Genomic DNA, 126,531 nt, shown 5'->3' on the forward strand with positions numbered 1-126,531 from the left:
TCCTATATCTAATCTTTGAATCGGTCCGTCTGGGACCCGTTTCCACATACGCACATGCTTGTACTTATTTAAACGATGCCTCATGGGCACACACTCACTCCAAGACATTTGAACAGCGACCCCAGGAGTCAGGTAGCATCCAACCTCTTACCCCCAACCTTTTCCTCAGCTTGTTTAATAGATTTCAAGTTACTGGTCGCCCCCCCCCCCCCCCCCAGCCCCCTCCCCACATTGACAACAAATTGCTGCTGCTGCTCTCACACATACGAAGAAAAAGAGAACATGTAACATGCATGTTGTTTATAAAACACAAGGTGGAAGTTTTATTTTGAATGCTGAACAGCAAACGTTATGATAATAATGAATGCAAAGACTTGCTAATTACATGAATAATAACAAAACAAATCTTGTCAATGTGATTCTGATGGACTCACTGGTTTATTTGATAATCATTGAAAACAATTTCATTTGGTATTTCTCCTCATTTTTGTCAACTGTAACATTACACCGATTCTAACTGTAAAATGAAATTGGGTTGTAACCACACGGGTATTAAAGGTACATAGCTTTGTATGGATCGAGTTCTCATGTTTACTGTTGTTTCATCCCAAACAATTAATGCAGCACAGCAGTAATCATCTATAATGTTTATGAGTGCAATGGTAAGAATAATTTCATGAGGTGACAGACGGAGTGGAACATCCAATCTGTCGCCTAATGAAATTATTCTTTCCATTGCACGAATGTGAAACATTCATTTTTTGTTTTATACAAAAGCTGAATAAATCCTCGTCATCTGATTAGTCAGAGCCACTAGTGTGACCGTGCAATGGAAGCTTTATATACCATGGAATAGAACTTCTATTTTTGCGATGCAGCCGGGCCATGGGTTGGGATGAATAATTCAATGACATGTGATCAACAAACCAACCAATCAGATGACATGGATTTATTCAGAACGTTGTATAAGAATAAATATCCCACAGTTTCTGAGGTGAATTTGTGTAATAGTCAACAATGTGGTCGGGATATGATACCATATATTGCTAATTCATGATTATGTGAGGAAGTACACGGAAAGAAAACAAGTGCAGTTTTCCTAACACTCTTCCACATTGCTGTAGTCGAGTCCACTACAAGTCTCTGCAAGTCGACAACAAGTCCACCACAAATTCTTCAACCTTAAAGGGAAGATACAACATTTGCAAACATCTAAAAACAAAATGATCAAATTACCACGAAATTCTTTACTGGACTGTTAGGGAATGACAGTCTAAAGCATACTGTACAATCATGGCTCCTGGTGTGCTGACATTTTTAAGCAAAGTGGAAGTTTTGTATCAATTTCCAACGCTGGTCGGCCGACCAGCGTTGGAGAAAACTGGGTTCTTTTTCAAAAACTGCTCATAATTTCTCATATTTAGTTATTCCGCATTTTCTTAGTTCATCACTTAGCTTGTGACTGGACTTGTGATGGACTCGATTTCAACACTACTCTTCAATACAGTACTCAGGAACTACATGTAAGTTCATACAAAACGCCCCTTTAAAAAAGGTTCAATATTTACAAAAAATATCCCCATCAAAAATCTTTGACAAAAATTATGAAAATAATCAAAAATCTTTGACAAAGATTATGAAAAGTAATCATCATCTACGTTGTATGGAGTACCGAAGTGTGACGTCATTTAGAACGAGAAAGTGTAGTGTAAACGAATGAAGTACATGCGCATGTTGGTTCTAGGGCTGAATCACGCGCTAATTCTTTTACACACATTTTGTGCGGGTGACGTATTCACTTCGGTACTCCATATGCACATGGTACACCTGCTTACTGGAGGAACGTTGATGCACCCCACTTTGGGATCGTTGCCAAGTTTTCGAAGGAATTCCTACAGCAGACATACAGTCACAAATAAGAGAAAAAATCCAAGCTTAACAAGACTCTCTGCATTGGTTTTCCATTCTAAATTGCAGAAAAGAGAAGTCAAAATTAGGGAGTCAACTGTAATCAGTTGCATGCCTGCTACAGGGAGTGGATAATGTACAGAAAATGTTGTGAACCTGAGCAACTTTGGCACTGTTCGCGTATGTGGAATGCCTCCAACCTTCAAATGCACACTGGCAAAAACCCATTGGATTCATAGGGAATGTTGGTTCAGTTAACTCTTTCAGTGCCCGCGAAATTTGATAAGTGCGTTTTTTTAATTGTTCAAAATTCTGTAAAAAAAAAGTAAATAAGTTTTACTCACTAAATTTGTTGTTGTTGCTCTCTGGTATATCATTGGTATATTGGTCAATAGTAGTCACGTACATGTACATAGTGATACACCCTAAAACACTGTCCTGCACAAAGGGGAATTCCGCACATTTTAGAGAATATACGAGTGTCAGTGCTGCGCCCTCTCGCAAGAACTCAAATGAAACAAATAAATACTGGTCGTACCTGAATGAAAATGATATTATTAGAAAGACCAAGAGCGCCCCCTTGTGATAACATGCTTACTCTACCTCGTACATGTACGAGGTTTAGCGATTTTAAGTACGAACATTACCTCGTACATGTACGAGGTTGGCAATTTCGAACTAACAAATATACCTCGTACATGTACGACTTTGGCACTGAAAGAGTTAACGGAAGCAACACATAGCATGGGGCCCAATTTCACAGACCTACTTAGAAAATCCAATAAGCAGAGTTAACATTTGCTTAGAAAAACAAACAAAACAGTCTTCGCCCAAAATAACAGCCAACGTAGATGACAAAAAACTACTACACGTTGTATGCAGAGAAAACAGTTGCTTTGCAAAAACCAGTCACCAGCTGAAACTGTCAGTAATCTACCAGTAGATTTTTGTCAGATTTGTGCTCAGTACATCAAATCGCTTAGCAGGAACTTATGCTAATCAGCTCCGTGAAATTGGGCCCAAATACTACGAGGAAATCCTAGGATGATGACGGTAGTGCTGAATCTCCTCTGGTTGCCATGGCACCTGCCTGTCATTCTCTCATCTCGCCATCTTCCTCTTCCTCTTCGACGCCTCTCACGTACATCACATTGTTACATCTGTCCATCGAAAGACAATAAAAGCGGGTGATCACTATGTACATATCTTCAAGGCCTGCGTACATTTTACAATGCACACAGTGACATGCTGATTTCTAGGGCTGCGTCGAATACACCAAACATTCAAATATTTGATCGTCAAATACCCAAATCGCCTATTTTTCTCTCAATTCATATGCAGGGTGAGTAGAAAAAAAGGAAACCGAAATGGCAGGACCATTTTTTTATATGAAGTTCTGCAAGTAGCATTATAAAATCTAGGATATGAAAGCCCAATCTATGTGCTTTCTTCTAGTACAAGAATCATTCAAATCACTCATGTATTTTCAAGCTACGAATTTTTAAATGCAACCACCATTTTAAAGTTCTGTCCACAGACCACAAATAAAAAAGTAAGTGTTCTTTCAGCAAAACGAAAACAATTCACACAGGGATGTGATAAACCTCATCAGGTTTAAAAAACCTTCTTTAGATTTTGAGCTGTTTTGTTTCTTCAAACGAAAAAAATTCACTTGTAAATGACAACTGATATACAGTAAACTCCGGCTAAACCAGAACTCTCGGGACCCGAGAATTTGTGACGACTTATGCGAATGCCGATATATGCTATAAGTCGTCATTTTGCCGACTTACATGAATGGTCTTTTGCGCACATGATTCATTGCACTAATTGGCTTTGATTTACCCTGGATTATCTCCTTAATGCTTGAGTTGAATCCAGCAAATTAATCCTCGACTTGTGTCATCACGTTTGGGGTATTGATAGTCGAGACCACGATACATATGCACGTGCCCAGTAACGAATTAAATGCGTGCGTGGTCCGGTATATACCAAGCCCACATTGACTGCAGCAGTAGTCATTCAATAAGACGACCCCCAAAATGGACAGAGCGCATGCGTACAGCCTAGCGGGGGTACTGGTACATGTATTGATATGCTCACAATGCATATGCGATGTATGCAGTAGGACACCCTTTTTCGACACCGATGCATGCAAGGATCACGGGCCGTGCGAAACCACTTTCACTCGACACTTTGCCAACCGCAGTACAGGAAGTCGATGCCAATGTGTGATTTGTTGAATGCCGACTTACACAACGGATTTCGTAATGCTTTTTATAAAATGGGGACCGAGAGTAACACGACGACTTGAGCGAAATGGCGACATATTAAAGCCGACTTAGAAATAAAACAATCAATGGAAATGCATTACGGACAATCGGGACTCTAGTCAGACGGCCGACTTGAGCGATTTGACGAGTTGTACGATGTCGGTTTAGCTGGAGTTTACTGTACTCTACCTTTAAACCTTGACAATCCCTGAGACAAAGCACAGGCAAGCTAGCTTGCATCGCTTACACTGTACTTGTACCCTTGCTTATGGTGTGTTGTACAGGTACATGTACATGTTCTGAATATTCAAACAACTGTGTTTTTTTTTTCGAAACCGAAGAATAGAACTCACCTGATCAGAACTTCACCGAGGTTTCCCTGAAATACACTATCAATATACTCCTCTGTGTTTGCAAGCTGGGATAGAAACAAAAAGACACAAGAAATGTATTTCAATGCAAATAAGGTGTGTTTTTTTTAACTTGAAATGCACTATTCTGTCAGATTTCTTTTCATCTCAAAAGGCAGTTGCACCTGTATGCTGCCATTTTCAAGAAAAAAAAGGATTTCTAAAAGTATTTTCCCAATGATCACTACGCTGAGTGATTGTTGAAAAAATAGTCTTCAAATATAAAGAGTGGTTCTCTTTAACCCTAACTAGATGTATTTTCACAGGAAACTGTCCTGAATCCTCTAAAATCTCCCGTTGTGAAGGAAAACATTGGCAAATTAACTGTCCAAAAATCCTGCTAAACCAAATGGTGTGATTCTGAAGGAACGCTGATCATGTTTGTTGATGCTTTGTTGACGCTATAAAATAGCAGGACCACAGAAATGACGAAGCAGAAAGTGGTCTTACCTGAAGGTTCATGTAGCCGTCCACAGAGACCAGGTAGCCTTTGTACTCCATACCCCACTTGAGTTTGACCATGACTGGCTTGCCCGTCAGCCCGTTGAGGAAGGGCTTGGGGTTGAGTGGTAATCCCATACTAGCCTGTGGTAAAAGAAATAACAATACACAATACTAAAAAAAAATTTAAAGGAACTGAAATATAATAAGATGCAATTATTATAAGATGGAATTTTTTTGCGCCGGGGTGATACAAATCAAATATAGTCAATCAAATTCCTAATCGGCTAAAGGAATTTTTATAAGATGGATTTTTTTGCGCCAGGGTGATATAAATCAAAGCTTTTGCCCTTCACCGAGGTTTAAACACTGTATACTCAGTGTGTTACCTCCCGAGTGAAAGTTGAAAAAATCACTCGGGTGGGACTCGAACCCACGACCTCCTGCTTTCTAGTGCAGATGTTTTATCACTCAATCACCGAGCTAATGGGATCAGCTGGCTGGTTCGAATCTGATGTACATAGCAGCGGGTACCGCATAAACTATTATAAGATGGAATTTTTTTTCCAACTTTCACTCGGGAGGTAACACACTGAGTATACAGTGTTTAAAGGGAATATACAACATTTGCAAACATCGAAGAATTAAACTACCAAGGTTTTGCGAAATACCTTAATAGGATGTTGGTAAATGACAGTCTAAAGCATCCTGTAAAATTATGGCACCTGGTATACTGTCATTTTCAAGAAAAGTGGTATTTTTGTATCAATTTCCAACGCTGATCGGCCGATCAGCGTTGGAAACAACTGGCTTTGTTTCAAATACTGGCCCCAATTGACCATTGCACTTGTTTGCAATCGATTACAAACCTATGAACGGGTACGAGCCAGCTAGACTGGTTCCCTGACCTTATAATTCCCCAATGTATGTAAACTGCTCTGTTTCTTCTTATATGGAGTCAGGGAACCAGACTACAGGAAAATTATCGTTTTTCTTGGTTTTTATAGCATTTTCGAACCCAAAACCTCCAAAAAGTCAGTGTAACTATATTTGCTTTATATTTCCAACCCCCCAATTCCATCCATTTCTGAAAATTACAGCAAAAGCAAATGATGTATATTCCCTTTAAACGTTGGAAAAGGATTGTTGATTTCATTTTGTTTGATTTTTTTCCCGCACATGATGCGGCCATAAACACAGGTGCATCATGCGGGGAAAAAATCGCGTTCGGGGATCTGCCTAAGAGCGCACCAATCAGAGCCTCGGCAGATCCCCGAAATTTGTTTTCCCACATATGATGCAGCCATAACTGCAGGTGCTGTGATTCTAGAAGTACACAACATGCACACACGACAAAAAACGACAAAAAACGTTTTTTTTTCTAGAGAAGCCACCGTAATCTTCAATATTTCTCATATTTTAGTCACTTTTGTTCTGTTTCAAGTCGATCATTAGCTTTGAGAATGACTGCTGCATGGTATGAGGTAGTCCGAGTAACTTGGACCCAACTTATCGCCTTTTTTAACATTTGGACATGGTCTATCGCCAGACCATGTCCAAATGTTAAAAAAGGCGATAAGTTGGGTCCAAGTTACTCGGACTAGGTATGAGGTATGTGTAATGGAATCTGGGATGGGCTAATATGGCAAAATGGCCATATGGACCATTTTTGTAATTCACTTGGGACATACGGTTGCGTAATTTATTTCGGGACTCTTAGTTGTCATGGTCATGATGGTTGTAGCTCTATAGCTCTAAATGCGATAAGCATTGGAGCTGGAGTTACTCAACATGCTCAAGCTAGAATTTAACCATCATGACCATACAGCCAACATTGCCTTGGCCAAAGAATAAAGATCCAGAAAAAAATGTTGCAACCTGACACAAAAATAAGACATCTGAAAAAGGCAGCACTTTCTGATTAGCCTGTAAAGAGGGTGAGTATGCTTCTAAAGCAAAAAACCCTACAAACTAAGCCTAAATGTGAAAATCAAAATTTGGCTCCGTCGACACGATTTTTGTACATGTGGATGTGTGGCCTATGTTTACGGAGGCAGTCCAGTAAATAGGCCACATTTATGGGGCTATATACCTGCGTGCGTATCAAAAAAGTATCGTAGAGGGCGCTAAAGAACGACTGCCGTAACGATAGCCACTTCGTTTTTTTATGTAGACCTAATTAAGTCGATTGGCTCGTGCGTTGGACGCATGTGTGTACATGGCTTTCGTTACGTGCGATTTTTGCACCGTGCCCCATCCACGGCCACTACCGCCAATTTCGACCACAAAAAGGGGGTCTTAAACCAACCTAATTCCACAGTAATGCTCTAAATCCCATCTAGAAGATAGACAGAAAGCACAGTTGATATTAAAACACAATAACTTACCGACATTCTGGAGTAGTAAAGGTAAAAATCTCCCTCAGAAGTAAGTCAGAATCTTACACTAATCTACACGCTATCATTCACTGTATAGCACGTTTTGGTTCCGTTTGATCAAACTACAGAGGGCGCTGTTTACTTCATCACAAAGAATCGAAAATAAGCGGGTTGAAACTCGGTACTTCGCAATATGGGGGTGACTTGGTGAGTTTATTTGCTAAAAATTTATTTTTACAGTGAAATATTGTAGAATAATAGCTTCATAGTTATGTTTTTCGTGGGGGACAGCAAGATATATGGAAATATTTCCCATATCTGGCCATCACTTGACACCCTGCCTGTGCAAAAACTGAGTGGCTATCGTTACGGCAGTCGTTGTTTAGCGCCCTCTACGATACTTTTTTGATACGCTGGCAGGTATATAATTATTTGTTTCCACACGGTTTAGCGAGCAGTGCGACAGCTCAGTCGATAGAAGGTAGGATTTTGCACCGCGAGGTTGCGGGTTCGAATCTCAGTTTTGCAGTTTTGCACTCGAATTTTTTTCCTTTTTTAACCTGAGGCTTTGGAGAATTTATTTTAAAGGGAAATAAAGTCCGAATTTCATAACGTTCAAATTCACTTTTTCAATGTTCAAATTCCTTCTAATTTTATATTTTCTTGTCATGTTTTTATCAAAGTTGCAGTCTACCGTAACGATAGAAAATGGGAAATGTGTTACGGCTGCCATAACAATAGCCACTGCGAAAACTGTTTTCTCAGTCACTCTCACTCTCAGTGGCCTACTTCAAATTATTTTCCCTGTGCTAGCATGGCTAGTGCTAAATAGTAAATTTGACTTTTTAGGACATATTTATTATCACTTGCTGATGGCTGATATACATGTATTAGTGATGGCCAGATAGGGAATCTGTCCAAATATATATGTACACAGTACCCACTACCATAGCCATCAATCATGAATGGAAACAAATCACAAGGCCTAATCAGTATTCTGTCATTCATTGTCATTTGTTTATTCTATTTAGGTGTTGGGCCTTGAGCCTTCCATGAGCCCAACACCTATCATGCCTATTAGGCTATTGGTTTTGTAAAAATTTACTGTTTTTGTTCTTCTCAGCATATTCTCAGCAAATCCTTCTCCAGAACTGTTTGGAAAAATGGAAACATATATGAACTTCATTTGTCAATACATGAATGACCAATCCACTGCAGATGTGTTTTTTTTGCAATTACGTCACCATGACGTCATCATGGGTCACGTGACATCACTTGAGAGGAGACAATGAGAGGAGGCAATGAGGAGAAATTACAGTTGTAGAGGTGGGAGGAAAACCTCAGAAGACTATTCTGCGGAAAACCCAACAAGGAATCAGGCAGGGACTGAAAACCCAATCCACATGTTGGCCCAGGCAGGATTCGAACCCGGGTCACAGCGGTGGAAGGCGAGGAAAGGACCGCTACGCCAACCCTTAACATGCTGACAGACAGAATACTGACTGAATACTCCTACTGCTAGTCTAGTCAGTGCAAAAAATTGCCTCCTGTGTTAGAATGATGGGGAAATCATTTTGCCTAAAACTAAATGTGAGTGTGACATGTCTTGTCTGTGTTTCTTTGTGAAACTCAACTTACAAACCATCATGGCAAGTATAAAACCTCCTAACTTGACTGACTGTAATCTACGATTGTCACAAATAACACTGGCGTGGTTTTGTTCCAGTGTTTGTCAGTGGCCAGTGACTGAGAGCAGGACAGTGCAGCAGACTGTCGAGATGCTGACACGGCGGATTGAGGTCCTGGGAGCAGTCAAGACCGGCAACTTCTGCGTGGACTGTGAGACGTACCAATCATCAGTTCCGACGATAAGTAAGAAAATGTACATTTTATTTGTGTGATCCTCCTGGGCTTTTTATGCTTTATCATCAGTGGGTTCCTTCCTTCCTTTTTTGTTCTGGAGCCCATTATCACCCATTCTTGTTTTTTCTTCACAAGTTAGGTCTCAAGCAGACTGGGACCTTGAGCGCTGAAAAACATGCAAAACGAAATCAGGCCAACTTTACTCACTCTTTAGCTGACAAAATTCTCAAAAGTTTTCATGAGGCAAAGACAAGGTCCTCAGTATTTCACCAACCAAGTTTGAAGTCTCAAATAAACTTTTAAAGGTATAGTCCATCATTTGTAATTTGTGCATTTTGTTCCTTTGAAGCAACAAAAGTGCTCAAGATCTAAAGAAGGGTGCTGAACAACTAACCTGATGAAGCTTCAGCTCAGCTTCAGCTGTATATTTCGAGAAAAACAACATTCTAGGATCTCGATTTCAAATCAAAAGTTGCTGAATCATGTTTTGAATCGGGCCTGAATTCAGCGTCCGAGACAACTTCTCACTGAGCCGATTGCAGCTACGCGATGATGAGCACTGATCCAACGAATTATAGCGTGCGCGTGCGCGTGTGTGTCGTGCCAATACTTTCGCCGAATAACAAAACGAACTACTAATTTGAATTTCCTACGCTGCTTCTTAAGAAGCACCGTTGGAAAGGCTTTCTTTTGTTTCTTCACAACAACAGCTTGCCAGAAAGAATGATTTCATAGGGAGTTTCTCCCCTTACTATCTTTCAACCAAGTATGTTTTTCAACAAAAATTACGCCAGTTACTTTTTAGATAGCTGCAAATGATGGACTCTGGCTTTAAATGAGACATTTCTTAAATATTTTGCACCTCAGAGGGAAGTCAGGTGATATCAATTTGAGGCCAAAGACTAAACTGGCAAATGTAAATGGTCCAACTGTTTGAAAAGACTGACCTCTTTATTAGTCTGGTGGCTGACTAAGGAGAAATATGTAGAAATAGAGACCAGTACTGCTAGACTTGCCAGATGTTTCTTTTGGCACAGTTGATTGATGCAGTATGAAGTGGTGTTGGACTGGTTGTTTCAGGTGCCAGTCCGTTTTCTTGTAAATGTCGCATGTTTTCAAAACCCTAATTTTGGGACTCTTACACTCAGTATTGAGAGTCCCACATTTTCGGACTAGGCATGCTAGGCCTGAAGTACCAAGGGACGGCCAATTTTTTTTGCAAAGGAAAACCATTGGAATATCATGTGACTTTTTGTTGTTGTAGGATAATTTATAATTGATTGACATGTGATGACTTGCGATTGAGTTGTGATCATTTGTGATGGTGTGAGATGACTTGTGATGAATTTTGACTGATGTGAGATTATTTAAGGTCACTTGCGATTGATTTGTTATTGACTTTTTGTAAAGACTTGTGATATCTTGTGATTGACTTGTGATAACTTGTATTCGATTTGTGATTGTGAATGACTTGTGATTGACTTGTAATTTGTGATTAACTAAAAGAGACTAGTGATGTCTTGTGATGTCTTGTGAATGAATAAAGATCACTTAAGATGACTTGTGGCGGCTTATGATTACCCGATTACAATGTTTCTTTTTCAGATTCCACCAAGTTGGTACACCTGATGCATAACAGCGAGCAGCCACTCACATGCTTCAGCATCACCGACACCGGGGCATTCCTTGTTGCCGACAACCACTTGGAGGGCATCATGCAGAAACTCAAGGGTGAGTCAGCAGGAACAGTGCTTCTTAGTGATTTCATTGTTTTTAATAGGAAACCAACAATTTAGCAGCTTGTATACTATTGGATTCCATCACGTTGATAAGAAATTTTTCAATATCTTTTTGGAATCAAAAATATTGCAGTGACGTAGCTGTCGATGTCATCGCGACATCTTCATTCAGCGTAGTGAATTAAACCACTCCGGTCGTGTGACCACTTTTTGGGCGACGAGCTGCCAGCCATCTACGATGACCTGCTGGCTTGTGATCGCCCAAAAGGTGGTCACATGACCGGAGTGGTTTAAGTCACTACGCTGAATGCAGATGTCGCGATGACATCGAAAGCTACGTCGCTGCAATGTTCTTACCAACAATTTAGTTGTTCAGGCACTCGCAATGATAAAGCTAATTATAATAGTGCTTACAAGTTAACCCTAACCACCCCAACCATTCAAAATCCAACTGCATGTTTTGTTGGAATCTGTTTGAGTGAGTAACTGCACAAGTAAACTGATTATGCTTTACATGGGGTCAGGCATACCACCATAATCAGAGTCCAACAGTTTGGGTGTGGAGTTTATGGGCAATTCCATGGTTACTCACGTTACATTTTTGATGTACTTTTGAGTTTCCTTGGGCTGTAAGTACCTTACTGAAAAGGTTTAATAACTGTTTTGCTCACGTTACACTTTCGTAACGTGAGTAACCGATTTTGTGCGTCTTGTTTATCATACACAACACATTTTTCTGGATGTCACCTTTGGTGCTGAGGTAGGTCTAGGTCTACTCTATCTGCCATGGGGATAACAGTGATTAAACCTTTTCAGTAAGGTAATTACAGCCCAAGGAAACTCAAAAGTACATCAAAAATGTAACATGGGTAACCGTGGAATTGCCCTTATGGTGTTGGATTTTGCAAGAGTGAGGAATGTTCCTAGTAGATCACTCAAGGGGGTTAGGGGTAAGGAATGGTGGAAAATCTTTAAATTATGCACTTTAGGTTGTCCTGTCCACACTGTAACTCCCTCAGCAAATTTGCTAGAACCCTTTGAAATCCTCCAAGCTCCACCACAGTGTAGTAAGGGCCAGTCTCAATTCACATCCAGAATGAGTTGCGAACAAGTTGCTGGTAGAATCATTCACTTTGTCCGGAAGAAGCTCTGCATTTGTCCCGGACATGTTACAGGAAAATTTTCAATAAAACTTCACTCATCAATGCTGAATACTTCATTGCGGGAAGATTGCGGGGAAGTTGTTCAGAATCTTGCAACTTTAATAGTACCCGATACAATGTCCGGAACTCCCCCACCGACTTACACCCTTACAAGAAACGTTGACCAGTTTTCTGTGATCGTCTTGGTTTTTTTCTTCTCAGGATTCTACACTCCCAGGAAATCAGCCCGGGTGGAGTCCAAGGGCCAGCGCTTTGAGCTGGGGGACTTTCTGGTCAAGGTTGGCATTGTGTCCATCGGCCCACACACCAAGGGCATTCTTGTTGAGGTACATGTACACCTTGCATCTTAGAAGTCGTTCTTGACAATGTAAAAACAGACAGGCAAGCCTAGTTAGGCTGGTCTCTTGAGTGCAAAAATTCTATTCAGTTGGTTTTGAATGGCTTTTCACTGGAAGCCTTTTCATAGTCTACACAATAGAATGTGTAAGTCTCGCCAATCCATGTTCACTTTTTATGTGAACGTCTTTGTACCAAACATTAATCTAGTCACAGACTCCTGTGTATGAATTTACCTAATTGTTATATGTGTGTGATGGATTGAACGGAAGTTGAGGTCAACAATTTTAGTTGGGTTTTTTTTTTTTAAATACCCATTTATTGCCCTTGATTGGTTGGGCCCAGTCAGGACACCAAGTAAATGTGAAAAATAGGATGTGACACATATTAAAGATTCTACATATGGTGCCCTGATGTGCTGCATTCTTGTAAACTCTCACAGGTTTTGAGGTCCGTTTACTCGCCCTATTGGCCAGATTTAGCTCATTAATTGGCCTCGTTAGCAGGGTAATCCTATACGATGAAGCACTGCCCAGGTAAAAACTGACAGTCAGTCAGTGAGTCATGCAGTGAGTCAGCCAGTCGGGCACAAACTTAGTTTCTTTGACAGGAACATATTGCCAATTCCCAATTGTGGATTAATTAATTGATGATGAACAATCAGTATCTCTGTTATGTATCCTTAGGTGGAGTACACACCATGCATCATTGTATCTGACTGCTGGAACCTCCTGAGCGAGTTCATGCAGAGTTTCATGGGCAACCAGTTGCCCAGCATGCCCACGACTCTCCTGGCCAAGCAGGACCTGCCGGTCACTCCCGTCGACACCATGATACAGTACCTGGAACACTTCAATAACTTCAAGAAGGGGCCTGGAGGAAGGTGAAGGGAGCCGGCTCTCAGCTCATCATCCTCAGACTATCAAACCCTGCACCCTCTCTAAGCTGCTTGGGATTCATCCCGAGTCCTCCCAAAGCGTGCAGGAATAGCTACTTTTCATTTCCGAGCTACCAAGAGTTCAAGACCCATGTAAAGCTACGGAGAGACAATGCACGAACTATAGATGCTACTTCCTGACCATTTGTTGTGAGATTTTCATTGGACGGACACAGTCAATGGGCACACTGGTTTGTTTGCCTATGGAAGTACCACAACCAGTGGTGTAAAACCCGCACTGGTACTGTTAATTTCTTTGGTATTCGTACATGTACTCGTACTCGCAAGAAAAATATTACCTGTACTTGTACTCGTGACAAAGTACTTGTGCTCTTGCAAATGTTCTCCCGCAAAAATTGTAAAAATATTAAGAGCTAGATGCAGGAAAAGAAGTAGCTTTCCTCTGTTTGGGAGGCCTAGGCTTCTGCCTAGTTTGACAACAAACAGCTCTTGAAAACACGTGACACTTTGAACTGTGCTCCTACTTGTGGAAAGGAATCGTACTTGTACTTTAAAGGGAAAATACAACATTTGCAAACATCAAAAAATAAAACTACCAAATCATTTTGAAATACCTTGCTGGACTGTTAGTGAATGACAGTGTAAAGCATCCTGTAAAATCATGGCACCTGGTATACTGTCATTTTCAAGAAAAGTGGTATTTTTGTATCAATTTCCAACGCTGATCGGCCGATCAGCGTTGGAAAAAACTGGCTTTTTTCAAATACTGGCCTCAATTGACCATCGCACTTGTTTGCAATCGATTACAAACCTATGAACGGGTACGAGCCAGCTAGACTGGTTCCCTGACCTTACAATTCCCCAATGTATGTAAACTGCTCTGTTTCTTCTTATATGGAGTCAGGGAACCAGACTACAGGAAAATGATTGTTTTTTCTTGGTTTTTATAGCATTTTCGAACCCAAAACCTCAAAAAAGTCAGTGTAACTATATTTGCTATATATTTCCAACCCCCCAATTCCATCCATTTCTGAAAATTACAGCAAAAGCAAATGATGTATATTCCCTTTAACTTGTACTCATGGCAAAGTACTTGAAGTACTGGAAATGTTCTCGAGTACTACATCTGCCTACAATGCAATTTTATTGTAATTGTGCACAAACTGTACACAGTCAAGTCTCGTTAATATAAACTCGTTCGGACCTAGCCAAATTGTTTGTTATATCAGAATTTTGTATTAACAGGAACATCAGTCCCATTCATTGTGCACATAAATGCACAGTCGGGACTAAGGCTTTATGTTTGTTATAACCAGTATTTTGTATTAACAGAGTTTGTACTAACGAGATTCGATCATTCGACTGTATAGCGCAAGTCATTCGTAATTTTCTTTTTGTAAACGAGTGAGGGGAGTAATTGTGCGTCCAGTTCAAAGTGGTTGTGCTCTACACATGTACCTTCTTCAATCCTTCAAAATTATCTCAAACTTCCTAGTGGGTTTAGAAGGATCTTGGAGTGTTGAGTTACACTGGGTACTGGTGCCGTGTACCTGTAGCTCTGAGGTCCAGTATTTGGAACTTGTTCACAGCATTGTAGCTGGACGTGATTGAGAAACGCAGATTCTCATCATCTCAGAGTCTGAACCATTATTGGTCGTGGACTATGTGTTGGTATTTGGCTGAAATTCAGCTGTCACTGCCAAATATGGAATGCCGCAATAGTTCCTTGCAGCATTTTAGAGTACATTAATGTTCCCTCTCTGTGAAAACATGGAGAGAGATCAAAAACATAGACAACCATCAAAACCCATCAGGTGACAGGTTTAAACAGTTCTGTAAATTGGGCTCGTATAATTAGTACAAGTGACAGGCTGTGGTAGTTTTGTTAACTGAGGGTACCATGCCTTGACTGACATAGATAGATATGGTGGGTCATCGCTGGCGAGTGCCTGTCAATGATGGATTCAGTTCAGTAGCAATGAAGGCACAAAAGGTTCTCTCATGCATATCCCAGTAAAACAAAGGCACTGGCCTCTAAGATGGCTGCTACACAAGTTGTAGCAGTATTCAAGGTGACCCTGTCTATCAAACCCCTTCAACAGGTTTTGACAGTTATGTGGTTTAATCCATGGGGGTTCTGGCAGTTGGTGACCAGCCTGTACATATCGTCACCGACACCACGAAGTACAAAAATGTAACATTCCACGTGTTAAAGCAATTTTTTTTTTGATTTTCAGTTTTTTTTCCATTTTTGAACGTTATTTATCAAGGCCTACCATTGCACAGAGTTTCAAAGCTTCAAGAGCTTTACTTTAATAATTACGCTAATTATCCATGGCAACTTTAGCACAAAAGTGAAAATTTTAGTTTTCACGAAGTAACACTCAAGTTCTATTTACCATTGCAATGCATGGTGCGCACTCTGCTTAAGTGTGAGCAACAACGTTTTCACGAAGTAACACTCTCCTCGTATGAGCGCGCGCGCTGTGACCTGAAGTTGCACTTTCCTCGTGTTGTATACATTGAAGAGTGTTACTTCGTGAAAACGAAAATTTACAGTTTCGCAGCTTTTTCGGTTTCAAGAACTAACACTCACCTTTTTTTCCTCTTATTTCTTGTTGATTTAATACACAAATGGATGAAAAACAGCAGATTTAATAAAAATCAATTCATCAAGTGTCCACGAGAAACCCAACTGAAAATACTCTGCCGTTTTGACGCAAAGTGTCGTTTTAGAAGGCGTTCAGCTTTAGATGCCGTTTTCACCGATTGCTAGTTTTTACTGGTATGTACATGAGTGTTACTTTGTGGTGTTGCTGACGATATGCTACAGGAGAAGTGGATAGTTCTATTTGTACTATAGTAGGAGGGTTAACCGATTAGTCGCTGTGCTGCCCCAAACTTGAAATCATCAAACTGTTGGGTTTTTTAAGTAAGAAATACTCCTCCAAATTCTCAATTACTACATGTACATGCATGTACAGTATTAAAATGTATATTGTAATATTGAAATAGGAAGAATAATAAACTGATCTGTAACATTTTGCAACGAATAGCAGACATTTCTCCGTTCTGTTCAGTAGTGTAGTCCAAAAGTCCTGAAATTGGCATGCAGCAAAACAGGCATTTTTCAATTGGACCCGTGACAAGGTTGAAGCCAGTATTGATCGTGTCCTTGAATTGGCAAAAAAAAAAATTGAAAATTTGATCTCATGGTTCAGAAAAACAGATTTCTTTTTATACACAACTTATATCCGAGTCTTCAAAACTTCTTGCTGAACAAGAAGTTTGTGTCCTTATATTCCAACATTTGATACCAGACCAGTCGGGGTAAAGTCTGCAACCTTGAATCCGGAGATACAATGTACCAATCCAAGTAAGAATTCTTGATATTTACCCTAACCGCACTGAATCCTTCAAAATCCTTTTTGCCAAAGTGGAGGAATTTGGAGGATTGGAGGTTTACGTAGGCAAAAGTGCATTACTGATTTCGTAGGATGCACTTTGTCAAGGTCTTGGGCCGGACCTTGTGTTTTTTTGCTCAGCCATGCATACATTTATGCCTGGATTATGCTTGAAATCCTCCATACTGCTCCAGGACATCACTGGTCATGCCTCAACATATTGACAGTCACTGCCGCAGGATTTTGCAGGATTCAGGCAGTGGTCACCCCTCAATGGACCATATTCAAGAAATAATGGAGGAATTTGCAGGAATGAGACTATATATGCTATTTTTCCACGAGGCCAATTGGAGGATTTTGCAGGATTGAGGCTACATCCTAGCAAAAAGACCCAGGGAGTTGGGGTTAAAAGCTTAGTATTCATCAAGTAAATGACACACTACGGGATCGGTAAGTTCCTGCATAGATTTTATTGTTCAAAACACAAATAAATACAACTGTATCCATCAAATCAACCTGATGGCACCCACCTTCCTGAATAAGCCACCCCACCCCACCCCACCCCACCCCACCACCCCCCCCCCAAAAAAGTAGAATAATTGTACAATCAACATTTCCTTGCTTACTTTCCTGTTCAAGAATGCATGCCTCCGACTCTAAATAACAATCCAAACTGATACTTTTCTGAGGTCAATTCACGAAGCCATTTTCGAAATTTTGACTTTGTCTCCCGTTCGCCTTCATCTCTACCTCCAAAATCATTTTCGAAGCTTTTAAAATAGAAACGCAAACAAATGCTCTACATCTAAACTTTGGACTTGGGTTATAAAGGTTTGATGCTCCTGAACAAAATGTATACATGGACCTATATTGAGCTGGAGCCTTCAAAGTCATCAGGGGTTGAAAAATCTCCCGAAGCTACTGCTGGGGTGTAGCCGAGGTTTGTAAAATGCAGCAAAAGTCTCCATACTGCCATGTGCTCTGAAGAGGGTCCCCAACTGGTCTCCTATGGTTCAGTTATTAGCGTTGATAGACTGGCTGAGCCCTGCGACTGATTCTGGTGCATATTTCTTGTATAAAGCTGGGGCTTGATTCCGGTTGCAAACAGTGGCCGTGTAGCTGCAAATACAGAGAGATGTAAACAACAAAGCATTATAAATAAAGAAATGAACTTGAAAGTTGATTTCGTGTAGGCAAGGCCGCTGTCCCGAATATTTGATCAACTGAATATTTGAACAGCATTTTGAAAGTTTGAATATTCGAAAAGGACAAATTATGCACGTGGACACAATCTTCCTCACTCCTGCAAATTCCATCATCATATGCAGAGTTGTAACGAGTCACTGATTTTTGTGACGCGAGTCGAGTCGAGTCATTTTAAAGAAGTGACTTGAGTCAAGTTGAGTCATTTTAAAGAAGTGACTCGAGTCGAGTTGAGTCATTAGGTCAAGAACGTCGAGTCGAGTCGAGTCGAGTCAAATATTTAGCTTGAGTCAATTCGAGTCACGAATATTTTAACACTTTTTACCAAAATATATAAAAGGAGGGCATAAATTTAGCCGGCGTTCGAATCCAAGAGGCTTTATAAGAAATCGCCCAAAGCCAATGATGAAACAACGAATTGGAAAATGTGTTTAAAATCCGGTTCTTGAATAGTATTTTGTGCGTTCCAGGACCATAAGGTGGTAGTCTGTGACACGTTGTATGTTTGTAAATAAACATAAAATTCGCAGCGTAAGTCATTGCAAATACTTTTCGCAAAATTTTGCTTTTATTTTTGGGACTCGAGTCTGATTAGCCTTCGCTCAAGTCGAGTCGAATCTTTTCGTGAGGGACTCGAGTCGAGTCGAGTCATTTGCTTGCAGTGACTCGAGTCAAGTCGAGTCATTTACCCATGGGAACTCGAGTCGAGTCACCAAAAATGTTGACTCGAGTCGGACTTGAGTCGGGTCATTGACTCGAGTCATTACAACTCTGACCATATGGTAACTCTACAACAAAACTGTCGGTTGGACTCTGATTGTGGTGGTATGCCAGACTGTGACCTGGAGTACTCTGAAGCGTGCACAACTAAATCAGGCCAACTTTACTCACTCTCTAGCCAGCAAATTTCTCCAAAATTTTTCATTGGGCAAAGAAAAGGTCCTCAGTATTTCACCAACTAAGTTTGCAGACTCAATTCCATTTTCAAAAGGAGACATTTCTTAAATATTTGGCACATGAGATGGAAGTCAAGTGATTTCAAAATGGGGCTATAGACTAGACTGGTACATGTCCAACCATGGTCCAACTGTTTGAAAAGATTGACCTTTTCATTCAGTGTCATTAGTCTGGTGGCTGACTATAAACAGGCATGCAACTTGGAAATTAGAAGGGAAAAAACGAGGAAACTCCAAACCAAACAAGACCTTGTACATTATTTTTTAATTTGTAATGACATTCACGAGAAGTAAAAAACGAGGAAATCAGCGGATCCGAGGAAAAGCTGCATGCCTGTATAAAGAAATGTGCAGTAATTAGAGACTAGTTCCCGGTTCATGCCACGTTTCTTATATTTGACACACTTGATTGAAGCAGTATTAAAATAGTGTTGGACTGGTTGTTTCAGGTGCCAGTCTATATTCTGGTACTGCATGTGTTCAATACATGTACCTTACGTTTTGGGACTCTCATACACAGTATTGAGAGTGGTATGCCTGACCTCATGTAAAGCATAATCAGTTTATTCGTTCAGTACTCACTCCAACAGAATCAAACAAAACATGCAGTTGGATTTTGAAGGGTTTGGGTGGTTAGGGAATAAACATGTATTTTAATTACCTATCCATCCATTGTATCATGCCAATGGGACTGCCGGCCCGACAACATCTATGTCAGCGAACTCTCTCGCTAGCCATACACCAACACCAAAGAGGACTGCGTTCTTTATGAATTGCCTGCCAAAAAAGAAGAAAAAAAGCATGCGAGTGACTAATTGTCTAAAATCATACTATAGTTTAATATCAGTCATGTCACTGTATAATTAGCATGCAGGTGCCGGCTTAATTAATTTTAAACAGTAAATGGTATTTGCTCTGCACTGATCATGCGCAGTGACTTTTCTTGAGGACTTCTTAGTCTGGTTCTATGCCAACATTGTCCCAAATTTTCGGACTAGGGACGGTTCCCCAGCCCCCCCCCCCCCCCCCCCCCATGCCTGGCATTATGCAATCAAATCATGCCCATAAATTAAAAACACATAGGCCTAGCATAGAGCCTACTTAGCGCCCTTTAAAAAAGTAAACTGTATAACCATGAGATCCAATTTGGCACTACCTTTTGAAGGGATTCGTGTACAAATCTGTGGTGAACCACGCAGACTTCTCAAGAAGAGACTTCAGTTCGGCCATGTTGCTTCAGTGTACTGCTAGCATGCATGGTGGCGCTATTCAAGTTACGTTTCATGCATGCACGCAACACGTGCGTTTTATTAATTGGATTAGTCTTGATTCAAGCCCACCTGGCCCGATGTCAATTGATCTGTCGGATATTCTTCGGCATGTCAAAAAAGGGTAAACTTGGAGGACGATGTATGGAAGACCAAGTGTGGACATTATTGCTTACATTTTCTGCAATCAGAGTATCAGAAAGGCATTCGTTTCTCAATGATCCATTAGTTCTGCTACCAGACACAAGGACGGCGTAGGCCTATTAACTTTTGATGTCGACTTTTCTAGGGTTGACTTTTCAAGTGCTTCTAAGTTCTAGTACCTGAAAAACAGGTTTTACTTTTCCCTTCTTTAGCAGTTGCGGACGAAAAATGGACATCTGCTTCTTATGAGTCAAGTGGCTCAGATCCAATTGTTAACAAGATAGCGACCGACTGCATGGTCCAAAGCATCAAACTTCAAACTGATTTTTATAGCCCTAGAAGATGAGGGTATATTAACACCTGAAATTCTTTTGGGAGGGGTGATGCCTATAATTTGTATAGCTGCCGTGTAATTATTCCTATATTTTGAAAAATTTTGGGTTTTTTTTACATGTTGAAAAAATGATCTATTATGGGGATTCTACTTACAGCACACTTACTTAAAGGGAATGTACGTCATTGGCTTTTGCTGTAATTTTCAGAAATGAACTATTCGTGTGGTTAGTATAATATATCAAATATTGTTACACTGCCATGTTTCAGATTTGTATTCGAAAATGCTGAAAAAAACAAGCAAAATTAAAATGTTCAAGTAGTCTGGTTCCCTGACTCCACTAAAGATGAGATTGATCAATTTATCGATGCTGGATAACCGTAATGTAAGGGAACCAGTCTAGCTGGCCTGCACCTGTTCATGAACATGTAACCAATAGCAAACAAAACTTAGACTGAAAAAAGATGGTAAATTTGCAGCAGTAGTTAAAAAATAGTTAGGTTTTTCCAACGGTGGTCGGCCGACCACCGTTGGAAATTTATCACTTTTCTTGAAAATGACTTCACACCAGGTGCCATAATTTTACAGGAATCTTTAGACTTTTATTTACCAACATCCTAGTAAGGTATTTCGTAAAAATTTGGTAGTTTTGTTTTTCGATGTTTGCAAATGTTGTATATTCCCTTTAAATAACATTTTATGAAGCATATATAAGTGACTGAATATGATGACATTATAAAAGATTAAAAATTGCCATTATACCCTAAAGTTGCACGCATTTATCGTTTTCCCAGAGTATGATCAGGCCTTCAGTTGCCAACTGTGACCTATCAATAGGCCTATATTATGCATGTTGGCCGGGTGAAAAAGAAAAAAAGATGATTCCTGCTTTTATGAAATGACTTACAGGTGGCCACTTTTCGGCCCTGAGGAAACTCTGCTTTTTAGGTTGCCAAAAAGCCGGGGCAGGTTTTCATGTGCAACCTATAGTACACGGCGAAAACAGGCCCTTTTCGCATCTATCGCCGCCATATTCGACGGAGTATACCTTAGTTCTTACTATAGTATGACCCTAACAATATATTCTTTCAGAAAATGAAAGAAAAACTGAATAAAACACTGATTTTCCCTCGCCCATATTATGTTGAACACTGCATTTTTAGTCAAAAATCTCCCAGTTTCGGCGGCGGGCGAGAAACTGGTCGAAAACGTTCGATCATATGATTTCCTGCTATAATATTAACATGGCACGGGTCGGAATCGTGACCGTCTGGTCTAAAGCACCCGAACATTTTAAAAAGGTGTATAGAAGAGGCGACACCTGAAATTCTTTTGAAAAGGGCGCCTAATTTGCATGAGTCGTTAAAAGCCTACGTGAAATAATATTCCCATACGCACATTTCTTTTTTGTTAAAGTATTGGGGATTACATATCCTTGCTTCAACAACTTTTTCAATAAGGCCATACCTCATTATTGATGAGCTTAAAAGTTACTTATTGGTACACTTGTTACCTTAATGAAACTACATGAAAAAAGTCACGTGACAATGATAACATCACTAATTAGGCGAAGGGTTGCAAGTGCAAAGACATCCACCAAAATAAAAGATTATGGTTGTTGATAATAATGTTGCCTGCGTCAAAATGCTTTTCACGTTAACTTGGGATATCTTTGAACCTGTCGTCATAATTACAGTCAACCATTCGTTTTAGCCCAATGCGGATGCTTCCTTTTCCCCCTTTTTTGTTTTCTGGACTTCTATGACTTTATCAACTTGAAAGTTGTTTATAATAATTTTGCCTGCGTCAAAATGGTTTTACACGTAATTGGGGATAGCTCGGAACAGTGTTCAAGCCCCGTCATCCCTTCGCCTAATTTTAGCCCAATACAGACGCTTCCTTTTTTACCTTTTTGTTTTCTGGACCATTAGAGAGACACTCTTGGAAAAAATGGTCCGGTTTAACGTGGTTAACTTATTCCTCATGATGGGACTTGCGGTTTGGCCGAAATCAATTGAGCGTGATCGGCTGACTGATAAGGTTTACGCACAAAACCCCGAGCCAACGAGGTTTTTGTATAGAAAGCTGCCGAACCACTTTTTGCGAGAGTGTGTCCGTACTGATTGCGCCCGCTGTCGGTCTTATTGCGCCACTTCTGATATATCTTCTGTCTAGCCCCCCCCCCCCCCCCCAGCCACCCCCGCCACCACATCAAAAATATTATAGTAATTAAATACTGTTTAAAAATGTGCTCGTTTATTCAGAAATTCATGAAGCATATTCAAACTGATTGGATGTTTCCAAAGTGTCTTTCCCATTTGCAAAAGTTCTTTTTAAAAGCCCATCAGCCGGGTTGAAACCTGCCGGTATGCCGCTAATGCTGAGCCTGCATACTACCAAAGTTACCAATGGCATCCCTACATTTTCTCGTACAAATAGGACCCATTTTTGGACCCTAATTTTATCAAATCTGCTCTTAGATAATAGCCCAAAAGCTAGGGAGATGATCCTCGGCTATTTTCGCACGATTCCACCGATTTTTAAACTAGACGGTCTCGTTTTTTTTACAAAAAAAATGTGGGGGGCACTTTTTATGCAAATTAACGACTCGCGTAGAAATTTGTGAAACCCTTATCAAAATTATTGCGCCCGCTGTCGGTTTTATTGCGCCACTTCTGATATATCTTCCGTCTAGCCCCGCCCCCCCCCCCCACCACCACATCGAAAAATAATAGTAATTAAATACTGTTTAAAAATGTGCTCGATTATTCAGAAATTCATGAAGCATATTCAAACTGATCGGATGTTTCCAAAGTGTCTTTCCCATTTGCAAAAGTTCTTTTTAAAAGCCCATGGGGCATGCAAATTGTGATTTGGGCGGCGTATGCAAATTAGGGTCTTTTTATTGGACAATCTTAAAAGGTAGAACCTAGGAGCCTAGGAGATTTTTTTTATTTCCGTTTAAGAGTAAGATTTCCCTTACAAAAACACCTAATTATTTTATATTCCCTGACGTGCCTTTATGTGCGCACCCCGCCCCAATCACCCATAAATAATAAAACGCTGGGTTTTGTTACTTTTGTAGTAGCTTGACCTCCCCCGCCAACAACTAAAACAAAATAGGCAAAATACTGACAACCTTCCAAGGATATCAAGTGTCTCACATCTTTCAAGTTTTATTTATTTTGTTTAATTCCTTAGTCTTATTGACATACAAATATTTAAACCAATTCATACAAACAAAAACAAAAGATTACAAATGAGGAAAAAAGTTGGGCAGAAGGCAAATAAATTTGAGAAATTAACAATCCTTTATATCGTAGATGATTATTACATAAGCAACGACTACACGGTAAAGCCAGGTTTTTGCATTTCGCCATTTTGTGAATAAGATTTTTAAAAGGGAAGATAAAACTTGGGAATGCCCCCCCCCCCAAAAAAAAACAAATTCCTAGATTATTTCTAAACATTTCAGGACTATATTTTGTCTAATTTAGCTATTCTGTGAAAACAAAACATTTGATGCGAGGCAAGTTTAACACTCGATATATATTGCGTTTATCCTTTTGTGAGGTTAGTTATTTAGTTATTAATAAGAAAATGAAAAGACATGCAAAACCACCAAGAAACACAATTGTGCATACGAAGTAACCACCAAGAAAAACAATTGTGCATACGAAGTAAAAAAAAATAACAAGTAAAAAAAGTGCAATGAAATAAATCACAAAAGGACAAACACAAATGTAATTTGAGTGTCACTTATACCTGTTGCAATGCATTTTGATGGATAGAAGTTCCTGAACAGTTTATTCTTTAAATGTTCCTAAAAATTAAACGTTCTTGTGTTTTCTAATAAATATACAATGGAAAGAAAGTCACGCTTTAGTTAAACCGACGTCTTGTTAAAGACGTTAAATTTAAATAAAGTTTGTTACATTTCTTCATTTTAAACAACAAATTAATCCTTTTTGAAATCTTTTAACACTCTTATGACTTAAATTGGTTTTCTTAAAAATGTACTTTCAATATAAAATTAAATTTATAGAGCAAAATTCTCCATTTTCAACTGAACAAAAAGCAAATAGAAACCCTTAGGCGAGACCTTCCAAATCGGACTCGCATAAATGATGTAGATTAAGTTTAAATCTTTACAAAAACACGAAGAAATGTCGCATGCGTTAGTAAATACGTCGCATGTCTTATACAGCCATTTTCCCTATCGCTTTGTTGATTATACTTAAGTTGTACCCTTTCACATGCATAACCTGGCTATTTCTGGCCTTTTTGAAGGCAAACTTCTTGACAATGTCACAAATTGCAGTTATTTTCGCTGACGAATAATACTTAAAAGATGTGGTGTAGGCCTATAACTTGGGGGAATGCCTTTAACATGCTGCTTTAATTGAAATTCAGTCATTTTCTTTACATCGATATAATGGAGTTCTTCCTTAATTTTTTACCTTTTTTTCTGCTGTCATTTTCTCCACCGTTTACCAAAATTCGCTTTCCGGCGACTTTTTAAAGCAGTGTACCGCACCGGAAGTGGCTGCCGATTATAATTTGAAATTTTTTGTTGACATTATTTCGGTCATTTTTCCTTAGCAAATTTTTGCATGGCATAGGGCCTGGAAGTTTAGAAAATTACCGATTTCCAAATATTTATTTCTTTCGCTGCCGCTGTTAATCTTTTTACCGTAATTTTCGTCTCTTTAATTTCGTTCTTCCGCAATCGATTTTTTTTTTACTTTGTAGGTAAGAAAAATAACACTGATATCAAGTATTATTTCTCTCACTAACGCTGTGATTTTTGAGCCGGTGAACTATGTTTCGTCACTTCACTTATATGCCGCGTTGATTTTCAGTGTAATTTTCGTAATTTTCCTGTAGCTACCTGTAGAAACAGAGTGCCGTGCTGCGAGAAGAAACTCCACGTACTATGTGATTTTCGTTGTAATTTAATTTGGACCGATTTGATGTTTGTTTCCACGTTTCGTCACACGCGTTTAGTCAAATATTTCGGAGGAATTTAAAGAGGAAATCAAGCATCGTAAGAGGTGACATAGTATTAACCCTAAAGGGGCCGGGGGGGAATCCGCCCCCTCGGCTTTTTCCGCAATAGCCTTTAAACATTTCTTTTCGCAACCTGAGCTTTAATGACCATTAAGCCTCGAGCCTTGCGCATCTTTTGACACCAAAAACATACAAATCGGACGAGGGGTTGTCGCGCAGCGAAAATTTATCCGGCGCTACGCGCCGTGAAAACTGAATTTTCACATATACGTCGTGTACACAAGGCAGAATTGCCATTCATACATATGAATGATTAATTAGTCGTAATTCCAAAACCCTTTGACCTTTATTCATGAAATTTCTTGGGTATGTTCATGAAGAGTTGTTCTATGCATGAACCAAGTTTAAAAATTTTTCGTCACTCGATGGCCGAGTTCTTGGGGGGGGCGGAATCCGTTAAAGGAATAACAAATTTAAGTGTAGGCCTACATATCCCTGGTCTCTTTTCAAGTAAAAATACCTCAAGAATCGGTAATGGCCAACCAAGAGGCAGAGTCAGTCAACCGTCGGTCCTCCTAGCTTATGGCAGGTTGAGGCAGGCTCATCCATCATAGGGCAATTCCCTCACCAGTCAGTGGTCCTCATGTCTGTAAAAAGATTCAAATGACGAAAGAAAATATCCGAATTATTGTTAAATATCTGAAAGGTAGAGCAAGAGGGGGGGGGGGGGGGGAGAAATGTTCGAATTAACCCCACAAAGCAGTGCCCAACTACCAGCACTCTATATTTGTGGGAGATATAGAAGAGCACCAGATCACCCATTTTGATTACTTGTTTCTTCATATTCTTTTAGGTACATGTAACTAAAAACTAACCTCAAGAATCAGTAATGGGAGGCCCAGCAAGCAGGACATCCGTTCATCTGTCGGTCCTCCTCCCTGCTTCCGGTTCCTCGGGTTTCTGTTTGATGAGGCTGTCGAAGCCCTGACGATGTCTTGAGGCAGGCTCATCCTCATCTCAGTAGAGCAATTCCCTCATCAGTCAGTGGCCCTCACATTGCTGAAAGGATTCAAATAACGAAAGGAAACATTTGAATTATTGAGCCGTATTCGTGCCACGGCTCGAAAGGGGAAAGAAAACATTGAATTAACCCCACCAAGCAAAGCCCCGCTAACAGAACTTGTTGTTTGTGGACGAACATAGAAGAGCGCCAGATCGCCCAGTTTGATTAGTTCTTGATTGTTTCTGTTAAAGTAGGCTACATGTATACACAAACCTGATAGTTAGTAATGGGAAGCCCAGCAAGCAGGTCATCCGTTCATCTGTCGGTCCTCCTCCCTGCTTCCGGTTCCTCGAGTTTCTAAGTGATAAGGCTGTTGGAGCCCTGGCGATGTCTTGAGGCAGGCTCATCAATCTCAGTAAAGCAATTCCCTCATCAGTCAGTGGTCCTCATTTTTCTGAAAGGATACGAAAGAAAACATTTGAATTATTGAGCTGTATTCGTGCCAGGGCTAGAAAGGGGAAAGAAAACATTGAATTAACCCCACAAAGCAAAGCCCGCTACCAGAACTCGTTGTTTGTGGAAGAACATTATAACAGAGTCAGATCGCCCATTTTGATGAGTTCTGTGACTTGATTGATCCTGCGAAGAGGAGGCCAACATGTAAACTAACCTCAAGAATCAGTAATGGGTAGCCCAGCAAGCAGGTCATCCGTTCATCTGTCGGTCCTCCTCCCTGCTTCCGGTTCCTCGGGTTTCTGTTTGATGAGGCTGTCGAAGCCCTGACGATGTCTTGAGGCAGGCTAATCCTCATCTCAGTAGAGCAATTCCCTCATCAGTCAGTGGCCCTTACATTGCTGAAAGGATTCAAATAACGAAAGAAAACATTTGAATTACTGAGCTGTATTCGTGCCACGGCTCGAAAGGGGAAAGAAAACATTGAATTAACCCCACCAAGCAAAGCCCCGCTAACAGAACTCGTTGTTTGTGGACGAACATAGAAGAGCGCCAGATCGCCCATTTTGATTAGTTCTTGATTGTTTCTGTTTGTACACAAACCTGATAGTCAGTAATGGGAAGCCAAGCAAGCAGGTCATCCGTTCATCTGTCGGTCCTCCTCCCTGCTCCTCGAGTTTCTAAGTGATAAGGCTGTTGGAGCCCTGACGATGTCTTGAGGCAGGCTCATCAATCTCAGTAAAGCAATTCCCTCATCAGTCAGTGGTCCTCATTTTTCTGAAAGGATACGAAAGAAAACATTTGAATTACTGAGCTGTATTCGTGCCACGGCTCGAAAGGGGAAAGAAAACATTGAATTAACCCCACCAAGCAAAGCCCCGCTAACAGAACTCGTTGTTTGTGGACGAACATAGAAGAGCGCCAGATCGCCCATTTTGATTAGTTCTTGATTGTTTCTGTTTGTACACAAACCTGATAGTCAGTAATGGGAAGCCAAGCAAGCAGGTCATCCGTTCATCTGTCGGTCCTCCTCCCTGCTCCTCGAGTTTCTAAGTGATAAGGCTGTTGGAGCCCTGACGATGTCTTGAGGCAGGCTCATCAATCTCAGTAAAGCAATTCCCTCATCAGTCAGTGGTCCTCATTTTTCTGAAAGGATACGAAAGAAAACATTTGAATTATTGAGCTGTATTCGTGCCAGGGCTAGAAAGGGGAAAGAAAACATTGAATTAACCCCATAAAGCAAAGCCCGCTACCAGAACTCGTTGTTTGTGGAAGAACATTATAACAGAGTCAGATCGCCCATTTTGATGAGATCTGTGACTTGATTGATCCTGCGAAGAGGAGGCCAACATGTAAACTAACCTCAAGAATCAGTAATGGGTAGCCCAGCAAGCAGGACATCCGTTCATCTGTCGGTCCTCCTCCCTGCTTCCGGTTCCTCGGGTTTCTGTTTGATGAGGCTGTCGAAGCCCTGACGATGTCTTGAGGCAGGCTCATCCTCATCTCAGTAGAGCAATTCCCTCATCAGTCAGTGGCCCTCACATTGCTGAAAGGATTCAAATAACGAAAGGAAACATTTGAATTATTGAGCCGTATTCGTGCCACGGCTCGAAAGGGGAAAGAAAACATTGAATTAACCCCACCAAGCAAAGCCCCGCTAACAGAACTTGTTGTTTGTGGACGAACATAGAAGAGCGCCAGATCGCCCAGTTTGATTAGTTCTTGATTGTTTCTGTTTAAGTAGGCTACATGTATACACAAACCTGATAGTCAGTAATGGGAAGCCCAGCAAGCAGGACATCCGTTCATCTGTCGGTCCTCCTCCCTGCTTCCGGTTCCTCGAGTTTCTAAGTGATAAGGCTGTTGGAGCCCTGACGATGTCTTGAGGCAGGCTCATCAATCTCAGTAAAGCAATTCCCTCATCAGTCAGTGGTCCTCATTTTTCTGAAAGGATACGAAAGAAAACATTTGAATTACTAAGCTGTATTCGTGCCACGGCTCGAAAGGGGAAAGAAAACATTGAATTAACCCCACCAAGCAAAGCCCCGCTAACAGAACTCGTTGTTTGTGGACGAACATAGAAGAGCGCCAGATCGCTCATTTTGATTAGTTCTTGATTGTTTCTGTTTAAGTAGGATACATGTACACAAACCTGATAGTTAGTAATGGGAAGCCCAGCAAGCAGGTCATCCGTTCATCTGTCGGTCCTCCTCCCTGCTTCCGGTTCCTCGGGTTTCTGTTTGATGAGGCTGTTGGAGCCCTGACGATGTCTTGAGGTAGGCTCATCAATCTCAGTAAAGCAATTCCCTCATCAGTCAGTGGTCCTCCTTTTTCTGAAAGGATATGAAAGAAAACATTTGAATTATTGAGCTGTATTCGTGCCAGGGCTAGACAGGGGAAAGAAAACATTGAATTAACCCCACAAAGCAAAGCCTGCTTCCAGAACTCGTTGTTTGTGGAAAAACATTATAACAGAGTCAGATCGCCCATTTTGATGAGTTCTGTGACTTGATTGATCCTGCAAAGAGGAGGCCAACATGTTAACTAACCTCAAGAATCAGTAATGGGTAGCCCAGCAAGCAGGTCATCCGTTCATCTGTCGGTCCTCCTCCCTGCTTCCGGTTCCTCGAGTTTCTGTGTGATGAGGCTGTTGGAGCCTTGGAGGGTTGATTTTCGTCCAGACAAAGCAGCCTAGCTCATCCATGCAGTCTCAACTTTTAGATCATCAGTTTCTTTGATGAAAGCTGCAACTCTTTCCTAAGTGAACAGGGTTACGAAAACACTGGGCCTAGCCCATTTGTTACTGAAGTGAAACATTCCAAAGCATTATGTCTAAGCCTACCTGTAATAAGGGCACTTGTTACCAAATAGAAACTAAACGATTCTACCCATGTTTCCGCTATTTACTTTTAAAAACAGACATGATCTTTGTTGTCATAATGCACACGAACATGTGCCAACGCCGATAATGGCAGGTTGCCAATAAGTCGTTCCCTTTCACAATGTCCTTATTTTGGGGGGCGGGGGAGGGGGGGGGGGGGCAATTAGGTCTTTTTGAAGGCACTTCTCAACAATGCCAACAATTATGATGTTTTTGAAATGCCGCTGTAATATAACTGAAATTCAGTCATTTTCTAAACAGATATTTTGTTCATTATGTTTTTTTTTCGTAATTTCGTCAATTTCATTTTCTTTTGCTGCCGTCATTTTCCCACCGTTTGTCAAATTTCGCTTTCCGACTTCGATGATTAATTTTTATGCCGTTATTTTCGTCTTTTTGATTTGTTATTTCCATTTACCATTTTGTTTACTTTGTGGCAAGAACTTCATTTTCTTTTGCTGCCGTCATTTTCCCACCGTTTGTCAAATTTCGCCTTCCGACTCCGATGATTAATTTTTATGCCGTTATTTTCGTCTTTTTGATTTGTTATTTCCATTAACCATTTTGTTTACTTTGTGGCAAGAATTTCATTTTCTTTTGCTGCCGTCATTTTCCCACCGTTTGTCAAATTTCGCTTTCCAACTTCGGTGATTAATTTTTATGCCGTTATTTTCGTCTTTTTGATTTGTTTTTTCCATTAACCATTTTGTTTACTTTGTGGCAAGAATTTCATTTTCTTTTGCTGCCGTCATTTTCCAACCGTTTGTCAAATTTTGCTTTCCGACTTCGATGATTAATATTTATGCCGTTATTTTCGTCTTTTTGATTTGTTATTTCCATTAACCATTTTGTTTACTTTGTGGCAAGAAAAATAATACCGATTTCGGGTATTTTTACTCTCACTAACGCTGTGATGTTTTCCTCGCGTTATTTTCATCATTTTCCTAGCGTGTAGGCCTACACGTAGAAAGCGGAGTGATTTTTTTTTTTCGGAAAAAAAATCGCTTACGATGTGATTTTCGCTACAATTTATTTTGGACCGATTTGAATTTTGTTTTCAGTTTTCGTCATACGCGTAGTCAAGTAAATATCCGGGTAGGTATTGCAGTAAAGGTAAAAAATAACACCGATTTCAGGTATTTGTTATTCCAATACTGCCTAACATTTTAAAGTTGATTTCGTATTTTCGTCAATTTGAGGCCTGCCGCTTCAAAACCGTAACATTTTTTGCCCGACGTATTGCAGTTGAAAAAAAAATAAACACTGATTTCACGTATTTTTCCTTTCAACATCAGCTTCGATGTTGCTTAACGATTTGACATTTTCGTAGCCGCAACGATTAATTTAATTTAAAAACATGTAATTTTGTCTAAAGTCAGAGACAACAGACGGATACCATTAAAAAAATCACACCACGCAGAGAGCAATGCACACAAAGGCAAAAAATCAAACATGCAACATTTACAATGAAACAAAATACAATCTACTTTTGAGTTTTTTCCCCCAAAAGTTTTCTCTGTAAGCATTTTTTTTTACTCACAGATAAGTTTATCTTTAAATACTTAATAATGAACCGAGCTTAAAAGCTCTTCACAGAATAAAAATGTCTTTTATATAAATTTATGCAAAGTATAATTAACCAAAGTTATGACTTTGGATTTTACTACGATCATTAAAATATGGTCAACTGTCAACTGTGCCCTCACTGCTCACAGACTAGCAAAGTATAGACAATGCGGCGCTTTTAGAGACGCTGTTAATCCCAGATTTTTTGACCTTTTAGTGTTCCTATAAGAGCGTATATGTCACTTTAACAGAGAACTCATTTAGGAATTAGTGTGATTTGTTATTAACCAACAGTTTTATCTGTATGGCTATTTAAGTAGTAGGCCTAACGTCCTTCCGTGTTTTTGTTAAATGGTTTAAGTTTTGATGTTCAAGTTCTTCTGAAGGAAGGGGCCTCTTGAAAATCGGCGCTACTATGCACCGAAGAGGGTATCCCTTACAAGTGACACTGCACCAGGCATGGTCACTGTCAATTGCCGATGGCCTAGATTTTATTAATCTTGTTTGCTCTTAAACATTTTATACAATTATAAAGAAATTATATCGTCGTTGGTGGACAACGCACCAGGCATTGCCACTTCCAGTAGTTGTTTTACTAACTTTTGTTTAATTATTGTTTTGAGTTGGGCAAAGTACCAGCCAACGTCCGTATAGAGGGCAGCATTCCAGTTGATGATCGATAAAACATCACAAAATGACTCTCAATCAATTACAAAATCGACTCTAAATTTGCGAGTGAAGTTTCTTGATAGCGAAAATAAAATAAAATACACCAGTACTTTCAAGTTTAGGGGGACAGTGTTATTCATTAGACAGATTTTCGTTTGCATTAAGTTAGTGTTATGTTTATACTTTAAAAACTTAATTTTTAGAAAACTTGAACTTCCCATCGCACTGCCTGCAGGCTCAGTGTGCGCATGCTCGCAGCGGACTATGCTTGCTCCCTAATTTTCGTTGCTTCATTTTCCCTAACACTGTTCATTGCACTTTGCTAAACAGTTCCCTAGATTTTAACACTTCGAAGTATGGTACACGAAATCGCGCGATTACGCAGGTACGCGGATATGCGGATACGCAGGTACGTGGGTACGAAGACCAAGAGGAGATGAACATATTGTTCTTATTTAGGGCCTACTACTATACATATGACAATCACAACGTACGTACGTGATACATTTAATTTATTACATACGTACGTGATAATATAATATTACGTACTAACGTAATATTAGTATTATTATTGCGTACATACCTGATAAATAAGTACATATTACGTACGTACATGTATTGCATAATGATAATACGTGTATCCTTAAACGAGTATACGTTGTGTATACGTACTCAATAATTATCACGTGGGCCCTACGTACGTAATAATTATCACGTGGGCCCTACGTGATAATATTACCTACGTCGTGATAATATTCAAGTACGTGCGTGAGTTACGTACGTACGTGACAATAACACGAACGTAATAGTATTATGAAAAAAAAACCCCAAATAACTCCCATGTCCCTTCATGGTCTTCGTACCAAACCGCATCTCCGGTCTAGCCAAAAAAAACCACGAGTTTGCCGAACATTACGTATGAATATGCCTTATTGTCGAACGGAAAAGCGATAGAACGCGGTGCGGAGGTTTCTAATCGCGTATGAGAATATTTTGCCGAATTTAAATGCCTATAACATTATCCTAACACTCCTACAGATCCAGCAGCTGCTTTGCTTTGCGGATGCTGCATAATGCACGCTTGCAACGTCTGCACTCCTCCCAACTTGACATACAAAAAAAAAACTAATTGATTGTTTGCATCACTTGCACCAACGTTTTGCCCAGAATGTTGATTAGGTTTTATATAGTTTCAATTTATTTTTTAGTTTCTGAGACTGAGGTGGAGACCGTCTTTTAACCTTCTCCAGAAATTTAAGGGAGTTACATAAGACCTGCAAGTCAATGTTACAATGAAGGAGCACTGTCACAGGTTTATCATTGAAAATACTGGTGTAAATTGGCGAGTTTAACTATTCAGGGACAACAATTTGAAGAAAAAAAAACTTCCACTGGAATGCTACCCTTCCACTGTTCCACGTGCGAACACAATGTCACTGCACCTGTCTGACGAATTCTTTCGAAATTGTATTTTCTCCCCAAGTGCGAACACAATGTCACTGCACATTTCAGACGAATTTCTATGCAAATGTTATACTCAACGTGCGAACGCAATGTCACTGCACGTATTTTATAAATTCCTATATGCAAATTAACACACGTGGGAACACAATGTCACTGCACGTGAAATTCATATTGGCATTGCATTATTATTGAATAAAATAATCATTTTCGTTCAACCTTAATTGTGCTGTAATTTATCTTCCATGTAAACTTTTTTTTTAACATCCAATCAAATTTAAGGAGTTCTCTGTTTCAGGTGACAAAACTCTCTACTTTCACCAGAGCTTCTTAAAAAATGTTTTTAAAGCATTTTACTGCCTTGAAATGAAGTAATTTATACGCTCAGCCAGAAAACAGTTCCTGGCCGGCCAGTGGCTTCTTTTTTGCAGTCTCAAACTTTATATCTAAACTGCCTCGGATTAACAGAGCCTATAGCAACGCCCCATTTTTTTTACGAACGTGCGAGTGCAACGTCACTGCACGCGTCTGCTATGTCGAATTTCTATGCAACTTATAAACGTGCGAACGCAATGTCACTGCACGTGTAGGACGAAATATTATTCAAATTTTATATTTTCCGTGCGAACGCAATGTCACTGCACGTATCTTGTCGATTTCCTATGCAAATGTTATGTTATACGTGCGAACACAATGTCACTGCACGCGTGAGACGAATCCCTAATCACTTATTATTGCTTATCCCCAAGTTATACTTTATACACAAATAAAGGCCTTACACTTACTTAAAGTGGCCCTGGATTTTGTAGGAGAACCTTATACACATGTACATTAATCAGAGACATGTAACGTACCTCTTTCTACTCTTGAAGACATTGCCCCTCTTGGTGCTGATCGGAGTAAATGGTAACGATGTCTTTGTTAATACAATATAAATTTGACACAATGTTCACGTTCAATTAGAATAAACACAGCCAAAATGATAATTTTGAACAGTGTAATGAGTTGCATGCAGTGAGCGTGAGGAGCACAACGACAGTAATGAAGGCCTAGCCCAGCACCGAAACAACAGCTTAAGATAAAGCCCGTGCACGCTAGGTCGCTGTACCATGGTGATCAGCGAGGCATGAATGTAACAATAGGGCTGGAGTCTGAGTGGAAATCTTCTAAACACGTTATTTGCATAATGTGCATTCAGCCCAAGCCTGGGTTAGAAATGAGAATCGGATAGAATGCTAATGACGTAATCCCGATGGGCGATTACATTTTGGTCACGAGACTTACTTAGAGGGGTGGCACAGTTTCATACTGATCAACTTGAGTTGAAAACAATTGCCTGTTTAAATAAATATGTGAAGGACGAAAACAAAATGTACTGCACCCACTTTTGGGGGTTGAATTTTTGGACTGACCGGTTACAGTCGCATCACCGGGGCACTTGCTCAATAAAAGGCATCTTCCGTTGGTGTAGCAGCGTATCCAGCTTTTTTGGGGGAGGGGGGGGGGGGGGGGGGCACATCCGTGCTGAACTTGATGTCGACCTTTTTTTTTTCACCGGACACTTGGCCTCCGTAAAATCAAATGGGAGGGGGGGGGGGGGGGGGGGGGCTGGGCTGGTACCAAGTTTACAAAAATTGGAGCGTTCTTGGAAACCGGCCGTTTTATTCTGGTTCTGTATCTGGTGGAATATACTGCATGCATAATCTCATCAGCAGGGATGTAATATGCAAACGCCATGGTAAACGAGCAGATATTTACATGAAGTTGTAGCGTTTTCAGATTATCAATTCTCAATTATCAATTCGTCTTAATTTTTAGTTAATTATCACACTTTAATTATCAATGTTCCTTTTGAACTTTTAATGATTAATTCTCTTGAATTCAATACTCATTGTTTTCCTTGTTACACATACATCCACAGAGTACCTATGTAATGTGTAGTCCCCATACTTTTATACAGAGCAAATGACCTTCACTGCCCACACACAAGTCTTTGGTCACCGTGACTAAACCAAGTTACTTTTAAGATCATTGTTTTAAGGAACTATATTACTTATTCCTAGTCATTTTTCTGAGACTCAAGGAAACCACGATATGACTAAGTTTCCCCATTCTTAAGTATTTCTTATTCTCAAGACTTCCTGTTTCCACCAGTATATAAGTGCTGCTCCACCAGCAGTATCTCATTATGTTTCATTCTGTTTCAATTCCAATTCGGTTCCATTTCTATTCTAGTCTATTTCAGTTCACCCAGTTCTCTTTGTCTCAGTTCACTGTAACCAATTCAATCAATCAATGTGTATTAAAATATTGTTCTGGAATAAACAGTCACGGTTAGGCCAAAAAAAAAATAAAAATCGGTCTCTGGTCAGACCAAAGTTCCGGAATTGACGCGGCGACGCGGCTTTTTTTTTTTTTTTTTTTTTTCTTTTCTTTTCTTCAAGCTTGGATTGTACAGACAAGGTGGGGTACTATTTTGCTTTTTTGGTGTCCTCATGTACATTGGTGTCCTCCATAATTTGCCTTGGTGCTCTCGATCATTTGACTTGGTGCAATTTCCCATTCCTTGGTGCTCTTTGGTAGAAAAAATTGAGGAGGTGCAACAATAGAGGGCGCTGTTGGAGCTACCGCGGAACATTTTGGAAAAAAAAAAGATTGACGCGCATGATTAAAATCGACGCGCGCGCTGACCAGAAACCGACTTATTTTTTTTGTTTGGCCTTAACACAGTCCTCATCCAAATTGTGTATCGACCTATCCATTCCCCAACAAAGTGGGCCTCATAGGTCCGAGTGATGGCATCTATGTTAAGAGACAGAAATTCTGACTTGAAAATTCCAATGCTTGGTGCTTGACGTATTTCCGGTTGAAATTTATAATGTGCTCATTTTCAAGGCCCATTGTAGAGGTTTAAGGGCTCGGGTTTTCATATTCCCCGCTCATGCATAACTCTCAGGCTATACCATTTTGGGAAAACAAATTATCCGAAATTTTAGGCCAAAAAAAAAGTCTCCGCCGGGTTTCCGGTATGGAGCTTGCCCAAAAAGTGGTGCGGCGACGCGGCTTTTTTTTTTTGTTTTACCTGAATTGTTTTACTTCAAAATGTCGGCTGATGACTGCAAATGGTGCCCGACTAAACTTAGTGCAAATATATGGGAGTCCAGAGAGGCCACATAAAGCTTATTTTCGACCATAACCCAATCTAAAAACACGTTAAAATCGTGCAGCAGCGGGATTCAAGTCAAACCAGTGAGTTTGGCGGTTTTGAGACATCATCTTTCAATGAAAAAAAAAACTTTTCCATTTGCCGACACGCATGGCTACGGCGACGCGCGCGCATACCAGAAACCGGAGACTTTTTTTTTTGGCCTTAGAGCCAGTTTTGTTTTTATCTCGAGGGGGCCGGCACATTTTATGCTCAAGGGGGGGGGCACATTTATGTCCGCAGGAGGGGCACTTGGGAAAATCTAGGGGGGGGGGGGGTGGAGTGTTCCCCCGGTTTCGCCGCCCCTGGGCCCGAACTATAGGGACAACTAAGACGTACTTAATAATTTATTCGATGATCGCAATTTTTTTTTCTAGATATTGAAGCTCTACAACATCGTTTTTTTCCGCGACATGAAATTCACGGTAGCAGAAAGAGCGAAAAGTAGAAAATTTATCTTTGAAACACATTCAATCTGCCTTTTTGTTAAAAATTTCAGAAGCGGCGTCCTTCCTCCATGCTTTAAGTACGTGTACACATGCACCATTTTCGGAACAACTGTTGATTGTGTATAGCGCCCTCTGCTGAAATGAAATTCACTCAGAAAACTGATTTAATCGTGCAGAAGAATTAATACTACAAGTATTATTTTAGTAGAATTTCGGCTTTTTTATGGGTCAAGCGTTACCCTGTTAACCATCTAAAATTGTTCCAGAATAAATGCATGTGGAATTTGCGAAACCACTGAGTGTGTGCTGTCTAAATAAACAAAGCCACATGTGATACGAACTACGTGATATTTAATAGAATTCAATATTGAGTCAGTTGCATGGCAACTTGCACTGCATTGCATTGCACTGTGTGTGCAATCAACCGTAGTACATGTACTGTACAGTACTACCGTTCGTGCATGCATGCATTATGGAGGCCAACGTAATTGATTGACTGAACGGAATCCAAAACTGCGAAAGTGTTTGTCATGCAATTCTTCCATGGTCATGTTAAGTTAAATAGGGTTAGTTTGATTAAAAATCTTTTGAAAAGGGGGAGTAAATAAGCCATTGTTTTGGGGGAACAACGATCATAACGATGTAACGAATAAACGATGACGAGAAAGGCTCATGATTTTGGACAGGTAACAAACTTTTAATTTCTTTTTCGTCATATTCGTGTAGTTTTGATGGGGCCATAGCCAACAACACACAAACATGACAAAACGGTCGTGTGTAATTTTGTATAAAAAATGTCTTGGGGCCTCGGTCATTGTCGGTCCTGAGCTGTGTCATGTTTTGGTCAATTGCAAATTTGCAACAAGAATTGCAACAGTGAATGTTTTTTTGCCATTTTGAGAATTAGAAATTTTTACCTAGGCCGGCCTACTAAGTGAAGTCTTCGAAGTTCAACTGCTGAGTCCGAGTGCATAATTCTGCAGTTGTCGTTGTGTCTTCATATTCAGGAGATGGCATTCAGACCCATTGCAATTCGAACTTCTAATCGGCAAAAAAAACAACAACATACTTTTTATTAATTCTGAACAGTTTCTTGGGGTAGAAATTACGATTTTCATATGCCATGTATGCGGTTTAAATTTACGGTACTTTGGTGCTGTGCAATTCTGCGAAAAAGTGTTGCAACCTGACGCCACTTCCGCGATTGTGTACAAAGTCTATGGAGAGTCAAGACATTTTTAAAAGTATTTCCTCACAAAATCGGAAATAATTCTCAATAATTGGAAAAAAGTGGCGTCAGGTTGCAACATTCTTTCCCAATTCAGCATGCCATGCGCATAAACGGTACAGGTATTGCGTTTTGTCGTCATCGTCATTTTACCCCCAAATTAGCTTGAGTAACTCCAAGTCCAACTCCAAACGTGATAAATATTGGATCTAGAGTTACGGTACTCAAACTACCCCCAAATTATATATCTGTGACATACCTGCATGTTCTTGACTTAACATGCTTAATGTTGCCATCTATAACTTATTACTAGTCAATTAAATTGAACTTGGATTTTTTTTCCTTGTACTGGAACTGGACCCGGTAGTGTACAAGGTTGTCCATGTTATAGCCTAACGTTGCTAGTCCATAAACCCCATGTGCATAAGATGGTAATTTCCTTCCCAAGAATTTGCTTCCAGTTACTGTTTATCTTTTGGTCATTTTTATTTTTCCCCCATTCCATTGCTTCATCTATAGGCTTGTCAGTTCTTTTGTTTTATAGTTAAATTTTGAAAATAATACAGCACCAATCATTCAAGGAGTAGCATCATCGCAGTTAAATCAGTAATTGTGATAATTTGGCTGTGCAGTGAGCATTCGACCAAGACGACCCAATACATTTCTCAAAGTTGAAAAATTTGTCGCAAACTAAGAACGACATAAAACATGACATTTAATGTCTCCCATAGGTTTGTAATCGGAACCACCAAGTTCTCAGTGCCGAGTGAAGATGATGTCCCCCTACTCACCCGAGGTCTTCTTCTTCGACCAGAAGATCATCCTGAAGCGCAAGAAGCGCCGGCGGAAACACCCGGATGAGCTACCACGCAGTCTGCGCTTTGCCAACCTCAACCCCCGGCTGGCCGCGTTCCTGTCCAGCCAGGAGCGGCAGAAGAACAAGAAGGCCCAGGAGGGGGACGGCGGCGGGGAGGAGGGGGGAGGCGAGGACGGGAAAGGGGCGGATGGCTTCCTCAAGCGCCACGGCCGGAGGGGAAGCCTGGACAGTCTTGACGAGGGGGAGTACTCCCAGCGGCAGATGTACCACGAGGCGGTGGTGGCAGCGCCCACCCTCCTGGTCCAGCTCGCCAAAATCCTGTACCTCTTTGAGAACGAGCAGTTGGACCTCCCGCGGGAGCTCGTCAACTACCTTCAGAGCGGCTACCGGGAGTTGATGACCGAGGTCCAGTACACGCGGTACGAGTGGCAGTGCCCCGAGAACGTTCCCCGGGAGGATGCCAGGGGGGACGGGGAGGGAGGGGCTAAGAAGCAGTCGGAGGGGGACCAGCACCTGGACGAGGGGGAGGGGGACAAGGGGGAGAAGTCAAGGAAGCGGGCGCGGAAGAAGAAAGCCGAGGAAGGTGAGGAGGAAGGGAAGTCTGGGACTCTGTCAGCGATGGAAAGCACCATGGGGAGCACCATGGGGAGTGTCCGGGATGCGCAAGGGGGAGCCAGCAGTGCTGCAATGGGTTCATCATCACAACGGATTAAAGCCAAGATGGAGAAAGGCAAAGGTGAGTTACACTCAACCAAAAAAAAAAGTCCCCCCCCCCCCTTAATACTTGTTTGTCCAACTACTGGGCACATCTTGCTTAAATTATGACTGATCAGTACAGAAATTCCTTAGCAATCCAGCCATACTCTTTGTTTGGCCCAAAACAGTGATAATGTGTACACAAATTATGCAATTTATGACAAATGGTACCAAAAAAAGTTGCACTTTTGCAAACTTGCAAGGTCATGAAGGTGAGTGTGAGCTACAACTTTCACGTACATGTATGCAAAAACGCAACTGTATTCGGTATCATTTGTCATAAATTGCATAATTTTGTACACATTGTCGCTCTTTTGGGCCAAATGAGGAGTATGGCTGGATTGCTAAGGAACTTCCGTACTGATTAGTTGTTATTTTGATCAAGAGGTGCTCAGTAGTTTTTGAGTTAGACAAAAAGTATTAGAAGGGGAGGGCATTCTTTTTTTGTTGAGGGTACAAGTCGACGTTGCTTCCAGTTTTCTAACCTTGGGTTGGAGTTAAGATGTGTTTCCATCATGAAACTATGCTTCCTAGTTTTAATAGTACACACGATCATTTGCTTTTTGTGCAATTTTTGTTAGTTTGAGGCAACAAACTTGCTCAAAATTTGAAGCAGGCTGCATTTATAACGACTACATTTGTAACTTGTTGAAGTTTTAGCCCAGTGGGATTTTGATAAACAGAGAAAAATGTGTGCACAATGTTTTAGTCTCGTGTCTGTGAGCATCCTATTTCAAAACCACCGTCAGTGCTGTTTACATTGTACTGCAAAATGATACCATTTTTATACAGAATAATTCAACAGGGTATTTGGTACGTAATATGTTCACTTTGAGCAGGGTTTCTGTCATTAAATCGTTAAAAAGTATTACATTTTTAAGGTATGGTAATTTAACCGCTTCGCGCCAGGTTTATTTTTGCCGAAAATTTTGAAACTTTCAAAAGACAAAGTTTCCCGCCCAACTTCTGATATACAGCAAAACGCCACAAATACTGATTCCCAAGAGTGATTTCAACAGTATTTGTAAGATATTTCTTGGCGAAACCATATATGTTTCAATACTCCGGGGTGTGCACTGGAGCGTAAATTGCACAACAATATATAGGCCATGCCGAAGATCCACACAATGGCCGGTACTCTGTCTGCCTCCACAGACTACATGGACTTTGTGTGAGTGTGTATCATACAAAATGCACGAGGGATTAGCGTGATTAGATGTCACCCGGAGGCGTGTCGAGGCAATCTTGACGTCATAACCCATCAGCCGTGCCTTTGCACAAAAACAGCCAGTACGTGTTATCATGGCCTCCGGTGCGAACTGGTTCAAAAAGATGCTCAAAATTTATAGTTGTAGCTTAATTTCTGTGATACCACTACAAGTTTTCAATCCTTGAATTTGATGTAATTCTATTCCCAGTTGACAGGAGGGCATCTACAAGCACCTCCAACCGGGTATCAGTCGCTGGGAAGATGGGTGGAGATACAGGCACTGTCATTGGAGAAGCACAATCTGAAGGTATACAAACCACATTAGTAACACCCGCATCCCTGACCTAAACACACCATCTCCCCCCTCAAAAACAAACAAAATATTGAGAAAATGTGTACCATACACATACGCAATCCTTAACCCTCCTGCTATTCAAACAGTCACAGGCAGTCAAAATTCACTTCCACTTCCCCTGCTATACTTTTAACAAAAGCCAGTCACCAGCAGTCAGAACATAAATCGTCACCAACACCACGAAGTAACACCGATGTTATACCAGTAAAAACTAGCATTCGGAGAAAACGGCATCTAAAGTCGAACGCCTTCTAAAACAACACTTTACGTCAAAACGACAGAGTATTTTCAGTTGAGTTTCTCGTTGTGGACACTTGATGAATTGAATTTATTAAATCTGCTGTTTTTCACCCGTTTGTGTATAAAATTAGCAAGAAATAAGAGAAAAAAGGTGAGTGTTAGTTCGTGAAACCGAAAAAGCTGCGAAACTGTAAATTTTTGTTTTCACAAAGTAACACTCTTCAATGTATTATTATACAACACGAGGAAAGTGCAACTTCAGGTCAGCGCGTGGGCGCTCATACAAGGAAAACGTTTTTGCTCACATTTGAGCAGAGTGCTCACCATGCATTGCAATGGTAAATGGAACTTGAGTGTTACTTCGTGAAAACGAAAATTGTCACTTTTGTGCAAAAGTTGCCATGGATAATTAGCGTAATTATTAAAGTAAAGCTCTTGAAGCTTTGAAACTTCGTACAATGGTAGGCCTTGATAAATAATGTTTAAAAATGTAAAAAAAAATGAAAATGGAGAAAAATTTGCTTTAACACGTGAAGTGTTACTTCGTGGTGTCAGTTATTATTAAAGTAAAGCTCTTGAAGCTTTGAAACGTCGTGCAATGGTAGGCCTTGATAAATAATGTTTAAAAATGTAAAAAACTGAAAATGGAAAAAAATTTGCTTTAACACGTGGAGTGTTACTTCTTGTTGTCGGTGACGATATGTCAAGCGGAAACACGTACCACCATTATTTTATACCATTTTAAAGCTTTGAATTTTAACTTTATCCCTGGCAAGTATTGGTTTGATATTTCTAAAAGAGTTTTAAAATTATTCGTGTTCAAATAAAGGCATGTCGAAAACAAACTCAACTCGATGATGCGGTACATCAGATGCAAACTCGAGTCAACAATCTGTTGAAATAACCCCCAAAAAACAGTTTATCTATATTAAAAGCACATTGAACTTGAAACGAGGAACAATATTGTGAATTTTTTAAGGTGTAGTCTACGTGGATCGAAAAGAAAAAGAAACGCAGAAAGTAAAAGGCAACGAGATCACATGATGACGCATTTCCACATTAGAAGAAATGTGCATGATTGATTTGCCTTGAAATCGGTCGAGTTTGTTTTTGACATGCCTTTATTTGAACACGAATAATTTCAAAACCATTTTGAAAATCAAACCAATACTTACCAGGGATAAAGTTAAGATTCCAAGCTTTAAAATGATATAAAAATAATGGCGGTACGTGTTTCCGTGGCGACGCTAGAGTTACGCGAAAAAATGTTGCAGGTACATTGGGACGCGTTATGTACATGTTTACTTTAAGGCACCGGATTACCTACATACAGAGATTTCTTTTAATTCTTTAAAAAAGTCTTTGTTGTCCAAACCAAATTTGAAATCATCTTAAAATGTATGTCTTTCCCATATCTACTGGTACATGTACATAGTATGCACTTGAAACCCAAAGTCTGATACCAAAAATGAACCAAGACACAAACTCTGTTTTCTTTGATTTCTTCTGGGTGCAGCGGTACACCAGCCCAACTTCTTACAGGTCCTCAGTTTCTCCATGTCCTCCAAGGTGTGCGAGGAGAAGGGCTGGATCCTGGAGAAGGAGGAGTCGGAGAAAGAGTTTGAGCAGCGGACCGTTCTGGAATGGGCGCGGGAGAGGTTGCAGCAGGCCATGGCTTTAGCGTAAGTCCTGGACTTTGTAGTACCGTACATACCGTACATGTACAGCGTGTGTCAATAAAAACGCAGGATTCAAAGCGATTTTTTTTCTGAGAAAATTATGCTACTGGTGTGCCTAATTTGATAAGGATTTGATTGTCCATAATTTCATCTTTGACAAGATTTTTGTTTGGTGGAATTTGGACTTTTGGTTCAAAAGTTATGACAAGTTTTGTGAAGCCCTTCTGAAGCGGGTTGGTCTGATTCAATGACCTTAACACAACGACCAGTTATGTACAATGCAGGTATGCATTGAAGACAATTAAACCAGAACAAAACTTTCTTTGAAACAACTGATGATAAGTATCACTTAAATTTAATAACTGGACTATCATTGTTTCAAAGCATTATGAATTATTGACTAATAACATTGATTGTGGACCAAAGGATTATGTAAGCCTAATCCTGCCACACATGTCCTTCTTTGTGATCCACAAATACTTTCACCTGTACTGAATTCAAACCTTTCATTAGGTATGTGTGATTTCACAAATCAGACCAGCTTGGAATTTATAACCCTTCTTCAATGTACTCTATCTCTGGACAGGATTGTCCAAATGAGATGGGATAAAGCATAGTGTCTTCACACTAGGAATTCCCAACACGGATAGCGCGCATTCGGCACGTGGCGCTGCGATGATTTTCTCGATCCCATGCATTGCGACGCACGCTGCTCTGCGTGCACGAGACCAGGCTAACTGATGTACAGCATGAATTTACTACTCTGTGAAATACGGACTCATTCATGTCATTGGTAGTGTTGCGCATGCCTACGTATGCTAATTAGGAGAAGGACCGGTCACGTGAGAGGGTTTGACCAATAATAGACTAAAGGAATTCGATTTTGAAAGGAGTCCGATTTTCATTTATGACACCAATTGTGCAACATACATTATTTCCAAAATGGCTCTGCTCATTTCATAAGACAATTCGCTCTATTTAACGTTAGAAATGTACTTTTTGTGTACATTTTGCGGAGAAAAAAGTCATGCATAATACAAGCCCAGACTCGACAAAGGATGCTCCGTACTCGGAGACTTTTTTGGATGATAATGAGGGGGGTGATTGTCTCATGATCGACTGGTGTTTTTGATGGCGATGATGGGATTTGCAGAAATACATTGAATGCACATATTAAATGTTCATTTTGATGTTTGTAACTCATTGTATTAAAATTCATCAATGTAGTTACTCTTTGTGTAAAGTTTATGATGTTCATCGTCGCCGACAGCTGGCTTCGAATACTGTTGTTTTTTTACATGTACAGGATTTGCAGAAATATCATGTACATGGAGTGCACTATTAAATGTTCATTGTGTTTTTAACATGGTGTATCAAAATTCATCAGTCATGTCAGTGTAATATTCACTCTCTGTTTGTCAAGTTTAATCATTTATTGTCCACACAGCTGCACTGGTGATGCTATAAACTGTAACAAACTCACAACCTTCTGTGCTTTGATATCACCGCATGGAGGTTCATTGAGTGGACGGAAATTAATATCGTCTGTACCACCAGACATTGTTTTTTGTTTGCTGTTGCTAAGTTGCCATACACTATGTTGCCTAGTTACAATCCCCTGTCTCTTAGTTACAATACTTTGTAATCAGACGCTTTTTTTTTCGATTGTCTGACTGAAGTACACTTCAAAATTATGAGTGTCCTAGTAGCTGAAACACATGTAGGTTTTGTTACAATTGGAAAAGACATTTATAATGTACACTTTTGAATGAAAGTGTTGACATGTACCAGTACATGTGTTGACCTCAGCTGCATTAAAAGGAATATACAGCATTTGCAAACATCGAAAAACAAAACTACCAAATTTTTACAAAATACCAGGATGTTGGTAAATGACAGTCTAAAGCATCCTGTAAAATTATTGCACCAGGTGTGAAGTCATTTTCAAGAAAAGTGATATTTTGTATAAATTTCCAGTGGTGGTCGGCTGACCACTGTTGGAAAAACCTAACTTTTTTCAACTACTGCTCCAAATTTACCATTTTTTTCAGTCCAAATTGTGTTTGCTATTGGTTACATGTTCATGCACGGGTGCAGGCCAGCTAGACTGGTTCCCTAACCTTACATTTTTCTGGCATCTATAAATTGATCCATTTCATCTTTAGTGGAGTCAGGGAACCAGATTACTTTTTGTTTGTCTTGGTTTTTCCAGCATTTTTGAACACAAAACTTCAAACATGTCGGTGTAACAATATTTGATCTATTATACTAACCCCTCAAATATGTCATTTCTGAAAATTACAGCAAAAGCCAATGATGTACATTCCCTTTAAATTCTGTTATGAATTTGATTAATTAAAAGATCTGCTTTTTTATGGATAAGTGGCACATGTTTTTTGGAGAAAGAATTCAAGTCTTAAGTAAAACAAAGCACGTACATATTGTGCATGTAAAAGCTGAAAACATTTTCTTGCTTTTTCCCGGTAGGCCTTTTTTCTTTAGGTCATAATGTTCAGAGACATGTTCTTGGTAATTCTTTTTTTGGTCTGTAACATTTTGCCTACTTATCGTTTTGATGTACATGTACTGGTATGTCTTTCTAATATGAATATAAAAGCAGAATTAATTTTGAAAAAAAATGGATCAAACATGTAAAGTAGGTCAACAAACTGTTTTGAAAATGCTAAAACTTTTTTAATCATTTATTACTATTAGTAAATTATTGATATAAGTACATCTGCATTTCATTGTAGGTTTGAAGGGAACACTTGAACCTTAATCGGAATATGATAGTCAAAACTGGGTTTCTAACAAAAGACTAGCGTACTATCTGTGTTTGAAAATCACTCTGCCTGGTCATTTATAACAGGGCTTGTCAGCTTAGTTGTACACATATTCAGTTGCAAAGTCGGTATTATTCATTAAGGTAATTTAAAACTTGTTGATTAAACATGTAGAAAGGCAACATAAATAGGGAATTGTGCGAGTCAGTATCAGATAACAAAACAGTGCAACAGTAGTTCTATACAGTAAATACAGTAAATTCTATAAATAGAAAACCTATTCAATTATTTGACTATATTCATGTTGGTTTTCTGTCACATCCGTTGTACATGTACATGTATGTATCCATGTAGCTACATGATACATGAATGTTCTTGCTGTGAATTCGCAAAAGTTGAACACATTTGGCAAATTTCACAGCAAAGTTTCATGACATCAAATTTGCTTCGCATTTGCATCAAGTTATGGACTGGCCTTAATGTAAATCATGCAAGCCCAACTTCAATAGTAATCATGGTAATAACGAACCACTTTAAAACATGTATATTTTGTATACCCCCTTATCCCTTCAACATATGAGATAGATTTACAATGTGGGTTATTTCATAAATGAAAAAATTGACTTCAAACTGGTTGGGCAGGACAGCACCGGTACTTTGGTTATCACTCGCAGAGATACAAAGAATGTGTCCTGAATTCACAGAATCATATGTAACATGGACACAAAAAATGGGACCCCAAATTTCATGAATTTATTTGACTGACCCACATGTACACGTGTGTCAATTAACACTCTTTCGACTGCGATGTGGTTGACCATTTGGAACCGTGCAGTCAATTAAAAAAAAAAAAATTCTCTTTTGGCTGGGGTTCCTTTTAGTCTGGTTGATTTTAAGCAGTACTTCATTACACTGTAAACTGCAACTTTCGGGAGCGTCACAAATGTGAAATATGTTTTGTTTTCCCAGGTAGTCTGGTTTTTATTTTTAAAATTCCCCACAAATAACATTCAAAACCTTTCTTTTCCATTGTCTGAGAAATTACGAAGTAAGTTGTAAAGTTGGTTACTCAGGTTCCCGATCACATAATCTGGAACTGGTTCCTAGAACATCAACGGTCGGGTATTCGGGTATACCCAGTTCTGACGCACAGCACTAGCTTATTGACAATGAGGTTTTGCTGGATTGTGACTATGATGTTTCTTCCTTTATCTAACCTTTCAGATTTTTCTTTCTCTTTCTTACAGGAAAGAGCAACTGCAGCGGGAGAAGGACCTGGGCCGGGACCGGCCGCTGTTTCTACGTTTCTATGGCGACGCCAAGCGGGAAACCATGTTGAAGTACACTGGCAAGCGCGGGGGCAGCAAGCCGCAGAGTCACAGCGCGGGGCGGGTCATCACGCCCCGGCTACCCCCGGCTGCGCTGAACCTGGGGAACGCTCCCCAGCACAAGGTGATCACCGGACTGCCGGACGGAACCATGAATGTCTTGTATCCTTGTCAACATTAATCTGAGTGGATTGCAATAAGGACTCGGCTCATTACTTGGTGTTGTGGAGAACATGTGATTGTCCATTGATTGTAGGATTCTGAAGAATTAACTTGGCCACAATTTTCCTGTGAAGAAGTTATCAGTTTGTAAACCATATTTCAAAAAAAACCACCCAAAACCAAAAATAGGTCAACTGCGATAAATCAAGTGGCAGCTATACAAAAAATACATGCCCTCAATATTTAGATCAGATTCGAAATCTACATTCTGTGGATTATATAAAGGAGACTTTCTTCCAATTCATCTTCAGGGGATTATTTTCTTCTGTTTTCTCTCATGGTTTTCATATGGATATGATACAAATAATGAATGTTTATGAGTGCAGTAGTGAGGATAATTTCATAACGTGGCAGATGGAGTACATACCATCTGTCACAAATGAAATTATTTTTTTCCATTGCACGAATGTGAAACGTTCATTGTTTGTTTTCTACAACAGCTGAATAAATCCTCGTCATCTGATTGGTCAGAGCTGCCAAAAGTTTGACCGTGCAATGGAACTTCCATTTATCGTGGAATGGGACTTCAGATTTTGTAGTGCTGCCACAAATTACGTTGATGAAGGGCATCACCAAATACTGAATTTTACATTTTAGTAATTTTTTTGGACAAATAATTAAATGACTCGTAATCAAAGGCGTTGCATAATGTATAAGTTACCCATTAGCACAAGCACATCTGCATTTTATCGCTTATAAACAAATAATGCCATGGAGCATGTGGAGTGCTTAGGCATTTCTGGCGGTGGATAGAGAGTATTATTTGTTCATCCTTGACTGAGCATGTGATCACAGCTACCCCTCAGGTAAGCTGGCCATTATCCTGAGCAAGGCCAGTTTTGGCAGGCCAGGCTACTACACCATTGCGTACAACGACAACGCTAGCCACGACATGCTGGCCGAGTTTACGCCCACGGGGAGAGGGAGTTGCTATCACCCTAACGGAATGGTCAGGTGAGTATCTTCCACTGTTTTCCTTTGAGGAATTTTGTTTTTCAACGTTAGGACTACCGTTCATTGTATGTAAATCCACTGTTTGGCTTAGCCCTTCGACGATGTAATTTTATTCTCAGTGCTGTCTGAAAGCTTGCAAGAAATCTACTCACAAGCTTACTTGGGTGGGACTCGAATCCAGGACCTCCTGCTTACTAATACTTGTGCAGATACTACTCGGAGAACATGGGCCAACAAGCCGGAAAGGATACCTTGAGAATTATATATACGATTTCTGCTAGGGAAATCTGAACAGATTGTGTTTTGCATGCGTGCGTGATGTACATGTGAGCTTGTCTGTTTCCGTGCGTACTGCAGCTTGCAAGAGAGCTGGTAAGTGTCGTTGACCACGTGGACAAAGCAGTCAATTTGGCAGCAAAAAAACTAGGCTTGGAAGGCTAGAAATCAGGGCTCTTCATCGATTTGGACCATGATTCTTCATTGATTTGGACCTTGATTCGATCGATTGTACGGTCAACCGGTTAGCGCCTAGTCTATCACGATTGCATATGTATGGTTTGTCACCTGACTAACAGTTTTCGGAACAGCTGTTTTGTTTCCACCAATGCACATGTGCTGCTATATTGCATATCAAGTCACGTCCTGTTGCAATGCAAAATTCCCAAGAGATTCTTTGCGTGTGGTTCATCGACCGAGTCAGGCCAATATTTTTGGTAGCAGAATAAAAAAAAAATGTTCACATTGAAATGGCACCATCTTTTCCAAGTCGTTGATTCACGTTAAAAAAACACGTGAAGCTTTGGACTTGTATTATTAACAGATTTTTATTGCCAAATCTTGCTCCCAACAGATTTCTCAGCACGGAGAAAATGGGCATGCTGATGGACTCGGAGGGCGTGGTCGTCCGCAAGTGGGCGTGGCCCCTGCCCCACCTGCGCATGGTCACGCCGGTCTTCTTCCACCTCAACCACAACATCAGCTTCCGCTGCTACAACCGGACCCAGATGACGCTGACGTTCCTCTGCCACAAGGAGACCACCAGGATTCAGGTGGGCCAGGTGCTGATGGCCGTGGACCCTGTCACCCAAGAAGACTTTGTAAGTTTAATTGTCGTGGGCACAGGGGCGTCAATCGCTTTTCAAAAGTGGGTGGGGGGGACATACCTTGATCAGAACTGATGCGAGCGCAAAGCCCTTAGGACGTGGGTTTCAGGTGCCCCTAAAGGGTCCCAAAAAATTTGGATTCTAGGCACAATGCTAGATACTCTGTGGTGTGATCTGAGGCAATTTCTGACCATTTTCCTCCATGCTTTAACCAATATTTTCTTAGCAAAAGATAATAAAATGAACATCCTTTTCGAGGTTAGAATAATTGAATCAGCTATTCTGAGCTATAGGCGTGGGTTAGGGGCCCGCTTAAGGGCCTCGAAGAAAAAAATTGATTCTAGATGTTCTGTGGTGCGATCTGAGGCAATTTCTGACCACTTTAACCAATTTTCTTTTAGCAAAAGATAATAATTTAAATATCATTTTAAGGTTGAAGACATTGGATAAGCTATAATATCAAATGTAGACCGCAGATTTTCGAACGCGTGTCTAATTTTATACAGGGCCCTATTATGTACTACAACGTTTCTGCGGGCTACATTTGATATTGTGTTCCCACATTGACGCCCATGTGTAGGCAATGCAAAATTACGTTCTTTGCGTGTGGTTGGTTGACCGAGTGGCTTGTGAATGCAAACGTGCGTGCTGCTGCATGGTACAAGGGCTGTACAGTCTATCGCGAGCTACCCTAAGAACGTCTTGCACCAAAAATAGTAGTTTAGTAGACCTGTCGGTTGAAAAAAGCCTTGAGTGCATGCATACGACCTGCAGGCAAGCAGGGACCGACGTTGGTTATGGCTTATAAGTGAGGTCTCTAAAATAGTCTATACGAGAGATTTGAATTACCCAAATTAGGTTTTTGCCCTTCAACGACGTTTAAACACTGTATACTCAGTGTGTTACCTCAGTGATTTTACCCTGAAGGGCAAAAACCTAATTTGATTTATATAAAATCCATCTTATAATAGATTTGAATTACGTTTCCAAAACTGGATCTCTTTTGTATATATCTTATAAGAAATCACCCAAGACAGATTGTTGATGTGAGATTTATTTGCGAGACATCTGGCATAACTGCTTGAGGTCTATGTTTCCCCACCTGAGAATTCGTTGACGGCAAAAAGAGCTTATTATTTGTTTAAAAAAAAGGTGTCTGTCATGAAGAAAGGGTCTTCTTTTTTAACTGCACAATATCTCCATATATCAAGGTGTCCAAAAGAGTGACATGTCAAAATAAAGTGCAGATTATGCGCTTTCTACTTAGGTATGAAAATCCACTGCGGAATAATGTTGTGTATCGGGTCGGGTTGACCAGGCCAAATCGACCGAAACATTATACATGTCAAATGAATCCATACCGAACCCGGTCACAACCCCCTCAAACCGACTCCACCCAACAAAAATTCAGCGAAACCTGACCCGAAACTAAACCAACGTGAACATAAACGAATATCTGGCTTGGACAACTTTGCCCACTTTTTGTGCCTGAGAACTTACCACATTGGGTGAAAATCTCCGTCTCTCGGTAACTGAACCATACCTTACGGTACTCACAACGTGACCTACTGGTGGACCTACATGTTATACACCGTGCGTGATAAGACCGCAGACCACATTTGGTTGTACTGGGCACAAGACTGCAATAAATATTGCAACGTGTGAATTTCCCAACTGTTTCGGGTTTTTTTGGTTTACTTTGGTTTATTTCAGGTTTTTCCAAAATGGCTTAACCAACCTGACCCGACCCGAAAATCACAAACACAAAACCGAAACTGACCCGACCCGACTGAAATGATGGACAAAAAAAACGACCCAACCTGGCCCGAAGTCGGTTTCAGTTGGGGTCGGTTTTGGTTTCGGGTCAGGTTTGCACACCACTACTGCAGAGTGAAACAACAAAATGACCTGAGGACAAATTTGGTAGAATCCAGTTACAATTATTCTTCTTTCTGTCACACATTTTTGCAGGGTTATCTAGAAACCGAAGAGAACTTCCAGTCCAACGCTGCCAAGGAGAGCATCAGGCCCCCTCCCGTCGTCAAGAAGCCCACCAAGCGGGAGCCCCAGCGCTGGAAGGCCAAAGGCACGCCCAATGTGAACCCCAAGATGGCCAGGCTCAACGCCTTCAAGGAACATGTGGCTGAGATTGCCAAGAGCCTGGTGATTGAGGAGAGAACGGAGTACGGCATACCGGCCGAGAAGGAGCTGACTGTGCTAGCCAGGAAAACCAGGTATAAATACAAACCCTAGTGTTTGATCAGTCACAGACAATGAAAACTTTCTTCATTTGTATACAGACTAGTGAAAAAAACAGTCAGATCACATTCATGTAAACACTCTGACTAGTCAAATTCCACCAACAGACAAAGAGGTAACTGGTAGGTACAGCTGGCATATCAATCACCTCCAGTCAAAGCATGGCTATATCAAATTAACAAGAGAATATTCTTTACTGTTAAAACAGCTTCTTGCTTGATTTTGACTGCTGTGATGGCGTAGCTGAAATTGTCGGCTGAATTTGTCTGCTGTAAATCTTGATTTGAAACACTGACAAATCACACATGGGCCATTCTATAAATTTAAAGCTACAGTCCATCATTTGTAATTTGTGCATTTTGTTCGTTTGAAGCAACAAAAGAGTTCAAAATCTAATGAAGGATACTGAGCAACTAACCTGATGAAGTTTCAGCTAAGCTTCAGCTGTACTTTCCGAGAAAAACAGCATTCTAAGATCTCAATTTCAAATCCAAAGTTACTGAATCATGTTTTGAATTGTTTTGAATTGCAGCTATACGCGACGTCGCGCACTGATCCGACGAATTATAACAACCGCGCGCGCGTGTGCATCGTTCCAATACTTGTGCGCGCTGCGCTGAATAACAAAACGAACTACTAATTTAAATTTTCCTACGGTGCTTCTTAAGAATCACCGTTGGAAATGCCTTCTTTCGTTGATTACTTCAAAATGACAGCTTGCCAGAAAGAATAATTTCACAGGGAGTTTAGTCCCCTTACTATCTTTCAACCAAGTTTGTTTTTCAACAATAATTACGCCAGTTACTTTTCGGATGGCTGCAAATGATGGACTATACCTTTAAGTAAAATTTTGAATATTCAAATATTCCAAATTCACCGATTACGTTAACTGTGTGCCGTGCCGATGAAATGAAAGCTTACGGTTGACAAAAAAGTGGCTTTTGACAATAAAGCGACGTAACTTTTAACATTTTTTACTTTAAAATTACATCACAGACATGTGTGTATGCGGGTGGTAGTTTTTTTCTTAGAATATTTGAACCTGTAAAAAAGTTATTCAAATATTTGGAGGATGATAGAATAATCAAATATTCGGTTTATTCGGGACTGCCGTAATCCAAAGTGTGACATTTTTTTCCTGTCCCTGTTACCTCTGGCTGGACTTTTCTAATTTGCCATTCAAGTATCATTACGAATAACTTCAAAAGTTTTTTGATTTATTGCTCAGTTTGCTGTTCAAAATTAATCTTACAGGGTGACAGCATAAAGGATTGCATCCAGCATGTCAAAAATTAAAAATTGTAGATGTCAGACCTAACAGGGACAGGAAAAAAGTACCGTAATTTCCTGCGGATAAGGCGCGCGGCGGATAAGGCGCAGGTCCCTAAAATCACCCAAAAAAATTCAAACGCCAACAGATAAGGCGCACCGCCGCATAAGACGCATGTTTGACCGCACACAGAAGAACACCAGGCGTCACCCGGTGTCGTCACATCGCCACAAAGGGGCCATTGTGTTGCCTTAGAACGATCACACTATTCGGAGGATGAATTAAACCGTAACCACATTGGCTGGTCACATGTAGAGCCATGAAGAAAAGACCAATGTAAATTGATACCGACCTTCATCCATTCAGCCAACGCGCGCTGTGCATGCTTGCTTGCGGTTTCCGATCCTGGCCTTCCTTGGCCTTTTGTTAATGCAGTGCGGCCCAATCACCGGCCAGAAACGATGGTCCACGCGCTGTCTGAAGATATTGCAACACGCACGCTGGATCAGATTCGTAGACTTGCCCAGTCCCTCCGAGCCAGATGTTGCGCCCTCTACCGGTGACTAATACAAAAACTAGCGTCGCCTATATGTATATACCATACGAAAATAATCCCGTCACACCGGGGGAGACGTAACAAAAATGTTTTATTATATTTTTAAAAAATTGTTGTAATGTTTTTTTGTATTTAAAGTTCTTTTCCTTTATTTCAAACCTATAATTTGTACTTGAGTGAATGCGATTTCCAAACGTTTAAGTAATTCTGATTGCAGCATTTTCGGAATGAAAAAACGGCCACAAAGAAAAACGTTTGTATGACGGCATTGTTGGAACGAAAGCACGATCACTAAGGGGGATCAACGCATTGCGGCATTGTTGGAATGAAAGCACGATCATGGGGGATCAACACATCGCGGCATTGTTGGAATGAAAATACGGTCACAATGTCTGGAGAGTTGAGCCTTGGTTGACCGCATTATTGATTGCGGCATTGAAAGAATTCTTCACACAAAGACCGTCACTTTGAACTCAAGCGACACCAGATAAGGCGCACCTGTAGATAAGGCGCAGCGATGTTTTTGTGGTCTAGAAAGTCAGATAAGACGCGTCTTATCCGCAGGAAATTACGGTAGACCCAAAATTTATAGGATGACCCACATATAATGTTGAGCAAATGATAAAATAGATTGACAGAAAAGAAGGAGAAAATTGACAATGTATCATGTTAACAAGCTGTATGTCTCTGTTAAAGGGTTGCCTGCGAGGACTGGATGGACCACTACCGCATCGCTGTCGGAATGCAATTCATCAGCTCCGCGGCCCTATCCAAGCGGCGGAAGCGGGGCGTCCAGTCGGCCAAGGCTGCCCCCACGCAACCCCTGGAGGAGGACGGTCTAGAGGGGCTACCCGCGGGCAAGACCCCGGCAGCCAAAGCCAGGGTGCCCTCCGCGCCGGCCATCACGTCCCACAAGAAGCGACCCTTCAGCACCGTGTCGTCGCTGTCCATGAGCAGGAGCAGTCGCTCGACGAGCACGCGGGCCACGGAGAGGCGGGAGCGGGTGCGGATGAACCCAGAGGATCACGGGGGCGGGTCAAAGCCAGGCACGCCCACAAAATTCTCAACCATCAGCGGGTGAGGAATTGTTGATCTTCAAACAAATCCAGTGATGATAATATTACAAGGCATTGTTAAGGTCGTACTAAGCTGTCTGGGGTTAGAATAGGAAGGCAGGTTTGCTCAAACAAGTTTCTTTGAAGGTAATTATACAACATTTGCTTTTGCTGTAATTTTCAGAAAGGAATGGATTTTGGGGTTAGTATTTAACAGCAAATATTGTTACACTGATCTGTTTAAAGTTTTGTATTCATAGATGCTGGACAAAACCAAGAACAAAATGCTTGTTTTGTAGTCTGGTTCACTGATTCTACTAGTACAATTCGAAACTGAGCAATTTATAGACATCTGGGATCAGGTCAGGGAACCGTACTAGCTGGCTTGCATCCGCTCACGGATGTGTAACCGATTTCAAACAAAATTTGGTTAATTGGCAGCAGTATTTGAAAAATAGTCAGTTTTTGAACAAATTGATACAAAAATTCCACTGACAACACGTTCACCAGGTATTGAGTATTATTTCATAATTTTTGGTCTTTTTCTTTTGATGTTTGCAAATGTTGTACATTACCTATAACTCTTTTGAATATGGATTTATTTGCCTGAATAAGACAAAAGTATAACAAGTAGCTATGACATTCAGCGGACGCCATTTTGTGCCAATATATTGGCTCGCCAAATGAAAACGTCCTGTAAACACTTCATTATATCCCATAAGAAAATGCGCCATATATTTATTGTATTACAGGCTGAAACTGCTTTACAACGAAATGCAAAATAAATCATAACGGTCAACCAGGTCAGATATACATCATATGATAGCCACTGCTATCACTTGCTGTATCTTCTGATGCCTCAGAGGTACATGTGGAGCTCAAGTGATGAAATCCATATTATGGAGCTCAACTTCTATTCATGATCACGATAACTGTTCAATATATTTTCCGAGAGTGAAAGTTTCAAGGGAGTCATTCGAATTATGTTATCTTTGCAGGCATGTGGCTGGTGGGGGCGATCGATCTCGTAGTCCAGCCAGCAGGGTTGCCATGTCAACGGTCAGCGCGGACAGGAAGAAACCATCTCCTCTTACCGGCTGCCCAATGTATCCTTGATATACAGAGATGTCACTTTTCCGATTTTAGCCGGAATTCCATTTTGTTTTTTAAATCTCACAAAATTCTGTTTTTTTCCGGCCATAAAAAAAAAAACTGGAAAAAGAGAAGAGAACCTGTGGAAATGCATTTATTTACCTCGTTAGCGCTCGATCTCGAGTTTAGTACATTTAGGCGCACGCACGGTGCAATGTTGTTCATTGAAGTCGTCCTAAAAACAAGTCTTTGTTGGGTGATGCTGGGTACCAACTATGTTTTCGTCGCGCGCATCGCGTAGTGCAAAGGTCATGTACACACCGACAGTGTCGTGAAATCGTGCATGTTCCGTGTCGAATATTACGCTGGAAATTCGGGTAGGCAGAATAAATAATAGGAATATGGAAAAAGTCAAGGTGATTGCGGGAACCGACAGCTTAAAGGCCATAGAAGCAAATATAAAAACTAAATGGAACTGGGCTTGGCTACAAGATAAAGATGAACGGGGACTTTGTGTCGGACTGGCTTTTTGACCAAAAATAAATTTCCGTTTTTTTTTCGAGCAGCTGTGCTGTTTATTTTCAAGCAGACCCAGTTCCATTTTTTTTCAAGCAGACCCTGTGGCATCTCTGGGTATAGGGCCAAATATCGACACAGCCATCAACCAAAATTAGAATTAGCAATAGTGTGTACACATGAATTTTTAATGATGGTTAAAGGCACCTTCCATCATTTGTAATTTATGCATTATGTTCGTTTGAAGCAACAAAAGAAGGGTGCTGAACAACTAACCTGATGAAGTTTTAGCTCGGTGGATGTTGTATATTCCAAGAAACACTATTCTACGATCCTGATTTTAAATCAAAAGTTGTTGAGTCATATTTTGAATTGGGCCTCAATTCAGCGTCCGAGACACGTTCTCATTCAGCCGATTGCAGCTACGCGATGTCGCGCATTGAACCAATGAATTATAGCACCCGCACCCGCGTGTGCATCGTGTCAATGCTTGCATGCGCTTCGCCAAATTAAAAACGAACTACTTATGGAAATTACCAACGATGCGTCTCAACCTGTTAAGGGGCTACGTGTGCACATAGCCTAACGGAAGGATTAGAATTTTTCATATGATTCACCTGTTGTCCTTAACTGACCAATCACAGTGCCTTCCGTGCTGAGATGCTAGGCGACACCATGGCCACGTGTCGCTGCAGCCGGCACCGCATTCCGAGCCTGAACGACCTGGAGCTGGAGCGCTTCCTCGCTACCGAGGTGCCCCGCTCCCAGCTGGTCGTGGTCTGCATGACGTCCTCACTGCTGCTGGACGGCCTACCCTGCGCAGACATGCTGCTGGAGTTGTACGAGCGGCAGAACAGGAACAGAACCAAGCCGTGTTATCAGGTTGGTATGCCTATATAGTCCGGGCGTTGACCACGGAAGCGTGAATTAGTGAATTTGGACCTTGTAGATCAATATTCCGACTGGTACCTCCTTGGCACCCTTGAGTGTTTTTTCTTAAACAATTATTATGCAAATTAGCTTCCGCCATGTTCGTTCAAACTTATCAATCGAGGTGACAAGAAAATGCACCCCAATTCACGGTCCACCTCCAACTTGGGGTTTGACAACAAAAATCACATATTGTCAAAATTTTGAAGAGTATGTCAGGCATTCTTACAAAATGAGATGAAACTGGGCACAGGCCGGCCGTTGTGGAAAAAAATGCACAAAACTGAATGGGGGTGAATTTTTTTCAATTTCCAGATTTATTGATATTTGTAATCTTTGATATGTCTGCTAAACATATTTTTAAGAAACAGTATAAAAATTGTGGAATACATTTTTTTTATGGAAAACAGTTTGCATCTTTCGTTTTTATGAATGCAAAACTTGAAATTTTAAGGGCCTTTTTCTCAGCATTGTACTTTTTTGACATGTTGATTAATATGAACTTTAAACAGCCATAACTGGTCAACAGAATGATTGATTGAAGTGTAACAAACAGTATTGTAAGGAGAATTTTATTCTCTTTCCTAATACCTGCAAACCCTCATTTTGCCAGAATCTTCACATATGAGGTTGAAGAGAGAAATTGAGTGGATCAGATTTTAACCTTTTATCCGGACTGAAACCCAAAAAATGCAAATGCATAAAAATGCAAACCAAATTCAGGCCAACTTCAATCACATAAACGACATATTTCTTCAGTCAGTTTTTACCAATGAGAGCAGCCATGTAAATTTAATTACAAGCCTGTGACAATAGGCTGACTAATACATACCCAACTTTGACAATTGGACCATTTTTTTGCATAAATGTGAATGAAATGTGGAGAATTTATTGGCACCAGATGATTTTATTTAAAAACTGTAGTCTTTGGCAGTAAGTGGTTCACTGGTAGGTAGTTTCATGTTCAATCTATCATGTTTTCACATCAATATCGAAATCTTGAACATGTACTTGAAAACTTTTGTAGAAAACAGCTTTCTGGTTTCCTAATTAAGGCAAATTAAGAAATTGGCTTTCCAGTAGTTATTATTTTTGGTGCCACACATTTTTTTCAAATATGAAATAACATTATTTTTTTTGGGAGGGGGGGGGGGTTTGGGTGTTGGTTTCTGCTTTTTTTTTTTTACTCACCCGGTATAAGCACACATCCCATATGTAACAATACTTACATCACATTAAGTTTGGGTATCAAATCAAACTGTACCTGATTCATCATAAATGTTCCTGTATTCATGTTTGCTTGTTTCACTGTTTTAGAGTCGCAATGATCCTTACCGGCTGTTCTTGTACGATGTGGCAGTTGCAGCTCAGCACACGAGTAATGACATACCAGAACTCTTCACCCGACACAACGCCGTTCCGGGAATGTTTCTAGTAAGCCATACAAACATTCTGGTTTCACACTTATAAGAACGGAATTCATTGCATTTGGTGCAGGCCTAGGATAGACTCCTCCTTGAGCAAGGCGCTTTGTCACTCATTGCTTCTCTCCACCCAGGAGTAAATAGGTACCTGTGAGGGCAGAGATGGTTATTGTGACTAAATAAGCGTGCTTGCACCTAACAGACAGCATCGAGCTGTATACTCCCCAGGGAGCTGAGATGGTATTTGGAATGTTTAATTGGCCCAATGATCAGGGGTAATAATAATACTGTAAGCGCTGTGATTCAGTTTACTAATAAGAGCGTTCTTAAATGCCGATTATTATTAAGGGAATAACAGTGTGAGGAGCCGGTCTTCACTGCGTGATAATGACCGGGTGTGGGGGTGACCGCTGTTAATGGACCTTTTTAACGAAATAAACAGTTAAAATGCTCCAATTTTGTGACTTTCTTTCGGCGATATTTCCAGACTTTTTTGTGTTCATGTTCATGGGCCATATTTTAGCTTAACAGCTATAACGACGTAAACTCAACAGAAACTGCTGCCGTAGCGAAACAAATTACAACAATGTTTTCATATCTTTACCTGATGGAGGAAGCTGAAATCTCGTTTACACATTCCTTGTGTCCGGAATTACAAAGATGCTTGGTTTAGGAAAGGTAAATATGTCGGTGGGTGAAGTGTTCAAAGAAAATAAATTGTACATGTAGATCTACGCTTTCGTCGTAAACATCCTTGGTATATACTGCACTGCTGTACAATGTCGTTTCAAAACTTCCTTACGCACGCGCACGCACGCATCCCTAGCAACTGTGTTGTGTACGCGTGCGTCAGTCTCACGCGATGGGGGTTGAGCGCATGTGCAGTGCTCAATTGTTAAAAGCTACCGCAGGACGGTTACTATATTTTGACCAATCATTGGCTTGCATGGGGCTGAACGGGGCTTGATCAATGCTGGTTCAGGGGCCATTTATTCGCTTGATCTTTGAAGCCGGTCCATTATCACCGTTAATGACCGGCCACGTGATCGAGTCTCGACCAATCAGAAACCATCAACTCTCCAAGGTATTTATTAATATTATATAACACCCAAGTAAATCCTTGTCATTTGATTGGAGGATTGTAGGTCACGCAGCATTCATTAATCAAACCATTGCACCGCTTACGTCATAACCGTGCATTTTTGGTTCCATTCACCATGCATTTTCGTTCCATCCCTTTTGATCTATTGCACACGCAGGCCTCGTAGACCAAAGATTGAATAGTGCCACGCATACGATCTTTGCAACATCATGCGTTTTATACAGCAATACAAAACTTGCCTTTGAAACGGATGCAGTTACGAACTGAATTTTCCTTGCAGATTCCGTTGCATTGTTTGAAGAACTTACAAGTATTAACTTTCATATTGTTAATTTTTTTGGCATTGAAACCTTTGCTAGTTTTGAACAAGCTGGAAAAACATCTATAGTGGATATGCCAGTATGCAGTTTTGTAAATGTTGTTTATTCTTATAGTTTTATCCTCCAATCGAATTACAAAGATCTACTTGGATGTTATATAAAACATATAATTTTATAGTTTTGTGTTTGTGCAATGGAGAGAATAGTTTCATCCATTGAAAGATGGAATGTTCCATTCAACTTGGCTTCTCACATTCCATCTTTCAACTTATGAAAATATTCTCACCATTGCACTTACAAACATACATTATGTGTTATACTAATTGTTTATTCATAAATTGAAATCATTCTCAATCCCTGATTCCACAGATCTACGCCAATTCCAGGCTCCTGTTCTGTGATCACATCTTCAACGGCTACGGCAACGCCAGGAAGGACTTCCAGAAACAGATGTTGAAATCCAAACGGGATGCCACGTTGGGCCGAATACTGCCCCCCGACTTCCACTTCAGGTAAGTTAAGGCCAGACACTTTCCTCAATTTTTTATTGTTGGAGTGACAACAAAATAATAAAGGCAGGATGGTTTAGGGCAGTACAGGGACTGATGGTATTGATTTGTGCCCTACCTACGGCCGTCTGTTGGGGTGGTACGGGGAGTTAAAGGCAGAGCGGTTTGTGGCAGTACAGAAAGTAGCAGTCAGGATGTTTTGGGGCAATACAGGCAGGATGGTTAAGGGCAGTACAGTGAATAATGCTATTGATCTGTGTCCTACCACAGCCCCACCTACGGCCGTCGGGGTCCCCGCTCAGCCTGGGGAGGTGAGATCGGCGGGGCCAGGGAACGCCGGTTCTCTGGCTTCCCCCGGCTTCACTCCGGCCAGGCCAGCCAGCAGAGATTGTCCACAACTAGCCTTGACCAGAGCAGGTCATCCAGCACTGTGACCAGCCTGGAGCAGATCACGCTACTCAGGCCGGGCACGACATCCAGGTGAGTGGCTTAATCATAGAGCCGTAGTACATGGCAGTGTAGTAGTACATCACCAGGGTACATCACCAGTTCAGTCACAAGTGAAAGTTCAATCACAAGTCAGCAGAGTTGTAATGACTCGAGTCAATGACTCGACTCGAGTCCGACTCGAGTCACAATTTTTGGTGACTTGACGACTCGACTCGAGTCCCTAAGGGTATATGTCTCGACTCGACTTGAGTCACTGCGAGCAATTGACTCGACTCGACTCGAGTCCCTCATCAGAAGACTCGACTCGACTCGAGCGAAGGCTAATAAGACTCGAGTCCCAAAAATAAAGGCACAACTTTGCGAAAAGTATTTGCAATGACTTACGGTGCAAAATGTATGCTCACTTCGCTTTGCGAATAGCAGTCATGTACAAATATACAACGTGTCACAGACTCCCACCTCATGGTTCTAGAACGCACAAAATACTATCCAGGAACCAGATTTTTAAACACATTTTTTAAATCGCTGTTTCATCATTGGCTTTGGGCGATTTCTTATAAATCTCTTGGATTCGAACGCTGGCTAAACTTATGGCCTCCTTATATAAATTTTGGTATATTGTGTTCAAATATTCGTGACTCGAATTGACTCGAGCTAAATATTTGACTCGACCCGAACCGACTCGACCTTTTGACCTAATGACTCGACTCGACTCAAGTCACTTTTTTAAAATGACTCGACTTGACTCAAGTCACTTCTTTAAATTGACTCGACTCGACTCAACTCGAGTCACAAAAATCAGTGACTCGTTACAACTCTGAAAGTCAGTTCACCTGTCCAGTCACACGTAACAGGGGATGAACAATAATAAAGGAATGTTTTTATCACAGTTCATTTGAAGAGCTTGTGAGTTGACTCTGGACTGGAGGACTTTTGATGACCTGTGATTCATCACAAGTACCTCCACTACAACGTTGCTAAATTCTTAAAGCTCTTGCTGTTTGGACTGGGCACATTCTGTTTGTGCACCAACCTATGTGAACTCAAAATTTAGGCCACATGTAAATGACACTGGAGCTCCTGTGAGTGTTGCACTTGGCCATTAACTGTTCCTGTATAGAGCCCATATTATGCCAATTATCACATCGTACCGGTAGTTATACCCCGATGAGTCAATCAAACCGGAGTAATAGGCAGGGCAGTTTGGGGCCGCACATGGACTATTGGCCTTATTCATGATTTGGCCATTTTTGTCGCGTTCCCTGAACATATTTCATTAAGTGTTTATATAACTGTTTGATACAGTGCTATAGGGTGGCGCCAGACTATTTATGCAGGCACAATGCAGCCTTAATTTACTGGGTTTTTTTTAATCTGGCTTTAAACATTAGAGAACTACAAATTTAAACTTATTCATCGAAGCAGACTGGAATTAATTAGAAATTTACTTGCTTTCATTTCTTTTCGCAAGTTCCAAAAATTAAGATTTTTCATCACTTTCAATTCAATATGACCGACTCGTGAATAATGTCCACTGATGCCAACTCACCCAACTGCATGTCAGTTGACACGTGCTGCCATTGATCACAGAAAATATGCATGTATTCACAGCATTTCTTATGCATATTTTTGTTTTGTGCTTCAGGCATGCAGAAAGCTCAGCAGCTGACTACATGTCCCTGAATCTCTCATTCAACGGCAGTATGCAAGTAGCTTCCTGAGGAGAGAGATAAAACGTGAGCCATGTAAACGGCTGCTCACCCTTAAAGATGTCACACAGATGAGACTATGAAGAACTTGAACTCTTGAACCATGCAGCATTTCAGGAATTGATGCGACAGCAAGGCTGGTTTGGATGAAGAGCTATGGACTTGGCGGAGCATGGCGAGTAAAAGGGATTGACAATTGACCTATCGCTGTTTGCGAGTTAGCCACGCGCCTTAGACAACCCGATGGAGCTTCTGTACACTAAATTTTGTTTGTCTCAGATTGTGGGCGTTCTGCGTTCCTTGTATATCATGTAATTGGACAATATTTCGCAAGCTGCGTTGACGCGATTCTACCGCGATAGGTCAATACAGTTTGCATCATCCAGCATTTGCCTCAAAGAGGCCACTTTAATACATGTACAACTATTTGGTCGACTTCCTGCCGGTATTTTCATTGTTTAAATGCGGGATTTATTCGGAAACCTCTCCAAAAAAAGTGATGTTTACAAAAGAATTTCAACTTGATTGCGTGCAACGAACACAAAAGGTAACTACTTAATCCTTGGCACCAAGTGCAAAATGTATACCGTTTGATGTCTCCAAATGGATCTCAAACTTTTCCGATAATGCATTTGCAGTTGAAGGAGGCTTTGTGAAATACACTGGAGAGTATACGAGGACAGGCAACGTCCTAGTTATCCTGAAATCTTATTGTTTGCTTTGCGTCATGATGATGCTGTCTTCCGCTTACGCCGCCCGCGGGTCGACGTTGTGGCAACACAGAACAGTAGTTGACTGACATTTCAGGATCAAGCTGCGTCTGAGCTACGGCCGTCTGGAACATCAGTTGCCCATATTTGGCGACCTGAGTGCAACAATATTGAGATGAGGCATTCTCACAACAGGTGGAAATCAATTGCAGTCGACCTGTGTGAAGTTGCAACGTCGTGCGCAAAGCATAGCATTATAATAATTATGGCAGGCAAAAGAGCACACTTGGTGATGGAAGATCGTTTTATTGTTATCAACACACGCACCGCCATTTTGAAAAAGTCACTTGATCACGCCTAAGCCGCAGAAATTGTCATCACTTCGTGGGCGTCATGCAATTGAGATGCCGCCTGTTCCTCGAAAATCACTCAATTTCTCATTGTTCTGACCCGAGCATGATTTTGTGCTTGATGCCAGCGGTTCCGTCTCCGTGCAAGCAAATCACAGGTTGACCTGAGGTCAACTGTACACTGATGGGCTTATTCAAGTGTGCCATCATGTCAGGCAAACCCCTGCGGTTAGACATGTGGATCTTTTGACCCCTACATCACAGGTCAGTCAGCCAATGGGCAGGCAGATCTCAGACTAAGTTTGTGCTGCTAAAGGCAGCTGTTCTGCGATTCTCACCAATTGCCCGGTAGAGAGGGACAACTACTCTGTTCAATGGGTCCTTTAGTTATGGAATTGGGTGGCATGGGTGGCTTGTGTGTCAAGCGCTCGCGTCTCACCAAGGTGACCACGGTTCGAATCCTGGCCGCGGATCACATGTGAGTAGAGTTGTGCGTTGGTTCTCTCCTGTGCCACAAGGGTTTTTCTCCGGGCCCTCCGGTTTTCCCTTCCTCCGGAAAAGTCAAACACTTTCGATCTCAGGCTGTGCTCCGTGGTCATATATGGGTCGATGTGGCCAGCAGCCATAGGCGCCTTTACGTGCCAGCGGCCCGACCACGTTGTAGCCGCGCCCTTAGCAGTTCAGCATACCAGCTGCGAGTAAGGATGATATTAGCCTCCCAAATTATTATTATTATTATTATTTTTATTAATGTTAACTTTAATACATAGACCCATCATAGTATTTTGCTTTGGAAAAGCACTTTTGTCTGTTTTTCAGAAATATTCACAGCCAGAATTGAGAAATGATTTTGATTTTGCCAGATTGAATGAATTTGCAAGAGTTTGTTGCTTCACCAGGGTTTGCATTTTACTGTGCCTTTTTTTTTTTTAAATACTGCACTTCAGAGTGTATTCCAATATTTAAATGTTTTGTGGTGCTGCTGGTTTTTTTCATGAACAACTCATTGATGTGTGCCTTTTCTGTTTGGTTTTATTTTATTTTTGGGTATGTTAGACCCAAAGAGCTATATAAAATTACTAGAGCGCTAACTCCTCATTCTTTGGCCCGGAGATACTTTGAAGCCATCCTGCGCGCAGACATTTTGAATTCATGTGTGAGTTTGTGAAACATAACAAAATTAGATGGATTGCATTTTGAAAGTGTACTCTATATAAAATGCAATGCACAAGTAAAACATACACAAACAACTTAAATCATGACGGTTAAAAAACCGTCACAGAAAACTCATCTGCAGCAGGTACCGTACGTGCACGCGTTTGCCATGTTTGCGCTGTTTGCGCAGAGCAAATGAAACGCTCATTTGCTGATCGTGCGTTTGGATTTTGAACATATCGGCTTCGGCAACACACCTGTATAGAATACAAACACAGATATGCAAATAGACGTACAAAATACGTACAAAAGTTTGAGTTTTCCGTAGGTTTGTGCACAAACGTGGATGCGCCCAGCAGGCATCACTTTGTACATCGAGCCATCGCTCTGGTAATTTAATATAGCTCCATGGTTTGAGCGAATTTATTTGAATGTATATATGTGCATACTTGTACTAATTTGCATTATACCGGTAATGATTTTACAGTTGCATACTATTAGTTGTTCCACAAGTGCGAGTGGAACATGGAATTGAGTACGTGTGTCCCTTCGGCCTCGTGGTATGTACATGTACATGTATGTAGGACACAGACGCACTACATTTTCCATGTCCCACGAGTGCGAGTGGGATAACAAACTTGACGCACAGTTAGTTGAGATGGAACATGACCCGTGCGCTGTGTGTACAGCGGTTTTGCTATTACACGTGCATACAGAAGGAATGGCGTGGGGATATGTGGAATGCGGAATAGACCGTGCTACATGGGATAATGTAGCACGTTTTTTGGCCATGGATCAGCCAGTCAGCATCGAGTTTGCTTGAAGATAAATGAACGTGTACATGTATATCATGCTTGTGGACACATTTTGCATGTTTTTATACACAAAGCTGTAAGCGCCAAGATTTCCCTTTTGAGCCTGAATCCGAAATCTGAAAATCAGCTGTTTGTACATTGTACATAATTTTTCCAATGTAAATACACCATTTTTAAGGCATTTATCAGGGTTGTATGATATTTCTGATGAAGATCTGTAAAAAGTTTTCAGCATCTGTACAAAAGAAATTGGCTTTGTATTTTTGTTTCCTTTTTGGGGAGGAAGTACCTTATGTAAACAATAAATTTAGCACAAGATTAAACTTGAATATGTTTTGAGAGCTTTATACCATTTATGTAGATAACTTTCAATGATGTTGTCAGATTATCTTCCATTTTTAAAGAATTTTGAAAGGTTACAACAAATATTTTGAAAACCTGAATTCTATCCACTAAGAGCAATATTGTTTTATTCCGTCCTATTTTTGTCATAGTAGAGATATCTTTGCTCCACAAGATTAAACTTGTCAGTATGTCATTGTTATACATGTATGTGAGGCGGTGTTCTAGCAAAAGCACACAGAAATGGGCAAATATCAAAATGAGTTGGCAAGTATTAGGAAAGAGAATACTGCTTTCAAATTGAAAGAAAAAGCTGTGAGCCAGGATTACCTTTCGTTATAAATGGGGCACTAACAATGCATTTTTACGCAACCAGGTCGCCAAAACCTTTCGTTGTAACAGGAATTTTGTACTGTCCGTTTTCGTCTTAAGCGAAATTTTCCCCATAGACATGTGCACAATTTTGCCGGAACAGAAGATATTTGTTTGTAATAAACGGAATTTCGTTCTAACCATTTTCGCTATAACAGGAGCCGCCTATTCAATTGTTTAAAGTTCATACACGACATGCCGAAAAGCTAAAATACTGAGAAAAAGGAGTTTAATTTTTGGACTGTTTTGTAGATGTGAAAATGAAAGATGCCATTTGTTTCCCTTAAAAAACACTTTTATTTCAAGATTTCATTTGTAAAAATATGTGTATTACATTAACAGATATCAATAAATCAGAAAATCGAAAAAAAATCAACCCTTTTTTTTTGGGGGGGGGGGGGGGCGTTTTTCTCCACTACGGCCTGTGCCCAGTTCCATCTTATTTTGCCAGAATACCTCACCTATAAGAAGCTACACATTTCAGTATTTGCATCTTTGCATGTATTTCATTTGAAAGGACTCACTTTTACCTCCACTAAAGTGAAGTGTGACACAAAGGTAGATTATACATTGAAAAAAAAGAGTAAAATCCACAGCTGCAAGAAACCAACTTTTCTCTTCTAGCCATGCTAGCCACAAAGAAAAGTAGGCTGGTGAGTACATGTATGCACTAAATACACACAGGCTGTGGTGACTATCTTTATACGGATCTGATACACCGTGCCCTCTGGAGACATGCACACAATATAATAGGGAACAAAAGATTGTATACGTCTCCAAAGGGCAATTTCTATAGACATGATAGATGAATACGTCTCCACAAGATTTTCACGAAATAGATATATGGATTTTACTCAAAAACTAGGAATTTCCAAGGTGGGTTGATCGGTCGCAAATGGAAGAGTTTTAGAAAAGGGATATTAAGTCCGAATTTCAGCCAAGGAAATTAATTCTCGTTAAAATGAGAGCATTTTGAAACTTCACTTTCAAACTAGAAAACTTTACTACTCGAAAACAAAGAAATGTCTCCACAAGAATACAAAATTTCAGTATTCGTGTACACGTGTGCATTGTTCTCATATTTGGACAACAAAGATAGCAATAAAAATAGACAGCATTGAAAAAAAAGTACTTTGTTTCGCATTTTATTTCAGTTATCTCCCAAATTATGAACATACTTAGTTTTGAAATGCGTGGATTTAGAAGTCTCATAAAATAGCAAAAACTATAGGGTGAGGTGTTATAAAACAAATACCAACATCTCTTATTGTGGGTAGAGTAAACTTGGCCTCTCAAGGAAAACGTATGGATTGTTACTATTTTTACAATTTCCAATTCAAAGCCTACATGCATATGAAACCCACTGGTAATGAATTGTCGAGAACGCATATAATTTAGAATTAAATTACTAAGCTAAACATCTCAAGAGCTGGCAAGAAAAGCAATTTATAAATTGAGAAAAGCGAGGGAGTTCTTTGGTACACAAGGGTACACTCCATGCGTCGCTGAAAAAACTAGGAAGAGTCTTCGTGCAACGGGACTATTTAAAGATATAGTCCATCATTTGTCATGTTTGTAATTTGTGCATTTTGTTCGTTTGAAGCAACAAAAGTGTTCAAAATCTAATGAAGGATACTGAACAACTAACCTGATGTAGTTTCAGCTCAGCTTCAGCTGTATATTCCGAGAAAAACAGCATTCTAGGATCTCAATTTTAAATCAAAAGTTGCGGAATCATGTTTTGAATTGCAGCTATACGCGATGTCGCGCACTGATCCGACGAATTATAGCAACCGCACGCCTGTGCGTTGTGCCAATGCTTGCCTGCGCAGCGCCGAATAACAAAAAGAACTACTAATTTAAATTTTTAAATTTCTTAAGACGCACCGTTGGAAAGGCCTTCTTTCGTTGATTACTTCAAAATGATAGCTTGCCAGAAAGATTAATTTCACAGGGAGTTTAGTCCACTTACTATCTTTCAACCAAGTATGTTTTTCAACAATAATACGCCAGTTACTTTTTCGGATGGCTGCAAATGATGGACTATAGCTTTAAGGGACATGCAGGATGGTGGGGCTTTGGCGACCTTTTCAGCGAGTTTTGTGTGCGTGGCATGCATGGTTGCTGATATGGAAATGTAGGTAAACAAGCAAGTGTTTTCTTCGCAGTGTAGAAAATACCTTCGTATTTTTTTTGAATCAAGATAAAATATTCCCTTGCTGTTCAACTGCCAAAGAGGACATTTTTAATCTTGGATGTCTTTTCACATCGTAAATTTTTAACGTTTTTAGCACCCAGTTGCTTGTGTGTACATGACAAAAACAAGCTGTAATACAAAGATCAGCTTACAGAAGAAATCCAAGCTTAAAATCTGATTTAACCAGTTCGCGTTGAATGACGTGTGTATACGCAAAGGTTTTGCGGTATTTGAAATGGACGACAGATAAACACGCAGGGAGCGAGGCCGGAAATATCTGTCAGCGGCCCCCTCGCAGCAAGCGAGGCCGGAAATATCAGGGTGTGCTACCCGCAGATGATGGCCTGAACCTGTCGGGCATCGAGGTTCATGAAAGACAATCCCGCGCCTGGGTCCAGTCACTGTCAAAATAATCCCGGCATGAACTGTTTAATACAAAGACGTGAAGTTTCATTTCTAACTCTGTTTCTCTTTGTCCTCCGATTCTTCGCTATCCTCGTCACTTCCACAGAAAGTTTCCTCCTCTTGCCGACATTGTCTAGATTTCCTGGCAGCTTCTGCTGCCAGAGACGGTAAGAAAGACAGCCCAAATTGTCGCTGTCCTTCCGTCGGATTGAACGAAGGCCTCTCAGTTACAGCATCTGAGAGATATCCGTGACTGAACTGGTTCTTAGAATCCAGACTGTCTTGCGATTGGCTAGCGACTGTTGTGTCGTATTCAGACACATGGTTTTGATTGTATGATTTGCTGGTCTTCAAATCACCAAGGTTACTGGCAGGTCCACAATCTGCAGCGGCAGATCTTGTCGGTTCTTTTTCACCAACGTCCCTTGAGAAGTCCACCATCCTTCCATCATCTGAATCCCTAATTCCCGATTCACTTGCATTAACTGCAGTGTGAACGGGATCACCTTCACTGACGTCCCTTGAGAAACCACCTGTCCTGCCATCAACCTTCTCTCTCGAATCTGGAGTTGTTCTGTCTTGACAACTGCGGATTTTCAAATCGCTAGAATCTTCAAAGGAGTCCAGCTTTCTGTCGGCAAGAATTGTACCTTTGGCAATTTTATTTTGGACATCTACTGTGCTAGTTTTATTCTCCCTGATTCTGCTTCCCATTTGTGGATCTTCATCAGTCGCCAGTTTGGCAGAAGCTTCTTTTCCAACAGATCTGGATACATCACTGTGACCATCCTCACCCTTGGCACATCCAGCGGTCCGGTTCTTCTCTGATTTCATGCGTTCCCGTTCCGCCTTTCTGACTGTCAAGACGGAGCGTAGTTCCTGCAGCAAGCGTTTGGTTTCCTCCGCCTCCCGCCTCCGTCGCATCTGTGGATTAAGAATCGTGCAAAATTAAGACCTTTCAAGATTCTGTGTATGGGCGATTCCATGGTAACTCACGTTACATTTAGAGGGGGGTCTTCCATTAACTCTGTGCTGTTATTCTATAAAGTCAAAGCATTTAGGGTGCATGTTTTTCTCACAGAAGATCCCTTGGAATTCGGGCGATTCACAATGTAGTGCGCCACCAAGAGTTTGCCATGGAGAGTCAACTTTTCAAGTTTACGGTCGACAAACATGGCCCATATGAATGAGTGTCAGGAGACAACTTGAGCTAACTTGTTATAGATTGGGACATACTTTCTGCCGTCAATCAAAAATCACCATATTGGTAAAAAGAAAAGAAAAGGTCAAACATGTACTCGAATCATACGCTTACGAAACCACTGACAGAAAAAAATGAACAATTTCAAATGTCCCGCGCTGTGAATTTGTCGACCGTCTCCCACAATGCACTGGGAAAAATGAACTTTCCATGGCAAACTCTTGGTGGCACACTGTATTGTGAGTCGCCCGAATTAAGAGACTATAACTACCAAAAAAAGGGCCAACAAAAGAACTTTCTATTGGTTTGGCAATAAGTTTTTTATCGGGAAGTCGCGTTACAAGAAACCGTTGCGAACATGGCAACATTTACAACTTGCCTCATACTGTGCACTGATGGAAAAATCACTTTAGTACAATTACCATTATTAAAAATAATCAATCATAAAATATTGTGGTAACTCACTCTCTGGGACATTGAACTTTGTCCAAACTGGTATTTTTTTCCCAAACAAAAACAGACTTGCTCTGCCCTATTTTACATACTAACCCTAACCTCCCCCAACCCATCAAACCCCAACGGCATGTTTTGTTGGAATCTGTCAGGATGGGTACAGTACCCCTAAACTGACAGTCTTTTACATTGGGTTGGCACACCTCCAGAATCAAAGTCAGAAATATGTGGGTGCAGTTTCCCATATGGTGTTGGAATTTGCCAGGATGGGTATGGTTCCCAGTAAATTATGCTAGGGAGTTAGGCCAAAAAAAAAAAGTCTCCGGTTTCTGGTATGGAGCTTGTCCAAAAAGTGGTGCGGCTACGCGGCTTTTTTTTTTTTTTTTACCCGACTTTTTTGCTTCAAATGTCGACTGATGACTGCAAATGGTGCCCGACTAAACTTAGAGCAAATATATGGGAGTCCAGAGAGACCACATAAAGCTTATTCTCGATCATAACCCCATCTAAAAACACGTTAAAATTGTGCAGCAGCAGGATTCCAGTCAAACCAGTGAGTTTGGCGGTTTTGAGACATTATCTTTTATTGAAAAAAAAAACTTTTTCATTTTGCCGACGCGCATGGCTACGGCGACGCGCGCGCATACCAGAAACCAGAGACTTTTTTTTTTTGGCCTTAGGGTTAAAGTACTCTTGCACAGTTGAGAATTTTGGAAGATTTTAGTGTGGTTCCTTGCAATAATGCCTAGGGTGCTAGGGTTAAACTAAAGCTACTTTTTTATGATCTGTTTTATTTTCAACTGAAAAGCTGGATACAAACCTTCTCAGCATCTGAGATTTCCTCGCCCCATTCCTCGTCATCTCTCTGCCCTGGGTCGGTGTCTGTGTAGGCTTCAAATATCTGAGAGAACAAAGCACAAGAAAATGACAACAAATATAAGCGCAATCTAACATGTCCAAATATATGTGAGTTGTTCAATCAAACACCAGAGGCTTCTTGGCGGAACCTGAAATGGAACATGATCAAAAATGTATATAGGGATATTTTTGATGTTTGATTTTCCACTTTTCGAAAAAATGATGAACGGGAAAGTGAAAACAACAGCTTTATATCAATAAATGTAAGGCAAAATGAGACAGAACTGGGCAGAGGTTGAAATGAGGGTTTGCTGGTATTAGGAAAGAGAATATAATTCTCCATACAACAGTACAATGCTGTTTGTTGCACTTCAATCAGACATTCCGTTGACAAGTTATGGCTGTTTAAAGTTCATATTTATCAACTGTCTTGAAAATGAAAGATGACAATTGTCTTTCCTTAAAAATACTTCTATTCCACGATGTTTATAACTTTATACTGTTTCTTGAACTATGTGTAGTGGACATATCAATGATAACAAATATCAATAGGTCTGAAAGTCAAAAATAATCACCCCTATTTGTTTTTTTCTCATTTTTCTCTACTACGGCCTGTGCTCAGTTCCATCTCATTTTGCCAAAACGCCTCACAAGTGACAACGTTAGTGTAAACAAAAACGGTTAACAAAAATGTCTCAAATGATATAAACGAGGCGGTTCTTGAACCGCGCAACCTGCCTGCTTTCACAATTATCTTTAAAGAGTGACCTTTGACTTTGGTGTGTGACCCTTTGACATCACTATCATGTGAAAGTTCCTATGTCACATCTATGACCCAAGTTTGGTTCCAATTGGTACTTCAACGTTTGAAATGAGACCAATTTGACAAAACTTTAACCGATACCACATACATACATGTACATACATACGTACGTAGTACGTACATAAAAATCAGTTGTCTATAAAGCCACAGTTACCAATGGCAATGCAGTAAAGGCCTACATTGGGATCGCTGGCGGATCCTTTAAGGACAGATACCGGAACCACACCAAGTCATTCCGCAACGAAAAATATGAAAAAGAAACGGAGCTTTCGAAATACGTATGGGGCTTGAAGAAAAAAAGTGTAGGTTACACAATACAATGGGACATTCTGAAAAAATCCAACACAAACAGACGTACATCCGGGCAATGCAATCTGTGTATGGAAGAAAAGCTGGCCATAGCTATGAACATGATGAACAAGAACAATGTAATCAATCGGAGATCCGAACTAATCTCTAAATGCCGTCACAGCAACAATAATACAAAACCACCGGACCGCAGCAAGAAAAAGTAACCACCCAGCCGTGCAAACGAAAAGTCCATTCGCCTGATGATCGCCACGCAGTGTGCGTGTACATGAAACCAATGGTAGCAGAATAGACTGAACCTACATGTTATTATATGCTCTGCGAAAGCATAGAGCACTATAGCTGAAACCGATATAAACCAAGTGTTATATGTACTACGTACGTACATACATAGTGACTGCATCTATCTGCTCCGTTCACAAGTACCCCCTCACCAGCAAAGAATTTACAGTTTGGGGTGACTGAACAACGCCATCTTGCCTGACTGTAATATTTTGCCGCTAAGCGCGGGCACTACGTGTAAATAGTAGAAATCCCCTGGTGTACGTGCGTCACACACAAGGAACGGTGCGCGCGCGTCAACCAGCGAAATGTATGTGTCCCGCTCTTGGGACGTCATTGCTAGGTAAAAGGGCGCCATCTTTGTTGGCGCACAGAGTCAATAGTCTCTTTACTGAACAAAGTCCAGGTGAGACAAAAAAGACACCAATCCCAGAACAATTTCAATACGAGATCAGCCCAAGTCCAATAATTATGAAAAAGCTAAAGTATCACACGCATATCCCACCTGATCATCAAATTCTATTTCAGTATCCCTCATTGGTAGCAACAGGATGGGTTCTCTGCTGTCTGGGTGGAGATTGGACTGCTCAGCATCAAGACTACCATCTCCCCTACTCTGCTTACAACCTGGGAACAAAAAAAAATTACGAAAAGTAAACTTTGAGGCACGAGTGTAATGTTCAGGTGAACATGAAAATACATGTAAAATACATGTAAAGGTTCAGTAATGTACACATACACCTTTCCTTTCCTCATTCAAAAACTAAAGTACACATATCAAAATATGAAAAATCCTTTTGTCTTCAAGTTCTCAAAAATTGGCTTCATCTTCAGCAATGGCTGCACTTTTGCCCCCAGATCCGTTTGTTGGCCTTTAATGCTCAAGGTAGACTTGAAATCAAGTCTGTAATGAGTGGTTTTAATCGCGTCCGCCGCGCGCGACTGCCAAGCTCTGCGCCGGGGGTACGACATACCGCATGCTGTCCTAATAGCGGGGACGCTACGTACATTTTCGACCCTATGCGTGTGCGATCCCATGCGTGTACTGCATTACAGACACGGACTGACCATGCCGCGCGGTAGTACATGACTTTTGCTTGAATGGTTGTAGCGCTCACGTTGCATGAACGGCGGTGGCATGGCTGGTATGCGGATTCTGGCGCTGATGACGGACATAAACCACTATAGTCTAACGACTTGTCATCAAGTCTATGCTCAAGGTAATATACAACATTTGCAAATATCAAAAAACAAAACTACCAAATTATTATGAAATACATTACTTGACTGTAAGTGAATAATAGTCTCAAGCATCATGTGAAATCATGGCACCTGGTCTGCTGTCATTTTCAAGAAGAGTGGAATTTTTGTATGAATATCCAACGATGGTCAGTCGACCATCATTGGGGAAAAAAGTGATTTTTTTTTCTTCAAATACTGCGCCTAATTTACCACACTCAGTTAGTCCACATTTTGTTTACAATTGGTTATACATCCCTGAATGGGTGCAAGCCAGCTAGTCTGGTTCCCTGACCTGAGAATTCACCGATGTCTATAAGTTGGTCTGTTTCGTATGAAGAAGGGTCAGTGAACCAGACTACACGAAAACATTTTTCTTGGTTTTTCCAGCATCCATGAACACGACATAAACAGATCAGTGTATCAATATTTGCTATAAAATACTAACCCCCAATTCCATCCATTTCTGAAAATTACAGCAAAAGCAAACGCTGCATATTACATTTAATGCTCAAATAAAAACGTAGACTCCATCAATTAAATTGTGTAAACTGTGTTGAAGTTGAGGGCACTTCTGTTCAGAACATGAGGTGCTTTTGAAATTACGTCGGTGAGGGGCACAGCCTAAGATTGAATTTACATCTTTCCATCATAAACAATAGTGAACACTTGATCTGTTCCCACTTTTTTGAGCGTTCTTACTGATTTCCTTGCTGCTCATCTTCTCAAATGATGACGCCGCCTCCTGCAGACAGTCCTGGGATGCCGTCAGCTCCCTCTGGACAGATTCTAGCATCTCGGAGGTAACTGCATTGATGCTGTCAACTCCTCCAGCGAGCTGCTGGTCACGCCCCTCAAGAGCCTCCTCCACTGAAATCACCCTGTAGTAATTAAGACCATGGCTTGTGCGAATGTTCACATGTACCCGGTATACAGTAAACTCCTGTTAAGTCGAACCTCAAGGGCATGGATACAAAATTTGTGATATCCAGAGTTCGAGGTAACAATTTTTCAAATTTTTCTTCAGTCATGTCATCTACCATGTCTACACGTCAGTGTTTGTACATTAATGACTTCTACCATTACTGACTATGCACTGGGCATGTTACTTGGCACACTTTCCTTCTTTTTAAAAAGTCACCAAGCATCATTTTTTTCAGATTTCATATTGTTCTTAGCCTAAAACATGACAATAAACCACACAAATTGTGTGACTGTGTATAGCCAATCTTTATTGCATGTCATTTGATTTTAGATATCAACGCACCACGCTCGGCGTTTTCCGATGTGTGGCGTGGTCACATGGCCAGTCCTACTGAATTGATAGAAGGCGCACCACTTGCAGCTGGGCTAGCAGTAGTGATCGGGCTATCTGGCGCGCATCCTCAGTGGTTTCTAACTAATGTGGTCACATGGCCACCGCAAAGAGGTATTGATTGGATTGCTGGCGTGTGGGCCACAAATGGGTCAGTGGTAGCTACATGCAAGCTGCATCCCCAAGTGAAAAGACCAAGTCCGTTGGGCAGTAATTAGTCACAAAAATAGTTTTGCAATGTTGTTTATGCTTCTTTGTGACTGTTTTGGCGTCATTTTCTATGGACTGGCCTTACAAAAATTGCAACTAAACCTTTTCGCGATGTTGTTTATGCTTCTTTATCACTATTTTGGAGCATTTTCTATGGACTGGCCGAACAAAAGTTCGAGGTAAACTGAGGCACCGGCGCGGTGCGGGTAGTTCGAGGTACCGGGGTATTTATGTACCGTATAAAATCTTATTCTCTTGACAGGAATGGGGTATAGAGTTTACTGTATTATACTTTCTTTTGATCTTTCATACTCTAATAAGTTCTTAAAACAAGACACTTTAGAGCCCTATAAACTACTAAAAGAGCGTATGCTAAACATTTGTACTGTGTTTCCTAATGTGCCAGTTCATACATCTACCGTAATTTTCGGAATATAAGCCGCGCGGCGTATAAGCCGCAGCACGCAAAAATCTGCAAATTAAGATTTGAAGTCGGCGTATAAGCCGCACCGGCGTATAAGCCGCACTGACCGCTGCGGTTTAAATTTTGTAAGGCCTCCAAATTCTAGTCAAAATGCTCTGAACCAGTTCCATTTACACTACAGAAGCTATTAAAAGGACCACAAAAGTTATATCAAATCATTTACAATTGATACTTTACAAACAAATATGGGAATTGATGAGAAATAAACACCGGGAACTGCTGCCGGCTGCCCCGTCATAGCCCGGCAGCCTGTGCCACGCACGCCGGTGAATGACAACATTTTCCCACAGCACGTGAGAGAGTATGAAACCCACCGTGTGTTGTCTGACTGGAGCGCTACAAATCTTGCTTTGTGGCAACAGATGCTGATTTGTTTTGTCCTAAGAATAAACAGGTCCGTTTTTACCTCAAAACTTATCAAATTGTTGCGATTAGTTGCGAGAAAAATTCAAGTTTCGATCGTAACTTTCTTCGGAAATAGTCAAAACGAAGCGGACATTTTAATAGACGATTCCATTAATTTTGTAAGGGGTGATTTAGTCCCTCCTTTGAGTTTTACATCGTTTCTTGAATACATTTCAAGAAAACAAAATATATTGTGACGTTGAACAACTGATTATGTAATAAAAAAATGTTTCTAACGCCATAAAAATTTTAGTGGTCTTTTTTCTTTTTTTTAAACAGCTAAAATATTGGTAATTATTGTTCCCAAGAAAGAACACCCCTTTGTTACCACAAATGGTGTGGTCCGCTGTTGGGAAAGCATGCTGCATATCGCTGCTGCACTGTACCAGTATCACGTACGGCTGGTGGTGTCAAGTGTCAAGACAGCTTTCATCACCATACTTTTTTACCGCTCGGTACCTTTACGTGAGACGTGGTTTCGGTTTGTTAATGACTTTCTTAATTTATAATACATTTCAGCAACATATCTCTTCTTATACCAGTACATTAAATACACATGTGAATTTCATTTTTATTCTTCAAGGCTCGGCGTATAAGTCGCCCTGTGTATAAGCCGCAGTAAACATTTTCGTGGGCAAAATCAACGTATAAGCCGCGGCTTATATTCCGAAAATTACGGTACCTGTTTAGTGTTGCCTCGAGGTGGAGTCTTAAGCTTCGCACAGCACAGCCAACCCTATCCATCTCACCCCCACCCTGGGGAGGTCTCTCTGAGGGGATCTGGTCTGTGTTGTGGCTAGGTCTCTGCCTGTGACAGTCGTAACTCCGTTGCAATCTTTCTAGCGTTGCTTTGCATGATGCACTGATGTTACTGACGATATTACACCATGAGTTTAGAGAATGAACTGTTGAAGGATTTAACAAAAATAAATTTTAAATTAAATTTAATGAGGACTAAAAAAACAAAGCTTCCAGGCTTGACATGTGACCCTTCCCATCATACACATGGATGTTTTTGAGCCCATGCCCAGGGCCAACCTCATTCCCCATGGGTAAGATCTTGCTGCGCCATGTTGGTTCCCATCATGCCTTGCGCGATCTTAACCCCTGGAATTGTGTAATTTAAATAAGGGAATAAATGTGTGCTTTGGAGGTTTTAATCACTCTGTTTAAGACCGCTTGGAGTCTTGGTGCTGATAATTAACCGAGCCGAATACCTTTTCGGTAAAAAAAACTCACAACTTTTTGGTAAAAAAACCCCCCGATTTTGTTCAACAAGTTCACTTTATGTTTTTTGAAACACCCCTCTAGCTAAATAATGGAATGTCCAGCCTGCGAATGAGATGTAAACAACTCCTTTTAATTACGGCGCGCGTCGCGCGTTCTGCGCGATGTCGCGCAGAATGCACCTGGGGCGTTGTGTTGTGAGTTTAGGACTGTAAGTACTGACTCATTTGCAGTGTTGCGCATGCCTACGTGAGGATTGTGAACGTTCAACCAATGAAACGGTAAGAGGCACTGGATTGTTAGGAGTCCAAATTTCATGTGACACTGGAAAAGTGTTTAAGACCAGCTAGCCATGTCTTTATCATCCGTTTAAGACCGGCCACGTGACGGGCTCTCAACCAATAGGAATGGGTAAACTGTCTTAGGTATTTATGAATATCCAATTACATTTGTATTTGGGAGATTTAAATTAGGACTGCAGTCTATGTGTTTAATCACGATGCAGTGCTTTCTATTTTGAGGAATCACATTTTTAGAATCAATCCTTTCAGTTGAGTTGAGATTTCAATGTCTCCTTGCTAGGATTTACAATGTGCGTACAAGGTCGTCTCTTTTACAACACTAAACACAGGTATTTTTCGCGAAAAACAAGCCTTTCAGACTTTCCATATCGTTGAGGTATCGCAGTCTTGAAAAAATGTCTGTATGTGACGTGATGTGCAGGAGATAACGCAAAAGCAAAAAGTTGTTTTTCAGCGATGGTTCAGCCGAGCCATCACTGCAAAATGATACAAATTTTATCTTTCCTTAAAAATGACAGCATACCAGGCGCCACGATTCGAAAATGTTAAAATTAAACTGCACCTTCAACATGTTACAGTTAACAATGCATGCAACATACCCATGACCATGTTACCAGCGTCTGTGTTTAATTGTGGTCGTCAGATTTGCCTATTGGAGAATTGTCAATGTGTTGCCTATTAAAGTAGGTGATGCTAAAGATGAAAGTTAGCTTCACAAATGACCAACCTGCTATGTGTGGCTCTAGTCTTGCATCAGGGCACGTACTCAATACCAGCCTGCGTATGCACTCTGACCTCTGCTCCAGGAACAAACTGTTCATTACCTATCATGGTTAAAATTAAACAAAAAAAGTCTTCAGTTGCTAAAACTATGATCTGCGGCCTATTCCAACTCTACACATCAAATTAAATAATGAATAATGTGGTGCTTATATAGCCCTTTACACTAAAGTCTTCAAGTAAACACCGCAAAACAAAAGTCCACACTCATTGGAGGGGTCATAATTTTGAATCTGATCGTCCTATAATAACGTCATTTATATAGACCTTTGGGGAATGTTGTTGGCTACATTTTGATACCTGGTTTGCTACCAAAGATTGACAATATTAGTTCATGAAAAATCATGCAGTTTGAAGTTGCAAATTTAAAGATTACACAAGGAGAAATTGCTAAGCGCAAACACATACGCTCGTAATTGACCCATATTGACTGCTTCCTTGCATACAAGCACTGTGCGCTTGATAACACTGTCACATTGTCATGCAGCAATTTCCACTCGCCTAATTTTTAAATTTGCAATTTTTCAAACTGCATAATTTTTTATAAACCGTTGTCAATGTTGGACGATTTACAGTTTTGGTAGCAAATGGGGTATCAAAATGTAGCCAACAACATTTTCCAAAGGTCTATATAAGTGACATTATCATAAGTTGGTCAGATTCAAAATTATGACCCCTCCAATGAGTGTGGACTGTCTTTTTTTGCGGAGTTTAGTTTCACAGTTATTACCCCCGTTTTTCTGCAAGAAGCTCGAGATCAGCGCAATGTGGCCACCTTATTTTAGACACCTGGGTGGAGAGGGGCAATTGCAGTCAAGTGTCTTGCCCAAGAACACAAGCACCATGTCTTCCTTCAGGGTTCGAACCCACATACAACTGCGTAGGAGTCTGACACCGTAACCATTGGACCATGGCACTCTACTGTGGTACCACAATATGCAAACTTTGGGCGCAAAATCAAATGGCAACTAGGAATAACACAGAGGACTTGACATTATATTCCCATTCTTATTGTTTTTAGTCCTTTTATAACTTTTTCATGACAAACACCAGAGACAGTACTTACTTTGAGAGTAGCGAGGGAGTAACAGCCTGTGAGTTCCGTCAGGGAATCTTGATCATTCTCAATGTCAGTCATCTGCAAGATCAACAAATAAACCATGGAAAATCTTTCGCTCATCTTTCACTCATTTATAGGTCATCCTATAAATTTACCTCTGAACTCTGTAATATGCCATTCAAGTGTCATTAAAAATGACTTCAGTTTTGTTTTATTTGTTGAGCAGGTTGTTTGCCTCACATAACACTCTTGGAGGAAGAATACATTAACCCTCCTAATATTTAAACAGTCACAGACAGTCAAAATTTCCATCCACTTCCCCTGCTATACTTTTAACACAGGCTAGTCACCAGCAGTCAGATCATGTCAAGCAAGCACTCTGACTAGTCAAACTCGGTCAACAGACCATGAACAGACAAAGCAGGCAAGTTGTGGGCACAGCTGGCTTATCAATCACCCACAGTCAAAGTAAAGCTGTATCAAGTTACGTAAACAGTCACAGCCAGTCAATCTTGATTTATGTAGGCAGGGAATTCTGAACTGTTGAAAACAATCACTTGATTGATTTTGACTGAAAGGACAACTTGGCAAAGAATGTATGTTGCTTAAAGGGAAAATACAACATTTGCAAACATCAAAAAATAAAACTACCAAATCATTTTGAAATACCTTGCTGGACTGTTAGTGAATGACAGTGTAAAGCATCCTGTAAAATCATGGCACCTGGTATACTGTCATTTTCAAGAAAAGTGGTATTTTTGTATCAATTTCCAACGCTGGTCGGCCGACCAGCGTTGGAAAAAACTGTTTTTTTTCTCAAATACTGGCCCCAATTGACCATCGCACTTGTTTGCAATCGATTACACACCTATGAACGGGTACAAGCCAGCTAGACTGGTTCCCTGACCTTACAATTCCCCAATGTATGTAAGCTGCTCTGTTTCTTCTTATATGGAGTCAGTGAACCAGACTACAGGAAAATGATTGTTTTTCTCGGTTTTTATAGCATTTTCGAACCCAAAACCTCCAAAAAAAAGTTAGTGTAACTATATTTGCTATATATTTCCAACCCCCCAATTCCATCCATTTCTGAAAATTACAGCAAAAGCAAATGATGTATATTCCCTTTAAGGTACATTGTGCATTGTGCTAACAAAGGATGCTATAAAATGCAAGTGTCCAATAGAGGGCGCCATTACTGTCTAACAATACCTTAATCCATGGAGCGGTGTCCTCCAAACACACCACAGCCAGGTAGTTATTGACATGGTCAATCTCGGCCACCAGAGGGAGCTGTTTCATGACCCCCAGCGTTGCATCTCGGAGGGCGTTGAATTGAGCTCTAGCAGCTGAGAAGCAGGCCTTCCTGAGTGCCAGGCACTGGCGCTGCTGTTTTGAGGATGCTGCATTTTCAAGGCGGACAACGGGCGTGTAGGGGCTCACCCTAATAGGAATTTGCAGTAAAAACTACAATGATTATAGCAGCTACACTAAAACATTCCCAGAATGCTAATTTAAAAAAAAAAGTAACTTGCAATTGCATTTCGCCCAATTTTTATTTATTTTGAGTAAATTTCACTTTACAGTAAAAAAAGGAAAACTGACCAGTGCTAAAAAAGGTCTGTTCCTTTGTGTACATGTCGTCACCGTTTTGACGTAGCAATATCTGTGCACACAGCTGCATAACAGAGTTTGAGAAAATCGTGTTTGAAGTTGGTCAATTGTTCAAATCACATTTTCGCATGCATTTCTCACCCAAAATTCAAAAAATAAATAAATGATGTGATAGCCCAGTATTAAATAACCAAAACTATTTCTCTGTTTTCATAAAATCGTGTTTAATTAGGAGACATTACATGTAATTACTAAAGATATCCATCACTTTGTCAAAACGGAAATTCTACTTCGTCACAAGTGATGTAAATGCAGCATATGTTTGTACACTGTGCGCGAGTATATAAAATGTATACCTATTTGATAGCATAGATTTGTCATTTCATCAAAATGCAAAATCGTAGAGGTTACATAAACCTAAATATAGCACATGTGCAACATCTATAGGACTAAGGGACGATTACAGATTCGTCACTTCGTCAAAAACTTTGTGTAAAAACTTTGTCAACACTTTTTGTAATTAGCATAATTAATGACAGACGGAATTTTGTGTCTCAAAATTTGGTAATCATTTAGAGGACATCATAAAATGTTAGAATATCCAAAAATCTCAAATTGCTTCAAATCTCGGTTTTGGACGGATCTGTCACTTTGTCCGAACGGTGACCATGAAGCATGTAAAAAAAAATGGTTGAACAATGTGTACATGTCAAACGTTCTCAAAAAGTATAAACTCAACACTTATAACATTTGTTAATACATTTTTGAGGATGCTAAACTTATAGAATTCTGTTTGTTAACTTACATGGTAAATCCTCTGGATATGACTTCCACCTCCTGAATGTAGCGGATACTCTTCTTCAGCAACACCCCCTGCCGATTCAACAGCATCAGACATTGGGCCCAGGATTGGATGCTGTTTCGATGCAAACTTCTCAGGCTGTTGAAAATCCAGCAGGTTCGTGCCCAGTGCAATGTGTAGGCGGTGGACGCCAACAGCACAATAATGTAGAGGGCGGCATACGCGTAGGTGAAGTTACTTTCTGCTGCACTCTGGTAGAGTACAGCGAGGGCAGCAAACAGAACAGCTAAGCCACTGAAAAATGACAAAAAACACATATGTGTACATGTATATCTTGTTAGGGCGATTCTTCAGAAAATGAAACTGAATTAATTTTTGGGAAAAAATAAAGTTTTTTATGTGATATAATACAAATGATTATTGTTCACTAAAGAGTTGCTAGTTAGTAAGTAAAGACGCAAATTTCTTAAGATGTTTCATAAGTTGGTCTTTTCATGCATAAATTAGCTTTAATTCAATTACAAAATGTCACATACGTTGCCGATGAAAACGTCACACACGTGACCAACAGAACAGTTCCCATTGAATAGTAAAAATAAACCAGTGGATGTACAATATTTATGCATTCTGTAAATCACAAAAGACTAGTCTTACTCCAAAATAAGTATGGGTGTCTGTCCTTAGATCTTTTGACAAAAGTGTGAAATTTCGCTATGGGCTGATAACATTTTTTCGTCTGATGTCACACACGCGACCACACTTTGATGACCCCTCCTAATATTTTGACACAATTTGTGAAAGGAGAAACTATACTCTGAGGTAGGGAGTAAAAAGTACTAACGTGAAAAATCAGTGAAAGTAATATGTCAGATGTAGTTTTAATAAGGGGGAAAACTTCAATATCAGACGAGCCCAATTTTATGTCGCACCATGACCAAAGTATGGACCTTTCGTTAAAAAATCTTAAATACATGCTTGCAGTGTTTCCACAATCAGTTCTAGCACAAGACTTTTCCCATGTGCATTGCTCTCAATAACTTGTGGGTAAAGTCTGCGAACTGCGGGTTCCTTTCCTGGCTGGTGTTATGGTGTGTGTGTCCTTGGGCAAGGCACTTTACACTGATATTGCTACTCCCCATCCAAGAGAAAAATACAATGTACATTTGGTACCTGTAACTACAACTGTAGGCCACGCAGCACAATCTACCATCCCTCTACATATTTCAAAGCCAGACAAAATGGCAGTCGTGTAGTGTGGGGCCACTGTTTAGTTTCGATCAAATTAGAGTCAAGAGTGTTTTTTATCACTCAAAAATGACCTTTGCAAACTAAAGCAGAATTCTCTCAAGTATAATGACTCCTTTAAAAAAAAAATTGAACAGTTTCTTGGGTAGAAATTACAATTTTCATGCACAGTTTACTGTTGGTGACATTCGACTATGCGCGCCTTGCACTTTCATGGTACATAGCAGTGATCGCAATTTTTAATTTTCGTGCTGCGTTTTATTGTCATCATTGTCATTTTACCCCCAATTACCCCTAAAAATAAAAATCAAAACCCTGCCCTCTTTCTATGACATACATGTTCTTAATGTCGCCAAATAGTTAGGTAAGTCAAATAAAATAAAAGTGGATTTTGTTCTCTGGTAGAAAACCGGGCCTGTAACTACACGATCACCGACAAAACTCAACAATTACCGAGCTACAAAATGTAAAACTCTCACCAAAGCACATGACCATACAGCCCTACTGTACGGTGGTGTTGAGCAGGTGACTGCCGTGTGGAATCCTGACTCCCCTTGGGACAGTACGCATGAATGGTCTGCCTGTCTGCATCCAGCAAGAGGTGGCTGTCTAATGCCAGCGATGAATACTGCGGCAAGAATTCAGTTTCCTGAAAGTTGGTGGGGAAAACCAAAATATGAGTCCATCAAAATGGCACCAATGTATTGCCTTTAACTACGCCTACAGGAGTAGGGATGTCATCATGACGTCACTTCGGAAGTACGTATAGTAAACGAATGCCAACTGGAAGACTGCCATTATACATCATTAATCATGTACATAAACGTGAATGGGTTGTGCAGGATTTCATGACTGTTTCGTGACTTTTTGGGGGTTGGAATATCAACTCTACATGATCTGTAAGTAGTAAAGTCTGTCATGAGCCAATGTGGCTTATCAGGCCGGCGTTTATCTCCGGTTTCAGTAGCATGAAATGACTGAGAATATTTCTACTCCCCTGGATGGGATGCCAGTCCATCGCTGGTTATTCCCCAGCTATGCCAGTAACCATTTATACTTTTTCTGGGTGGAGAAAGCAAGTGGGGGTAAAGTGGCTTGCCCAAGGACACAACATTTGACCAGCAGCCGGATTTGAACCCCTGACCCTCTGATCGTGAGTCACGAACCCTAACCACTAGGCCACACTCCCCACTTCCATGATATGACGTCTTGTGAAATAAACAAAAATCCGTCACTTTTCCGCGGATTTTTTCCACGACTGTGGAAACCCCGGTATGTGTAAATGTTGCAGCAGAGGAATTCAGCATAGAAATATTTTCACAAACAGACACATGAAAGTAAATAGTGCTGATGCTTACAATGTGTTGAATGAAGTCTGATACTGGAGGGAACATCCACTCAAAAGCCTGATGTATCGCTGCCTGGAAAAGACAATTCGTCAAAGACACACGTTGTTTTAGACTCGTTAGTAAACTGCTTCAATCAACAGGATTTTACTTGTGTTCATACATAGTATGGGCTCTCACACATATGTACATACACTACAAACTATGGCCATAGATGTTCTGCACCCGATTTCATCAAACTCTTCGTAACTTACGATGCATCGCAGCGCTGCGACGCGTCGTATCCCTACGATGCGTCGCAGCTGCGACGCGTCCTGCGATCCATTTCACAAAACACGTCGTAAGTGCGACGCGTTGTATGTGTATTTATAGCACAACTCGGTGTCTGTTTTATGTATTTAGTCAGCGTACAGTAAATAGTCGTCTGATATTCAACAAAGAGTCGTCGGATCTCAGCTCGAAATTTGTTAAAACGTAAAACAAAATGGCGGTCGTGCGATGCAATTTTGAAGGAAAACAAGCTCTCAGTGGACTGTGTAGCTACTTTGAAATTTCAACTGCAATTTTCCAGTCTAATTCATGATTATTCAATGTATTTTCCATTTACAACTTTACACACATTGCCTCGGTATTATAATCTCGTTATTGTAATTTATATGGCATATAACTGGCTTAGAAATGACTCTTCTTATTTTGCGACGACTACTAAAAGTACTAGACATGTCTTAACTTGCGACGTGTTTTAAGCCGTTGTCAAGGAACTTACGACGCCTTCAACACAACGCAACTTTCGTGAAATGGAAGATACGAAGCGTCGTGAGTTGCGACGTGTTACACGTCGTAACTCGAATTTACCAAGGATCGTCCTTGTTCCATGGCGTGGTGTTTGTGTGCCAATGCATGCTGGTGTGCGCGTTTAGCGTTGCGCGTAACTTTTCCTGAAGGGGTGGTTTGGAAGACAGACATAAATTTATTTCAACTGTAAATCAAATGACAAGGATCTACATGTATCAGTTAAACAAGAGTGGCTTTAAATTGTAATTTGTAAAATGGGAGGAATATTATCGCTCCATATAATCTGGACTTTCCCATTTCACTCGGCTTCGCCTCGTGAAATGGAAAAGTCCAGATTTTACCTTGCGATAATATTCTCTCCGGTCCACTCTGAGCCACTCAATATTTGTTTATACTTTAAATACACTTTATTAAAAGGGCCATTGCAATGGATTTTCTTTGTTATCCAATTCAAACTTTGAAATGTACCTTTTGTGTTTCACTTAGCTTTATTTTTAATCTTCGTTTTGGTTTTATGCCAATCGATGAGCATTTCCATATTCAGGAGCAAACTGTGATGTCATTCAGCATAAAAAGTCACCAAAATTATAAACAAAAAAAACCCAATAAATTAAAAAAAACTACTAACAGAAATTTCCAACAGTGCATCGCACCATTGGAAAGGCCTTCTTTCGTCGATTTCTTCAAAATGACAGCTTGCCAGAAAGAATAATTTCACGGGGAGTTCAGTCCCCTTACTATATTTCAACCAAGTATGATTTTCAACAATAATTACGTCAGTTACTTTTTGGATAGCTGCAAATGATGGACTGTAGCTTTAATTGATAAAGTGCACTTTCCCCCCCAAAAATTTCCCAAACAAAGGAAAGTCTCACGATTGTATTTTTGTACTGTACATGTATACATTTCAAAGAAATGGATATTTACTACAAAAATAGTGTCAAATTCTTACATGCACCACTGTCTGCAGACAAAGAGAGACGAAAACCTCAAACCAGTTTGATTTTTTTTTTACCTTAAGAACATGTAGTTGAATCAAACAAACGTCCTTCTTATTCCTGTTCGTTATATCCTCTGTTTTCTTATTGCTAACTGACGGAGCAGTCTCAAAGTCTTGATCTGGGCAGGTCTCCCTCAGATATAGGCTCAGAGGCGACGTCTAAAGAAAAAAAGGAAACAATGGATCATTAGGCCTAAAATAAGTTCTTTCTAAAATGTATTTATCCGGAACTGTCGCACTCACTGTATCCATGGTAACTGCAATCATGTTCTTTTAATGTCACCAACTACATGTAGTTTGGTAAGTCATATGGGAAGAATGCCATACATGGACATCACTCATTTTTCCCTGCAGTGACCTACTGTTTATGTATATCAAGCACATGTATCGGCCATCAGAAAGCGACAACATAAAAAGTCAAAGTAAACATGTAGCAGGGTCATTCCGTGTCAAATCACCCAAACATTTTAAAAAATTTAAACCCCACCCCCTTCAAATTGGTTCATATTTAGTTTATTGGGTAAGTTAAGCTGAAAAAGCTAAAATTTTAAGTTTTAGATTGGTCGGATAAACGGTTTCTGCGCTACCGCCCGCCATTGTTTGGCAATTTTGGTCAAAATGGGCGTGGTTGCCAATTTTCAAAAACCGTTTGTCCGATGGCGTTAAAACTTAAAATTTCAGCTTTTTCAGCCTAAATTACCCCACATACATATATTTTTCGGTAACGGAAGGACATTTTCGAAGGCTGAAATATTAGAAGTCACTGAAGCGAAGCAAATTACGCAAAATGTTAAAAACAAGTTTTAGTCGTTTTTTCAAGACCAATACTTTCTCATGACAGAAACTGATGGCATTAGTACATATTTTTGTGTGTGTTTTGGTAGAATACTTTCATATCACTATTAATCACATTTTTAGGATTAAAACAGGATTATTACATAATCCTATTTTTTGGTACCGAAATGTATAAAAAATAAAATTCCGACTTCAAATCTTGAAAATATAGACTTTTAGCTTTCATTTGATGCCAAATTTGTTTAAGTCACATGTATTTGAATTTTTTGGTGTCATGTCCACTTTGGTGTGGAATTGCCCATGTACTAAATATGAGCAAATTTGAAGGGGGTGAGGTGTAACCCATTGGGTGATTTGACATGGAATGACCCAGCAGGCAAATAGCAGTGAAAATGTTGAAGAATTTACTAAGAAAACACTTGGAATTGTTTCAGATCAGCCTCATCAGAAGAGTCAGAGTCAAAGGCATGGTAGGGTTTGTGCACAGGGTGTCACGAGTTAAAGGGAATGTACATCATTTGCTTTTGCTGTAATTTTCAGAAATGGATGGAATTGGGGGGTTGGAAATATATAGCAAATATAGTTACACTGACTTGTTTGAGGTTTTGGGTTCGAAAATGCTATAAAAACCAAGAAAAATAATCATTTTCCTGTAGTCTGGTTCCCTGACTCCATATAAGAAGAAACAGAGCAGTTTACATACATTGGGGAATTGTAAGGTCAGGGAACCAGTCTAGCTGGCTCGTACCCGTTCATAGGTTTGTAATCGATTGCAAACAAGTGCGATGGTCAATTGGGGCCAGTATTTGAAAAAAAGCAAGTTTTTTCCAACGCTGATCGGCCGATCAGCGTTGGAAATTGATACAAAAATAGGCCCCCTACCACTTTTCTTGAAAATGACAGTATACCAGGTGCCATGATTTTACAGGATGCTTTACACTGTCATTCACTAACAGTCCAGCGGCTACCCACTTCCAAAATGGGGTCGCTCTTCAATTATTAATACATAGGGCATTGCAAATTAGGCCTATAGTATAGCCTAGGGCCTATGCCCGCAAGCGCAGTGGTATTGGAATGTTGTTGTTTTGCGGATTTTCTTTATTACTAATAAAGAAAATCCGCAAAACAACAACATTCCAATACCACTGCGCTGCGGGCATAGGCCCATAGGCCCTAATTGTTTGCCAAACATTGTTTTTTCAGCAATTATGTAGTGGCTATCGTTACGGCACTCGTTGTTTAGCGCCCTCTACGATATTTTTTTGATACGCACGCAGGTATATAATTATTTGTTTCCACACGTATTGAGCAGTGCGCCAGCTCAGCCGATAGAGGGTAGGATTTTGCACCGCGAGGTTGCGGGTTCGAATCTCAGTTTTGCACTTGAATTTTTTTCCTTTTCTAACCTGAGGCTTTGGAGGATTTTTTTTAAAAGGGAAATAAAGTCCGAATTTCATAAAGTTCAAATTCACTTTTTTCCTTCTAATTTTATATTTTCTTGTCATGTTTTTTTATAAAAGTTGCCAGGTTGCAGTCTACCGTAACGATAGAAAATGGGAAATGCGTTACGGCTGCCGTAACAATAGCCACTGCGAGAGTTCCGACATCAATCCCAACTTGGCTAATAATATTATTAGCCAAGTTGGGATTGATGTCGGAACTCTCTAGGCAATAATTAGGCCTACATAATTGCTGAAAAAACAATGTTTGGCAAACAATTCAGCCCCCCCCCCCCCCCCCCCCGCCACTGTCGACTGTAGTGTAGTAGTTACACAATCGTTGATGAAGCACTGTGAATCGGCGGCTGGATTTAGACTCCATTCATTCTTTCCTCAGTGTTATTTACCTTAAGAAGCACTTCCTCATCTTCGGCCATGATGTTCATGTAGGCCTAGGTCCTCTTCTTGGACTTGATTTGCAAATTTCATGCACAGCTTTCCAAGATTGCCATACCGGTAACTCAACTGTAACTCAACTGTACACACACTCCAGTGCAGCTGACACTTGTGCGCGTACAGCCAGCAACATCGACAATGGAGGGCGCCCTTATGAAACATTCGCTGGGAAATTCCGCCGTTCGTACCATGCCCAGACAACCTCCCCCCCCCCCCCCCCGCGAAAGTTGCCAGAGTTGAAAATGTGGTAATTAGATAAATTTTAGGAGAAAATTCCATCTCAAGATGATCACCCCTAAATGTCTGTGACCATCGCCATTTTGAAAAAATTCTCCACTTGCAAAAGGAGAAAATTATAGGACCCTGCAATTTCGTGATCAATTCGTTTCTGTTCACTTTCTTGTGTTTACCTAAACATTTTGTATAGTTTTGATTTTGACTGCATGTAGTTGCACGAACATTTGATTATAGGCATTATCGTTTTTGTTGTATCCCATACATAACTATATCCAGTATGTTTTAATCTCATGTGTATTATATTTGCGTGCCGATTGTTTGTATGTCTCTGTATTTTTCATTTCGGTTTTGTTTTGTCAATACTAGGAGCTCCATATAAGCCGCGGCTTCGGAAGATGCCCCCATAATTTCCTTTTTTATGGTCCTTTCTTGCTTACTTATGTCCATGTATATTTATAATAATAATACTTTAATCATATTACTTATTAATTAATTTTGTTACATGGTCTTGTTTTTCTTATTGGCATTATGGAAATAAAATGTTGATTGTAATGATTGATTGATTGAAATGTGCAGTTTTTTAAACATTATATTTTCCATGCTTTTCTTGATAAATGAAAGACAAGAACATTTAGGCCTGCGCGCGAGCTGCGACCGTGAGCAGCATTTCTAAAATTCTGACCAACTGTGTTACTGAAATAGTGACACTTTTACTCATGAATATGGAAATTCGCATCATTTTATAAACCAAAAAGCACCAAATTGCCCTTCAAAGTGGCAAAATGAATTTAAAAATAAGGTGAAATGGGACGCAAAGATAACTATATTGACAAGTTTTGTAATAAATTGATTACATAACACGAGCCCTTCAAAGCATCCATCATGCTCAGGTCAAACCATATCATATCACCCCCCCCCCCCGACGGTTTTGACCCATTAAGTTACAACCTTGAATTAATGTTAATTAATATTTTGACAAAACTAATTAACTCTGTGTATAATAACTTCTTGAGGTGATAGATTATGTGTAATCAATCACAATTTAGGGAAAAAAAGTCGAAATCACAAAATATCGATTCTTCGATGTTAGTGTCACTCCTTGGTGATGGTGACGCCTAGGCCTAGAGCTGTTTTGTAACTAGAGAGCTCTCAGGTGACTAGGCCTACACGCATGTACCGGCGGATCCTGGCCAAAATAATGATAAATGGAATGCTAAGTTTCATCAATTTATTCTCGAACTGCCTTAAGAACACAAACGTCGACACAACCAGAGAGTGCCATGCAAACGTTTCCTCAGGTCTCTATTCCTAACTGTGGATGACAACATTCAACCAACTGTTTGTCATGAGCAGTGTGTCCGTGACACTCTGGTCTCCCTGGAGGTTTGTAAATCGGTAGCACCGATGACGATCTGAGGAATCTAGACTGACGGCGCCGGTGATGATGAAGACAGTTGTGGCGGATTTGAGGCGGAGTCTCAGCCCGTTGTCCCGGCGGGGTCCTAGCGGCTGCGTCTCGCTGGCAATGCGCCGTGCCTGACGGTGCGCGATGACCAAGATGTGCGCGTACAGACCCAGCATGATCACCAGCGAAGTGAAGAGGATACTGACCACAGCTAGCCAGTTGGTGTAAACCGTCCTCCTTCCAGACGCAGAGATGCGGCGGTGTCGCCGACACAACGCGGTAAAATGACGAAGCCGAACGCACTCACCACCCAAGTCACCGCAATGACTATCTTAGTTCTCTTCACCGTACAATCCTGAAGTATTGCAGTGAGTACACGAACACGATGTAACGGTCAATGTTCAGCAATACGAGAGGGAAGACGCTCAACGAGACAAAAGTCCGGTAGCCGACTGCGTACATCTTACACATACCGTCACCCAGCACCCAGGACCCGGCGATTCGGCAAAGCCCAAAACAACCCGTTCCCGAGATCGGCCGCAGCCAGCGAAGTCATGAACAACTTGGTGGTCTGCTGGATGCTGGTGACTCGATGAATGATGATCAGGCTGTTTAAGGTAAGGATTAATATGACAGTCAGTGTCATCTAGATGCACCCAATTATTGAGAATGCATTGTGCGGTAAAGCCAGGTCGAAATCAAAACTGACCGTGCTATGTATTGCGTTGTGCGACATTATCACATCGCTTACTCTTTCAAGTCAAGCAAGTTCTAATTAACACTCAGCAAACAGACTTAACGGTTAAAATTGAGTTTCGTGTATGGTTTCTACTACTGCAAGTCTACTTGTGTAATCAGTAATGACAAAGGATCTAGCTCAAGATAAAAAACATCTGCCTCATTCAAGTTTTTCTTAGGATCACAGATATAACACATTTACAAGCTCAAAAGGTATTCACCGAATTCTAAAAACACAACAAATATCTTGATCATAGAAAATAAATACATAACGCTGTGCTCCTTTTTGTTCATTTGTGTCCCATTCACACCATTTAAACCTCTCGACAATTTTAATCTACCAGGTTAAACCTTATCCACAAATTTCCATGGTAATCATTGCAATGATTACAGTCACCATAAAACAATGCATTGTATTGAATCTTCCTACCGACAGGTGTTTCGTGTGATATGGATATCAACTTAAAAAGCAAATACCATTGTTTAAAGAAAGCTATAGATAAGGCAGTATACTATGAATCGTATTTAGCAAACACGTTCTGTGCTCAACAAATATGTTAGCTTAGCATAGTTCCATTTTGATTGGTCAACATTTTCCAATAGTGAATTGGGGAAAGAGTAGCGTCTATACATGTTTTCACAACGATAGCAAAGGTCCCAGGGTGCATGCGGTATCAGTCAAGTCACTACTACTAAGAAAATATGTAATAGCATTCCGCACTAATTCTAAAAATAGAATCTGAACATGATGACGTCATGTAATAAAATTACTCGTAAGTGGGTGGGCTTAGTGCAATTGATATAATTTAAATTTTAAATAAAATCATTTCGACATAAAGAGACGCAGCAGAAATCACAAACTAGACTTAAGGCCAAAAAAAGTCTCCGGTTTCTGGTATGGAGCTTGCCCAAAAAGTGGTGCGGCGACGCGGCTTTTTTTTTTTTTTACCTGATATTTTTGCTTCAAATGTCGGCTGATGACTGCAAATGGTGCCCGACTAAACTTAGTGCAAATATATGGGAGTCCAGAGAGGCCACATAAAGCTTGTTCTCGACCATAACCCAATCTAAAAACACGTTAAAGTTGTGCAGCAGCAGGATTCCAGTCAAACCAGTGATTTTGGCGGTTTTGAGACATCATCTTTCATTGAAAAAAAAACACTTTTCATTTTGCAGACGCGCATGGCTACGGCGACGCGCGCGCATACCAGAAACCGGAGACTTTTTTGTTTTGGCCTAAATTACATCGCAGATATTTTGAAACATTCCTGTGGAGAATGCGCACACAATCCAGGCTAAACGCAAAGTTCGTCTGTAAAGTTGAACTTGGTTGAACTTTGCTGACTGCGTGTGCTGAGTCGAGGCCCATACAGAATGCACGTATTGGCAAGCTGGGGCTACAACAATGTCACACTTGACTGAGTACCATGAATTTGGTTCATTTTTTGCTTTTGACTGCATGACTAACAGTGGCGTAGCCAGGAATTTTCCAGTGGGGAAGGGGCGCTGGGGGGGGGGGGGGGGGGGGGGGGGGGCTGGAACATTTCATGGGGGCGTCATGTAGATCAATGATAATTTTTTAGAAACTCAAAACTATCTCAGTGGTGGGGGGGGGGGCGACTGGGGGCGACAAGGTTTCATGCTGTCGCCCCCCCCCCCCCCCCCCCCCCCAACCGTGGCTACGCCACTGATGACTAATACTACCAAAAATGTAAAAAAAAAATAAAAAAAAAGAGATGTGAAAACAGCAGATTATACAACAAAACAAACCTGATAGTTTCAAGGAAAATATCCCTTTGATTGTTTGGTCGAATGATAATTATCTGTGTGGTCTTGACATACGGGGTGAGTAAAAAAAACGAAACCCAAATGTCGGGACCATTGTTTTATAGTGAAGCTCTGCACGTAGTACTTGCAAAATCTAGGATATGAAAGCCCAATTTATAAGCTTTCTTTAGTACAAGAATCATTCAAATCACTCATGTACTTTTCAAGTTACGGAATTTTAAACACAACCACCGTTTAAAGTTCTGTCCACGGATCGATGTGCATGTGTAAATTGTTTTGGTTTTGCTGAAAGAACGCACACCTGTCGGCGTTCGTCATATCCGTATGGAACCTAGGGTCCAAATCTCTATTTTTGAAGTGAAAATGAATAGGACTGCTGTAAACTGCTTTCTGACTGGATTGACCTTAATTATGCAAATATAAAGATAAGGCGACCTGACGTATCAATCATAAGCCTAGTTTAATATCGACGTCAGACTGTGCAGTGTTCGGAATCGTCGGAACCGGGTTCGGGTTCAACTTTGCCGATCGTGTGCGAGATAGTTTGCATCCGTCTAGGTTGTCGATGACATTTGCGGATGAAATGTTTCCAGATGTCGGCGTTGCAATCTGGGTCTTGTTTACGTGGCTCTCTGCGTTTGTTATATCGCTATGGAAACTAGGCTAAATGTTCATCTCTAATTTTTGTGTGAAGGATCAAGTTTTTTTGCCCGCACTTTAAAGTCAGGGCTAAAGAAATTCGGCAAACACATGAACGTAAAATACTTATCAAGTGCAGTTGTGTTTGTTAAAGCACTGGCTCCAAGGATCGATGGTTTGAATCCGTGCCGAAACAAGCTCGCCCCTCAATGCATTCGAACCCTGATAAGAAGAGCACTGTTAATACAAACATCCTGCTTATAACAAGGAAAACTGTAGATTCCAAGTCTCCGTTGTTTTTTTTCCATGACTGATAACACAAGGTAACTGTTGCAAGTCCCAAGGATCTTGTTGCAAACAAGGGCGGATCCAGAACACAATTCTTGGCGGGGGGGGGGGGGGGGGGGGGGCCAAAAACAAAAATTGTGTCTCCCAAAAAGTGGGTCAAAAAATTACGGCGTGGGGTTCGGGGCCCGCTTAAGGGGCCCGAAAATTTTGGGGATTCTCGATGCTCTGTGGTGCGATCTGTGGCAATTTCTGACCACTTTAGCCAATGTTTTTTGAGGAAAAGATGGTGGTGTACTCATTGCCTGCCTTTATTGCGACGTCACATAAAAAAAACCCGATTGGTTTCGGGTTTTTTTTTGGGGGGGGGGGGCATGGCCCCCTTTGGCCCCCCCCCCCCCTTGGATCCGCCTTTGGTTGCAAAGGTGCTCGACTGTATTATGACTTGTATTCCAATAAACAATAATGTCCCTTCAGCAGCACGAGTCATATAATTTCGTCATGCTTGTAATTTCGACATGCTTGTATTTGCACGTAAAAAAGGTGTTGAATACGGGGAAAGCAATGTCGATATTTCTGAGGAACTATTCAGGCATAAACACGGAAATAAAGGGTTCATGAATGTGTTGTGTGTATGACACGTAGGCCCAATAGGTACACGGTATTCGTGCTGCTTATAGCAAGGCAAGTTTACATGCTGTATAACGATACAATTTGGTGGGAGCCATTTTAAGATCCTTCTCATGGTCATTACTACTTCATCTTTTATTGCAAAACATTTCTCTTGTTGAACTAATTGTCCAGTATGACAATCACATCTACTGTTGAATAGGGCTAAGATTTCCCACGGAGTTCTTTTTCGGAACTGATTTGAGGATGCAGAACTTTCAGTTCATTTTAATTGTTCTGGTCTTGGCCCTGGACTGGTCGTTCGCACAAGGTAAGTTACAGCCGGTTTTGCCCGCAACTTGTTCAGATGTTCGGCCTATAGGGCCTATGTGTGCGTTGTGGTTATTTCTTTTTTTTTTATTTAGGAAGGCCTGTTTCACCTACAAAATCTGTTCGACTTGGATTATCCGGATAAGAACAGTTATTTAGTCTCAACTGTGCACATTCTTCTATTGATTTTTCATATTTATTGATAATTAATTTTTGGTACATATATTATTTTTCTGAACGCCATTGTGAAATTCTCATCTATGAAATTATCGTGATAATCAAAGACAATGGATTATTTCATTAGTCATGATTTTTTCAAATAGTCGTTTTTATGCACAAAGTTATTGGTCTACTAAATTATCTCCTGACAAGTTGTGTTAAAGGCAAAGGCCTACTGAATTTTAAATCCAAAAATTCTTACATATGATTCAACCGATATTTTTGATTAAGTGGACATCTACAGGGTAAGTAAAAAAAGCGGAACCCAAACCCCCAAATTTATATTTCATATTAAAAAAAATATGCAGCACCAAAAACAATAATGACTGGAAACCCAATTTGATAAGCTACTTTTAGATGAAAAAAAATACTAAAATTGCTCAATCCGTTCAAAGGATATCACCCTTTGACCCTAAAACCTATCTCGTCCAAAAATGCGATTTCAAGAATCGTCGTCACAATTGTCTTCAAACATCACCAGCGATAAAACCTCAGTTTAAAAGTTAAAATTATTCAACAAAGTCCTTTTGAAGGCCCGTCTTTTAAAAAAAAGTGGATTTTATAAATCATATTGTTTGCCTAATCAGGGTTGTCTTTTAAAGATATTGTGTACTACAGTTGTTGACAGTTGTTGAAACAAATCTTCTGTGTCATTTTCTTTGTTGTTCCAAACAGTCAAAACACAAAAAAATTGCTTTTTTTGGACGAGACAGGTTTTATGGTTATTGCGTTTAAATGGTGATATTGTTTGAACAGATTGAGCAATTTCAGTATTTTTTTTCATCAAAAAGTAGCTTATGAAATTGGTTTTCCAGTCATTATTACTTTTGGTGCTACATATTTTTTTAAATATGAAATATATTTTTTGAGGTTTGGGTTCCGCTTTGTTTTTTGACTCACCCTGTATTACTATTACGTTAGCAGCTGGGCCTATTTGAAATAGTCCATTCTATATTTTGTATAGCACGCATAATATCTGGTGACGTCTTTTGGCGTTCAAGTTGGCTTATTCGACTGATAATGCCTTCCTCTCTGGAATATTGATTCATTTTCGTCAAAAGTAAGCTGCCTGCCGCTGTACCTGCTGCAGGGATCAGATCTTTGTTTCGAGGATTTGTCTAAAGCAGTACAATTAACCAGAACAAATCGAATTCCAAACCTTCGAATGTCTATAGTGGATATTTGGAGTGAGTTTACAAGTCCCAAATAACAAGTATGACACACATCAGTTTACGTCAAACAAAATACGTTGTTATGTTTATATTTTTGCTTTCCTATAAAGTTGTGTACCTTAAATATCTAGACTGCTTTTCCACTTGATATGAACTATGGGAGCTACTAAAAAGCAATAAAAACCAATTCTCTACTCCTAGACATTATTCTGTGAAAATATTACAGTCATTTCGGCAGTCTCCAGATGACGAACATAACACACTCTTTGAAACGTCGTCTAAACAAGTGGTCAAGTGGCTCTTCTCAGAACCACACAATAAAGAGATGAAATTCACATGGGTGTTACCGCAAACATTCCATACTTCGACAAACTTCCTCCAAATTCGCGATTTTTAAAATGGTTTTTAATTTAGGTTTTTTTTTTTTTTTTTTTTTTTTTTTTTAGATACGGTGCCACCACAAGTATTTGGCTGTGCTGGTACAGATATAGCAGGAACAGATTTGACCACCACATCACAGACGTCAACTGCTATGTGGAACACACCCAGTGGCTACAATGTTCAGCCCGGACCAATTTTTGCACCCGTATTTGAGTTTTCCAACATCTATAGTCAGACGCCAGAGTCCACGCAATTCAAGTATGGCTTCACTACCGTTGGTTATCGGTTTGTAGATAACGCTCCAACAAGTCCTCCGCAAAACAGTGCTTTCTGCACCTTCTTTGTGAGGACTGGAGGTACGTATTGGGAAAGGCTTTTGCATATTTTGTATGGGATTCAGGGACAGAGAAATACAACTGCCTGCAGTCTGACAGGATCCATTTCCTTAAAAGCTATAGTCCATCATTTGCAGCCATCCGAAAAGTAACTGTCGTAATTATTGTTGAAAAACAAACTTGTATGAAAGATAGTAAGGGAACTAAACTCCCTGTGAAATTTTTCTTTCCGGGAAGCTGTCATTTTGAAGTAATCAACGAAAGAAGGCATTTCCAACGGTGATTCTTAAGAAGCACCGTAGGAAAATTTAAATTAGTTGTTCGGTTTGTTATTCAGCGCAGCGCGCACAAGTATTGGAACGACGCACACGCGCGCGCGGTTGTTATAATTCGTCGGATCAGTGCGCGACGTCGCGTATAGCTGCAATTCAAAACAATTCAACACATGATTCAGTAACTTTTGATTTGAAATTGAGATCTTAGAATGCTGTTTTTCTCGGAATGTATAGCTGAAGCTTAGCTGAAACTTCATCAGGTCAGTTGCTCAGTATCCTTCATTAGATTTTGAACTGTTGCTTCAAACGAACAAAATGCACAAATTACAAATGATGGACTGTAGCTTTAAAGTGCAATAACGATTGTGTGGAAACTTTTTATTCTATACATTTATTTATCACATGGTAGTGTTTCATTAATTTTTTTGAAATACACTCAACCCAAAAAGGAAGCCCCCTAATACTTTTTTTGTCTGACTCAAAAACTACTGAGCATCTTAAACTCAAATAACGACTAATCAGTACAGAAAATCCTTGGCAATCGACACTCTTTATTTGGCACAAAAACGATAATGTGTACAAAATTATGGAATTTATGACAAAAGAATGACACCGAAAACAAGTTGCACTTATTGTATACGTGCAAGTTGAGTGTGAACATTTCGTCTCTATCTTCCAACAACAATTACTTCAAAATATTTTAAGAAATCAATTCTAAGAAATCTGTGTTGGAAGCTTCCGTTAGAGACGAAATGTTCACACTCAACTTTGCTCGTATACAAAATGCAACTTTTTTGTCGGTTTCATATCATAAATTGCATAATTTCGAACACATTATCACTGTTTTTGGCCAAATGAAAAGTATGGGTGGATAACTGAGGAATTCCTTTACTGATTAGTCGTTACATAAGCGAGAGGTGCCCAGTAGTTTTTGATTTAGACAAAAAAAGTATTGGGGGGGACTTTCTTTTTTGGTTGAGTGTATATGACGATATATATGTTATTTATTAAATAGAATTAACCTTGTCTTATGTTTTGTGTTTCATTTTTTTTTCAGTCAACAATGATGGTACCATACCAACAGTGCTCAACTGCCCAGCGAGCATCACTCAGCCTATACCATCCAGCCAAACTACCGCAGCGGTAAGCTGGACTGAGCCAAGAGCCACAGATAACAATGGCGTGCTGCGACGTTCCTGGCGGTCACATGCCCCCAACACTGCCTTTCCTGTTGGAACTACCCAGATTACTTATCAGTGGATCGACCCAAGCAATGCCAACTCACCAGCTCAGTGCATGTTCACGATGACTGTTTCCACTACAGGTATGTATGTATCTCAACACTGTAGTTCTCAGAGATTCTTAATTAAGAGAATCCCAAATAGCCCGATCTGGTTTTAGAGTCTGCAGGTCTGCTGAGCATACTACATGACTTTGTGTTTGATCTATCCTTCATTTACGCAAACAATTTATTATCGACTTGGTCCAAGCCAATTATCGCTGGATTGTATGGGAATACCATCCTCTTTGAAAAACAGTAATGTGGCCGTGTGTAGAAATCCAAATCCCACTTCTTTTTGCAAACATATGCCCAGTGAGTTTTGTTTTTAAAAGTGGTTGTTGACATTTAAAACAAAATAATCTTTGGCCAAATTAATCAGGAACGGATGGCGTGGTGCCTTCTTTGAACTGCCCTGCTGACGTTGAAGCTGGTTCAGATGGCACAGCCACCTGGACTCCGCCAACACCGACTGATGCTTCAGGGATCGTCTCAACCACCTCAACTTTAACCCCAGGATCAGTAGTCCCGGAGGGTTTCACCACTGTCACCTACAATACTGTTGATGGTACTGGCAACCGAGCCTCCTGTTCTTTCATAGTGCGAAGGGCAGGTGAGTCCAATGACTACCGGTATTTAAAATTGACTTGAGTTAATTGCCACATGTCTGTTTTAAAGCAAATTTCATATCTCACAATATCCCCCAACTAGATTTTGCAGCCTTGCTTAATTTTTACGGCCAAAATTCCCCATTCACCAATTGCATGGAGAATGCTTTATTACAAACCCCATTTATATACTTTGGATAGTTTATCATTTCTCTTGGTCGAGACCCTGTCACAACGTTGATTTTAAACAACCTTAAAAAAACCGTAAACACTACACTGATGAAGTAGTTATAGCTATGCAAACTTATGCACAGTTTTCTAACGTTTATAACTGTTCTTTCACACTTAGTCTATCATTTGACGTCGCATAATTAGGTCTATACTCTTAACAAAAGTGCAACACACCATGCATTTACGTGATATCAATTACATATTAATGAAATGCTGAGAGCTTTCTTTTTGTTTTGTGCCTTCACTACCTCTTAATTCATACAGTAACCGGCGCTTTTGGGCCGGTCATCACAAGCTGTCCAAATAATATCCAGCAGACAGTGACCAGTGCCAGTGGTATTGTGACATGGACAGAACCAACAGCTTACGATGACGGTGGGCATGTGCGGCTCGTCATGCAGACTCACTCTCCCAACACTGCTTTCCCTGTTGGCACAACACCGGTGGAATACCTCTTCCAAGATCCAACAGGGAGCACTGCTAGATGTGTCTTCACGGTTGATCTCACTATTGCAGGTCAGTTTCGAGGCACATAAGTCTAGTGTCTGTATCTGTTAGCTTCTGTACAAACGCCTGGTGTGGCTATCGCGTACAGCCTCATGGTGTATGTATGAGGATAACTGCCAGAAACACCGGGGCGAACTCCTTCTCTTAGCGATAAGTGTTTACTGGGTTCTTTTACGTGCATTATACAACACACGGGACCCACGGCTTTACGTCCCATCCGAAAGACGAAGCGATAATGGTTAAGTGCCTTGCTCAAGGGCACTAGTGTCTGGGCCCGGGCTTGAACCCACGCCACTGTTGCCCCTGAAACACCAGAGCATTAGTCCAGCAGTGCTCTTAACTGCTAGGCCATCTCACCCCATCATCAGACTGCATGGTCACTTTCAACAAATCGTAGGAATCTGGTTTTCAGCCATGTTAATACAATTAATATTAGTTTTTGCTGCTCCAAGGGAGGTCCAGCCTACATCCCTCTTTGTACCTCACTGACTCACGTGCTGTCAATTGTGAATTAATATAGCTCTATGGCGTCAGCGAACCTCGAGCGTTTATCCAATGGGCGCAAATAATAAGTGGTGCGCGCGTGTGGATGACGTTTTTACTAACGAACCGGATAAAAAGACTAGATGGGCAGTGTCTAAACACCTTCAAGCGTAGACCTCTATTGTCCCTCTTTTGTTTGTACACTCTTACTTTTTAGGAAGTCGATTCAATAAATGTAATCAAATCAATCAATTCATGCAATTCAATCAATTCGATCAATTCAATCAATTCGATCAATTCAATCAATCAAATCAATCAAATCAATCAAATCAATCAAATCAATCAAATCAATCAAATCAATCAAATCAATCAAATCAATCAAATCAATCAAATCAATCAAATCAATCAAATCAATCAAATCAATCAAATCAATCAAATCAGTCAAATCAATTCAATCAATCGAAAGGACCTTGATGGTAAGAACTCTTTATGAAACAAGTAGGGTACAAGACAGTACATCAATTTGGAGAACACCTTTCGGAGATACGGCAGCTAGGCTCACGCTCGGACAGCAGAAACGCTGAAAATACAGACAAAACGAAACAAGCAAGAACCTGAACAATGTCCTTTAAATTCAGTTTCAAGTTCAATAAATGTATTTCCATTGAAATGATGTTTTCTTTTATTGGCTGTTTCGGCACTTTTGCCGAAACTGCCTTTGTTTTCGTTAGGCCAAAAAAAAAAGTCTCCGGTTTCTGGTATGGAGCTTGCCCAAAAAGTGGTGCGGCGATGCGGCTTTTTTTGGCTGTTTCGGCACTTTTGCCGAAACAGCCTTTGTTTTCGTTAAGATTTTTTTTTTTTTCTTTTTTTTTTTTTCTTTTTCAGTCATTTTGCCCATAGCATTTGTACACGTTTTTTTGTCACCGGCACTTTTGGCACTAAAATCAATCCGATTGACTTTATACTTGGCACACACTTAGACCAGCATCTGAAGTTGTGTGCCGAACATTGACGTCATCGTGACGTCATCGACTAATTTATTATAGAATTTTGAATATTTAATATTTCCCATAGACTTTGTACACAGAAATCGAAAAAAAATTGTCGATTTTCAAAGGGCATTTTTGACTCCTTGCCAGTAATTCATTTGCACCAATCTTTGTCTAAGCAAAGACCCTAATTCAAACAACATTGTGTAATGATGACGTCATGATGACGTCATCCGGTGTGTATTTATAGGCAATTAAATTGTGACACTTTTAATATTTAAAAATGCATAAGAAATCAACCGTACGCGTCCGCAGCATTCTGTTACCGGCAAGTGGTAGAGTAGGTTGAGGTCTTTATTTCATTCAGTGTGCGTGAAATCACGTGACCCTTGCTTCCGGTCGAAAAAGGCCAAAACCGGAAGTGGCTTATTATTTAAAATGGTAATAGATATGAACTTGCTTTTAACGGTGTTAGTCTCTTGGCTAAAAGTATTCTTCAAATCATCTACCAATGACGTCATGCAATCTTCGAGCGCCCTCTAGCGACAGGTTGAAAATTTGCAAAAATGTATTTTGAATAGATGTCTGTAGCGAAGTTTGTCGGAATCGCCTAAATATTGGTGCATATGATGACCTTGACCCACTTAAGACGTGTGCAAAGTTTTAGGCGAATGACGTCATCAGACCGGAAGTTATAATAAAAAGACCCTTTTTCATTTGAAAATTCCTGAAAAATCAACCATGGCAGTTTTTATGTTAGTTTTTACTTTAATTGTCGATTTAAGGGTAGGTCTAACACATTTCAAAGCTTCAAGGCAATAAGCGAACTCGGACATGCCCTGCGCACGCTTAAAACTTCAGGTTGACAATACATCTGCTCTAAAACATGCACAGAACGTCTATATATATGTACATACACGTACGTTACGCACATACTGTACATTTACATCGTACATGTAATGTCAGTCAGCCTGCAGAGCACGTGTTGCCGAGGTCAAATCCTGTCCACATCATATCACAGTGACCGTTTTAGCCGATTTTCGGCTAACTTTGACAGATTTTTTTCTTCGTGCAAGCGCATAGTCAGGGACGTATAATAAAAAATCATAATGCCGAAAAGCCCTATGTTACGTATTTAAAGGTGCAGCTTTTCTGCAGTGGGATTTTCCACAAGTCTTTTCCTATACAACACTAATATCTTACTGAGTAGTTCTGAACTTCAGCCGAGAATTACTATGAGAAGGAAAGAGAAATCGTATTTTTTTCGCGCTGTCATTCGATTGAACATATTCCTAAGGGTCGGAATATCAAGTAATATTTCATAAAAATGTTTCAGTTCAAAGGCAAATTACAAATTTAAATGTGCAATTTTTCTGCAGTGGGATTTTGTTTTTAGCCCGTTAATTTAGTACACGTGTTAGCCCATTGACTTTGTACACGTTTTCAAGCCACCATTTCTATAACTTGGCGATCATCAATGTTACAGCCAAGGAAGACCCTCATACAAAAATTATTCCAAGACTATGACGTCATGATGACGTCATCACCTAATTTTTTTATTGATTTTTGAAAATTTACGTGCATATTATGAAGTCCTATATCTACAGAACTGTAAGTCTGATTGGGTTGAAACTTGGTATGTGGCTAGACCGGGATGTGTTATAGGTAGAAAACAAATTAGGTGGTCGAGACCTGAACATGATTTTTGCGGGAATTGATAGAATTAGCGAGGGTCTTCATTTGTTAAATATGTGCAAATAAATCACGTGACCCTTTCTTCTGGTTGAAACCGGAAGTGCTTTGTAATTTAAAATTGGTGAAAGACGCGAATTTGCTTTCAACGATGTTTACTCTGGCTAAGTTGTTCTTTACCATAATATTATAGTAATAGATGAAACTTTATGTGACGTCATCATGACGTCATCACGTGACATGTGACATCATAATTCAAAGCCCTATGCGAATGGAATCACATATTACATATATATGCCACCATTTATTATAAACAGAACTACACATCCTTCGTTGATGGAACACATGTCACATGTCACAAAAAGCTACCGAAACAGCCCTATGTTTGTCCACAAACATATGTCTAGTTTTTTACGTGTTTTTTTCGCTTCAAATGTCGGCTGATGACTGCAAATGGTGCCCGACTAAACTTAGTGCAACTATATGCGAGTCCAGAGAAGCCACATAAAGCTTATTCTCGATCATAACCCCATCTAAAACACGTTAAAATTGTGCAGCAGTAGGATTCCAGTCAAACCAGTGAGTTTGGCGGTTTTGAGACATTATCTTATATTGAACAAAAAACTTTTTCATTTTGCAGACGCCCATGGCTAGGCCACGGCGACGCGCGTGCATACCAGAAACCGGAGACTTTTTTTTTTTTGGCCTTAAGATTTTTTTTTCGGGGGGGCTGTTTCGGCAATTTTGCCGAAACAGCCTTTGTTTTCGTTAGGATTTTTTTTTCTTTTTTTGGCTTTTCCGCTGAACAGCGGAAAAGCCTTTGTTTTTGTTCTGATTTTTTTCTTGTTCTTTTTGATCTTTTTGGGTCCACCCCAAATCCCATTGACTTTGTACACGTTTTTGGTACCCGCCACTTTTCCAATGAAACTTATCTCAGGTAAAGACCCTATAGTGAAGTTGTGTCTCGAAGAGTGACGTCATGATTTCGTCATCATGGGTCACGTGACGTCATCACAAACGTGCATATTTGGAAGGCCTATATCTACAGAACATTAAGTCCAATTGGGTTGAAACTCGATATGTTGGTAAACCGGGATGTGTTATAGGTAAAAATTGAGGTGACGTCACGGTGACGTCATCATGCGATTTAATATATTTTTTTGAAATTTAGGAGCTTTAAGCCATATCTCACGAACGCAAAATGCAAAATTGAAAATTCTTGTTGTATTATACTTGTTAGGTAATACATGTTTGCCAAAAAAATTAGAAAAAGGTGTGACGTCACGATGACGTCATCAAAAATGCCATTTTTGAAAACACATATGAGGGAAGGCCCAATCGTCATGAAACTTGGTGGATAGGTAGATGGTGTCACAAGTATGCAAAATCTGAAATGACTTCACCATGACGTCATTGTCACATTTGATCTGAAATTTTCTTATTTTGATGTGTAATTTTCTCATTTTACCAGTACGTTTGTACATGTTGTTCCTTTAACTGAATAAAGTTCCTTTAAGAACCAGTCTGTGTCTATTTATTTCCCCAATAGCTTGATTGGCTAATTGTTTAGGCCTAATGAATATTTAATCAGGTCTTGCTCTCACATACTTTTCTTTTTCTCAGTTGAGTGAATGTACTCTATAAGGACAGTTATGTGGTGTATGGTTGATTGTATGAGTGTTGCTGGAATGTGCCTTTTGTTGAGTGCCATGGTTAGTGGAGCTTGGAAATTTTGTCAGTTTTTCTTGGGGTGCGGCCTAGTCAGTTGAGACCAGAGACCGATATCAGAAGAGTCAATATTTTGCAGGACTCTTGAATTTTGCCTTGCCAAACCTATCCAGTGTGTCATTGCCTAAAAAGTGCTGAATATTTAAACAGCCTTGTGTGACAAGCAGATTCTCTGATTTATTCGAGTGAAGAAACTCCTAACCGTAAGTTTAAACAAATTTTGGTTTTATTATTCGTCACCTTTTTCAAGTTGATTTATCTTTTATGTGATTGTATTAAATCTCAAAATCGTTCATCAAGACAGTGTAAAATTAAGGTACTTTGCGAAAACATCAAGATAAAATAATTATGTTTTTCTTTAGGACTAACAATTTAAGGTTTCAATTTAGTGAATCGGATTTTGGTATAATATTAATTCTTTAGATGGCACGTAATTCCGGGGTTTGAAGTTGAGCTACTTTTACACCATCTCTATTGTGCCGAGAGCTACCTGTACTTCCCCTACCGCACCGGTTAGAAGTGACGTACCACCTTATATCTGATCTGTTGGACGGGAATCGGGGTGTGGCACAACACATATAGACTGGGATCACCAAGCTTAACATCGCCAACTTTATCACTTACCCTTATAAACTGTGACGTCCCCAAAACGTTTAGGACTGATAACACATCAAGTGTCGGGAACAATTTTGTAAATATTAAGATTTCCTGATCTAGAGGTCCGGAGATATTGAAAATACTTGTAGAAAAGTAAAACTTGCTAAAAACAGGAGAAGGTTTATGGCATATATAACTGAAGTTGAAGTTTTTCAGAAGATTTAGTTTCGAGGTTGACAATAGCAGATTGAGGTTAAAATTAATATTGATTAAAGCCGTTTGACATTGAAGATTTCAGTGGATTGTAAAAAGGTTAAATTAAAATTTTGATATGAAAAAGGTTTTTCTGAATTGAAAACCGATTCAAAATTTTAGCTTGAAATTTGATGTGAAATATGGAAGTTGAAAACAGCAATTTAATTCACAAAGATATTGGAGTTGAAATTTATTGGATTTTTATGATTTTTTAAATATTTAAAATGTTATTGCATTTACAAAATTTTACACTTCGTTTCATTGGATTAACGTCAAACTTGGTGCACATCAAGACTACAATAAAAAATATGTGGACTGACAGGTATCGTTATGATGACGTCATCATGGGACACGTGGCGTCATCACAAACGTGCATATTTTGAAGTCCTATATCTACAGAACAGTAAGTCCGATTGGGTTGAAACTCGGTGTGTCGGTAGACTGCGATGTGTTATAGGTAAAAATGAGGTGACGTCATGATGATGTAATCGTGCGATTTGATATGAATTTTTGAATTTTTGGACCTTAAAGCCGTATCTCACGAACGCAACATGAACAATTCAAAATTCCTTTTGTATATTGTTTTTAGGTAATAGGTATATATACACAATTTTTTTAATTTGTGACGTCACGATGACGTTATCAAAAACGCGAATTTCCAAAACACATATGACAGAAGTTCCCATCCTCATGAAACTTTGTGGATAGGTAGATAATGTCACAAGTATGCAAAATTTGAAATGAAGTCGTCATGACATTATCGGTTAATATTTTACGATTTTTTAATTTTTAAGATTGTATTCCGCTAACAAAATGTTACACTTTCTTTCATAGGATTTATGGTGTTGTTACGATGACGTCATTGCGGGACATGTGACGTCATGTTAAAAGGTGTAAATTTTGAAGTCCTATACATGTATGTGAAGAATTTAGTCCTCTAACTACGGTATCTAATTGCATATGGACAAAACACCCCCCCCCTTAAGATTTTTATTTTTAGCTGTTCCCAATTTCAATTAGGAACAGCTATTGTTTTCGTAAAGATTTTTTGTTTTCCTTTTTGTGTGTGGCTTTTTCGCGATTTTGCGAAAAAGCCTTTGTTTTCGTTCTGTTTTTTTTTCTTTCTTCTTTTTGTCGCCTAAACCCCATAGACTTTGTGCACGTTTTTTTCTGGCTTCCACTTTTGGCATTCATCAAATCCTTCTCTGCTAATGAACTTGCGACTGGCATTAATAAAGAACAGGAAATCAACCAAACTGGATAACATTTTCACCAAAGAACTGAAACATCTTGGACCAAACGTCTCAAATTGGTTACTCAAGCTCATCAACACCTGCCTCGCCACACAAACAATACCTTAAGTGTGGCAAAAGTCGAAGGTCATCGCCCTCCTAAAACCCGGGAAAGACCCAATGCATGTCCAAACTTATCGTCCCAAAGTCACACATTCAAGTTGCTGGAATATTTCCTCCTCAACCTTCTTGCTTCTTCATTGAGAAACAACTGATACAGGAACAGGCAGGCAGGCTTCCGTCCCGGCAAATCTACAACGGGACAGCTTCTAAACCTCACTCAGTACATTAAGGACTGCTTCCATCAGAAAAAAAAGATCACCGGCGCTGTCTTTGTTGATCTTACAGCTGCTTTTGACAGTGTTAACCGTTGCTGACTCCTTCAGAAGATCCTGGACACGACGGCAGACATGACCCTTACCCAGTTTATTGGTATTCTACTGAAGAACCATCGTTTCTTTTTAGTATTCAAAGGCAGAGTAGAGTACGTCTTCAAAGGAACGGTTCTCCCAAGGGAAGACATTGACCGATGCTCTTGACCAGTCACAGCAGTGCTACACTGTGAGTCACCTGAAAGCGATCAACCCTGCTATAAAGACCCAAGTGTGTGCCTCCTGGGTTGGCCAGGCTGGTGTTGTCTCCCCCACTACATGAGATGCCAATCAAGCCTGCACCAAAAGAAGTGGGGATTTTCCTCAACCAAAAAAACCCGTGTGTGAGTGTGGTACTGCAGAGGACACTTTACATTTCATATTTAGATGCCAGGCACTAAAGGGTTGGTCATATTGTTTTGGCCCTAAAAGGGGGGCGGATGTTCCCTCTTTCAACTTTTTCCGCGATACTCTTGAAAAATTATTTATTTCACGGCCTGAGTTGTCCTGACTTTTTAGCCTCGAAACATAAAATTCGAACCACAGGTTGCCGCTCAGCGAAATATTTTCGGCGCTACCCTCCGTCGAAACTGAATTTCCCCATATACGTAGTGTACACATTTGAATGACCATACGTGCTAATGAATAATTAATTAGCCGTAATTCCAAAACCCTTTAACCCATAGTCATGACATTTCTTGGGTTTGTTCATGTTAAGTTGTTCTATGCATGTACCAAGTTTCATAATTTTTCGTCACTCGATGGCCGAGGTCAAGGGGGGGGGGCGGAATCTGCGTGAGATGGTCAAAACAACCCGGCCCTTTTCGGGCAAAAGTGACATTTTCCCATGTTTTCTTCAGCAAAACCCATAAATACATTAATAATAACATTTATTATAATGGAGAACTCTCAACCAAATACAATATGTGCTCACTTGCCTCGAAAATCTTCGCACACCCTTCCGAAAGGCAAATTTTAGGTGAAAATGACCCATGTTCTTTGACCTTAGGTCAAGGTCACTAAAGGTCAATGGAAAAAATGGCAACATCAATTTTCTTGTTCTCAGGACTCATAAGATTACATTTATAATGGTTGCCATAAATTAACATGAAATTTCGACGGGAACCCAAATCTGTACATTGGCCCCCCTACTATTCTGTCTGTGCTCAAGACATTTCCTTGATTGTCTGTAATTATACTCGGTATATTTTTCAAACTACGTTTTTGTTATACCTGAGTGTTTGGTAATTTTGTATTAATCCTCCTTTTGTTTGATCAGTCACAGACAGTGAAAAATTCCATTTATACAGGCTAGTCACTAACAGTCGGATCATATTTCATGTAGGCACTGTGACAGTCAAATTCTGTCAACTGACAAGTGCGTGGCACACTCCTCAAACATACATAGGCGCAGTGTCTGCAGGACTTTGTCTAACAGGTTCGATGATTAATTGGTTCCTTTTGGTCAAAACCACTTCATCAAATATAATTTGGCTTTTAACGATATTACTCATCCAACTGTCATGAGTTTAAACAATTTGATTTTCTTTCTCCAGTGATGCCTACACCTTGTTCAAGCAACCCGTGTCAAAATGGTGTTTGCTCTGACGTTGGTACTTCATCATACTCATGTGCCTGCAACACAGGTTTCACTGGAACCAACTGTGAGACAGGTATGGTAGCTACCGTTATTCAGAATTCTCAGAGGTCTTTTTTACCCTCATGATCTTTTGATCCTTACAGTACTTCTGTCTGTGCTCAAGACATTTACTTGATCGTCTGTAGTTATACTCGGTATATTTTTCAAACTAACTTTTTGTTACGTTGTTACGTTGGTACGTCATCATACTCATGTGCCTGCAACGTTGGTTTCACTGGAACCAACTGTGAGACAGGTATATGGTAGTTATTCAGAATTCAGATCCTTACTTTTGTCTGTGCTCAAGACATTTCCTTGATTGTCTGTATTTATACTCGGTATATTTATCAAAGTAGTATTGTATTGATACTCCTTTTGTTTGATCAGTCACAGACAGTGAAACATTCCATTTATACAGGCTAGTCACTAACAGTCGGATCATATTTCATGTAGGCACTGTGACAGTCAAATTCTGTCAACTGACAAGTGCGTGGCACACTCCTCAAACATACATAGGCGCAGTGTCTGCAGGACTTTGTCTAACAGGTTCGATGATTAATTGGTTCCTTTTGGTCAAAACCACTTCATCAAATATAATTTGGCTTTTGACGATATTACTCATCCAACTGTCATGAGTTTAAACAATTTGATTTTCTTTCTCCAGTGATGCCTACACCTTGTTCAAGCAACCCGTGTCAAAATGGTGTTTGCTCTGACGTTGGTACTTCATCATACTCATGTGCCTGCAACACAGGTTTCACTGGAACCAACTGTGAGACAGGTATGGTAGCTACCGTTATTCAGAATTCTCAGAGGTCTTTTTTACCCTCATGATCTTTTGATCCTTACTTCTGTCTGTGCTCAAGACATTTACTTGATCGTCTGTAGTTATACTCGGTATATTTTTCAAACTAACTTTTTGTTTCGTTGTTACGTTGGTACGTCATCATACTCATGTGCCTGCAACGTTGGTTTCACTGGAACCAACTGTGAGACAGGTATATGGTAGTTATTCAGAGTTCAGATCCTTACTTTTGTCTGTGCTCAAGACATTTCCTTGATTGTCTGTATTTATACTCGGTATATTTATCAAAGTAGTATTGTATTGATACTCCTTTTGTTTGATCAGTCACAGCCAGTCAAAAATTCAATTCATACAGGCTAGTCACCATCATATTTCATGTAGGCACTGTGACAGTCAAATTCTGTCAACTGACAAGCAGATGACTGGTAGGCACAACTGGCTTATCAATTTCCTACTGACAAAGCATAGCTCTACCAGGTTTTATAACAATCGCAGCCAGTCAATCCCGCTTTATGAAGGCTGGGAGCACTCACTTGTCAAAAACAGTCACTTGATTTATTTTAACCACTGGACTGCGTGGCCTTGTTGAAATTGCCAGCCAGAGAGAGCGCATTATATGTAGAGTGGACGATTTGGAGCTAACCAAAAAGTGACTGACCAAAATACTGTTCAAAAGCTTACTTGGTTTTATAATAGTAATGACATTGAACTCCCTGAGAAATTGTTCCTTATGGCAAGCTGTCATTTCGAAGAATACAGTACTAGAAGATCATTTCCAGAGATGTGTCAAGTGACACATTTTTGGAAATTTCCGTTAGTAGTTGGTTTGTAATTTTGTGAATGGGTGCACGCAAGTGTTAACACGTGTTGACACACACGTGTGCGGTTGATGTTATTCTTCGGTTCAGTGCATGACATCTTGAGCTGCAAACGGCTGAATGACAATGTGTCTCGGATGCTGATTTCAGGTGCAATTCAAAATATGACTTGGCAACTTGTGAATTGAAATCGAGATCCTAGAATTTTGTTTTCTCGGAACATACAACATTCACAAAGTTAAATCTTCATCAGATTATAGATTAAACTATAAATGTAGTGTAGCCTACTAAATCTGAGATGTTTTTTGATAATTTATTATGAATCCATTTTGGCTGCAGTGTTATGGAGCAAAGCAGTAGAAATTACGAATTCAACTAAATTTTTGCAAATCTTATTGCTTCCATAACTGATGTTAACGCCAGTAAGAAGCAGTGTGCTTCAAATCCAAAACATGCACGCACTCAGAGACCGTTTTTTATTCACCATTTGGCCCAAGATCCCTGTGAACCATCGCCATGCCAGAATGGTGGCACTTGTTTCCTAGGCAGCACATCAGGCGGGTTCTTCTGTGTGTGTCCAACAGGCTTCTCAGGAACTCGATGTGACATCACCACTGGTAAATAACCACTTTAGTTCTTTAGTTTGATCATCCAGTTTCGAAAGACAGTAACCATCTGTAAAGGAGAATGTTCAGGGCAGATATATTCACTTGTCATTGATAAAGAAATTACATTTTGTTTTCTTTGTCAATAATTTGCATGAGAAATCTGTACACTTTGCCACGAATATGTCATTTGTATTAAATTATTCAATTATAGATCCCTGCCAGCCATCGCCATGCCAGAATGGTGGCGCTTGTTTCCAAGGCAGCACATCAGGCGGGTTCTTCTGTATGTGTCCAACCGGCTTCACAGGAACTCAATGTCAAAACACAGTTGGTAAATATGTTCATTTGTTTTAAATTAATCATCGAATGTAATATGAATATGGAAAACAATGTCGGCAAATAATCAATTTGCTGCTTTTGTTTGATTGACTTTATTTGTAAAGTTAAAGTTAATGATAATTTTTACCAGCTAGATTCAATATTTGGCTGTTTCGGCACTTTTGCAGAAACAGCCTTTGTTTTCGTTAAGATTTTTCTTTTTATCTTTTTTGGCATTTTTGCAATTTTGCGAAAAAGCCTTTGTTTTTGTTCTGGTTTTTTTGGCTTTTCCGCAAAGTTGCGGAAGAGCCTTTCTTTTTGTTCTGGTTTTTTTGGCTTTTTCGCAATTTTGCGAAAAAGCCTTTCTTTTTGTTCTGATTTTTGGCTTTTTCGCAAAATTTGCGAAAAAGTCTTTCTTTTTGAGTGGTCGGGTACAACCCGACCACTCTTTGGATTTGTTGCGATTAATCTTTATTTCTTTCTTTCTTTTTTTTCTGCATAGCACGTTTCCGCGGGTTTTCTCCTAAACGGTATATGATATGAACTTGTACCTTTGAACATATATTGACCCTCATTCCGGGTGGTGCATATTACACTGACGTCACTATGACGTCATCGGGTGTCAAATTACAAGCGATTTTCGTTGAAAAAATGACGATCTTCTTTCATCTATAACTCTGCAACAAAATGATCAATTATGCTCCAACCTTGTAATCAGATAAACCATAAATTGATAAACATTTTTTGTTGTGTACGTGAACTCGCTTGACCTTTACTTCCGGGTCTACCGGAAGGTCAAATTTAGGTGAATTCAAAATGAAGACATTAGCCTGAAATCGAAACAAAGCACAATTTCTTCCAAACGGTTTACGGTATGATCAAAAACCTACTGTGAACCTGTACCATGTTACGAAGATGTTATAACTGTTGTTACGTCATCAAAACGTCATCAGGTATCAAATTACAAGCGATTTGATTGCACGATTTGACAAAATACTTTGACCTATATCTCTTGAACTAAATAGGGTATCGTGTTCGTTTTTTCGTGAGGTTGTAGACGGTGCCTTGAGCAACATTTCTTATTCCCGGGCACAAAACTGCTTGACCTTTACTTCCGGTGTTACCGGGAGTGCAATAGAAACTGAATCTAACTCTAAAACGGAAGCATTTTCGTACAGACAAATACACAAAGTGTTAAGTGAGGAATGCCAATCACAAAAACATTATTTTGACGTCATCCAAGAAAGGGCGCCCTCCAGCGGCACATGGAAAACAGTTTAATCTTTTAAAATGTTAAAACCCTTAATCAAATGTTTATGATATAATTGCCCCTATATATCCCGTGAGCAACCACAAATGAATTTGCAAGGTTTCATAATCATGACGTCATCAGACCGGAAATTACTGTAGGGAGAATTCAACAATGACCATTTTATTTTTAAAGTCATCATTTGATCCTTGTCTCATGACTTTGTTTTTTGCCCACCCCAAATGACATCTGTTACACTTAATATTGACCTTTTGCTTCCAAATACTGTGACGTCATCAAACTGGAAGTTACATGTAGCTGTTATTATTACATACACTTAATTTCCATGCATTATTTTTACTTAATGGTAAACAAGTGTCCTCCCTTCCCTGTTTTGACTGATGACGCCATCAAACCGGAAATAACTTGTACTCAAACTGTTTACTGAAATTTATCATACCTTTAAAGACGCATTCTTTTTGTGAAAAATAATCGGTACTGGAAATGTTGAAGTTTACGGTCCTTTTTTTCTGACATAAACATATTCATAACTTAATTAGACAATGTCTAATGAAATGGTTGTCTACCCGACCACTCTGCGTTTGTAACAACAAACGCGAACCTCTAGTTGTTCTCATTTTTTTTTTTTTTTTTCATCATCTTCTTTCTTCTTTTTGTCGCCTAAAGCCCATAGACTTTGTGCACATTTTTTCTGGCCTCCACTTTTGGCTTTAATCTTTGTCATACATCATTCTAAGTTTGCTTAAGCATAGAACTAATGACAAAAATGTGTCCCGAAGATTTACGTCATGGTGACGTCATCGACTAATTTATTATAGAGTTTTGAATATTTAAATTCTCCCATAGACTTTGTACACAGAAATTTAGAAAAAATTGTCGATTTTCAAGGGGCATTTTTGACTCTTTGCCAGTAATTCATTTGCACCAATCATTGTACAAGCAAAGACCCTGATTCAAACAACATTGTGTAATGATGACGTCATGATGACATCATCCGGTGTCTATTTATAGGCAATTAAATTGTGACACTTTTAATATTTAAAAATGCATAAGAAATCAACCGTACGCGTCCGCAGCATTCTGTTACCGGCAAGTGGTAGAGTAGGTTGAGGTCTTTATTTCATTTAGTGTGCGTGAAATCACGTGACCCTTGCTTCCGGTCGAAAAAGGCCAAAACCGGAAGTGGCCTTTTATTTAAAAATGGTTATTGATATGAACTTACTTTTAACGGTGTTAGTCTCTTGGCTAAAAGTATTCTTCAAATCATCTACCAATGACGTCATGCAATCTTCGAGCGCCCTCTAGCGACAGGTTGAAAATGTTTTGAAATGTATTTTGAATAGATGTCTGTGGCGAAGTTTGTCGGAATCGCCTAAATATTGGTGTATATGATGACCTTGACCCACTTAAGGTGTGTGCGAAGTTTTAGGCGAATGACGTCATCAGACCGGAAGTTGTGATGAAAAGACGCTTTTTCATTTGAAAATTCCTGAAAAATCAACCATGGCAGTTTTTATGTTAGTTTTTACTTTAATTGTCGATTTAAGGGTAGGTCTAAAACATTTCAAAGCTTCGAGGCAATAAGCGAACTCGAACATGCCCTGCGCACGCTTAAAACTTCAGGTTGACAATACCTCTGCTCTAAAACATGCACAGAATGTCTATATGTACATACACGTACGTTACGCACATACACGTACGTTACGCACATACATGTACATCGTATGTCAGTCAGCCTGCAGAGCACGTGTTGCCGAGGTCAAATCCTGTCCACATCACAGTGACCGTTTTAGCCGATTTTCGGCTAACTTTGACAGATTTTATGTTCATGCATGCGCATAGTCAGGGACGTATAATAAAAAATCATGATGCCGAAAAGCCCTATGAAAGGTGCAGTTTTTCTGCAGATGGGATTTTCCACAAGTCTTTTCCTATACAACACTGATATCTTACTGAGTAGTTCTGAACTTCAGCCGAGAATTACTATGAGAAGGAAAGAGAAATCGTTTTTTTTCGGGCTGTCATTCGATTGAACATATTCCTAAGGGTCAGAATATCAAGTAATATTTCATAAAAATGTTTCAGTTCAAAGGCAAATTACAAATTTAAAGGTGCAATTTTTCTGCAGTGTGATTTTTTTTAGCCCGTTAACTTTGTACACATGTTAGCCCATTGACTTTGTACACGTTTTCAAGGCACCATATCTTTAACTTGGCAATCTGGAATCGTCATCAATGTTACAGCCAAGGAAGACCCTCATACAAAAATTATGCCAAGACTGTGACGTCATGATGACGTCATCACCTAATTTTTTTTATTGACTTTTGAAAATTTACGTGCATATTATGAAGTCCTATGTCTACAGAACTGTAAGTCTGATTGGGTTGAAACTTGGTATGTGGCTAGACCGGGATGTGTTATAGGTAAAAAAAAAATAGGTGAGGCCATGATGACGTCATCCGGAGATTTTATATGAATATTAGAAGTTTTTGACCTTTTAGCAATATCTCATGAACGTAACATGCAAACTTCAAAATTCTTTGTGTATTTGGTCTGTTAGGTAAAAGGTGTTTGCACAATATTTTGAAAAAAATATCTGACATCATTATGACGTCATTAAAATGTGATTTTTCAAAATACATATAAGGAAAGGTCTGACTGTCATGAAACTTAGTGGGTAGGTAAATAATGGTACTACTATACAAAGTTTAAAGTGACGTCACGATGACGTCATCGTTCGGTTTTGATAATTTTTAGATATTTATAATTTTATTCTGCTTCCACAAATTGCACACTTTCTTTCATCGGATTGACATTAAACTTGGTTCAAACCAAAATCACAATGACAAAATGTGCATTGAGAATGGTCTTAAGGATGACGTCATTGCAGGGCAAGTGACATTTGATAAAATTATACTTTAGAAATTATTCTAAGCGTTTTGAACAACATTTAACTGCACAAAATCCCATAGACTTTGTACACGTTTTTTCTACACGCCACTTTTGGCCTTAAAACAATTCCGATTTCCTTCAAACCTGGCACATACTTTAAACATCACCTGCAGATGTGTCCGAATCATTACGTCATGCTGACGTCATCACGCGATTTATTATAGAAATTTGAATATTTAATTTTTCCCATAGACTTTGTACACAGAAATTAAAAAAAAAATGTCGATTTTCAAAGGGCATTTTCGACTCTTTGCCAGTAATTCATTTACACCACTCTTTGTCCAAGCAAAGACCCTTATTCAAACAACATTGTGTAATGATGACGTCATGATGACGTCATCCGATGTTTATTTATAGGCAATTAAATTGTGACACTTTTAATATTTAAAAATGCATAAGAAATCAACCGTACGCGTCCGCAGCATTCTGTTACCGGCAAGTGGTAGAGTAGGTTGAGGTCTGTATTTCATTCAGTGTGCGTGAAATCACGTGACCCTTGCTTCCGGTCGAAAAAGGCCAAAACCGGAAGTGGCTTATCATTTAAAAATGGTAATAGATATGAACTTGCTTTCAACGGTGTTAGTCTCTTGGCTAAAAGTATTTTTCAAATCATCTACCAATGACGTCATGCAATTTTCGAGCGCCCTCTAGCGACAGGTGGAACATTTGCAAAAATGTATTTTGAATAGATGACTGTGGCAAAGTCTGTCGGAATCGCCTAAATATTGGTGTATATCATGACCTTGACCCACTTAAGACGTGTGCGAAGTTTTAGGCGAATGACGTTATCAGACCGGAAGTTATAATAAAAAGACTCTTTTTCATTTGAAAATTCCTGAAAAATCAACCATGGCAGTTTTTATGTTAGTTTTTACTTTAATTGCCGATCTAAGGGTAGGTCTAAAACATTTCAAAGCTTCGAGGCAATAAGCGAACTCGGACATGCCCTGCGCACGCTTAAAACTTCAGGCTGACAATACCTCTGCTGTAAAACATGCACAGAACGTCTATATGTACATACACGTACGTTACGCACATACATCGTATGTCAGCCAGCCTGCAGAGCACGTGTTGCCGAGGTCAAATCCTGTCCACATCACAGTGACCGTTTTAGCCGATCTTCGGCTAACTTTGACAGATTTTATGTTCATGCATGCGCATAGTCAGGGACGTATAATAAAAAATCATAATGCCGAAAAGCCCTATGAAAGGTGCAGTTTTTCTGCAGTGGGATTTTCCACAAGTCTTTTCCTATACAACACTGATATCTTACTGAGTAGTTCTGAACTTCAGCCGAGAATTACTATGAGAAGGAAAGAAAAATCATATTTTTTCGCGCTGTTATTCGATTGAACATATTCCTAAGGGTCAGAATATCAAGTAATATTTCATAAAAATGTTTCAGTTCAAAAGGCAAATTACAAATTTAAAGGTGCAATGTTTCTGCAGTGGTTTTTTTTTTAGCCCGTTAACTTTGTACACGTGTTAGCCCATTGACTTTGTACACGTTTTCAAGGCACCATTTCTTTAACTTGGCAATCTGGAATCGTCATCAATGTTACAGCCAAGGAAGACCCTCATACAAAAATTATGCCAAGACTGTGACGTCATGATGACGTCATCCCCTATTTTTTTTTTATTGACTTTTGAAAATTTACGTGCATATTATGAAGTCCTATGTCTACAGAACTGTAAGTCTGATTGGGTTGAAACTTGGTATGTGGCTAGACCGGGATGTGTTATAGGTAAAAAAAAATAGGTGAGGCCATGATGACGTCATCCGGAGATTTTATATGAATATTAGTAGTTTTTGACCTTTTAGCAATATCTCATGAACGTAACATGCAAAATTCAAAATTCTTTGTGTATTTGGTCTGTTAGGTAAAAGGTGTTTGCACAATATTTTGAAAAAAATATCTGACATCATTATGACGTCATAAAAATGTGATTTTTCAAAATACATATAAGGAAAGGTCTGACTGTCATGAAACTTAGTGGGTAGGTAAATAATGGTACTACTATACAAAGTTTAAAGTGACGTCACGATGACGTCATCGTTTGGTTTTGATAATTTTTAGATATTTATAATTTTATTCTGCTTCCACAACTTGCACACTTCCTTTCATCGGATTGACATTAAACTTGGTTCAAACCAAAATCACAATGACAAAATGTGCATTGAGAATGGTCTTAAGGATGACGTCATTGCAGGGCAAGTGACATTTGATAAAATTATACTTTAGAAATTATTCTAAGCGTTTTGAACAACATTTAACTGCATGAAGCACTCTGAAAAGTGACTGCAAAAGGGCAAACGAAACAAATATTTGTAAAATTGCGAAAAAGCCCTGTGTTCTGTTTGCAAACAGACATACAGCTCTAGTTTTTCTTTCGTCCTCTTCCTCTTCTTCTTCCACTTCTTTTTTGCACAAAATCCCATAGACTTTGTACACGTTTTTTCTACACGCCACTTTTGGCCTTAAAACAATTCCGATTTCCTTCAAACCTGGCACATACTTTAAACATCACCTGCAGATGTGTCCGAATCATTACGTCATGCTGACGTCATCACGCGATTTATTATAGAAATTTGAATATTTAATTTTTCCCATAGACTTTGTACACAGAAATTTAAAAAAAAGTCGATTTTCAAAGGGCATTATCGACTCTTTGCCAGTAATTCATTTACACCACTCTTTGTCCAAGCAAAGACCCTAATTCAAACAACATTGTGTAATGATGACGTCATGATGACGTCATCCGGTGTTTATTTATAGGCAATTAAATTGTGACACTTTTAATATTTAAAAATGCATAAGAAATCAACCGTACGCGTCCGCAGCATTCTGTTACCGGCAAGTGGTAGAGTAGGTTGAGGTCTGTATTTCATTCAGTGTGCGTGAAATCCCGTGACCCTTGCTTCCGGTCGAAAAAGGCCAAAACCGGAAGTGGCTTATCATTTGAAAATGGTAATAGATATGAACTTGCTTTCAACGGTGTTAGTCTCTTGGCTAAAAGTATTTTTCAAATCATCTACCAATGACGTCATGCAATTTTCGAGCGCCCTCTAGCGACAGGTGGAAAATTTGCAAAAATGTATTTTGAATAGATGACTGTAGCAAAGTTTGTCGGAATCGCCTAAATATTGGTGTATATCATGACCTTGACCCACTTAAGACGTGTGCGAAGTTTTAGGCGAATGACGTTATCAGACCGGAAGTTATAAATAAAAAGACTCTTTTTCATTTGAAAATTCCTGAAAAATCAACCATGGCAGTTTTTATGTTAGTTTTTACTTTAATTGCCGATCTAAGGGTAGGTCTAAAACATTTCAAAGCTTCGAGGCAATAAGCGAACTCGGACATGCCCTGCGCACGCCTAAAACTTCAGGCTGACAATACCTCTGCTGTAAAACATGCACAGAACGTCTATATGTACATGTACATACACGTACGTTACGCACAACCATCGTATGTCAGTCAGCCTGCAGAGCACGTGTTGCCGAGGTCAAATCCTGTCCACATCACAGTGACCGTTTTAGCCGATCTTCGGCTAACTTTGACAGATTTTATGTTCATGCATGCGCATAGTCAGGGACGTATAATAAAAAATCATAATGCCGAAAAGCCCTATGATACGTATTTAAAGGTGCAGTTTTTCTGCAGTGGGATTTTCCACAAGTCTTTTCCTATACAACACTGATATCTTATTGAGTGGTTCTGAACTTCAGCCGAGAATTACTATGAGAAGGAAAGAAAAATCATATTTTTTCGCGCTGTTATTCGATTGAACATATTCCTAAGGGTCAGAATATCAAGTAATATTTCATAAAAATGTTTCAGTTCAAAAGGCAAATTACAAATTTAAAGGTGCAATGTTTCTGCAGTGGTTTTTTTTTTAGCCCGTTAACTTTGTACACGTGTTAGCCCATTGACTTTGTACACGTTTTCAAGCCACCATTTCTATAACTTGGCGATCTGGAATCGTCATCAATGCTACAGTCAAGGAAGACCCTCATACAAAAATTATGCCAAGACTATGACGTCATGATGACGTCATCGACTATTTTTTGTATTGATTTTTGAAAATATACGTGCATATTATGAAGTCCTATATCTACATGCAGAACTGTAAGTCTGATTGGGTTGAAACTTGGTATGTGGCTAGACCGGGATGTGTTATAGGTAAAAAAAAATTAGGTGGTCGAGACCTGAACATGATTTTGCGGGAATTGATAGAATTATCGAGGGTCTTCATTTTTTATATATGTGCAAATAAATCACTTGACCTTTTCTTCTGGTTGAAACCGGAAGTGCTTTGTAATTTAAAAATGGTGAAAGACGCGAACTTGCTTTCAACGATGTTTGCTCTGGCTAAGTTGTTCTTTACCATAATATTATAGTAGTAGATGAAACTTTATGTGACGTCATCATGACGTCATCACGTGACATGTGATGCTTTGAAGTAACTGAAATACATGAGCAGTATGAACTTATAAAAAAAATTGAGATGTTTTACAACACCAAAAATGGAACACACACCACACAATCGTTCCTCTTCCCTTTTCCGTTGTTTGTACCTTAACATTTTTGCATCAGCTCTCATTGGTTTTGTACACGTTTTCTCGATTTGGTTTCGGACCAACTGAGAAATACCTGGTAAAAACAGTTATTCAATAATTTGAAGTTTTTAAAATAAGTTTTCTAAAAATAAAAGTGAACAGGATGTTTGGTATTTTTTTGCAAGATGCAATATCCTGCTCCTATGAGAAATGTGTAAAAATGTAGTTTGCTCAAGTTTGCGTTCTTTATATTTCTGATTGTTAAATTGTTGTGTAAATTTGTTTGATTTATGCAGATGCAAATAATCCATGTAATAGCAATCCATGTGCTGCGAGTTTCACTTGTGTGGCCACCGGTAATTTCTTTACATGCCAATCAAGTGAGTATCCTGTTTCTTTCTCTCCTGAAATTGCGAAGAAGACAATATTTGTGGGGGGGGGGGGGGGAGGGCCTCAAATTGTTTTTTTCTCCAAACGACATCCGTATCCCATCTTCTGATTGGTCCATTACATATCTAATGCCTTGTTCTCCACAACACAAACACAAGATAGGCTTTACGTCTTGTGAGCAATGTTCCTTCCTCACTTAAGATTATATTCAAAAGGTAAAATGAGAAGATGTGAAAAACACTTTCTGGGGTTCGAACTTCAACCAGTCGAGGAATCAGCTGCCAATCGTCGGTGATTTAGACACCATTATTCCTTGTTATTTAACTTATTCTCTAAAGCCCCAAGGGCGGATCCAGAACACAATTTTTTGGGGGGCGCCAAAAAAAAATTTTGGTCCCCCCAAAAAAGTGGGTCTAAAAAATTACGGCGTGGGGTTCGGGGCCCGTCAGGGCCCCGAAAAGTTTTTGGATTCTATATGCTCTGTGGTGCGATCTGAGGCAATTTCTGACCACTTTAACCAATTTTTTTGAGGAAAAGATGGTGGTGTACTCATTGCCTGCCTTTATTGCGATGTCACATTAAAAACAAAAAAAAATTGGTTTCGTTTTGGGGGGGGGGGCCATGGCCCCCTTTGGCCCCCCCCCCCCCCCCCCCCTGGATCCGCCCTTGTAAAGCCCTGGACATCAGGAATATGTGCAACGCAGATAGAGAGAGAGAGCGCCCTCCTTTGATATTGTCGGATCCCGTTTGGTAAAAAAAATAAATTGTGGGACGGCCAAGGGATGGGGGGTAGCGGCTGTTTATTCTTCTCGTTTGCATGTTTTCCGCTATGACTTCAGAAGCCAAATATAAGGCCCCCAAAAAGGCTCCGGTTTCTGGTAAGGAGCTTGTCCAAAAGTGGTGCGGCGACGCGGCTTTTTTTTTATTTCTTTTTTCTTCTTCAAAATGTTGGCTGATGACTGCAAATGGTGCCCGACTAAACTTGGAGCAAATATATGGAGTCCAGAGAGGCCATATAAAGCTTATTCTCTATCGTAGCCCCATCTAAAACACGTTAAAATTGTGCAACAGCAGGTTTCCAGTCAAACCAGTGAGTTTGGCAGTTTTGAGACATCATCCTTCATTGAAACAAAACCTTTTTACATTTTACCAATGCGCATGGCTACGGCGACGTGCGCATACCAGAAACCGGAGACTTTTTCTATTGGCCTAAGCTACTTTTCTGCCCACATCCAATTTTCCTCAATTTGTTGTTTTGTCCTCAACATTTCAGTTTTATTTCCTAACCTTTGTATAGCTTTTAAAGTTGAACAAAGACGTTGATTTTAGCAGGGTTTGAACCTGCAACCTCTTCATTGCCGTTCCGGTGCTCTACCAACTGAGCTATCCAGCCCTATATCGGCGGTATCCAATTTGTCAATGTCTTTGTTCAAGGGGCACTAGGCAGAATCCTTAAGCCTTTAGTCAGGGATCATGCCATTCAAGTTGCAGTGATCTCCAGTAGTAATGGATTCCTTGTTTTCTTACCGAATCTGTCTTACCGATTCTGTTAATGACACAGATGCTTGCACCAACAACCCTTGTCAGAATGGAGGAGTTTGTAGCCTCTCAGCAGGCGGATACACTTGTGCATGTCCATCTGGATTTAGCGGGACCAACTGCCAAACATCTGGTAAAAACAGTTGTCGTTTAAATAACATTTGGAATTTGTAGAGTGTATTGGCAAAAAAACAGAGAGAACTGGGCAGAGAACTGGGCAAAGTGCCCCCCCCCTCCCCGCTGGATACGCCAGTGCTTTTGTCTCTTTAGGGGGGGGGGGGGTAGTAGTTTGGGTCGGGACAATAGCCAATCGTGCTCTTGCATGTCTGGTTTTTCTCAAGTTGTTATTTGTTTTCCCTTGTGTGTGTGCATAATGTTTGCTAATGGCTTGCCCTCTGTAAATATATACGTCATAAATTCTTCAGCGCACTTTAGCTAAACTTAAGCAGCATCTATTATTGTGAAAGTTTTGTTTGCTTAATTGTCAGCATAGATGCTTTTAAGTAACTGAAATACATAGCAGTATGAACTTATTAAAAAAAAAATTGAGATGTTTTACAACACCAAAAATGGAACACACACCACACAATCGTTCCTCTTCCCTTTTCCGTTGTTTGTACTCTAACATTTTTCCAACAGCTCATATTGGTTTTGTACACGTTTTCTCGATTTGGTTTCTGTCCTCAATTGATGGATAATGTTGCACGTATGTGTCTTCGATTTACACCATAAACACGCACCCGAGGACAATGCTATGTGTTTCCCTTTGTCCCTGTAATATAACACTCTCCCATGGGCTAACTACATAATTGGATTGCAAAATGGCAACCGTCAGTTTTGAATCATGTGGCTTTCTTCATAAGTCTGATTGGTTAACATAAATATCGTGTCCGGTGAAATCAGACTGCTGTCCGCAACACCTTTCCGGCGATATCAGATCCGCTGAAATCGGATGCGAAAAATCAGTTGTGTGTGATTTCATCTGGTCGCCAGGTATACAGTCAGATCGGTCTGAATTTTCAGAGCACACCTCTGTACGATGGCCCAGTGAACCCGTGTACGCCGGGCTTTATTGTTCCCTTCTTTTGTTCTGATTGTTTGGACTTTTTCTTGACAAGTCCCATAAGGTTTGTATTTGAAAACCTGTTATCGTAGGTAACCCATTGTCCCAGGTCCTCTGATGCAAAGGCAGCACTGCCACCAGCTCCGGGCATATAGGGACGTACCGCAGTACAAATGGGGGGGGGGGGGGAGGGGGTGCACACTGGTTTTTGCAGGGGGGGGGGGGGGGGTGGGGGGCAGTTGGTCTTCAGGGGGGAGGGGGGGGGGCAGTCCCCCGGGCACCCACTTTGCGACGGGCCTGCATAAAGGATAACAAGATCACACATACATCTGCTTTTAGTACTCCCAATCTGAAGCTTTTTATATTTTAGATTTCATTTCTTTCGAGCTTGCAATTTAAGTTTGTTTTTCATTTGGTTTGAAGTTGCAATTTTTGTTCTGTAGTTACTGTAGTTGTTTGTGGATTTCCTTTCAAGCAGCAGATGCTTGCTCTGGCGTTGACTGCAATGGAGGATCCTGTTTTGTCTCCTTTTCCAATCCGAGCTCATCATATTTGTGTACGTGCCCTATGGGACGAACGGGACAAAACTGTGATATCAGTGAGTATAGAGGTCTCCAGAACAATGGGTTGCCAACTGGTTGAAATAGTAGAATGGATCAAGTAGGGGAATACGTGTGGGAGGGAATGCTTTTTGAGTGCAACATCCCAAAACCCCGCATGGTAAAATTGTAAGGCTAATTTTCTTCAAATATAAAGTAAGTTAGGAGATTTCACATTAAACACACCAAAAACAAAAACGATAAAAAATGAGAAAGAAAATAGGATAAGTAATAGATTAAGAACATTTTTTAAAATTTTACATCAGAAGCATTCTGATTGCTAAAAACAAAGTTTTTTTCAGTTTGCAAGGTTTCGATTCCACATAGAAAAAGGCTTAATTAATTTATGTGCTAAGCGCAAATTGGTCAAAAACCAGCCATGTATTATGCATATAGATTGTGTTATAATTTCCCCGGTAGCTTCTACTTGGTAAGCACACTTTGTGTGAGCTTAGCATAGACTACTTTAAAAGCTTTTAAAAAAAATGCTGGCTAGTAATGAATATGCATGAACATTGAACTGGCTGAATGAATCTGCTGTGGCCATGTCCTGTGGTTGGCTGGCTAGTAATGAATATGCATGAACATTGAACTTGCTGAATGAATCTGCTCTGGCCAAATCCTGTGGTTGGCTATTAGTATGCTTGAAAAATCTGCCAAATGTTGTCTCTATAATCCTGCATCTTCCGATAAATCTGCAAACCTGAATTTCCGTTTTTGCTTCTTCAGTTTTTAATTTTTTTTATTTTGCATCCAGATATTCTATAGCGATGCTGACAATTTTGCTGGATTGATTTTGGGATTGAAATTTGAAAAACGTCTGGCATACTGACTTGCTCAGAATGCTTGGCACATTTTAACTTTGAATTCCCCAGACCAAAGACACCGTTGCTAATCACATGATTCGGGGCAAGCTCTTGCATAGTTACGTAAGAGACGCTCAGCTCCAATACATTGTTCACAGTGGGTGAGAATTGCACAAGGACAGACCATGCCGGAGCTGGGGGTTGCTTGCATAAGGCTTGCCCCGAATCACGTGATATCGTAACAGTCTCTTTGGCCGTAAAATGCATGAAGTCAACATGTGCAAGGCATTTGATTAAGTCAGCATTCCAGATTGTACTCAAATTTAACTTGCAAATACTATTAGTTCCTTGGGTTGTTTGTTTGTTTGTTTGTTTGTGTTTTTTTGGTTATGCATGGTTGTTGTTCTTGTTTTTTTAGTGGATGCATGTGCCGGCATGAACTGCAACTTTGGTAGTTGTTTCGCTTCGTCCACTACACCAGATTCGTACTTTTGTCAGTGCAACAGTGGCTACACAGGCAGGCACTGTGATTCTCCGGGTGAGTGTCTTAAGGGACAAACAAAATTGATACCAGGGTCCATGATGTGAATTGAACATTTGAATATATTTTTGGCAAATTTCGAAACAAAAAAACTTTCCCAGGCCAACAA

General features: G+C 40.1%; 4 protein-coding genes and 3 long non-coding RNA genes across 7 annotated transcripts; 2 read left to right on the top strand and 5 right to left on the bottom strand.

Annotated features, from left to right (window-relative positions):
* Nucleotides 1-2,600: 2,600 nt before the first annotated feature.
* LOC119720122 (small nuclear ribonucleoprotein F) lies at nucleotides 2,601-7,508 on the bottom strand. Its single transcript, XM_038189677.1, has 4 exons — nucleotides 7,420-7,508; nucleotides 5,042-5,176; nucleotides 4,535-4,599; nucleotides 2,601-3,068 (listed from the first exon to the last, which is right to left on the bottom strand). The coding sequence occupies exons 1-4, from the start codon at nucleotides 7,423-7,425 to the stop codon at nucleotides 3,002-3,004; spliced, it is 273 nt and encodes a 90-aa protein (XP_038045605.1). The 5' UTR covers nucleotides 7,426-7,508; the 3' UTR covers nucleotides 2,601-3,001.
* Nucleotides 7,509-7,527: 19 nt separating this feature from the next.
* LOC119720114 (mediator of RNA polymerase II transcription subunit 20-like) lies at nucleotides 7,528-13,957 on the top strand. The gene is made up of 5 exons (XM_038189665.1): nucleotides 7,528-7,617; nucleotides 9,137-9,282; nucleotides 10,879-11,004; nucleotides 12,377-12,501; nucleotides 13,198-13,957. The coding sequence occupies exons 1-5, from the start codon at nucleotides 7,604-7,606 to the stop codon at nucleotides 13,396-13,398; spliced, it is 612 nt and encodes a 203-aa protein (XP_038045593.1). The 5' UTR covers nucleotides 7,528-7,603; the 3' UTR covers nucleotides 13,399-13,957.
* A 3,478-nt stretch (nucleotides 13,958-17,435) lies between these two features.
* Nucleotides 17,436-20,265, bottom strand: LOC119720129. The gene is made up of 3 exons (XR_005270068.1): nucleotides 20,129-20,265; nucleotides 19,634-19,749; nucleotides 17,436-17,932 (listed from the first exon to the last, which is right to left on the bottom strand). It is a non-coding gene; the product is annotated as an uncharacterized LOC119720129 (long non-coding RNA).
* A 5,931-nt stretch (nucleotides 20,266-26,196) lies between these two features.
* LOC119719212 lies at nucleotides 26,197-26,635 on the bottom strand. The gene is made up of 2 exons (XR_005269887.1): nucleotides 26,604-26,635; nucleotides 26,197-26,375 (listed from the first exon to the last, which is right to left on the bottom strand). It is a non-coding gene; the product is annotated as an uncharacterized LOC119719212 (long non-coding RNA).
* A 3,161-nt stretch (nucleotides 26,636-29,796) lies between these two features.
* Nucleotides 29,797-34,954, bottom strand: LOC119720135. The gene is made up of 2 exons (XR_005270069.1): nucleotides 34,616-34,954; nucleotides 29,797-29,972 (listed from the first exon to the last, which is right to left on the bottom strand). It is a non-coding gene; the product is annotated as an uncharacterized LOC119720135 (long non-coding RNA).
* A 2,651-nt stretch (nucleotides 34,955-37,605) lies between these two features.
* Nucleotides 37,606-63,916, top strand: LOC119720142. Its single transcript, XM_038189701.1, has 15 exons — nucleotides 37,606-38,101; nucleotides 39,375-40,196; nucleotides 41,635-41,733; nucleotides 43,538-43,703; nucleotides 47,731-47,973; nucleotides 48,829-48,987; nucleotides 49,838-50,084; nucleotides 52,062-52,324; nucleotides 54,872-55,252; nucleotides 56,229-56,336; nucleotides 57,483-57,720; nucleotides 59,086-59,202; nucleotides 60,984-61,126; nucleotides 61,394-61,603; nucleotides 63,219-63,916. Exons 2-15 carry the CDS (start codon nucleotides 39,416-39,418, stop codon nucleotides 63,292-63,294), a joined length of 3,231 nt encoding a protein of 1,076 aa, XP_038045629.1. The 5' UTR covers nucleotides 37,606-38,101; nucleotides 39,375-39,415; the 3' UTR covers nucleotides 63,295-63,916.
* A 5,043-nt stretch (nucleotides 63,917-68,959) lies between these two features.
* Nucleotides 68,960-90,178, bottom strand: LOC119720151 (vezatin-like). The gene is made up of 13 exons (XM_038189712.1): nucleotides 90,020-90,178; nucleotides 87,394-87,537; nucleotides 85,596-85,658; nucleotides 84,717-84,886; nucleotides 82,996-83,286; nucleotides 81,789-82,020; nucleotides 80,583-80,654; nucleotides 79,464-79,560; nucleotides 77,890-78,112; nucleotides 75,496-75,674; nucleotides 74,060-74,181; nucleotides 72,103-72,183; nucleotides 68,960-70,552 (listed from the first exon to the last, which is right to left on the bottom strand). Exons 1-13 carry the CDS (start codon nucleotides 90,056-90,058, stop codon nucleotides 69,680-69,682), a joined length of 2,586 nt encoding a protein of 861 aa, XP_038045640.1. The 5' UTR covers nucleotides 90,059-90,178; the 3' UTR covers nucleotides 68,960-69,679.
* Nucleotides 90,179-126,531: the final 36,353 nt, after the last annotated feature.

Source organism: Patiria miniata, unplaced genomic scaffold (assembly GCF_015706575.1).
Source record: "Patiria miniata isolate m_02_andy unplaced genomic scaffold, ASM1570657v1 HiC_scaffold_13, whole genome shotgun sequence".
NCBI lineage: Eukaryota > Metazoa > Echinodermata > Asteroidea > Valvatida > Asterinidae > Patiria > Patiria miniata.

Bases quoted from the DNA above. Each gene is read 5' to 3' on its own strand.
- LOC119720142 (XM_038189701.1), top strand. From the start codon at position 39,416: ATGATGTCCCCCTACTCACCCGAGGTCTTCTTCTTCGACCAGAAGATC. The intron at 47,974-48,828 runs GTATCCTTGTCA...ATGTGATCACAG, and splicing joins GACGGAACCATGAATGTCTT to CTACCCCTCAGGTAAGCTGG. The intron at 59,203-60,983 runs GTAAGCCATACA...CTGATTCCACAG, and splicing joins CCGTTCCGGGAATGTTTCTA to ATCTACGCCAATTCCAGGCT.
- LOC119720122 (XM_038189677.1), bottom strand. The intron at 4,600-5,041 runs GTAAGACCACTT...TTTCTATCCCAG, and splicing joins ACGGCTACATGAACCTTCAG to CTTGCAAACACAGAGGAGTA. The intron at 3,069-4,534 runs GTGAGTTCTATT...TTCGATGGACAG, and splicing joins CTCGGTGAAGTTCTGATCAG to ATGTAACAATGTGATGTACG.
- LOC119720114 (XM_038189665.1), top strand. The intron at 9,283-10,878 runs GTAAGAAAATGT...TTTCTTTTTCAG, and splicing joins ATCATCAGTTCCGACGATAA to ATTCCACCAAGTTGGTACAC. The intron at 12,502-13,197 runs GTACATGTACAC...ATGTATCCTTAG, and splicing joins CCAAGGGCATTCTTGTTGAG to GTGGAGTACACACCATGCAT.
- LOC119720151 (XM_038189712.1), bottom strand. From the start codon at position 90,058: ATGAACATCATGGCCGAAGATGAGGAAGTGCTTCTTAAG. The intron at 79,561-80,582 runs GTAAGTACTGTC...TAACCATGATAG, and splicing joins ACTCCCTCGCTACTCTCAAA to GTAATGAACAGTTTGTTCCT. The intron at 78,113-79,463 runs GTTGGTCATTTG...ATCCTTCAACAG, and splicing joins ACTAGAGCCACACATAGCAG to TTCATTCTCTAAACTCATGG.